The sequence below is a fragment of the Dermacentor albipictus genome, chromosome 2 (assembly GCF_038994185.2).
Source record: "Dermacentor albipictus isolate Rhodes 1998 colony chromosome 2, USDA_Dalb.pri_finalv2, whole genome shotgun sequence".
NCBI lineage: Eukaryota > Metazoa > Arthropoda > Arachnida > Ixodida > Ixodidae > Dermacentor > Dermacentor albipictus.
In genome coordinates, this window is record NC_091822.1 from 68,818,956 (window position 1) to 68,930,376 (window position 111,421).

At 44.2% G+C, this 111,421-nt stretch overlaps 1 protein-coding gene across 3 annotated transcripts; it reads left to right on the forward strand.

Moving 5' to 3' along the window:
* Window positions 1–3,818: 3,818 nt before the first annotated feature.
* LOC135903244 (sodium/iodide cotransporter-like) lies at window positions 3,819–89,567 on the forward strand. 3 transcript variants are annotated; one of them, XM_065433662.1, is made up of 17 exons: window positions 3,819–3,908; window positions 9,801–9,916; window positions 17,205–17,465; window positions 30,941–31,006; window positions 34,563–34,614; window positions 36,178–36,245; window positions 49,478–49,635; window positions 57,008–57,148; window positions 64,218–64,347; window positions 68,296–68,384; window positions 70,945–71,054; window positions 76,370–76,437; window positions 76,523–76,609; window positions 76,740–76,912; window positions 78,884–78,984; window positions 79,652–79,746; window positions 88,949–89,567. In XM_065433662.1, the coding sequence occupies exons 2-17, from the start codon at window positions 9,806–9,808 to the stop codon at window positions 89,090–89,092; spliced, it is 1,854 nt and encodes a 617-aa protein (XP_065289734.1). In that variant the 5' UTR covers window positions 3,819–3,908; window positions 9,801–9,805; the 3' UTR covers window positions 89,093–89,567. The 3 variants fall into 3 exon arrangements, with proteins under 3 accessions (XP_065289734.1, XP_070389766.1, XP_070389765.1); XM_070533664.1 differs by lacking the exon at window positions 3,819–3,908 and adding an exon at window positions 9,323–9,457; XM_070533665.1 differs by lacking the exon at window positions 30,941–31,006.
* Window positions 89,568–111,421: the final 21,854 nt, after the last annotated feature.

A 111,421-nucleotide genomic window follows, 5' to 3' on the forward strand; every position in this document is an offset into this window, starting at 1 on the left:
CAATCTTTATGTCCCGGCACTGATACTGCTCTCCCCGACGGGCCACCCAAGGGAGTGACAGCAGTAATACACGAGTAACTTGGAAGCAGGGACCACGGCTATACTAGAAGCAGTAACTTATATATGAAACAGAACAGAGCGAAACCATTCCCATACTTTAACTGGTACTCTGTCTACCTTACGAGGTCTATGGAATCCCCATAATACAAATCTATTGATAAATAAAATAAAAAACGAGATTGAAAACTATCTGTATGCATGAAATTACTTTACCAGATATAAAGGGACATAGACGAAATATAGCGAATGAAATGGCCGATTAACTGGAAATATGAGAATATGAATGAATGAATGAATGAATGAATGAATGAATGAATGAATGAATGAATGAATGAATGAATGAATGAATGAATGGTTTATTTCATCATCAGTTCAGCATACATATCCAGTGGTACAGCGGGAAGGGGTGACGAAAAGGCAACTGAATGCCTGACAATGCGCAATCCCCGCCCAGACCACAACATTGCACAACACTCAACGAGTCACTAGATAATACAGCAATGTAGTAAAAAAGGAAAAAAAAAGAAAAGAAAAGCAATTAGTGCAGTACACTCAGCCTGTCATACATAATACATAAATATAACACTACATAATGAAACATAATGTAACACTAATACATCATGTAATACATAAATGCAGAAGAGAAAAAAAAAGAACTAAGCCGTGGTTTTAATAAGTGAACTAGAACATAATATTGATATGAACAGCTTATCGACAAGAAATTTTCATGGCTGAATTTTGAGGCACAATGCAGTTCTGGACGAAAGTATACAATATAAGGAAGTCTTACACGGAAGAGAAAGTGAAAAAAAATGTCATGTTTGAAGCGCCATTAGATAAGCATGTATCTTTTTTTTTTGAAAATTGCTACTGATCGGCTTTCATTCATTCATTTATTTCGGCATACAAACAACAGTGCCAATGACAAAATAATTTCTGAAGAATTTATTATACAAGCAAGGTATAGAAAAATGGAAGGATTACTGGATGAAAGCTAACAAAACGTATGCAGCTGAATGGATTGAAGATGTGGCAAGAATACGTGCACATTTTCCTTTAAATTATTGCACTACGCAAGCTGTCAACCCTCATGGAAGAATTGGCAGCCGCTGTGTCCACGTGATCCCTCATGCCACGTCACGCCGACGATAGCGCCAGCTTTTCCAGTGGTGGAGCTCGGCTACAATATGCTTGGACAGCGCTTATACAATGCTTCCTTTAACCTACAGCAAACGCGTCTGCGATTGGTTAGACATGGTTTGTAAACTTTGCTTGGAAAAGCAATTGGCTTCCCTCTTGCCACGACAGTTGCAATTCTTTCAATACAGCAGTTGCGAATACACGCTCGTGATCTACGGGAACACAAACGGAACCACGCGAAAACAAATATAAGTACACATGTAGAAGAAAGCAATAGAGGTAAATTATGACCTTTTTTGACGTGATGAAAATCTGTATGTGAACTTCTGGTAAACTGTGGTCACAACTGTGGTCGCTACGTTATTTTTGATTAATCTTTGCGTGGTACTGAAAACATTTTCATCACCTACTTCCTTTTGCGCGACAATTTTCGCAACACCTAAGGAAGCACGTTTTGGCAGCGCGCTTCGGAAATTACTGCGAATAAATTCTTGAACCTTTGTTATGTTATAAAGTGAACAGTGCTAATATGTCCTCATGCATTACGTTCCCCGGTTACGTATGGAAGCTATGTGTAAGCAAACTAGTTGTATATAGGCTTACGAAGGGAAATCTTTTTAAAGAGCAATGCCGTCTGGGAATGTAAATCCGGTGGATGAATACTAAAGCAGATGCTAGTCATTTGTCCACTTTATATGATTATTAGCTTGTTTTTCTTTGGGGGGGTGGGGGGGTCTGACTAGAAAGATTACGAAAGCAATGTCAGTAGTCTCAGTCAAAGCCCTTCTCGTAAATTTCATACGCCTGATAATACACTTGAATTATCTGCGACAAACGGATTTTGGTGATTGCGACAAATATGCTAGAACAAAAAACATATAAAGCCTACCTTTGTAAATCAAGTTGGCTAGGTGACCATATGTCATTGCCCCGTTTCAAACGGGATGCCGATAAATCATTAACATCGTATCGTGCCACTGTCACGCGATGTGATATGCGCACCGCGTAGCGTTGATGCATGTGCACTTCTCATTATCGTGGCATATTTTTACACCAGGTGCCAAGCCATGTAGCAGTTCACGGGTAGCGGTACAAGGTATATACAGATGGTTTGAGGAAGAAAAGCAATATTAATGGGAAGCGTACAAAAATGCTAGAACGAATCATTGATCATAGTCATTAACATCGTGCCGTACCGCTTGTTATGCGATGTGAGTAGCGCGCCGCGTAGTGTCGATGTATGGACACCTTGCATTGCAGTTGCATATTATTGCACCAGGTAGCAAGCAACGTAGAAGTATATAGGTAGCGGCACAAGCTAGATAGGGAAGTTTTGAGGAAGAAAAAGAGACTAAGGTGAATATAAATATGTTAGAACTAAAAACCTGTACAGTACACCTAAATAAATTAAGCCTGATTGATGACCATTTTTCACCGCCCCTTTTCACAGGCGATGCCAGTAGCTCATCATCGTCCTCATTAACATCGTACCGTGTCACGTGATGTGAGATGCGCGGCGCATAGCCGTCGATATGCGCACACTCTGCGTTGCAGTTGCATATTAGTAGACCAGGTCACACGCCATGAAGCAGCTCATAGGTAGCGGTAAAATGTACATAGAGAAGGTTTGAAGCAGAAAAAGAACATTACGGAGAAGTATACAAAAATGCTTGAATGACAAACACGTATAGCGTACCTGAATAAATAAAGCAGGCCAGGCGACTCTTTGTCACTGTCCCGTCTCAAAAACGATGCCAATAAATGATCACCATCATTAGCATCATATCGTGCCACTTTTCGAAACTTGACACGCGCGGCACGTAACGGCATTGCAGTTGCGTTGTATTCCACGAAGTGTCCCGGCATATAACAGCTGCATGTAGCAGTTGCAGGTTGCATGTAGCTAGGCCAGCTCAACTCAAACAGGGTAGGTGACTATTTTGCATCGCCTCATTCCAAAGGGGATGCAAATAAATGATGATAATCATCATCATCATCAACAATAACAGCGTGATATTCTACCAAGGGTCAAGGGATCTGACATGCGCGCCGCCTAGTCCCGATACCAGTGTTTACTCTTCGGTACAGGTTATGGCACCTGCTCGCAAGATACGAACCCTTTAGTGCGTGCTGCCAAAAGTGGAGCTCCTATGGAAGGCGCCCCTCTAGCTTACGCTGTGACTGTGCATCGTGTGGCGGGCAGGGCTGCCTTTTTTTTTCAACTGAATTGTAATTCATGCAATGATTTGGGGAGCTAGAGAATTGTGCAGTTTTTGTACATTGCATCAAGTTTATTGTTTTCAACATCTCCCTGTCTAGTTGCTTGCCAGGCAATGCTTTCTGTTGTGCTTGCAATGGCTAGCATGAATTCTGAAGCAGTCCGCAAACAGCATGACGGCGCAACTAGTGTATGGAAGCACGGGCGCGTCTGAAACTCTGTCTCGCAGCGTCATTTAAGTAAGGCTGCCAATGTGCTGGTAGATCAAAATTGTCGTCTATGTAGCTGGCTTCAGCCGTTCTTTCCGAGTGTGCAGCATTGGCACGCTCTGAGCAGCTGTTTCTAAAGCCTGTGACTTACTACCAGCAGCAAGGCTCGCTACACAAGTGCTCTCTGCAGATGGCACACATGTGTTTTGCAAGCACATAGAAGGGAAACGTGAATCGGTCGTCATTCCATCCTACCCAGGCAGCATTCACCCACTGACGAGGTAAGTGTACTCAGAATTCTTAGGTCCAAGGCTTAGAGCGATTCTCCAGGGAGCCCTTGTTTGTACTCCCAGAAGCCAGAAATTCCCAATGCTAGGGAGAAGGTGTGTCATTTATTCCACAAGCAAAGGCTCATTCAATCGTCGATGAACCGGCGAGCCAATTCTCTGTTGGTTGCTTCGTTATAGATGCAGTAATGAAATATGTCAAATAGCCAATCTGCGAGGACCGAGGTAGAATCTGACACAGAGAAATATTTCAACTTTTTACTTGGTTCCACTTTCTCCTTTGTTTTGGAATGCAAGCACATGGCATATTTTTGTACGGCATCAACGAACTTTTCCAACAATGAGTAATTCATTGTATTGCAATGTTTAGTCGAGCAGGTTTAGGCCGAATTTCTTCATCGGAGAAGGATGATAATAATGACCATAATAATAAGCATAACTTATGAATAGGCAGACTATATAAGCCACCTCTCTTTCACAGCCCTAAGGTTGCTGTATCTTCCAAAAGCTTCTATGCAGGGTGTTTCAGCGAACAGATTCAATTTAAAAACAAATTGCCTGGGGCAGAGAACATGATTCTAGACAATGAGCTGGTCTGTTCAAAGAGGCGTACATGCACAAAAATACTGAAATTCATTATCGGCTAAATAACCAAAATTCACCAATGAAGACTTCAATTAATTACTTCATGCCACATATTGATATTGCAATGTAAATGTTCTAGCAGGTGAGACTGCAAGGCCTATTAGTTGGAGAATAATTGTGCAGAGGACATTATTTGTGAGATATGCGTCATCAAAGTTGCGGTAAAAGTGAACCTTGCAGATAAATGCATTGGCGTTCCAGTTACTTATATGCTTCAAGGAATAAAAGCACGTTTTGACGTACTGGTTCGGCAGAAACACGCCAGGTGGAGAGGAATAATTATTACAGGGAAAATGAGACATCCACCCAAACGTAGCTAAATGCTACAAAGGAAACCCATACGGATCCCTCAAAAGAAAAGCTTCGCCGTTGAGGAAAAATTCGCCCTAGTCTGGGACTCGAACCCGGGACCACCGCTATTCCAGGAAAGGGTGGTCCCGGTAGGAAAGGCGGGGGTTCCTGGCTTTTCTTCTTTTCTTCCGAGGGACCCGTATGGGTTTCGTTTGTAGCACTTAGCTACGTTTGGGTGGATGTCTCATTTTCTCTTTATTAAAAGCACGTTTTGTTAAGAACGTAAATGGAATGCCATTGCGTTTCTTCGCAAGATTCAGGAAATAATGCCTTCAAAATAATACCAACTTGATAATTCTTTCCATGTTTATCCGTCTTACCAACTTCCCGGCTTTTTTGTAATTTATTATTATTTATTCTAATATAATTTGTGGCATCCAATATGTGACACAATTAGTTGAAAGATTGTCTAGTGATTTTCTGTTAATTATTCAACAACGCATTTAAAATTTTTATGCAAGTAATCTCCGTCTGTTCGAGTAAACTAGCTCAGATACAAGAATTGCGCTATCTGCAGCAGACCGTTTAAAATATTTTAAAAGTGTTCCCTGGAAGACCCGGTGTAGTGTCTACAGCAAATGCATGAAGGAAGACCTAAGGTATGGTTCAGATAGGTAAAAACGGATATCTCACATTCCAATATTCCTAATACTTTTCAATGGTCTAACAAGTACATAGAACTAAATGGACGAAAGTTGCTAGACCGGCTTCCGACCCCTTTATTAGACTGATAGGGGGAAAATAATCTACACTAAGAATATTACTATAGCTCGCGAACCAAAGGCGACACTTCACTACCATATACTCGCAAGAGGGAAAAAGAAGAAACACGAGTCATGCTCTATGGCCACATGCGTAATATATTCAGCACATGAATGTACTAATAAATAAGCCCTTTATGAAAGTTAAAGCCGTGTTTTCGAAGCCAGTAATCGCTTATGGTCGAGCCTATAGCAGCCAGCCACACGGGGTGCCATCATCATTCATGTATCTTACTAGAACATCGGTTATGGGAGAGTATTACTCAAGGGTAACGCTCTTCCCACATCAAGATGAGCCACATTGGACTTTCTGTACGTCCTTTTCATTCCAAGACCATTTTAATGAAACATGTGGATGCAGCTACCGCACGCGAGAGAGGTGTAAGTGACCTCGAGTGATTGCTTACGCTGCGCTAAAGCACCTGCTGCAGAGACCTGTGTTGCCACCGCCCTCAAATGTGCGAATTGTCTGATGTCCCTGACGCTAAATTGAACAATTTCCGCAAGGTGAAGAAACAAATGATAGTCTTCAAACAGGTGATAGGCAACCATTCGTGTCACCGAGAAGCTCTTGCCACGGATAGAATATGAACTCGATTAGGTTATAATTTGGTTATAATTATATAATATAATTAGGTTATTAGGTTATATTTATATTATAATTAGGTTATTAACTCGAGGTTATAAGCTCGATGCCACCGGATTTGGAGGAACGCCACGACTTTTGTTACGTATATGCAAAATTCGTTTTCCCCTTGCTTTTAGGCCGTCTGTAGTTGATTCGAACTTTCAGAATGAGTTCGTATCAGAGAGAAGAAATACTGAATCTTGGTCCACACTGTCATAGCTACAAGTGGAACCACAGCGCAGCCACAGTCACTCTAGCAATACACATATTGCGGTGTTGTTGGACACAGTGCTTTTTCCGACTAATTACCTGCGGAAGAGGGGCAAGCGCTTGCATTGCTTCGATCTCTTGTGCTAACGATGTTCGATCGCCGTTCTGTCAAATTGTTTTAAGAAATCGCTTTCCAAGAAGGATCATTTATGAACCAAATACAGGCAGTTCGCGAATCCTATCTGCTTCGCTCAGTTGATTGGGTACGTAATATTTATTTCCACCAAAGCGGGACAGTGCACGCAGCAAAATTTACATTCGCACTGATTTGACGCATGCTGCCAGCAGAGCAGAGCTTCCACGCAACACCAAGTATGTCTGCCTCCATGTAGTAAACTTGCTTCTATTTCAACTTATTCAGCCTACATATACACAGCAGAGCGCTTTGACTGCATAGGCTTAGTACCATGCTTTTAAGACCACTAACTCGTTGGGCATCTGCCTAACTGTGCCTCACAAGCCTATGCGGAAGAACTTATTTTAATTACAGGACCAGGAACTTTGCTTTATTTGCCAAGGAAAATTGCATGTCAATTTTTTACTATATATCTGAGGGAGGTAACAACCTTCTTGACGAAACAATGCGGATCACTGGCCTCCACAGTGATATAACCACCGAGTCCATGGAGCAAAGAAGCAGGGGTGACCAGAAAGAATGCTGCCATCCATGGGACCTGCCAAGTCAACCCTAGGATCAGGAGAAGCAAGGCTGGTGCAGTTGGTCGTTCCAGATCCGTGCAGACGGCAAAGGCGGCGTGCACATCAGTGGCATTAGGCATTTGTGAACGGTAGTGCACAGTCAAACATCGCCTGTGAAATCCCCCTACGGGACGAGGAAGAATTCCACCACGATTCTAGCTTCAGTGACGATCTGCACGACAAAACAAAGCTGGTTAGTGGTCTCTAGAGCGCCACAACCACTAAGCCCATAGACAGACGTACAAGGACAACAAAATTACAACCGAACAAAATTGGAACTGGTTTGAAAATCAATTGACTGGATGCGGTTGTAAGAAATCATGCAAGCACATATGACCACAACACATTTAGCCTACGAGAAACGACAGGACACAGCACTACGCGACGAATCAAAACGTCAGCTCTACCTGTATTATAGTCACGCTACGAGTGCCATTCACTAACCTGGTGAGCCAGATGCATCCCCTTCTTTAATTCATGTCTGCTCACCTTGTGCATCTCGTTTTCTTGAGCTAGGTGGGAGATGAGCGGCGTCACTTATGCTAGCAAGTCGACATTATGATGGAAGCCATCTCGTCGAAATGATATATTGTAAAAAGGAAGGTATCGACCAAAACAATACAAATACGCTTTTAAATTGTTTTTGGTTGGTTTCCTGACCTCTTCCTTCTTGCTATAAATAAATTTTAATTGAGCATAGTGAAGAAGAAAAAACAAAGGCCATTTTGCTCGCGCTATTCGTATCTTAGCATAAGCTTACCGAGTGTGATAAAAATAATAGCAGCTTAGTCCATTATCGCAAACACAAAAAAACTATAAATAAAATAATCTCTGTGTTTCGCGTTCATGGCACCTTCAAAATTAAAACCGGCATTTGCGGTTTTTATTTGCTCGCTACAGGGATAATTATTCTTAAAATGCGAACACAGCGCGCCAAGAGAAATATATGAAACGATGTGCATATTGCAGGTTTGTTTCAACTTCTACTTTTAGTAAAAACTACATGTTTGGAGGTAAAAACAAACTACGCTGACCTGAAGGTGCCCAACAATAATTGCTCCAATGCCTTGGCGGGCTGGCGAAAAATAATAGTTTTATGTCTAATGTACAAATAAAAAAGAGAGAAGCCTGCTTCGGTTCAATTCTATTAAACGCCGGCAATTAGTGTCCGTTCAGCACAAGGCGATTTGAAATTCTATTAGCTACATTTAGCCAGAACTGAAACTCCATAGAATCCTTCAGTCCTAAAGAAATATAAAAAGAGTGCACGTCGAAACCTCAATTGCGAACACGTTTCCTGAAAATGCTGTGGTTGTATTTTGATGTATGAGCGAAACGAGAACAAGGTGAAAGCAGGCTCCTGCTTTCACCTTGTTCTGGTTTTGCTCATCGTCTTGAATTTCCATCTCCTGCATTCACCGTGTTTTCCCTTATTTTGATGTAAGTCACTTATATAGGGTGCCCCACGTAATCTAAGTCAAGATTTTGAAAATGAAAGGCACGTCGGAAGCCCATCAAACTGAACGCTTGCTATTGCCGAAAGTACCTCAGACAATTTTTTCGTTTTCCCTATAACTCGCTCCAATAACCAGGTTTACTTAACCAACTTTATATATTCGCTCAGGACCCCAATTATACGCAGGTTTGTAGAGCACCTTCACAAACAACCGATCGTGCTGTTTCCTATAAAATACGACTCACGTAGTCCTTTGTTCGGCGTAGCAAAGAAAGCCCACGAAATGTGAAAAAAAAAATCCACGTGACGAAGGGTTGGGCAAGTGGTATCGTGCTACTCTCAAGCGTGCGTTCGGTGAACAAGGTCAGCAGCATGCATTTGCGTCGGCATCCGGCGGAAGCCGCCGGACCAGCTGCCTACAAACATCGTAACGCCCTGCAGCTTCTCCGTCGCCAGTCGCGATGCAGCCGATCTTGTTCATCGAACACCTCCCCCCCCCCCCCTAAAAGCAGCACAATAACCCTGCGCAAGCGCTCCGTTGCGTGGATTTTATTTTTCATATTTCATGGGCTTTCTTTGCGACCCGGTAAAAAGAACTACGGGATATGTATCTTACGGGGAACAACTCTATAGGCGGTTTCTGCGTACCTGTATATCGTATATCTGCGTATCTGCCAGTGCGAATAGCATGTGTTCAGTTCACTTGGCTTCTGACGCGCCTTTCATCTTTAAGGTATCGGCTCAACTTACGTGGGACACCTTGTATATCTATGTTTCTGAACTTTGGTATCGTGTAGCTCTTGCTTTATTTCATTTTTTGTGCTGATGCTGAATCTATTCACGGTGTATTTGCCTTACTGTGTCACCTTCTGTTTGCAATTGCTTCTTGCTTGGATGCTGTATCTGCCTTGGGATGGCTACCTGCACCTCTGTAAAGCAGTCTAAGGAGCACTTAGCCCGCGTAGCCATCGAGTGTGATCTGATGAACATAATATATGAATTAATCTTTTCTACCGTCATAGGAGCTCAAGCAAATGTACTCAGAGCTCAAAATTCATTTTTTGTATATGTCACAGGAGTCATGTCTGCACCAGCCAGCCTGGACGTCGCAGACACAGTCGTCTTCGGCGTACTCACAGTCGCGGGATACCTGATCGGCCTCTACTTCTCCTTCGCGCGCCGGAGATGTCAGGTGTGTTTCAGTTTGCGAGTTGCAGCTCGTCTGCTCTCTTTAAGGCAGTGTTCGCCTTGCCTGTTTCGCAGAACCACCCAGAACACATATTGAAGGAGACCATGATGAGGGGGCCAGTCAAGGCGTATAAGTTGTGAAAGCGGCTGAGCCCGTCAACAAGACGTTCTACGTACGGACCTTGCAAAATCGACTAAATATCTCGCATGGATTTCCCATTAACGCATTTCCATTATTTATTTTCTTTCAACTGTAAAACGTTCTCACGTTTAATGTCCTGCAACTGTGCCAGTGTGTCAATAAAATTAATTACTGGATCTTTAGATGCCAAAGCCCCTATCTGATTATGACGCACGCGGTATACAGTGGGGGACACCGCATTACATTTTACCTCGTGGTGCTCCTCAAAATGAACCTACATCTTAGCGCACGAGTGTTTTTTGCCTTACGGCCCCGTCATAACGCGCCCATTCCAGCAGGGATCAAACCCCCGACCATGTGTTTTGCTGCGCCACCCCGCAACCACTAAGTTACCACGGCAAGTCTTGCGCTCTTTGGCCAGAAAGGGCCCTCGTGCCATGAAAACCCGTTATTCAATAAATCAACAGCAGCGAGTCTTCCAATCCCGCAGTGCCTCGATCTGTCGGTTAATACAGCCTCGTTCTACAATCAGCTACCTTAGCGTTTAGCTTAGATAGTCTGCTCCGGAAAGCCAGTGGCACCGTGTTTCTGAACGAGGATGTAGGCGTTTCTCTGAGGTTCGCTTTTAAAGGAGATTAAAAAGGGGGTTATTATGAACCGACTGATTCTGTCAGGTGGATGGCAATTTTACCGCCAGGGAAGCTCCCTTCATCTTGTGGATTATAACAGTTCTTTATTCCACGAAGGGTTACACATGGTGTGGTTGTTGCTACTATACAACCTCATAAGTTGGGTACTTGTAAAAATGGTCCAAGGAATATATGCTTCTATATAAGTATAGTCAACGTGTGAAGACAGGAAAAAATATTGTTTGAGAAAGAGAAAATTTATGGCGCCTTCGTTTATTGAGTGATGGAAGAATGAATGAAGTAAGATTACTTTTTATGGCAGATTGTTATGTTTTAGCCGTTTTCGTGTAAGCCCTGTCGATAATTTATTCCCTAACTCTGCTTCAGCACACTAAAAGGAAAACTGGCGATATATACTACGGACGCTCGGCACAACTAAGGTGTGTGTCGTCGTTGATTGTACTGGTTATCATATATTCACGAAACACGTTTTACTGAAGGACATCAAATAACTTGGGCATAATGTTTTAAGGCAGAAAGATAACATGGTAATGAATGCAATATTTTACGGCTAGTATGCTAAGGATGGTTTCAGTGAATCTAACACCGTCACTTCTTTTTGTGAAGGGCATAGACCAAACCGCGGGCTTTCGCACGAAAATAATGAAGATTATAGTGGAGAGTACATGAGTCTGCAAATGTTAATTTGCAACGTAATATTTTAATGTGATGTTAAAGTATGATGTTAATGTATGATGTGAGTGTCCGAAGTGTATGCAATTGAAAGACTTGGCGTAATTCATAGTCTTGGGTTCTTATTGTAGATCTGAGTGTTGTTTCGTGCATCTGTTTATGCCACTGTATGCCTCGAGATAAACTTCATTGTATTCGTGTCGTTAAACCTTTCCAAATAAAGGTTTGAATAGGCTAGAAATTTAGTGCTCTTTAATCGGGTATTTTTCGCAGCGAAGAATATGTCATTGACTTTAGCTATGTTTCATTGCAATAACTGAGGTAAACCATGAAGCTTTCGTTGTATATGTTCTTACTGATCGGTGCGCAATATATGGGCTTGTGGTGCTGCCAGATAACATGGCTACATACATATTGAATGCGCAAGTGCCCCAATGCTTTGTCTCAGGGTTAATCAAACCTTCCAGAGCACACCGAGCGCCTGGTGTCTGCATTGCTTGTATGACTGACAGGGACTAATAATTTAAGCACTGTTTACTGTATGACGTAAGCACATTTTTAACAACTGCTGCTGCTGCCCCATGACTTCTCTGCTGACGTTGTTTGCGGACGATATTGGTAAGCTATTTTATCGCTGCAGCCGCTTCTTAAAGGACGTCATCACTGAGAACTTTGCGCCGCACTGTTCAAAAGCTCCAAAGCAAAAGCAGTAAAATTTTATTGCGATAGCATTTTATGGACACCCCTGGCACATTTATGCCGTCATCGTCGACGTGATTTTCGGTATAAAGTTCAAGGGCCATAACACCATCGCCGCCTGCCCTACGCTGTATGTGCGAGTGAAATCGTGATTGCGAGTGGAATCTTGCTAGGGAAGCCGACGACCGGCGGCTCAATCCCAGGGATGCATCTCCACATGGCTGCCATTCGCTGTTTTGAAGCAGACGCTCTTTCGACGCTAGCGTCAAGGTGCCCTTCAGTTAGGGCCCTAACAGGACGGCGATGCTTTAGCAAAATGGCGGCGCACACGATTGTTTACGTTGTCATGGCAACAGGAACAGCAGCCGCGCGGTGCCTCCTCTCCCTAGCGTTTTTTTATATTTTTTTTTATTTTACCGACCGGCTCCGTTCTCTCACCACCCTTCCTCATGCCCCGCGCGCCTTTACTTTTGCTTTCTTTTTTCCTGTCCACGGCGCGTATTCTTTTTTTCTTTATCGCACATGCGCGCTACCACAGACATTGTTTGTGAACTGGCGAGTGGTGCGCAGTGTTTTCTTTATTCGTTAGCGCGCTCGCAGCCTTGTCCATACTTTGAGTATGCCAGCAAATATGCCAGAACGTACATAAATTCTACTTCCAACACAACAGATCTCTGGCCTCGTTTTATTCTTTTCCGTTTCCGAAAACAAACATTTTTGCATAACTTGGTATGATACACGCTCAGAAAATAAACAAGTGTGAAAAAGTCATGTCATGTACATGACAACTAAACAACACGAAAGTTCAAAGACAGTGAACGGACAAGAAAAAGTCGTGAAATCGCGAAGGCCTTCTCATGTACACACATATAAAAGATTTTTATATAATGCCCTAAAGACCAAAGTGTAGAAGCGCTTCTAATATGCGCACTGAAGGTTTCTGATATACTCACTGAGATATTGCACAAAACTGGACCACGTGTATGCCATAGTCATGACAACAAAAGAAAAGGAAAATTCACTATTAATGGCAAGAAAAATAACACGCAAAATACCTAAAAGATATAACCAAATCCTAAGATTACAGCCATACGAAAAAAACAACAGCTTACTTATGAACCTGCACAAAAGTATGTGAACTACATGGCATGTTCATTACTACTGAACAATATGAAGAAGGCATGGCAGAACAAAAATAACATTGCACTAAAAACATATATGCACATTATCACATTATTTTCCACTTGACCACAACTTGAGTAAAGGTGGCAAGGGGGAAGCTTGCAGAAGGTAGTCAGCTTTTGCTGCAGCAAATAAAAAACATTCGCAGAAAGGCTATTCCTCAATCAAAGACCAGGTGAAATATGCCACCAACACGACTTTTCTTCACGCCGAATGCAATGCTTAGCATTAAAATTACGTCAACTAAGGCACTAAGTCGTACCTACTGGGCACTCGTTTGTGTCATAGACAAGAACTGCAAGAATCTGCATTCAGAACACTTGCAATGCTCCTGCTTTCCAGAAGAAAAAAGCGTATCATACGTACTCATGAAGGTTGTTTGCGCGGTTTTCCCATCGGCTATTACTGAGATAATACAAAAACACGAACAGTAATTGTTCAGCTGTTATTATGTTTGCAGAACATGACACACAGAAAAAGCACTCACGGCTGAATGGAGAGCTGGGAAAGTTAATGAAGTTGCCGCATGAGACTTGGCACAGAAAAACACAAGTCATAGACCAGGTGACAATGATGAGGAAAATCTATTTGTCAGCTTTCTCTACCGGTAAGAGGAACGTCAAGTCAAGGTGCCTCCAGTCAAGGCGCAACGACGTCCGGAGACTCATGGAGCACACACCTGGACAGGGCCGTGTTCGTGTAGTACATGCCATTTCTGATGTCCTTGGGTCTGCGCGCTCACCTGTTGTCTTTGGGCATGCGGAACTTGTTTTTGAGGTATTCGTGCACCACTGCATGATGCACGAGCGGTACGAGCCGTGAAACGGGTGAAACATCGCGGAGCGCAAGCACAGAGCTATAGGAGACCACGAAACTGGTCTTCGATGCCACTTTCCGACACCAGTTTCCGATACCAGTTCGAAACGCTTCCCGATAACAGCAGATAACGTAACATGAAACATCATCCAGTAGGTTCAGCTGGCGCCGGGCTGGTGGGCGCGCGCGGAGACAGTCAAAGTTGAGGAAGTTGCGAGGGAGGGCAAGGGGAGAGGAGTTGAGAGGAGGGGCGAAAGGGCACTGCTTCCTGGATCGGCGCGCGCCAATCCAGGAGATCGTACAAGGGCAGCGTATTTGCTTTCCCGCTCTCCTTATAGATGGCGCCAATTACCTCTGCCACCGGAGCGGCCGAGTTTCTCAGGCTGGGCTCAAGCTCGCTAGCGTGAAAGGGAAGAAAGCGGGGAGGAAGGGCTTCTTCTTCTGGTGCGAGAAAACGGGGTGGAAGGGAGGGAGGGGAAGCGGGATTCTACTCTTGGCCTCTTCGATTTTTCACTTGGGGGCAAGCTCCACCACTGGAAAAGCTGGCGCCACCGTCGGTGTGACATGGCATGAGGGATCACGTGGACACAGCGGCCGCGTCGGCTGATTCGGAAGCGCCAAAGCGAGCTGCACACGAAAGTTTAAAGTGCCACCTGCGTGGCGGTTCTGATTAGGTGATGAGGCTTTATCGCCTTGGGGGGGGGGGGGGGTGAGGTCTCATCATCATCATCATCAACCTGGGTACGCCCACTGCACGGAAAAGGCTTCTCCCATACTTCTCCAACTACCCTGTCGTGTGCTCATTGTGACCATGTTGTCTCTGCAAACTTCTTAATCTAATCCGCCCACCTAACCTTCCGCCGCCCCCTTTTATGCTTCCCTTCTCTTGGAATCCAGGCCGTAACCATCAATGACCATCAGTTATCTTCCCTCCTCATTACACGTCCTGCCCATGTCCATTTCTTTTTCTTTATTTCCACTAAGATGTCATTCACTCGCGTTTGTTCCCTCACCAATCTGCTCTTTTCTTATCTCTTAACCTACACCCATCATTCTTTCCATAGCCCGTTGGGTCGTCCTCAATTGAAGTAGAACCCTTTTCGTAAGCCTTCTGGTTTCTGCCCAGCAGGTGAGTACTGGTAAGACACAGCTGTTATACACTTTTCTTCTGAGGGTTAATGGCAAGCTGCTGTGCATGATCTGATGTTGCCTGCCAAATGCACCCCAGCCCATTCTTATTCTTCTGATTATTTCGCTCTCATGATCCGGATCCGCGTTCACTACCTGCCCTGAGTAAATGTATTCCCTTACCACTTCCAGTACCTCGCTACCTGTCGTAAACTGCTGTTCTCTTCCGAGACTGTTAAACATTACTTTAGGTTTCTGAAGATTAATTTTTAGAACCACCCTTCTGCTTTGCCTCTTCAAGTCAGTGAGCATGCATTGCAATTTGTCCCCAGAGTTGCTAAGCAAGGCAATATCATTAGCGAATCGCAGGTTACTAGGGTATTCTGCATTAACTCTTATTCCCAGTTCTTCCCAATCCAGGTCTCCGCATACCTCCTGTAAGCACGCTGTGAATAGCATTGGAGAGATCGTATCTCCCGGCCTGACGCCTTTCTTTATTGGGATTTTGTTGCTTTCCTTATGGAGGACTATGGTGGCTGTGGAGCCGCTATAGATATCTTTCAGTATTTTTACATACGGCTCGTCTACACCCTGATTCCGTAATGCCTCCATGACTGCTGAAGTTGCACCTGAATCAAACGCTTTCTCGTAATCAATAAAAGCTATATATAAGGGTTTGTTATATTCCACACATTTCTCTATCACCTGATTGATACTGTAAAATATTGCCTATTGTTGAGCATCCTTTACCAAATGCTGCCTGGTCTTTTGGTTGACACAAGTATAAGGTGTTCCTGATTCTATTTGCGATTACCTTAGTATATACTTTGTAGGTAACGGACAGTAAGCTGATCGTTCTATAATTTTTCAAATCTTGGGCGGACTATGGGCGTCTGCTTGACAACATTTGAAAGTACTATAATAGCTAGTGGCTGCCTTTGGAGGCGTTCCACATGGTAGGCTACTGCTCAATGCCGCAGTGCCGGACGTACGAAACGGAGCCCGGTGTCAGCCTTATTCACGTAACCACAGGACAAGGAGCTGCGTGATGCTTGGCTCGCGAAACTTAGAACCGGCAGGCAGCAATCGGCTACAACTCGGGTATGCAGCCAGCATAGACGCGAGGAAGATTTCTGCTACGGCGCCTGGACTGCCATGTTCGGAGAGTAGCAGAAGACGCGCACAGAGACACTCACCCGCGTCCGCTCCCCGGCTAATGTGATGACTGTTTCGCCTATGAACTTGTTGATGCTAGATACTGGCAAGTTTACTGGAACAGAAAGGGAGCGGTAAGACACACATTAAAAAGGCATGGCACATGATCATGTTTGTGTTATGAATTAATGCACTGGATTACGAAAAAGGAGCAGAGGGAAATCGCACGCAGAGAAGACCGATAAACATACAGTGCGACGCAGCTTGAGAAATAGTATTGAAATCTCGTAGAATTTAGAAGATATAAAAGGATTGAATCGTCGCGATGGCACATGACAGTCGCCGTAGGCATCGAAGTCTCCATAACGAAATTATTTTTGAACAGTGCTGATAGCGTCCACGCAACAATGGTTGCTTGTGTACTGTCATATGCTCATATGCTGAGGCCTAAAGCTCACGGCACAGTGCGAAAACGCGCTCACAGCGGAAGCTAAATATTGTGCGAGGACATGCATGCAGACGCGCAGTCGGTCGTTGCAAACCCGTGCGATCTTTCGAAGTCCGCCAAGTGCCATTCTGCGATTGATGCCATATTCCTGCACTTGTGTTTCTGCGTGGCGCAACGCTATGTGTGCCTGTCGGCTGTTACGAGGCAAGCTGACAGCTATTAAATTATGATTACTAATATTGGCCCACTGGCTAGCCTTACGGCTTTGCCGCAGTTATTGCGGTGACATATATGGTCCCTGCATTTAAACTGCAAATTAGCAGCTAATTCCGGCAATGGATCGACCGTTCAGTGGTGTTCACACTATTGTCGCTGTGCCGTACATTCTCGCTCAATTCAGGAGTCGTCCAGCAACAGCAGCGCCGCCGCCGCCGAGCAGGAGGCCTTCCTCGGCGGCCGCACCCTCCCCGCGTTCGCCCTCGCCGTGTCCGTGGTCGCGTCCGTGGCCACAGCCGGGAACGTGGTGGGCTTCGTGGCGCACTATTACGCCTACGGATTTCACGCCATCTTGCCTTCGACTGGCATACCGCTTGCGGCGATATTCGCGACAATGGCGTTGGTGCCGCTGCTGTACCGCCTGCGAGTTGCCTCCATATTCCAGGTGAATACGAGAGGGTGCAATGGCGGAGGCATCATAATTCCGACCGAGGTATGGCGTATATTGCACTGCTCCATTTTGAATAACAGTGCGTTAGCCTTAGGTGCGTCAAAGCGTAAAAAGTGCATTTGTGTGAAGTGTGCGAAGCCTGTGACGGGACATGTATTGTGGATGTGAAAACGGCGCCGCGATAGATCAGTTTGTAAGAGCACCGCACGCGTAATGCCAAGACCTGGGTTCGTGTTCCAGCTGCGGACATTTGTATATTTGTCCAATTTAATTTCCATTTACTTAGAATTGATTTATTTCAATTCAGTAACGAACTACTGATAATTTCCCATGCGATGTCTTTGGTGTGATTGTTTGTTTACTTATGATATGACTATAGATGTATACCGGGTCTTTCAGCGAACACTTTCAGATTCTATTAAAGGCTGCCAGTGTCAGATAGCACAATTCTGGTTCATGAGCTGGTCTACTCGAAGAGGCGCACATGTACAAACGAAATTAATGCATAATGAAATAATTAAAAAAAATTGATTAGTAATTCTTTAAGCAATCACCTTTTGTCCAATATTGCATTTTGTAACACCTTGTAGGGGCAGCACAAGACGACGAAGACAGAAGGCCAAGCAGTACCATCTCGCCTAACTGTCGATCCTTTTGCATTTTGTAAATTCTAATCGTGGAAATGGCCAGGCAGATCAACTTAAAATGAATTCTCAGGATGACACCAGTTATAATAATTTCCGAACATTACAGAGAACTCCAGTGGCGTTCCAGTTACTTTCATAACAAAACGTCCTTTTACGCACTCAAGGACAAAAGTAGCTGGAACGCCAATGCATTTCTCTGCAAAGTTCGAGTAATAATCTATCAAAAGTGGTGTCATCCTGAGAATTCGTTCAACGTGGACCCGCCTTGCCAGCTGTGCGGCTAGAGTTTGTGAATTGCACTATAAGCCAAAAGGTAAATATTTAAAAAGTTAATTAGTGGGTATTTCTGAATTAGTCAATTGTAAATTTCAATGTTTTGTTCGAGCAGTATCCCCTGCTTCGTGAAGACCACCTCATGAACTACAACTGTGCTTTCTGCCACAGGCAACCTTTAGGAATTTTTGAAAATGTTCACTGAAACACACGCTATACCAAGTGTCCCAGTTGACTTGGACCAAGATTTTTAAAAAACTCTCGACAGCTCTAGATAAACTGTACCGACTGCATGGTAGCCGTCGTCGTGTGTACTTACGGCCAATATTTTTTTCATCATGAAGTAGTAATTCTTTTTTGCTTTTAATTAGTGAAGCTTTCAATTATTCCTTGAATCGCAAACATATCAGTTATGAAGTTGTAGGGCACCTCAAACAACCTCCGAATCAAGCATTCATCTCGTGCTCAGCTTTGCCTCGTTGGATTTTGCAAGAAAAAACAAAAGCGCGCGAAACAGGCGATATAAGCGCCCCCAAATCAATAGCCACGATTAAACGGCTCTACTAGCGGCGGCAGCTCGATAAAGGGCTTCACGCAATGTGTTGGTTGCGACATCATGAGAACACGCCGCTGTCACATTGATAAGCGTACCGGAGCCGTAGGGGGGCAGGGGGGGGGGGGGGGGGTTGCAGGAGGAATTCGAGACCGCGAAGCGGTGACGACGCACTTGGGAGCGTTATTTTGTAAGATAGGCGCGTAAGTGTAAGATGGGCGAACCCAGAACGCATGGTCCTTTTGTAGCCTCTAGCAATTGAAACAAGCCTTGCGCATGCATCGAATGTGTTTTGGCGTATCTGTACGGCCAGCATATGTTGTTGTCGATTACGTAAAACATTTTTGCTTGACGTGTCAGTGCGTAGATATTAACGGGATATCTCGACGGTACCGCATCACTGACTTGCTCTTCAAGAAGACAGCCATGCCCTTCACGAATGATCAGAATGGTAAAATGATCCGGGCTCTGGCGGCGGCACATGGCGACAAGAGAAAAGCAGCCAAGCTGTTCCGGATGTGGCACTGTGGAGGACGCCCTATCCCGCCAACACTTCTTAGAACGTGCGAAGTCCGTTGCGAGACGGGTAGCTTTACATGAAAGCTACACCAGGCTGCGACGGTAGTTGAAGAGGCGTAAACGGATGTTTTGCCATTATTTGCTGCTAACCCTCGCGGTAGTGTACGCGACGCCAGTGCGGAGGCCGCAAACTCAAGGTCATCAGTGCGGAGGATATTTGAAAAAAAAATGTCATATGCACCCGTACAATGTACCTCTTCGCCAAAACTTGAAGATCGAGATTTCACCCCGCAGGGGCGTCTGCGCAAGCAGGCGTTTGGTGTGTTGCGACACCACGGACCCGAGCACATGAGGGTTGGAACCTCCCGCGTGTAGCCGTGCGCGGCTTAGCCGTGTCTGGGGAAAAGGGGATCCTGGGGGTTGAGCCGATGCTGGGTGTTTGGACCTTTAAGGCCCCCCGGCGGAGGCAACACACCCCTTTGGCCTCTGCTTCACATAGACGGCACCCCCGGACTGACCCACCCGGAGGAAATCGGCAGTCGCCTTTTCCTGTCCTCCTCTCCAATCTTCGTCTTTCTCTCTCGTCTTTTTCATCTTTCCTGTCTTCTCATCACTTCTCCTCACTTCCTAGTTTCCCGGCGGCAAGGGTTAACCTTGTGTAGCTGGCCAGCCTTGGTTATGCTGTATTTGGTTATAGCAGCGATGTACGGCTGGCGTTGGCAGGGTTTCTATAGCAGGAGCTCCTGTCACGTCCCCCTGTTGGGCTCCATGGTGGGTGGTCGGCATCGCGGCCGAAAACCCAATTGTACTTATGGAAAACGCTTTTCCTAAACTCCCTGATCGCCCTCAGAAACGAGGGCGCACCGAAGAGGTCTTTCAGTTTTTCGGACGCCAAGCCCACAATTTTCCACGTTTTCATGTCATCCACTCAGAAAAACCAGCTAAACAAGTACGAACAATCTCCCCTTTCCTTGTCTCTAAGTCTCTTACCGAAGTTTTTGGCCCAGGATATAAGGTGTCGAGGATGGCTAGCGGTGACCTCGTCTTGGAGCTCCGCGACCAGAAGCAATTTGAGAAGCTGCCATAGCTAGTATCATTTGGGGAGACCCAAGTAGTAGTAACCCCGCACCGCACGATGAATACCTCCCGCGGCGTTGTCTCCGACGATGATTTGCTAGAGCTCCCTGAGGCTGAACTGTTGGAGGGCTTCAGTGAACAAAATGTCATAAACGTCAAAAGAATGAAGATGAGGCGAGACGGTAAAGAAATTGCGACCAAACACATAATACTCACCTGCAATTCAAGTGTCCTGCCCGAGTCAATCGAGGCCGGGTACATCAAGCTTCGTGTAAGACCGTACGTGCCAAATCCCTTGAGATGTTTCAAATGCCAGCGTTTCGGCTACAGCTCGCAGAGCTGCCGAGGCCGCCAAACATGTGCGAAATGTAGTGCCCTTGAACACGCCACTGAGGCATGTAATAACTCTCTCCACTGTGTAAACTGTGACGGGGACCACGCCACGTACTCGCGGTCGTGCCCCTCCTGGAAGAAGGAAAAAGAAATAGTAACTATAAAAGTAAAAGAGAATGTATCGTTAAAAGAGGCACGAAGGCGGGTAGCATACCTGCCAAAGAAAACCTTTGCCGATGTGGCGCGTCAGGCGGCAGAGTCACAACGGCCTCCGGCGGCTGTCCGACCCACACGCAGTGAGTCGGCAGTTACGCCATTTGGCCCCGCGGCGGTTGCAGCTAGCGCTGCTCCGTCAACCGAGGAGAAGGGACCGTCGACCCCGAAGGTGGGCGCAGCCGAGGCTGCCTCAACCTCCCAGGTCCCTTCCAGGGCTGGCAACGGCCGGCGCAGCCAAATCTCCCAGGGAGCCCCATCGACCTCCGGGCTGGTGGGCGCAGGGGTCTTGCCCTCCAAGGCAAGACCCCTCGGGACCCCTCGCAAGACCCCTCGCAAGGCCCCTCGGGACAAGACCCCTCGGGACACTTCTCGCTCGCAAGAGCGAGAAGTTTCCCGAGAGGGATAGGTGTAGTGTCCATTGCCTCACAAGAGGCAATGGACACTACACCTATCCTCCAGGGGCGCCAAGCGCCTAAGGAGCGGCGAGGTTCACTCGAACGCTTCAAAAAGAGCAAAACCCCGGTTACAGGACCTCGAAAGGGCTTTGTAATCTAAGACATCCCTACCGTTTTCGTAAACACAGCACCAATTTAATTTAAAATATGGATACACAAATCATTCAATAAAACGTCAGAGGTCTACTTAGGAATCTTGAAGATGTTCAAGAACTCATCCATAAACACAATCCAAAAGTGCTGTGTTTACAGGTGTTTACAGGTGACACACTTAAAATCTACACACACAAACTGTCTCCGAAAGCACGTTACGTTTCGCAAAGACCGCGAGGATGCTGTCGCAGCATCTGGCGGTGTAGCTATTATTGCTGACAAAAGTGTAGCGTGTCAGCATCTAAAGCTCCAAACGGCCCTTGAGGCCGTGGCCGTTCGAAGCCGTACTTTTAAATAAACTCATTACAATCTGTTCTCTGTATATACCACCACATCATCACCTTCACAGACGCGACTTACAGTCATTAATAGATGAGCTTCCGGACCCCTATTTTATTCTTGGTGATTTTAATGCACACAATACTTTGTGGGGCGATTCACGCTGTGATGCGCGAGGTCGCGTCATTGAACAGGTGCTTTTTTCCTCTGGAAGATGTCTCTTGAACACGAAGGAGCCCACATATTTTAACCTGTCCAACAAGTCATACTCTGCCATAGATCTTAGCATTTTATCGCCGACGCTTTTACCCTATTTTAAATGGAATGTGCTTAACAACCCGTATGGGAGTGACCACTTCCCAATAATCCTAACTGCGCCGAAACAAGATAAACTTCCCCCACTGGTCCCTCGGTGGAAGATTGACTCAGCCGATTGGGAACGGTACCGAACTCTTACTTACATGACGTGGACTGAGATGTCTGGTATAACCATAGATGATGCTGTTGCATATTTTACAGCTTTTATACTGGATGCCGCCTGTAAATGTATTACACAAACGAGCGACATGGGTTCCAAACGGCGTGTTCCCTGGTGGAACGATGCATGCAGGCAAGCACGGATATTTCGTGATTCTCCATCTGCTGAAAACCTGGAAAACATTAAACATGTCAAATCCCAGGCAAGGAGAACGCGCCGACAAGCAAGACGAGAGAGTTGGACGAAGTTCATATCAAGCATCAACTCGTACACAGATGAGACAAAAGTATAGAATAGAGTGAAGAAAGTTAATGGGCAACAAACGTATTCCTTACCTCTAGTAAATAGCCACGGAGAAAGCCTTGAAGACCAAGCCAACTTTCTCGGTGCACATTTTGAATACATATCGAGCTCTTAACACTACTCCGAAACCTTCCTAAAATACAAAACACAAATAGAACAGCAAAAATTAGAAAGAAAATCTGCTAAAAGTGCTGCGTACAACGGTACATTCTGTATAGCAGAACTGCAGGCAGCACTAAACTGTTGTAATACATCCGCCCCAGGTTCAGAGCGCGTAATATATGAGATGTTAAAACAACTACCATCCGAAACACAGAAAACCCTCTTTTACCTATACAACGTTATTTGGTCTTCCGGCGAGATCCCCTCTGTTTGGAAGGAAGCTATTGTTATTCCAATCCTAAAACGCGGAAAGGATCCTTCCTCGGTATCGAGTTACAGGCATATAGCATTAACAAGTTGCCTCTGCAAAGTATTCGAAAAAATGATTAACTGTCGCCTACTGCACTTCCTAGAATCAAGCAAATCGCTGGACCCATACCAGTGCGGGTTTCGGGAGGGTCGATCCACTACTGACCATCTCATACGTATCGAGGCACGTATCCGTGAAGCTTTTGTTCATAAGCAGTTTTTCGTATCAGTAATCTTAGATATGGAGAACGCCTATGATACAACGTGGCGGTTTGGTATTTTGAGAGACCTCTCACAGTTAGGTGTACACGGAAATATGTTCAATGTTATCGAAAGTTATCTGTCGAATCGGACATTCCGTGTTCGAGTGGGCACTGTTCTGTCACAGAAATTTGTACAGGAAACTGGAGTGCCGCAGGGCGGGGTGCTCAGCTGCACGCTCTTTATAGTAAAAATGAATTCCCTTCGTCTACACATACCACATAACGTCTTCTATTCAACGTATGTTGACGATGTGCAGATAGGTTTTCAATCAAGTTCTCTTGCTATCTGTGAGCGACAGATCCAGCTTTGTCTTAACAGGGTCTCCAAATGGGCTGATGTGAACGGGTTCAGACTGAACCCACAAAAAAGCACCTGTGTCATTTTCTCTAGAAAAAGAGGCCTGCACCCTGATCCTGAAATTGTGTTGCATGGTGAGGGTCTGCCCGTAAACAGGGAACATAAATTTTTAGGCATAATTTTAGACGCGAAACTAACCTTTGTACAGCACATAAAATATCTTAAAGACAAGTGCATGAAAACAATGAATATCTTAAAGGTGCTCTCACGCACAACCTGGGGCAGTGATAGAAAATGCCTCTTGAACTTGTACAAAAGCCTCATACGCACACGACTAGACTATGGAGCCATAGTTTACCTGTCGGCTACTCCAACTGCTCTAAAGATGCTTGACCCTGTTCACCACTTAGGAATTCGCCTGTCCACAGGCGCCTTTAGATCAAGCCCAGTGGAAAGCCTGTACGTTGAATCGGATGAGTGGTCACTGCATCTGCAGAGAACATATTCGTCTTTCATGTATTTTCTTAGAGTGAACGCAAACAGTCAGCATTCCGCGTATTACACCGTAAACGATTTGTCCAGTTGCCAACTTTTCCGCAACCGGCCCAGAGTGGCACAGCCTTTCTCCATGCGTGTTAGAGACATGGCTGAAGAAACAAGGGTTCCACTGCTTGAATACCACCTTATGTCCCCTGCTATACGGCCCCCGCCGTGGCAGTGGCAACAAATAGACTGTGATACATCTTTCGTAGCTGTCACAAAGCACGCGCCTGTCGCGCATATACGAACGTACTTCCTCGAATTACAGCACAAATACTCCTCTCCTGAATTCTTTACAGACGCATCGAAGTGTAATTTTGGCGTATCTTACGCAGCGGTCGGTCCATCTTTTTCAGATGCCGGTGTTCTGCACCCTAACACAAGTATTTTCACAGCAGAGGCCTACGCGATATTGGCTGCCGTTAAACACATTAATGAATCTAATATCCCAAAGGCAGTTATATACACAGACTCTTTGAGTGTTGTAAATGCTTTTAAAACTGTCAGGAAATATAAAAACCCCGTAATTCTATCTCTTTACTCAGCATTATGCACAACCTATCAGTCCAAACAGCATATCGTCGTATGCTGGGTGCCGGGGCACCGAGAGATAGAGGGAAACGTGTTGGCTGACGAGCTAGCCACATCCGTCAACGCGAACGCTTCCAACACTTCTACGACTGTCCCTGTAATGGACCTCAAGCCATCAATAAGAAAAAAGCTAAGGGCTTTCTGGCAGTGCTTGTGGGACGAACAAACAGGAAATAAACTACATGTTATCAAGCCATATCTTGGCAACTGGCCGCCGGTATCAAAGAACCGCCACACAGAAGTAACACTTTGCAGACTCAGGATAGGACACACATACAGCACACACGCATACCTCTTGTCCGGTGGCGATCCACCCATGTGTGATAAATGTGGTGATCCACTTACTGTGCTTCACATCCTGCTGCAATGCACTGAATTAGACGCTAATAGGAAAAATCATTTTCCATTACCACACCGTCAACAAATTCCCCTTCATCCTCTCATGATCATAGGTATGGAACCACTCTTTAAATATCAATACTTGTTCGCATTTTTAAAAGATGTACACAGTTTTCATGTCATATCACCAGGAAATCCGTAGCACGGCCTTTTAACTGAGGTTTCTGCTGCGATAACTGCACTAAAAGAAAGCACCTGCCTCCCAGCCTTTGGGCTCAAAGGCCTCCCGGAGGCTTAGGTGGTATTTCCACATTTTTCCATTTTAGCTCCACGATCACTGATCACGCGTACTAGATCCATAGACATCTATATGTATCACTATCATAATTTTATATTATATATCATTTTACGCTTTTATGATACGGATTGATTTTAGGCCACTTTACAGCCATGTCACATCCCACCATCGCAACTCACAAATCGGCACTTAACACAACATTATCAGTCATGGCGCTCTTTGGCCATACTTGGCCCTTGCGCCACTAAACAATACACATTCATTCATTCATTCATTGGAGATTTCAAAAACAGACTTGATTTTGCCAGTTGGATCTTCATGAAATGTGAAGAGGAACCGAGCTTTCTCGCTCGCATGCTTTGGTTTGGACGAAGAGGCTAATTTCTTCAGAAACGCATAAGGTATTCTACATAACGCGCTCTATTGGAGTGATAACACTCACTACTGGCTGGCACAAACACGACATTATAGCAGTGGGCGTTTAATATGTCGTGTGGTATTTTTCATGGCAACATTGTAGAACCCTTCTTTTTTTCCAACACACTAACGACGCAACGCTATGTCAACGACATCCTCAAGGGCCCAGTGAACGACGTATGTTAGAATATTTCACTTGTGAGACTTCAGAATATCTCGTTTGAACACGATGGTGCTCCTGCGCATAGTAGGGGTCAGTGCCGAGCATGGCTCCACAAGCTTTTTCGAGGACAGCGCATTTTCCGGCATGGACCTGTACCCTGGCAAGCAAGGTCGCTGAACATGACACTGCTGGACTTCTTCGTGTGCGGCTACCTGAAAGATCGCGCGTATACCGGCGAAACTACCACATCGGACGGCCTAAAGGTAAAAATAAGCACAGTCTGCTTATTTACGGTGGCTAAAGCTGCAACAGCACGAGTGCTGGAAGGAAACAAGTACTGTATTGCTTCAGAAAGCGACGGTGACCTTTTTGAGCACGTGCTATAAGTGGCCGTGGAAAATAACCACTCAAAATTTGTGTAGAACGTGACTGCTTAACGCACCTTCATGATGTAACCCTATCCTTACATACGAAAAGCTTGCGTCAAAGATAGAAAGAGGTGCAAAATGCGCAGCTCCGCCGGAAATGCGAAGCACCGATTCCGATAGCAAATTACTATATAGCTGTACGAAGTATGGATAGTAGTTTTAGTGCCTGTAAACACTTGTAAACATTCGCTTACTAACTAAATTAACAACGATAGAATGTGTAAGCCTGACTCAACAAAACCGTATAAAGAAACAGACACACGGAAACAGCGCTGCCTCAGTGTGTCTGCTTACTTCTACATCCTTGTTCAGTCGCCTTTACACATTCTATCATGTATTCAAAGCAACTAGCCCGCCAACATATTTTAACTCAATTAAGCAGCTCGATGTCCCGCACGCGCAGGTAAACACGAACACACATCACTCGGTGACAGCGGAAACTGTCTGTGAAAACGCTGGAGTTAAAAATCGTGGCAGCAGCAACGAGCCCATTGACGTATGTGCTTCTGTCGCTTCAACTCGTACGAAACGTCGGAAACACAGCGCATACGAAGCTACCGGAACTACACGCACCCTGTAAACATCGCAGATCGCATTGAAGATGAGGCCCTCGCGGGCGTGCACTTTAGCCACCTCGCAGACCGCTTTCAAAACACACGAGCGGCCACAACTCGTCCCTACAGCGTCCGCCAAAGGCGTCTACTACGGCGTCGCGCCCGCGATTCACGTGGTCAACGCCGCGGTTGTCTCTACTCTCTACGCAGTGAAGGGTGAAGAGGACATCAAGGCACCGTAGCAGCTGCCGGAGAATAACGCCCCGACTCATTCGCCTCACCCACCTGCCTCGCACGCCGCAGGAGAAGGCATGCATCCGGGCTGCGTTCCTCGATCGCACGCGCGAGATTGAATCGCGTTCGCCGGCTCACTCTCGCATGCTTTCTCTCATACGCAACCTCACGGTGACGTCGACGGTAGAAATGCACCTGGAGTGTCCAAGTAATTGCTACTGCTATAAAAACTGCTTTATTTTACCTCTTTTGCGGATTTTCCGAGACGGAATGGGTAAATGGCTGAACTAGTTGTACCTTAGAATGTTTCTTTGTGGGCGGCTGAGACGGCTTACGTGCTTTTGGTTTATTTTGCGGCGAAATAAACCCCTGCGTCGGTATTGTCCGTTCTTCCGGGGGCTGCGTATTATATATATATATATATATATATATATATATATATATATATATATATATATATATATATATATATATATATATATATATATATATATAGTCACTGGCGCTGCTCTGTCCTAGACCACCATCAGTTGCACTTCGCTTCTCGAAAAGGCAGGGTGTATGTATGTCCACTGAGCTCCTCAGCACCAGTTTGCAATGCAGTGACCGCGATTCCAATCATGGATCTGGGACCTCAAAGAACTGAAACATATTGTGCTAACACATTTCTTTCCCACTTATCGCTAAATCGCCACTGAATTTCTCGCCATAATAATCGCCGTAATCCTCGCTATCATCACCAGCTTATTGGTGCCCACCGCTGCAGACAGACCTCTTCCATCGATTTTTGTTTGTTCCTAACTTGCGTTGGCCAACTCCGTCTTAACCTTGCAAATTGCATCATGTCATCACACCAACCAACCTACGCTGTACTCACCTGCGCGACGTTCCTTTCGGCACTTAGTGCTTTAACCTAATCGACCACATGTTGCCTGCCCTACTATACTACCTGAAAAACTCCACTTTCATCTTTTACTTATGGTGAACCAAATTCCGGTCCCTTAGGTGTGGCTGTACAGCTCAAATGCCATTTGAAGTGTTTTGGTTAACTTGTAGTGGGGAAGAAACCAGAACAACTGCATAAAATGCAATGTGCCGCCGTACGTACATGTTTTTTATGTAAGTGTGCTCATTTCTACCGCGATGTTGGTCATTCATTACCAACCAGCCACTGCAATGCTTTCAATCCCTACACGTTGAGGCCTCCGAGTTGAAACTCTGGACGCAGGAGCAAGAAGAAACCGCATCAACATAAGCGTGTGGCCACAAAGTAAGATTTGAAAGGGTAGGTACGACATGATTTCACCGTAACTGCTTGTGAAAAAGCAACACGCCAAATTTCTGAGCGTTTGCATATTACATTTTTCAACCAAATAATGTGAGTGCAGACGCTTAGGTTGTTGAGTGCTACAGTAACATGGAACGTAATAAAAAAGAGGTGCGCAAATAGCAAGTGGTTGGCGACGGTCTGTGTCTACGTGAATGGCGTAGTCAAAGAGTTTCTTGATTGCTTCGAAGGCCTTCCGCATTACGCTTCCTTTGTTGGTGTTACCTAATTCGGTCAGTCGGACTTTTGGCCATTGATGGAGTGCTTTCTGCCAACAGAACTAGGGAACGTTCTCGTAGAACACTGGTAGAGCAGGTCACTTCCTGGGACTGAGAAATATGTAATCCAAACTGAATATTTATTGTTTCCATCCATGGCGCTCATCCACAGCCATCCACAGCCATCCATGGGGCTCATCGCCATGGATGGCTGACTTGAGAAGTCGAGAAGACTACAATTTGTCTTTTTTACATCAAGAGCTCTGGAGAGCTTCCACATTTCCGTAGATAAATAGCGCGCTGGCAGTACAGACCACAATAGCTCGCCGTAGTTTTCCAAAAGAGGCACAAAGTGATTTTCAATATACCTTTCCTCTGCAGTGAATCGCAATCCTGCAGGTAGATCTCGTCTTAAATTGCAAGAAAAATGATACATATTTGCACTTGGTGCATACGAAACTATACTTTAAAACGTAAAAAGACACCTCTCGTACGTTGGAACAGCTTGACAACACCCTTGCCCAAAAGAATTAGTCACCGTGGTGGCGTAGTGGCGTTGGTGCTGCGTTTCTGAACCCGAGGTCACAGGATCGAATCCCGACAGCGGTGGCCGCATTTCGATGAGGGGCGAAATATAAGAACACCCGTATACCATGCATTGGGCGCACCATAATGGATCCCTGTGGTCAAAATTATTTCGGAGTCCCCCACAATCGCATGCAATACAATCATACCGGGGTTTTGGCACGTAAACCCTCGACAACCGTAAAACCTGTCTCAGCAACCGCCCGATAATTGCACAGGTTGGAACCTAGTAGACGTCAGCGGACGTCGTGGTCACGCCGAACCCTCATCCAATTTGTTCAAAGCCCCGTAGTTTCTTCAAACGCACTTGTGACGTTGCTTACGTCGTGGCACGTGCACGCGTAATGATGTGGAACTTTTCTTCTTTCGCGGATTAAGCATACTGTGCAAGAAAAGGAAAAAAATACACAGGACATAGCGCGATGAAAACAACAGAATGAGTTGTTTTAAGATGGAATAACAATTTTCCCGTTGTAATTCACAACCCAATTACAGTAACGTGATCAACATGCTTAACTAATGTTCCTAAATTACTCCTGTATATAATGTGGCGGAAGGGAATTAATAACCGATAATATTTTATTCCATAACTATCCGTGGTACTCGATTTAAAACCGACTTTCCTTGGTGTCTTCGGCCATTCCGTGGTCGGTTGTTGCTTGTTGATAGATGAATGGTCAGACTATCTCCGCCTATAGAAAGGCGCCAGTACAAAAAGACCATGCTCTTGGCTTTGAAGTTGAAATCGATTTTATTTATTACAAAGTACAAAGGTTGGCATTCGGGGACGAATGGCCACCGAAAATATATCAGATTCAAAAAAGTATCCCTTCGAATCGTTCGCACAAACTTAGTTTAAGCGTGGTTATGTTTTCAGAAACTTATGAGTTATAGATATGACACTTGCAACAAAGAAAAGTATTAGTGCGTAGATTTCCAGTACACACCCATTGCTGTTGCGGCGGTTGTGTAGACAGGAAATGAGAGACAATTAGATGGCCTAACATGGCTCCGTTGTGGACACGCCTTCCTAGCATCGTCCTAACGGGGTAGTGCAGGTACGTGAATAGCGGGGCCTGCCGCAAAGTGCTTTTTAAAGGTTTAGGTGCCGTAGTGGAGTGCTCGGGTGAACAGCCCTCCCATCTTCCAACTGCCCTCTCCCCTGTGTTGGCTGCAGGAGAGCGATTCGCAGACAGTACAGCTGTGTTGGTTTGTTGTTCTATTCTCTGCAGTATTGCGCAATGAAAGAGATAACCTTACTTAAATATCAGCTGTGCCACAAATGTGCGCCTTTCCACAAACCTTCGGCTATGCGCTTGCATCGACGACTGTCGTCTGGTATTTATTTCTTTACCAACTTGGCTAACGTTATTTTGGACACTGAGTATCAGCATCCAATGTTCTTTGTTGTTTACTGAACAATACAAGCCATTATTTATGCGAATCTCCGAGCGAAGTGCTGCGATGAAGTATTATTTTTTTGTGTATTTGCCTTTTCTGCTTCCCTGCCATGCTAGTATCTGCGCATGCGTTTCGACAACATGGTCGGCATCACTGCGAGCATCGTATACGTTTTCCTCAGCGTGAGTCTGATATTTTTTGCACTTCATTGCTTGTGATAACGAAACTAAAGCTTGTGATTGTGGTTTCAATGTCGCCGTCCTACACTTTAGCGGTTGTTTGAAGCTACATCTCTGTAGCTGTGACACTCATTTTGCATTTGGGATGTTTTGCTATCAGAAATATTGAAGGCAATAACTTATTATGCAGTGCCGCCGTCCCTAAATGTTTCTTCCTAACATAATTAAGCGCAATCCAAGAACAGTGGCTTAAAAAGTCGCTTCACGTCTCGGTGACCTTGCGAACCTGTGTTTGCACAATGTCGACAAGTGATTTAGTCGGCTCCTATTTATACTCTGGCGGTATTTTATGCTATTCACTCTTTCAAAGGCACAATATTCCGCAAACAAAAAAAATGAGAAGAAAGAAGTGCTGCATATAAAATTACAAACTTTTGCTACTCTTTCGAACATTGTCGGAAACATTCGAACATTCGAATCGGGAACAAATTTTCCAGCAATGAAGATTGAAATGGCAATTACTAAAACAGTTAAACGAGTATCGGTCTCTGTGAAAAATGAGGGATTGTTTCAAACAGAGAATTGAGTACGTCCCAAACCAGAATTCATAAACACCATCATCTCTTGTCCTTGAACATTTATTCAATATACCATCTGTTCAGGCACCGTGGTGCAAGCACAAGGTAGAACGGAAAAACACCCGACAATTTTCCAGCAAAATTCGTGAAATATATAACCGAATGCTAATGATAAAAGGGCCTGCACTACGCTAGAAGTCGTAACTTATAGCGCAGGTTCTGTAAAAGCGCAGGTTCTATATAAGCGTTTCTATAAAAGGCGCCACAAACAAAACAATGCAACAGAATGCTAGACAACTGTATTGAGGAACCTCTTCCTAGGAGCCAAAGTGACCGCGTATCCCGAATAGAGCCAGAAAAAATGAAGGGGCGAGGTCAGAGGATGTTGAATTGCGGCCGAAGCAGCTGCCTGCTCCGTCCAAGATTTCATTTTTACATTGAGCAACGCTTCCATGTTCGGAAGCGTTGCATGTGCTGCGATTTTCCACGTCCACATAAGGCGTCAGAAATTCAAGAGTCAGCAACAACTCTGGCGCCATCAGCGGACGAAGGTTGGAAAACGCCTAGCGCCTCCATATTGAAATCTGCACCCACCCGTTTACCCCTATACTTCGCCTGTAGCGCACTTCGCACTTGCGTTCAGCGTTCTGAAAGTTATTTCATTGTGTTGCCGGTTTCTTAAAGGAACTTGTAAGCACCAAGTTCCAGAGCGAGAATATTCTGTGATAATTGACGCTGTTATGTCATAAAAATATGCGCCGCGGTCATTTCCCCAAAGCCATCCTGCGGTCCTATATAATGACGTTGGTCATAATATTTGCCTAATTTATTGAAAAAAAGCTAGACACGGCAATAACAATTAAGCTCGTTTTACAGAAGTACATTACTCAGCACACTGCTGCCTTCGTTCATATTGATATCTTGGTTTAGGTGTTCAAATAAACCTATCAGAAGTGATATGCATCACCCACAGCAACAAAAGGCACAAGACCGCATCTTACGGAAATTTAGCGTGTTCGTGTTGCATTACATGCCCTCCACAAAACATGTCGGTAGATTCAGCGCAGAGCATGTAACGGTGAACACCAGTTTATGCCTCATTACCTTTCTTTTTCAAAGTTAGGATGTGGTTACGAGAACGATAGCAGCCGCACGCTCACATGCTCCCCCGTGGCAGGAAGATAAATTGCATAATCTACATGGGCAATGGGCATTCTAACGCTAAGAACATCCCTCAGGCAAACGAGTCTAAGTTGGCATCCCCTGCAAAACACCCGGCCTAGCGTGTTGCTTTCCCAGCGGTCTTCACACAATCCCGTGACTTCTTCAGTGTGAGCTGAGCTGCGCCAGCAAAATATGAGGCGACAGGGAGCGTGCGCATCATCACATCGTTGTAAACGCGCGAATTTAGCGCTTGTTAAGGTGTGGCGAAGCAACGCGTGCGCCGACGGTGTGTTTTGCCCACGACAACGGAAATATACCTTCTAGGCTGCTCAGGCGGTGCGGCAAAACACCAGTGAAAAGAGCCGTCCATGCGGCTTCTTCAGGTTTCGGGTACTACAAATGTCTAGCCTATGATAATGAAGGCACAGAACATCTGTACATTTATCCGTCTAAGCTGCACTGCGCTGGAAATTCCTGAAAATTTTTCATATAGGCGAAATTTTTGTGTGCTCTGGGTGTCCCTAATCATGGCAAATGCAGATGAGGACCATAACGCTACGCAGTTTACGTACGGGGTGTATGATGATTCGTGGACGGAGTTTCATCGGGTCGCCGCTGTGAAGTACTGCGGTAGTCGAACGAAATTAGGCTGCAAAGAATTGAAAACAGTCAGTGCGTGTCCAGTCGATTTACGTGCCGCAAGTCAGGCCAGTGTGCGGCTGAACAACGGTGCAATTAATTAACTGATCAGCCTAATAAAGGGCAATAATCAGTTGCCACCATTCGCACCGTAACGGACAATCTCGTAAACGCTGATGTGAACTGACGATGGCTGCTCTGAAACGGACGCTCTGAAACGCGTTTCCTACAGTGAATGCACAAATCCCGATAGTGAACATCGATAAATAACTCAATTGCCCTTCTGTAGCCCTTACGCTTACGAGCAGAAGGATTGCTTAAAAAGCAAGAACGTTGCGGGTGCATCGGCTTGACGCTTTGCCATTCATCTGCTTGCAGCAACCTATAACTTGACCATGCCAAGTAAAATTTGTATCGGGATTTCCCTCACTGTGTGGTGTAAGAGGAGATGTCGGTACTGCGCTATCCAATTTTGTATCGCTCTCTGCTTTGCAAACATCGTATGTCTTTATATGCACTCTCCCGTAATCCACTGTAGTGTCGCACCAGTCATTAGAGGTTCATTTCAGGACGCTTAACTACAACCCAGCTGCAGTTTTCTAAAGGCTCCACCACGGTTTCGAAATACTCAAGAGCGTTATTTACTCCAGGCTTGCCGCATGGTTAGTGCAAAATCTGGGTGCTTTTCCGAAGAGCTGCACCACAGGCAGTAGCCTCTGGCCTGTGCAGGTACGCCACAGGCTCCAATAGGTTCAGACATTTTTGTCTAAACGCCGAACAACGAAAGAAGGACGTAACGGTTGGCTGAACAAGCAAGTAAAACAGTTGAGTACGGGTATACATCCGGCAATATCCTAACTTAACGGGCCTAGCTAGGGCCTAAATTACACAGCTAACTTCGTCGTTCGCCACCACTCTGCGCCACGGTGCAGCCAATGCTCCAGCGAAACAGGTATCTAGGTGTTTTGTTTAAAAGGAATGGTGCGGCAAATGGAAGGAAGAGTACAAATATTATTCCTGTTCGACGATAAAATATTTTTTTTGCATTTGCTACCCAACATCGCAGTGAGAAATACACAACGTGGTCGATGCTCTTATTTTATTGCGAGCTAGTCGTGTGTGTGTAAAGGTAGCAGTTTTCTGATCCTGATATGTTTTACCACGTTACTTCATCACAGCAAATCGTAGGCGCCGTGGGCATCTACAGTGCTGGCATTGCTGTTTCGACAAGTACGTATCGCTACAGCTTCTCTTAATTATCAGTAAGTTGTTTTTCGGCGGGGCAGGAGTGTCGCCTGTTCCCGAAAATATCGATCAGTTTGCCTCAGGCACTGAAGAATGTTCGTAACATTAAGGCACGTTGTGAGAGAAGGACCGCTCTACAAATGGTCGAGTGCTACACGGGACATGACTCTTCACCAACGCGTACGCTGCAAATATTTCGCCACGCGCAAGTTTTTTTTTCTTAGATTACTAAGCGCTGAAGCCAAACTTCTTTAAAACATTCTTCAGAAGGAAAGGCAGGTCACTGCTTTCCCGACTCCTTTGCTTGCAAATGCAAAATACGTCATTTACGCGTCGGACAAATTATTGGCAAGAAAAAGCATATAAAGCTCTGTCAAAGGAAGAGAACAACTGATTGATGCATTCACTTTGTTACGTAGAGTGATCACACTGCCGGCTCAGTTTGACGTAGGGATAATATAAAAAAGGCACGTAAACATGAACACACACACTTCACATCCGTTGGTCCATTTCAGTCAAACGAGCTAACTCCCACAAATAACAGTGCCTCTTTCGCACGTGCATCATTCCATAGTGGTGGCAAAGTTCTTTAGCGCTGTAATCTCCAATGCATGGTAAATGTTATGCAAGTTTCGGCACTTCAAAATTCTTATTTAGGCACGAACAACCTAACGCAAAGCTCATAGTAGTGCGCTTCACGCGCTGGAGCAAAGTTTCCCTGAGTTGTGATTAATTCAGCAAACCAGTTACTAAAAATATTTGCTATATGAATTATGTATTGCTGAAGATAACAGTTGATTGTTTTGTTGTGTGTGTGTAGAATACACTCTCTATAAGGAGAAATAAAGCTAAACAAGCTCTCATTTTCCTTGTTGCTGAAATGTATTTGTATTTGGGTATTACAGTGTTATAGCGGTGATTTAGGAGACCAAGTGCTCTGTTTTTTTTTTTCTCTCGAATATCTGTGCAGTCTCATTGGAAATGTGTGGTTTAGCTTTCGCCCAAGACTAAATAAACGGTGCTGTGATGAGCAACGAAGTCGAGACTGTGTTTAGGCATAAAGCGAACGACAAAGGCATTGAAACCATCGAAGTTTCGAAAAGTTTACGTTTCCTCGCGTTTCCGAAACTCGGCATCGAAGCTGTGTACAATATGCTGGTCTTTCGTAGTAGCAGCCATTTAGCTTTTTAGTTCTAGGATAGATGCGCTGGCTTTAGCGGATTTTTTTTTTTAGTACAACACCTGCTTTAAAATATTTCGTGATGGTAGTGGTGGTAGGCTTGGGAGGTGGAAAGGAAGGTTTACATTCGTCGCATTCGTCGCACCAACGTTCTACCCACAAAGCGAATCTCGAGCAACAAGTGTGACGCACGTAGCGTGGCAGGAATGGGAAAAACAAGTTCCAAGGCTTCTAACACCGCGGGCTGTCGCAACGCAGGGGTTCGAGAAAAGCGACAACATTCATACTTCATACGTTCATCAATTCTGTTTTACGCTCGACCGCATGATCTTGCTTACTGCACTTCTTGTCTTCCTCTTACTTTTCAGTGTACCCCATTCCATTGGTCTACTCGAACATTTGCATCGGCCTGGCGGGAACTGTGTACACAGCTCTGGTAACAACAATGCTGATATTCTGCCTACATTATAGAACCTGCAAAAGAACTTTAATGTAGGGCGTCCTTTTATTGGGTGTAGGCTGTTCTCCTGTACACTTACGGTAGTATTTAGGCACACTCTTTCGCTCGATGCTCTTTTCCTGACTTCTCTGAGGGGTCGAGGTGGGTGCCTCTGGTCCCATCGAGTAATTGTACAAACTGACCGCGATTCAGAAACACACAGAACCTTTGAACACACAGAGCCACTATTCATAAAAAAACTTACCTTACTTTATTCCTCATTGTTAGGTACTTCAAAACAGCGTGTTCAGTTCATCCCATACTTTCGGACAATAACCTCCAAGTAAGATTTTCATCACGCCACACAGACATACGAAGACACACCTGAACAGAAATTTAAACATACCACCTGTTAGAAATTTCTACGGTAGGCGCAGGTTAACCTATATTGGACCGAATATATGAAATAATCTTCAGAAGATGATAAAAGAGAGCTCAACATTTTTGTATGTTCATAAGCAAGCTATATTTCATAACGAGTATGTTTCAATAATGTTATATTAGGGGATTTTGCTACTGCTGGTTTTCCTCCTAAATCAATTCATATCGCGTTAACAGCAATGTTAGCGTAATCTGTACTTACAAATCACATTACCGGATAGCCTGAGTTGCAATGGAGTTTTGTATTCATTAGCATTGGCCCAGAACTAGCAGTATTGCTAAGGGCCTAGGTGACGTTCAGCAATGTTTGTAACCATATACAGAAATAAACTAAACTGAACTAAAAACAAAAACTACAACAAGAAGGGGCTGGACACTTCAATAAGAATGGTAGAACCTTAGTCGCCTATTCCTCTGATTGAGCTTCGTAATCAGGGACTTTTCAATACCGCTGCTGTTAATATCAGTGGCTATGCATGCTCAGGACGAGGTCGGGGGGGTCGGTTCCCGGCCGAGGAGGTCGCATTCCGATGGGTTTTGTATGTAGGAACGTTCCTGCTACTAGATACCTATGTTAACGCTAAAGAACCACAGTTGCTCAACATTACTGCAGAGCCCTCCAATATAACGTGTCCAATAGCATCTCTGCTGCTTTAGGATGTTGAGCACCAGCATCAAACAATACATTGCACATACAAACTCGGCAGCAGCGGTATTATTAGTGTTTTCAAATACTTTGTCCCCAGAATGCCAGGGATCCACAAGATCGATTAGACATTTATTATGTATGAACTACATTGCTTGTAAATAGTTTGTCAAGGTTACTCAAGCGCAGTTGCATACATGACTCGAGCGGTGCCCTTACAAAAATCTTTATACAAAGTCCATAGACAGTCCATAGACATTTGTCTAAGAAGTCTATAGACTTTCTATAGTCATTTCTTTAGACTGGTCTATAGACAGTCTATAGATTTATGGCCGCACACTTTTTATAGACTGGTCTATAAAAAGTCTGAGTTTATAGACTGTCTATAGACATTTCTTTAGACTAGTCTATAGACAGTCTATGGACTTATGGCCTCACACTTTTTATAGACTAGTCTATAAAAAGTCTGAGTCTATAGAGTGTCTATACACAGTCTATAGACTGTATGTAGACTTATGGCCATACACTTTTTATAGACTAGTCAATAAAAAGTCTAAGTCTATAGACTGCCTATAGACTTATGGCCATACACTTTTTATGGACTAGTCTATAAAAAGTCTGAGTCTAGAGTGTCTATGGATTAATTAATGAGAGCAGCATTCCGGGCAAGTTGGTAATCCATTGCTTAAATGATATTGCGCGACATAAAAAACGACACGGACGTGAAAGAAGACGACACACCAAGCACAAACTTTCAACTAAGTTTATTGTGCCACTGCGTCATTTTATACACGCCATGCACGTAAATCGCGCAAGCGCTTACACTGAAATGAAGTGCGAAATCATGTAACATGGTTACGTGTCGTGTGATGCCGCGTCCAAGTAACGTAATTCTTTTTCTGTGAGAGCTAGAGACGGGAAGCTGACACACGCATCACCCAATTTCGCGATCATCTGTGCTTCAGATATCTCACGGATGAGCTGCGTGCTACCACGGGAAACAATCGTACATTGATCCTCAAGAGGTTTGCACCCATGATCGCGACAGTGGATCGCCAAGAAACCGCCAGAGCCGTTTTTAACATTGTTGCTGTGCTCACGGAGCCGATCATTGAGGCAACGCCCAGTTTGTCCTATGTATTTCTTGCCACAAGAAAGCGGAAGGCTGTACACTACCCGGTGTACACACTCGACAAACTTTTTTCGGTGATGCTTTCTGCATTTATCGGAAGGGACGGCATTTGGATCAGTCAGCCTGCAAAGCCTGCCGAGCTTGTCGGGAGCAGAAAAAACAACTCTTACATTCGCTCTTTGGGCAATCTTTTTCAAGTTGTGGGAAATCCCGTGCATGTAAGGTATGACACTAACTTTAGGGCGTGTGCCAGGAGGGGCATCGGCAACTGACTTTTGCGTACTGGATCGCGCTTCTCTTAAGATGCGTTCCGCGACAGACACTAGCACCACCCTGGGATATCCAGCCAAGGACAACCGTAAAGTTTGCGCTTCTAAGCTTACGTCCACAACATGGCAGCAAGACTTGCTAAGGGCATTCTTGAAGCACAAACTGACAATGGCCCGCTTAACAAGCTTAGAATGTGCGGACGTATACGGCAGAAGTGGTTTGTTGGCTCGCGGCTCGTACGACCAACACGTGTGGCAGTCCTGAAAATTCAGGCGAAGATCAAGAAAACGAAGAGACCTATCTGCCGGCATCTCATGAGTAGTTTGAATGGGGGCTAAGCACTTCTGAAACGTTTCTAACGCTTTCTTAGCTTCCAGAATGAAGGCATCAGAAGAGCAGTCAATGAAAATTAAAAAGTCATCAACGTATCTAAATGTTGTAAAAACTGCAGTGCCTTGCACTTGTAAAGAAATGTCATGGTCTAAACAAGATAAAAACAAGTCACTAAGAATGGGAGCAATGCAAGAGCCAATACAAACTGCGCTCTTCTGCAAAAAACATTGGTTATCCCAAAGGTGGAATTAAGATAAATCTGTAAAAGTTCTAAAAATTGCCTGCAAGACATGCCGGCCTCATTCTGGAAGGAAACAGCACCATACTTATCTATACATTGCTCAACACAGGACAGTACGCTTCTATGCGGCAAGGAATAATAAAGATCCTTTACATCAATGGAAAACGCCTGAAGACCACGGTCAGAATGTGACTTCAAAAATTCAATCACAGATTCTGAGTTCTTTGCGATCCACTGTCGCGATCATGGGTGCAAACCTCTTGAGGATCAATGTACGATTGTTTCCCGTGGCAGCACGCAGCTCATCCGTGAGATATCTGAAGCACAGATGATCGCGAAATTGGGTGATGCGTGTGTCAGCTTCCCGTCTCTAGCTCTCACAGAAAAAGAATTACGTTACTTGGACGCGGCATCACACGACACGTAACCATGTTACATGATTTCGCACTTCATTTCCGTGTAAGCGCATGCGCGACTTACGTGCATGCCATGTATAAAATGACGCAGTGACACAATAAACTTAGTTGAAAGTTTGCGCTTGGTGTGTCGTCTTCTTTCACGTCCGTGTCGTTTTTTATGTCGCGCAATATCATTTAAGCAATGGATTAATTAAAATTCATGTTTGTAGACAGTTGTCTGCATAATGTCTATGGGCAAGTGTATAGGCTTACAGTTCTACTTTTGTAGACTGAAGTCTATAGAATGTCTACAGACAAATATATATATATATACTATAGACATTCTATAGACTTCAGTCTACAAAAACAGAACTTTATAATCCAATACACTTTTTTCTATGACATTCTACATACACTTGCCAACAAACATGCATTTTCATTAATTTATAGACACTCTAGACACAGACATTTTATAGACAAGTCTACAAAGAGTGTATAAGGCCATAACTCCATAGCGGCTATCTACAAGTTAGTTTACATTTTTCATTACATGCGGTAGCAAAACGTTTTGAATGTATTTCATTTCATTTTATAGATATGAAATGCATGGAATGCAGATATTATGCATGTGCACCTGTTCCTTTTCATCTGCACTTATGCATTACCGTTAGTAGATTAATAAAGCTCCTGAACCAGCTGTACTTTCATATATGTTGCATAAACAGAAAGAATTTATATAGTGCTGAATCATGCAGTGCAAAAAATAAAACAAATGCACCGGCAATACATTAACCGTTTTTATTGCTCGATATAATACATGAATTCCTTAAATTCTTGTCTTATGCTATTATGGGAACAGATTAAATATTTACACTACTCCTTGGCAAGCATGGTCGCCAGGCTGGCCTTGACCTTTGTGTCATTAGTCCCAAAGGTGCTGCAGGTGTATGCTGCAAATAAGTACATGCAGCAATATGAGGCAAAAATAACAGATGTGTATTCTTTGTGTGTTCATTAAGCAGCTGAATATATTTACTCGAACCATCTAAGTCAATACTTAATGCGGTTTAACTATGACTAATGGCTGCTTGTCAATACAAATCAGTACCTTTATGCAATGTTCTATTGCATGGTATGGGGAACAATTAAACAGTCACAACTGCTGCTCGTGTCAGCAACAGTATGTTCCCTTTTATGACAAGTTCATATATGATGCATTAATGTACTTATCCCAAATGGTCCCTATATTTATTGCGGAAACGTTACCCAGTTGGGCTGTCTGTACAGTTTTTTTGGCTGGTAGTTAAGTATGCCCGTGCAGAGGGATGTTTTCAGGAGACGTGACTGGCATATTCCCAGTGTCATGCCTAAGATTGTAATTTATTTTGCTTAGTACACATTGAAATGTATTTCTCATACTTTTAAATGAATGGGTCATTGGCCATAACTTCAACAGATGGCGGATGGGTTGATTGTATTGATATGGTACCTTAATTTCTTGCAGGTAATGAGGCCTCTTGGGCATGCTAACAGGTTTCCAAGTTAGGTATACCACATGAGCACCCGAAATACCACACGAGCACTTTGTGTCATGGCACGACAGATATGCACCTCCTAGGAAACAGAACTGATAGTATAGTTCGAATGAATTCTATCACAGTAAATTATTTAAGGTGCTTTGAAAGACGAAAATTTTTTCTAGGCTATCGAGGTTCAGGACGTTTAGCTAACGCAAAAAAAAAAAAACGTATTGAGTAAGAAATGCCTTGTCAGTCTGCTTAACTTTCTTTTTTTTCAATAAATAGAACCAATTTCCTTCAATTTTTATGAAGTGAAACGTTTTAAAAATATATTTAACACAGAGACTTTCTGGAAACTTTGACATGCAACAAGACAGCATACCTATGTGGCCAATTTAAAGTTTCCCGATCTTTTTCCAAGCCTTTCCTGGCTGTTTTCATGACAATTTTCTGGCAATCTATGACGCCTGCAGCTTAAGTGCAATAAAAAATACTATGGTTTAATGCTTGCCAAGTAGTGCCAGTCCATAATATTTAGATAAAACGAATAACACGTCAGTCACTTAACATGTAGTATTAGATGCAACTGACTTGAATCCCTTGTTTAATAAAGCTGACAAGGGCTTCGGCAAGTTCGTAATTGATGGCCACACGAGTACAGCACGGAAGACAGAGACACGCGTAAAACAAATGCAACAATTTGAGGGAAAACTCATACAATGAGTTATTTTTACGGTTCAATAGTAGTTTTCTATATAATTTGCTCTCACCACTTATGCCTCTAGTTAACTTTGTTTACCTATGACTAAAGACTACATGGCAATATTAATCAGTACCATTATGATGTTTCGTTATATTATAGTATGATAAGCAGTTAGACAACCATAATGGTAGCCGGTGTTAGCAACGGTACGCTTCGTTTCAAGACAGGTTCATGTGACACACAGTGTACTCATAAAAACGAAAGAAATGTGAGAATCCCAAACGATTCCTATAATAATAATTGTTGAAACAAAGATACCCTGCTGGACTGTGCACATTTTTCAGGTGTTAAAGCAATGTGCCCGTGCCGATCGAACATGCTCAGCATACTGACTGCAGTTTTGAACAATCACGTTAACATTTGCAATTTATTTCCGCTTAGAACAGTCTGCATTGTCTCTTTTCTCATACTTCGAGATGAATACATTTGCCACACTTTCAGTAGAATGCGCATGAATGGGGGCGTACTGATCAGGTCACTTATCAACTAAAACATGTTACGATCTCTTAGGTGTGTTAATAAGGGTAGAACAAATGCAATGTCCACTGAATTATTTGAATAATCTGTGCGTTATCTACTAAGAAAAGACCACCAAATTGGTAATCTGGCTCTTTATTCTTTTGTACAGCGCATATAGTATGCAGTCTGTCCAAGATGACGGCACTACATGCAACAGTAATGAAAACCGGAACACTTATTGCGCACGACAAGGGCTTCATACCGTGCACGACTGGCACAATGCGAATCTGCGCCAGCAGCTGCCTAGAGATTAAGAGCACGTAAACTGCATAACCCCGAAGCATCGAAAGGCGCTTAACGCTTTTCATATAGCTCGAAAGATAACTTCTGCTGCTAAACTGTTTAAAAAAGAGACAAAAAACAAATCTTCCAACTACCGTCAAACGCAATGCCTTCAGTCTGAAACGTGTAAAGGTGCTTCCCGGAGCGACTAATTTATTGTGCTCCAATTTTTTCGGCTAAGTTGCGAAGCTGCGAGTGACTGAGCTTATCGCAGGTTTCATGCTCCAAAAGCGTTTGTGGTTGCATATAAATAGATTGGGTGAATCTAGAGATTTTCGCTTGACATTTCTTTAAGTCTCGTGTTTTGCTTGCTGTAACTTCCCAAAATTATTTAGATTGGTTGCCAGAAACCTTAAAAATACTGCTACCTTAAAAACAATGCGAAAATGGCAGTGCACACACTGCTGATGCATGCCCCGCAAACACGGCCTTTCATCCGAGTACGTTAGCAGTTATTTAACTATACATGTCTGTCAGAACATTCTTGATGCTAACACAATTTCGAGATATATACGTAAAGCGTGTCACGAGAATTTCACTACACATGCGGCGCAGCATTCATCGCGGCCGGATCAAGCGCCACGAAATGAGATCTACCACACTGGCTGCCCAACATACACAATCCGCTTAGTGGTAGCTCAATATCAAGTTAATACATGGTGTAGCTTCCTTCTTTACGCACCTAAACTATTATGCGAAAATCAACAAGCCCGAGCGATCGCTCGCCGTAAAACATTCCGTATAGTAGAAGCGAGAACAAGAGCGCGTTATGAAACTATGTCAACGACAAACCGACACTATACCCGAGTCGCCTGCGCTACATGCAGCCGCTTCGCGCTACGAAATGCGCTCACATAATCATGAGCTATTGACGCAAAACATCTTTGCTAAAGCTTACCGTTCAGTGTAGTTGACGTGTGATGCCACAAAGATGACACGCATACACAGACACCAACACTCATGCGGACACCGCACACCGGTACAACCGTATACGTGCCTGGCGCACTCGTTGAGATGGCGCACCGCCGCGCATGCGCAAAATCTCCGCGCATGCGCAGGAGCTCCGCGCGCGCGAGCGCGCGCGCTCGGAGGAGTGTCAGCGCCTTTTCCTCCTTCATTTTTTCCCCCTCTCTCTCGGCGCGCCATGCGCGCCGGAACGGGTGGCTTATTCATCTTTATCACCATTATTCATCTTTTTTCGTGGACGAAGGAAATGCGCTGGCAGGTTGTATGACAAACGCTGTGGGCTATCGTATGAGACTGGAACGCTAACTTGAATGCGCTGTTTGTAAAAGCCATTACAGGGCCCTTCAAACGTTTCAGACGCATTATTGCCAGCGTCGATTAGTAATACAGCGTACTTGTAGCATATCTTCCAGCGTACCACCAAATGTGATGCCCGCACGTATGTTAGTGCTAATTTTCTGTTCTGGTGATAGGTCAAAGCAATCAGTACAGCATTGAGGTACTCATATGCGTGGCTGCCCAGGCATACCGCCGGCGAAATACTGGGTGGGCTCTGATAATTTGGCACCTATTTTAAGTAAATGAGAAACTTTGATGGGTTTATAGTGCAGGATATCAGTCAACAAAAAACCGCCCTAAGTTAGTGACGCAGCCGAGGTATGAAGAAAATGTGAAAAGTATCCGAGAATCGGACGACACACAACGCGAACACCACATGCGCGACATCGGTTCATCGCACATTCACAAAGTCCGCGTTGTCAGCTACAAACATTACGAGTGTCCTTGCTGTTAGCTAGATGCCTGTTTGGAATCCACTTCTAGCTGAAGCTGGCGTTCATAACTACTATTATAACAATTGGATCGGCGTTTTGCTTTCTTTATTCTACTGCCGCAAAAGTGATGCGACAACTGTGAAGACTGTCTTGGGATTGCCGAGACCGACTACGTAGATCATATCATGTGGTCAACAAATGCGGAGGTATACACTATGTGTATACTAATGTCTACAAATAGGCTCTACAGCAATCTCAGCAGTATACAACTTCAGTGGCTTATATCAAACGCAGCTACGTATTATCCACCGGTACCTGCGCTTGGTTACAGCGTACACGGGTTGGGCCCAGATTAACGATGTTTGTCTATTGTTAATCTATAGACATGCAATACCACGACAACTCAGAGGCAGACCAGGTGGTGAATTCACCACCTGGTCTGCCGGCTTTCGCGACTTATTCACCACCTTTGCCACATCATCACCATCTGACCTTCACCAGCTGGTATCGCGAAGTGTACGTCTGGGAAGCAGCCAGGATTAGGGCCTTCGGGTGCCTGGAAGACCTTTGTGACTCGGACGTTGCCTGTTCCGCCGCGATCCTCGTTCGGTGCAGCTGCACCGAATGACGACTAGCAGTCTGCACGGTTTGCCCGCCGCGCCGGGGTTGCACACGGTGCCGGTCGCGCATGAACCAGTGCCATATCATCGCCTTCGCAGAGGGCGGGGAATATGGGAACTCGGCATTACATATTATCGACTTTCTTATATAGACATTCAATACACCAGGAGAGAAAAAGAAATAGAAACCTTAGCCGACTATTATTATTAACTGTCTAATATAGAGAGTCTATAGACAGAGTATGGACAAAAATAGATAGAGACCGTAATCCACTTTTGTCTATAGGTAGTCCATAGAGGGGAAGGATACAATAAAGAAACATACTCCTTATCGACTTTTTTCTATAAACTGTCTATAGACTGCGAGTAGACAATAGAAATAGAAACCTTATCGACTTTCGTCTATAGAAAGTCTATAGACAAAGTATGGACAAAAATAGATAGAAGCTGTATCGACTTTCGTCTATAGGTAGTCCATAGAGGGGAAGTAGGCAAAAAAGAGCAAACACCTTATCGACTTTTTTCTATAGACCGTCTATAGGCTGCGTATAGACAAAAAGAAATAGAAACTTTATCGACTTTCGTCTATAGACAGTCTACAGACTTTGTATCAACAAAAGGCCAAATCTATAGAAAGGAAAGGTCATCTATAAGAAGTCTATATACTTTCTATAGATAGTCTAAAGTCATTTTTGTAAGGGTGGCGCTCTTCTCCACTCAGTGCGGATTCTAGAATGACGGTTAAGGTGACGTGCGTATGCGAATATTCGGATAAAAAGCCTGAAATGGCTTACGAAGTTGGAGGCTGTAGCGTAAAGTCGATTGCGCATATAGGGATGTCATCTGCATAATTTGGCAGACTACGCATGCATGATTATGCACAGAAATTCAACTTCCACACAGGAGCCACAATAACGCTCTGGGCAGACAGGCCATCTTTTATATCCCTGTGCCTCAGAAACACAATACCACATCCTGGCAGAAAACGGAACAACTTGTCCACCCTTAACTTCCTGTCATGCAGAGTGAAGTTATACAGAAGAATGAAATATTTTAGAATAACCTAATTGCTATGTTAATCATTTTTACTCCTCTCTTGAACTATCCACACCTGAAACTTCGTTTCAGCGAATTCCAAACGCAACTGTATGCGCTTTGCGTTAAGCTTCCTGTGTTTAAATGAGAATTTTGAGGCATCCAATTCAGTGTGGCACATATACTTTCGGAATTACAGGAATACATTGCCATGGCTGACTGAGTTTTTGGGAGTGAAGAGTAATGTCTATAGTTGCAAGGTATATTGCGGTTTCCCACTTGAGAACAGATGAAGGCTAATTTCAGCGTTCCTCGTCTCTTTAACCTTCTCAGAAGCTCAAGATGGTATACGTCGTCCCAGTACATACCTTGGCACAGTCAAAAATCGGCATCATTGTACCCGTCTTTGGAGCAAGTGTCAAATTTTATGTATTATTTCTATCTGTTTCTAGGTACATTTCTTTCTTGCTTGATGCTTTGATTTTAGCAACCATTTTAGAACATTATGGCAGTTTCCCACCTTTTCGCAGCAGGTTGAACAACCACAAAATCAAACTGCAGCTGGTTCAAAGCTGCAATGATGCGTATACCCGCGCACAAACAAATAAAAGCCGTTTTGCAACCATCGGAACAAAGCGCACAAATGATACTGCTGGCTCCCCAGATAAGGAATCTACTTCGCATCGCATCTAGTCTTCGAATGGCCTCTGTGGAGTGATATACGCAGATAAAACTTACCATTAGCATGCCTACAAACTTAGTCCTTAAGCTTTGCGTGTGCCAGCATACTTCGATCCAGCTACATAGAAACGTCGTGCCGCACGCTCCTTTCGTAAAAATTTAGACTTGTTACTATATTTGCTGCAAACATCACTTACAGTGCGTGCATGGAGAGAGGGACTGAAAGACGACGAAGACAAGCACTCACTGATTTTTACCAAGAGTAACAAGCACATATACCAAGACACCAAGACAAAAAGCACTCGCTCCAAAGCGTGGAGCCAGCATGAGTACGGATTCAAAATTCAAAGGAACCATGACCGCGTCCTTCAGATGAATGAGCGCGCATATGCGACCTCAGAAGAGCAAACGCTTTATCTGTTAATGTAAGTGACGGCATACTAACCGATTCACCTTCAGCGACAGCTGCTGCTTCAATAATAAGGCTAGTGTTTTTATTAGGATGCCTAGCTAAGATACACTCTTTTCAGTGAGCAGAATACAGCCGAACTGTGCGCAAAGGACGCCTACAAACCATTCCCTGTACATGTACGCGCTGTAAGTGATGTTTGCAGTGGAATACCAAGTAGCCCGTACCCAAACCGAGCTACACTATTCACCCCTGCGCTTGATCCTGCGTCCTTTTGAACTAAGCTTCTGCCATTTTATCTATATCTTCCTGAGTTCCGAGGTGTAATTAAGTTCGCAGAATTTTGTGAGCTTTTCAGAAATCGATGTTTAAGTAACAGGGACGAAAAGTGAATTTTAGTATTTCCCAATTATTGGCTGTTTTAGCACAGCATGATGTCCAATATATTGGACACTGGAAACCTACCCGGTTATTTTTTGGCTAGAGGGTATGCAGTAGCAAAGGGCGATTTAATAATAAAAATGGCTTCAAAAGTGCAAAATTTGTTAATACTCGAAATTTCATCACAGAAAAAGAACAAGCGATAAAATATGAGAAATATAACTTACTTTTTTGGTGGTCGGCGAAGAAGGCCGTGCTGCTGAATGCCGCCATTGCAAACACCCCTGGTTGTCAAACTACTAATGAATATTCAACAAGACTTCATAGGTGGCGCTAGTAGGTGTCTAAAATATGGGACAATATTCGGTTTTGCGGGCTAAAACATGCTGCGTCCTGGATAGTGGCGGAGTATTGGATGTCCAATATATTCGACAAATCCCCATAGCCGGAAATCAGGAGGATAACTGACAATTTGCTGCGCGACAATGACGAATCATCGCTGTAATATGCTGTTTCGGTTTCGAATCGTCATGTTGGGGCACCACTCAGTGCCAAGCGCTGTAAGTATATCTGCTGCGTTTCGCCTCGCTGCAATAAAGTCATTCTTTGTTTGGTCCCCGACTCGAGCAGTCCGGCTCTGGCATTGCGGCGCTTCGTGCCCAACCATTAGGCCTCACGCCGTAGGTCCCGCGTCCGGCTGCCCCGTAGAAGTTACTACACTCGTTTATCTCGCTTGTGCTATGATATTGTGTCAGAAATAATAACTGTTCCATCGAAATTTGCCAAGATATAGCTTCTTTAGGAACGTTACGGAATATTTTATTGATGAAATGGACGTTGTCAGTTGTTGGGATGCATGCAAAAATGAACGATCGATATCCTCGGCAAACTGCATCTTTCTATTAGCCGCCGAATGAAGTACTCGCAGAAGGGTTGGCATTCGGTCCAGTTGGTAAATAGTTGAAGGAACAACCCAGTCACAAACCACAAACGACAACAAGAAAGATTCACGCCACAATGACTGGTTGTTGTGGTGTGAACCTCTTATTGTAATTTGTGTTTTGTGACTGGCTTCATTCCTTCAACAAAGTACTCGAGTATATACAACGCACATTGTAGTGTAGGTTCACTGTCAGAAACTGAGACAATTTCCCATTTTTGCCATAACGAATATCCACAATTGATAGGAGTAATAGCCCACGACGGCTGCACAACCGTATGCGTGCAGGAAGGCAGACAATGCAAAGGCAACGTTATTTCATGGGCGTACAGTGGTCATATAAATGCAACTGTTAAACTGTATTTATTTTTATTTTTTGTTCTACCTCCATAACGGCGGAGCATATGCAATGGGCGTGATGGTCACCTCAACGATGATAGCCCACGACGGCTGCACAACCGTATGCGTGCAGGAAGGCAGACAATGCAAAGGCAACGTTATTTCATGGGCGTACAGTGGTCATATAAATGCAACTGTTAAACTGTATTTATTTTTATTTTTTGTTCTACCTCCATAACGGCGGAGCATATGCAATGGGCGTGATGGTCACCTCAACGATGACATTTCAGCGCCTTCATATAGACACAGGACTAGTCGCAGTTAGAACGCTACCTGACTGCCTCTATCAACAAGTAATGACTACTAATATCCTAATGTACATAACTATGCTAATCTTTACCACTTTGTCCTGGCAAAGAAGTGGTCAGATGTTCAATACTGAGACATCCTGCTTTAGAGTGCCTTTGCAACTTATTGCACCACGCTGTAAAAACTTTTCGACAATTTCATCGCTTATAACAGTTCTTTTTAATTCCACAGGGTGGACTCCGCAGTGTCGTCTGGGCTGACTTTGCACAAGCATTCGTGATGTTTTCTTCTCCCTTTATCATAATTGGAAAGGTTATATACGACTCAAGAATTGCAAGCCCGCCACTGAAACCAATAAGCGATATCAACATTGCCGACTACATATTCCGGTGAGCGATTTCATGTTGTAAAGGTTCTGAGGCATGCTGTTGTTGTTTCCATGTGTGACGGTCGCGTGCATGTACGGCTCTTTTTCGATAAATTAGGTTGTCGCACCACCGTCGACTGCCGTTTACGTAACTGCTGTGCAGCGGACGTCATTTTTCATTTCTGTGCCATTGCTTTGTACCTACAGCAGAAGTTGAATCAGTCGTACACACATGCATAAAGTCGAGCTCAACTAGTCATAATTTCAGGATTAGGCACACGTTACTGAAGCAGGAGTTCTTCAGCTTAAGCAGAGAAAATTTGCGCGCTCCTGTGCTGCCTTTGGTGCGATACTGTTTGGCTGTGCGCGTCTGGTTCTTTTGTCAAATGAGCCACATTTTTACACATCATGCGCCATGAATTTCGAAGCAAAGCTTTCAACTCTAGGCCATTTACCTTTTGTCAAAAAATTGGGCACTGGATTAGTTCATGATAGTGTCTGACAGCCTAAGGTTGGCTCGTCAATAATTAATGAGATGGAAGAGCTGCGGGTTCTTGGCCTGGAAGTTCACCATTCTGGGTCTAGCATAAGTTAAGAGAATCTGAAGCTGTTCACAGGATTAGTAGAACTGCACCAAAGATTTCTGGAACCCACCCTGACGTAGCTCGCTGCCCCGTGCACTCTGTCCTGCAGCCTCGCATTATTCATAACCAAGCGAACTGCCCACGGTTCCCTACTCTACAGTGGGGCTAACATTTGGTAGCCAATAGAAGTGACAAGACCACGAGAAACTTAGCACCATTTTTATTTCTTGATCAGCGAGAAGAAGCAAAGCTTAAAGGGACACTAAAGTGAAAAACGATTTCTTCTGCATCAGTAAATTACCGAAATTACCGACAAGCCATAAAAAGCGCAAGAACGAAATATGGGTGGCGACGCCTACTTAAGTTCCTGCACCTGGGGGCTGTGACGTCTTGGATTTCGATGACATCTTCTAGGGCCTACTAACTATATATAGCGGTACACATTGACTGCATTGTGGTCGAAAGGAACCAAATATTGAACACGGCAAGTTTCGGGAACCTTTAAAAGAAAAATTATGGGGTTTTACGTGCCAAAACCACTTTCTGATTATGAGGCACGCCGTAGTGTGGGACTCCGGAAATTTCGACCACCTGTGTCCCCCACCGAAATGCGGCCGCCGTGGCCGGGATTCCATCCCGCGACCTCGTGCTCAGCAGCCTAACACCATAGCCACTGAGCAACCACGGCGGGTTTTCGGGAACCTTTATTCAGCCAACGTGGCCCTAATGCGAAAACATACTTTGGAATCCTTGACGTCACGCTGACGTACCGGCGCTGGGGTTTCGGCGCGAAATTCAAATACTGATACTTGGACCTTCATTTTCTCATCTAATAATCAAACAATTTTTTTTTAAATGACTGCCTGCAGGGTTCTCAAACAATGCTTCATTAGTCTAAACTAATTTAGTTTTTCGCTTTTGTGCCCCTTTAAACAACAGTGCATTATGATAGTCGCGTCGCTCCGTTCGTATTTCTTGGATATTTTGGTGTAACAATGATCTTAGACACTATTCCACCGGGACTTTACAAAACGACAACCACTAACAAGACGACAAAGCTTTACCGAGTAGTTAAACCGATTCCAGTAATTCAGACGACTATACTTACGGGACGCTGTGTCCTCTACAAGGTTGGTGGCGCTTAACCCTAGATGAGGGCACATTGCTTTCTAAGATTCAATACATTCTGAGAACCAAGGCACTGGCGGTATTCAACGGCCTTTTCATATCCGTTATTATTCGAGCTCAAGATTGGACATGATGCGATCGCAGCCTTTGTCAACTTGTCTTAAGCAGCAGATGTCCGTCGTCTACTTTGAACGTACACTTTAACAAAGACAGTCCATGATAGGGTGCTTAAGGTTGTGAAGTGAAGAAGGGACCAACTTTAAAAGTATGAATGATGGCTTCTCGACGGTACGTTTCATAAGTCGCTGTCGCAGCATCTGCATACAGTGGGCTCCATACTTACATGTAATTTCACTCCGACATTATGCTGCGCGAAAAGCCAGATATATAAAATGGCGCGCTTTGGGCAGAACTGGCCCTTGCTCTACTGAATCACTACAAATAACCAATCAAATCAATCAGGTAAACCAAATAAAATTACGTACGTGTTATACCTATCTGTCATATAACTGATCACCATTATTCTTTCTACAAGCACTGTATGTAGTCGCCCTCTTCATGACACGGCTAAGTAGAGTATGGCGCTGTGCGCCCGCGTGGTTTAGTTTTTGCATTTCAATGTACCGTGCTAGCGCTGTAAAGCATACCTAAAATATTGCTTGAGTTTATGGTCGTGAGCTTTGGGGTCCAACAACATGAACACTGCATGGGACTTCACACTGCACATTATTAAAACGCATTCTGAGCATTGAGCTTACTTTTACACCATTTCATTAAACACTTCACTAAGACTCACTACATATGAATTCGAGTAAATGCGTTGAATTAGCATTTTTTGCCTGCATATGAGTTTGTAATACTGCATACTACTGTTCTCGCAATTGACCGAAATACCGAGGTTCATTAAGGCTTTTTTTGTATCAAAAGTTGAAACCGTGCTTCACAATGCTCTTTCAGCGACGTACTGTTCGTAGCAATGTGGATGGGCCGAAATAGAAATTATCTTTTGAAATACCATGCCCAGTTACAAAAAGAAATGCATTCATAAATAACTTGTTTGATCTTTGGGAAATCCTTTCTATCTCTCTATTTTTGAAGAACGAGAAGCATTGGGCAGATGAATAATAAATCTCGTATGGCAGCAAACGATTATTGTGATTCCGAAAGTAGCTTACTCTTTCTCAGTAAATGCAGTAGATGACTGCAAATTCCAGCATTACAATGCTGTCAAAATATCGTACAATTCGTATTTTCAAGATGAATATTGCTCCTAACGCTTCGTCTTTCTTTTGTTCGTATTAGTCTTTGTCAAGTTATCTATACAGTATAGCATAAGAACGCGACAAGAAATTAGGTACCATTATGGTTCCTGTGTAAACTCCTGTCCGAAAGTGCTTTGAAATAGCCTCATTTAGACAATCATATAGTAACAGTGTTCTTTATAAAAAAGTTTGAAGGTACATCATTAGGTGCATAACCCAGACTGATAGATTCAAGCAAGCGCCAATGTAGCTTGAAAGCTCATAAAATCGCTAGCGACCCAATATAATGAACCATTCTCCTCAATTAGGGGCTCTTCTGCATTTATAATGTCGATTGTGTCTCTGATTGAGGGATTTAGATATGCGATATAGTTGCGAGGACTCTTTAACTATCTACATCATTCCAAACTGCCAAACATGCTTGATTAAAGTGTTCCAAGTACAGTTTGTCTCGAACTCCAATAAGTTTGGTTTACATCCTGGAAGAACCTCGTGTGAGGTTGTCCAAGACGGTTCCCAGGGTTCCAATTCAATAGTATTTTTTGGCAGCCTATCACAGATCCTCCATCTAGCATATTACACAGTTTTTGCTTGCCTTATGCAAGAACGATGGCCACATGTAGAGCTACAGGTGCGCACACTGTTTGAGGCAAAATCAATTTCCAGCTAATCGAGAAATCTCTACGTAATACACAGGCAGTTGCTCTGGCATTTGTTTGTTTTTTTCTCAGCCTTGCTTCTTTCAGCGCACTGAAACGGACGCAAATAAATCATGGCAATGCGCGATCTATATTACGATAGCGTGTATTTGTGTATTCGTTGTTGTTGTTATTTTTCTTTGTAAGAGCTAACCGATTGGGCCTTGATCCAAATTTATTTTCGAACTCAGGTATTTTCATTTCAGATTTACTAAGTACTTCCATGACCGTGCTGCAGATATCTATTGTTGATGTGTTAACAAGCCATGTTTTTTTCTTCTTTCCTTATGGATACAGAGTAATCATTGAGATCGCATCAAAATATGTACGGAAAATAGAAATTACTGACATCAGCTCTCATCCAACATAATGTTTCGTTCCTCCTATTCGCGAGGTGCTCTCTTTGCCTGTTTCAAACACGCTCTATCACTGAACATCTAATGCTGCGCATTTGGAAATCTGAAGTATTCTGCAGCATAGAATGAAATGCACGCTAAACAAAACCAACCGGCACCTACAATATATTCACTACCTTACCTAACCACTGTAGCCTTCAGATCATTTACCTATTATCTCTAAGATCAAAGCAACTCGAACGACTTGGACGAAAAGGAAGACTCAAGACCGAAGCGAGTGCTGAAGTTGTTAGTGAGCGTCTGCATGTGTCTTGAGTCTGCCTTTTCGTCGATGTTTTTTTGCGCTGCTTTACTACTTCTTACGATGAACCAACTAGCCGAAGCTCCCATCTTGCTCACGTTCCCCTTTTATGTAGCCTACAGATATATCGTAAGCAGCAATACTCGAACATACCATTATACGTTGAACAGTATTTTGGTGCTAAACACTTCAAGCATCTTGGCTCCTGCCATGAAAATGGAAATTATTTATCTTATCACGAAACAATAAACATGCACTTGTAGGACCTGTAGACAAAGGCTACCAGAAGGACCGGCAAATAAATCAAAAGTTTAGCATTGGAACAAAGCTAAACAAAGCAATGCACATAATAAAGTGAAGTCTAGAAACAAGCTGAAACAAATGTGTGGAAAGTGGCGCACTCCACGCACCAATAATTACAAGATAGAATCTAAGATTCTGCACATGCCTAAAGTAGCTAATGTGCTTACAAAATAGCAAGCATAACTAGTAGACTGAAAAGTAGTTCCGTCGAAGGGTTCACGAGCGGCTTCACCATCAGGAAATTGTGACCCGGCGAATAGTAAAAAGATTAAAACTGAACGCCAACTGCAGAATATAGCACTAGAAAACTAAACGTGCAAACCGCACCAGGAACATATAAAGGGACATACATACGAAATCCACCTTCACAGGCCATCCCTGGCTCCGGTGTTGCAAAGCTGCAGCCGCGTGCACTGAAAACAGCGATACAAAGGACTCTGCCGCTTGAGCAGTTCCGCTTCTTCTCTGTATAATATCGACCATCGTGCTTTCTTTGGTATACGGGTAAAATCACATGAAGATTCCTTGGCCAGGAATACCGCCCATGGTTTCCGCATGCTCGTAGGCGGAAACGTACATACGTCGGCACGCAATGTCAATTTAAAGAGACCGCTTCGGTCAGTAGCAAGGGTCATATACATCCTGCCTGCCAACTTAAAAAAGGACGTTCTGCTGCTTCTTACATACTGCTCAAATTTAGCAAAAACAGGTCGCATTTATTTCTCCTGTTAATTTGTTATAACCCCTTGTGCTTCAGAATCCTTGTTCATTTGTGGAGAAAAAAAAACACGAATTCACCTTTGTCTACGCACCTCGAGAAGTACACCTCGCAACACACAGATAGCAATGGACGCTACTACGGAAGGCCATCCTCTGCAGGTGCTGCTGCCGCTGGAAGCTCTTAAACGACATCACAGCCGCCATTACCGGGGCACTTTTTACAGCTAGAAACGGAGACAAAAGTAACTTCGGCTTTTTTCCTTGAGACACTAGGCAAGAGTGCCAAACGTTACTGAAAAACTTTTATCATAAAACGCGATATTGCCGCGAAATGTGAGCTAAATTAAAGCGGCGAGCAAAATATCTGTATTTGAAGATTTTAGGACGAAAATCCTTCGTCACGGTGTCAACAAGGCTGAATTCGTCAACTTATCACTATATCTACCTAAAGCGATCATGCATCTTTCAGCAGTCTCTTTTCATAAGTGGCGCAATAACATGGGTGAGCCCGTCACTAGTTCTGGTCCTGGATAAGCCTAGCTCATATGTGTCGTGAACGCTTTTAAATGTTCAACGACGAAGCCACACTACAGCAAGCGGTTCGTGAAATTTTGCCCTTTAAGGTAATACGATATCGGGACGCGTAGACGCTACAAGCTTTTCGAAAAATGCCTCCTTACTGTTCTTTGCGGAATCGTAACTTCAGATTGGCCCGAAAGTCATCGCATGCAACTATTTCTTTTCATACAGAAAATATAGAAGCCAAGCACCGAAGCGAACATTCTCATGGTGAACGATTCAACTCGCGAGCAAGCACTTTACACAATAGAAGGGAAAATTGATTAAAGAGTAATTCAGGTATGACACAAGACGTGATCCAGACAAATGTCACACTGAAGTGGCAAACTGATTTCATTCTAGTAAAGAGCACCTGCGGTATGGCTCGGATATGGAGCGGTTCTGTGCAAGGACATGTAGCCATTCTACGGATACCGATTACTGACAATGTCCCCTAAACTGGTTAGAAGAGAATTGGCGATGAGTTGTCGCATTCATGTCGTTTCTTACGTGTCCTATCTTTACCGACTGTCATAAATGCACATTGAAAGCATGTTGGTTGAAGGCGTGCAACTGTACCTATTGTGCGAAACGCGTAATTACTGGAGGAGGCTCTTGCAGATGACCGCAAAGCTAAGGGCAAGCATCAAGTTCAGTTGTCCTAGGCTCCTCGATAAAAAAAAATCCCTTCCATCCACGGCCGTCCGAGAAGTAGAATAGTTGACGCAATTGACGCGCTGACGGCTCTGCTTCGAGGACGGCTTCACTGGGGCCCTTTGGGAAGCGAAACTCTCAGATTTAATGCCGGGAAGCATACCAGACTACCTATCCTCAAAAGAGCTCAGTTAGCAGCAAACCAACCGCTTTCTTTTTTTCTTACATCCTGATCTGCCCTGAATACAGCTCAACGACAGAATTTATTTGCAGGTTGCTTCTTGATACAGAATAGTATGTACGAACGTCAAAAAACCCAAATTGGTTAGAGACTTTGAAGGGATGATTGAGACATCACTGCAATATGCAAAGAAAGAGTAATCGCACCCTGATGATTCTTGTAGGAAAAGCCATCGTTCCTCAGCTAAACCATCCAATAAAGCCATAACATTGTGCGGTAGGTTGACATGTTGACGCAACATTCAGGATTTTTGTGCGTTACAGTATTCAAGACGCATCTTATGAGTGTATACCGTCGTTTTAGACGACACAAATGTCACGATCAAATTAGCTTCCATTTTCATGAAATCTGACAGAAAGACTAGTACTGAATCACTTCGTTGAGGAAATATGCATCCGGGATGAATACTTCATGTAATGGCTTGCGAGGTTTTCTTTAGATCTATAAAAGCAATGCGAATTATAAGATAAAGCGGGTCTCACGAGTATGTGAACCGCACGACAACAGCGGGAATGGTTCAACACCGTTGTCGACAGTGGACAATGTTGTTGCTGTTAGTAACACTTCGATGGCTCGCTCTGTCATTCAGGACGAACGTTGACTTCACGAGTGACGAGAACCTGTGGAGCGGCTTAGCGGCAGCGGTGCCTTTCAGCCTGGTGCGCACAGCATTTGATCAGATGGCCGTGCAAAGATTTATGGCGGCCAAGACACTGCGAGATGCGCGGAGGTACGTAACCCCTCATCTCTTGGACTTTCACCTAAACAGCACTTCACACATCTCTCGTCGAAGCTGGAATTCGGTTTCGCTCTGTGTTTTATACGCATTCAGGTCTTCGCCCTAAAACTGCGCTAGGTAGTTTCGTGCACGGCGACGCTAAGCGCATGGACTGCGACTGGTAACCTAACCTCTACACTATCTCACAAGTCGTTTTCAGCACTGTAGAAGGCGTAGGACTCCTTAGCCACTAAAAATACCGAATGCCCCTCGACATGTGTTCATAGTTGCCTCGTCGTCTGCTCCGTGGCTGCTGAATTCGCGGCATACCAAGTACATGCGCAAAGTTGCTAAGGTGTCACGTGTTGCTGTTACATACTATGTACCAAGCAGAAATAAACCTATTAAATCCTACCATCATCAGACCACCAGACTTGGAACTACTGTGCGCACGTCTTACATACGTCAGCACTGCTAACGCCTTGAGAGATGACGTATGATTTATAACTTAGCCATGTATTAACATGGCCAGAGTTCTTCGTGTAGCTTTTCGTGAACTAGCTTATGTGTGTGTGTTCTGTGCCACACGGGAAGTTTCTAATTCTGTCGAGCGTCTTCCCTAGTTCATGAGAAGACATCTTCAGGCAAAAAAATAGACGACAATGTGAGCGTTGCTGACACAACGAAAAAGACTCACTAGGCCTGTTTGGGACTACTTAAAACATTCAGACTGCAAATAGACGAGTTGCGATTTATTCGGCATGAATGAATCGCAATCTCCTAGGGATCCCGACTGTAGCCGTTCATTGCAAGAGTGCTACACGAATTTCTTAACTATTTAGAATCATCATCGACCACATACTCTCGCCTTGTAGTTTTTCACCATCCTAACCTCTTGGTTTTCCACCCCTAGTAGATCTGCGACTTGGAATATTATTGTAGTGCATACAGATGAGCACGCAAGGAACATGAAAGACATGAACATGGCTGTAACTTTCTACTATGGGTTTTATTTCCGGTTACCATGTCTTACTTATATCCTCAGCCTCTCACATCGGCGAACAGGTGCCTATTAGCATAATCACTTATTCAAATGAAAAGAAACAAAAAAACAAGAAATATTACAAACACCACTTGCATTAGGAAGAGAATGGTGACGTTTTTGTAATTCAAGCGCATGCGCCAACATTACAATTTTGTATCAAAACTTCTTTCTGGACGAGTGGGTGCATACATGATTTTAAAATTGTAACAGCGCTAACACATGCATCCACAATGTAGCAAGGAGGAGAAAAAAGCGCTGAATCGAAGCTTCTGTCTCGTCCTTGTTACTTTGTGGATGCATATGATAGCGCTGTTACAATTTTCAAATTAATTACAAATTTTTATTTGACAATGCAATAAACAAATTCTGCAGCAAGCATGCCCACCCATAGTGATCCAGTCTGCTTGTAAATTCAGGCGAGTTAACTTTCCCGATTATATTGAATGTATGACACCGCCTCTTCAGACCGGCGAACGTCAACAAACAAATGGGCAGCGATGGCAGGCTGCTCGATCGTTGACAGAAGTTTTTACGTGGTTCAGACTTGACATGTAAGCTTCTAGTTACATGTGCAATATCTCAGCTGTCGTCATAGACTCGTCGAGCACAGTAAATCTGCAAAACCACGTCAGTGAAGTCATCGAAGCTAATGTACATGCAACGTTTTGCGCAGCAATTGTTACATAAGCGTACTTCTACTGTCAAACACTCGTTCAACTGCCCCCAAAAATGAAAAATAAATGTACAGATCCCACGCTTTGGGAATCAGTGTTAGCGAAGCTTTCTGTGCTGTTTACTTTGATTGACTATACTTAGCGGTGCTGTTCACGGCAAATGTTAAATTTCTTCAACGTTTAGTGCAACGTGAGAGGGGTGAGTTCATAACAGATACCTTGCGTGCACCACTCCTATTTGTCCGCGTAGTACACAGAACGTAAAGGGGGAAGTGTTTGCTTGGGGCGTTGTTGTCCGCCATACTTCAGTTTCTCTGAGAGGTTTTAGCATTGTCACTGCCTCAGAAGGCACATCCCTTCATGGCAGAAGGATTAAACCTGAGATGGATTATGGGGCTATGCGTGCCACAACCACAATATGATTATAGGGCACGCCGCAAGGGCAGACTCTGGATTAATCTTCACACCATGGTGTTCGTTAACGTGTCCCTAAATCTAAGTACACACGCGTTTTTATTTCGGTCCTGTCGAAATGCGGCTGCCACGGTCAGGATCAAATCCGTGAACCCGAGCAATGCCACAGCGGCAAAGCTTTCTCGGCGGGCACAGAAGTGTTCATTTGACGTGTGACTGCTTCCGTAATTTCGCCTAGATCCTAGGATGAGCTTTAATGCGCATCTGCTTTGCACCCTGCGTAAGCTGTGCGGGTGATAAATTTGCGTGGTGTTTATTTTTCAGAAATATCAGAAATGTACCATACCGTAACTTGAACTTAAATTTATCCTGTTTGTCCGCAACCGGATGTAGTGTCTATAGAAGTACTGTTCCCTTGCCTACTTACGTCACTTTATCCCTATCCCTCCTTCTCCCCGGCACCACCCCTGATAAGGGAACTGCGCACGAAGACTGGCATGGCTTTAATTCATTCGCTTCGTGACTGCGTCGGTTCTATCAATGCTCTGCCTCCTCTCCACTCTACCATATCTGGTTTCCCTTTGGGCTTACACCTTAGTAGAAAGGTAAGCGCTGCAATTCGTGGGGGTTGCAGTGGATTGCAGTTGTCAAGAAACTTATCTGGCGACACCCTGGTAGCTCCAGAGGGCATTGCGCATATTCAATGGGGTGCAAAGGTCCAAACGAATTCCTGGCATCGCCTTTTTTCTCTGCCGCGCTCCTGTTCTGCATACAAACGCTCCGGACTCACTCATCCCCCGCTCCACCCCACTGCTGTGTGCTACACAGAAGCAGCAGCATTGGGAAAGTCGAAGGAAGGCGCAAAGAAAGCTTCACTTTAAAATAAATAATATATGACTTCTGAACCGGTACAAGTATGTAAGAAATGCAAAGTGCAGTGGCTGCTCTGGAATACACTGTAGTGTACGATCGTATTAGAATGACTAGATATGTGCAGCACGGAGGGAAACAGCTGTAGTGTCAAAGACTGCGTAGGATTTGGTGGTGCGATACAAATAAGAACTTTGCGACATTAAACGTTACTTACATTCTCGAGTTTTGCATACCAAACCCACGATATGATTATGAGGCACGTTGTAGAAGAGGACATTGGCAGAGGAAAACCACGGTTTAATTTTGGCCACGTAGGGTTCTTTAACATGCATGGTACACAGGCGTTTTTTCATATCTCCCCTGCCAAATGCGGCCACCGAGGCCGGGATTCGATCGTGGGATCGTGGGCTCCGGGGCGCAACGTCACAGCCACTACAGCTTGCGGACATAGAACGAAGTCGGCTAACAAAAGACAAAGGTAATCGCAGATGTTCCCCGAGAGAAACCCTGGTGCTGCAGTGGACGTGAATAGGTTGATGATTATTCTTAGGGGCGCAATGATTAATTATAATTATAACGTTTTCTCACGGGTAGGAGGCTTCAAATCAACTAAACTATTAACTATTAAAGTCAAGGGCGCAGGTTGCACGCTAATGCTAGAAGGTATGTGGCAGAAAGTCCCAGTCCGCCTTTCTCACGGCGCGACTGGGCATGCCCCCTCTTCTAGCGGATTAGTCCCTAAACGTTTTGGAAGGGACGTGCGCCCGGCAGCGGGGCCATGTATCGGAAGAAGTCCCCCGAAAAAAAAAAGCGCACGGACTCACACTTCAGTAAACACTCTTGCCGTGCACCGCCTTGTAACTCCACTTTTATATAGCTCTACGTCGTGGTGTCGTGCCTAAAACGTGCGTAGCGTAAACGGCACTTCAAAACAGAAAGCGACCAGGGCTTCGTCCGGACTGCGCCATGCACCACGCTGTTACCGCCTTGCAATGATATCTGGCAAATTTATCGTAAACCCCGGGTTACACTTGGGCGACACTTCAAAAACATTGCGTTCCTAACTAAATCTTCTTGCGGCTTCGACCCTCTCTTGCTGATGGCGGCAGCACGTGCCTCACTTCACGTACTCATTTAAGGTGCGGTAACACTGGGGTGGTATGAGACCCACAAGACGCTGACGCCAACTATTGTGCACAATGTGTCGCAGAGACAACTTTATCGTAATAGGACGACAACCACGCAACTGATGGGTGCGAGTTCTCGTAGCGCGACGGGTTTTCTTGTCGATGACGGCACCGACGAAATCAGCGTGCCGACCATGATGGCTCGTCGGAACCTCATGCTATGGTCCGTCGAACCAACAACGTGATAGCCAGGACGCCTTCCCTTGTATATACAATTAATCGAGCTCAAAATGAGTCGAAACATGTCTTCGAAGTTGAAATGGGCAAGCTTCAGTCATCTCAAGCCGTGGACCAAAATGTGAGCCGACGCTGATCCGGTTTAGCGAACGTTGGGTTAGGCCTGGCCCCGTCAAGTTCGTGCACCCACTACCGATGGATCTGAATATAAATACAAGCAGTAACGGCGAAGAAAACTGCTCTTATAGTTCAGTTGTGGCAATATAGCAATTCGATATCAACTACTGCTCACTTCGCACAGCACGTACACAATAAGAGGCGACACAGCGCTGTCCCGAAGGCTGCAGGTCATATTTGCTACGTAGAGGGGTGGGTCTGTGTGTGTTGTTATGCTGACATATTTCTTAAATCAAGAGAAGCAGTGTTTACCTCTGCATCAAACGGGAAAAACGCAACAGTGCGTTTTGTGCAGCAGCACAAACAACCGCCTTGCTCGGTTGCCAACAATGTCAGCGATTTCAGTTGCGTTTTTACGAGCGAACAACGTGGGTATACGTGAGGGCTCATGCCGAACCCTCTTTTCTCTAATAATACTTTATGGCACACACAAACTGTGAGTATGATGATGTTAAAGAGAAGCGAGAATCAGTAATAACAGCCCGTAATATATGCGTCTGGATCCCTGTCACCGTTGTTTAAGAGGCTGGGCCGCTCATACTGACTGGTTTCAGGGAGGAAAAATGCGGCTAATGTGCGCAGATATCTGTGTTTGCTACGTTTTGACATAATCTCGTATAAACGATGGGCTGCTTCCATAATATCCTAAGCTAACAACGATCCGTTGGTGTAGATGTCGATGAAATCAAACGGAATTCGCGAATACGACGCTGATGGCTGCGTTTGAAGACTTGTCGAATATGCGAAATGTCTAATGATAGTGTAAAAGCAATACAAAACGCCTGTTGCGAGAGCAGACATCTACGACAACAAACTCCAAGGCAGCCACGTCGGCACAAGGTACTCAGCGTGCCTTTATCGGTGGCGCTATTAGCACAACAGCGCACTAAAGCGTGCTCGTCCAGCCGTCAGTGACTGCTACGTGACTTACAGGAATGACATGCTGCCTCGAAGAAGCCATTAATAATTAATCGTGATCCACCAAATGAACAACCGAAGCACCATCAGTATGGGTGTGCGAGGAACACAGGAACATGAACAAAAGGCGGATTTCAGCACGTAAGGCATCGAAGAAACTACGAAACATCTCCTGTGCGCCTGCCCCATATACGAAGATGAGAGAAGTGGCCTTCGGGCAGCTTTGGGGCGCTTAGACGACCAGCCTTTTACAGTGAAGATCTTAGGCCCATGGTCTTGTGCGTCTGCCATATGCAAGTCTACAAAGGCGCTCGTGCATTTGTTGATACGTGTTCCATTGCTTATGTGTGTAACAGTGTAAACTGTGAACTTCTTTCATCCTTCTCCTGCTTCAGTGCCTTCTCCCAATACCCCAGTGCTGGGTAGCCTACCGGGCTCAGCTTGGTTAACCTTCCTGCTTCTCCCTTATGTCCTCTCTCTCTCTATAGAAGGTATAAGGTTGTTTTTCCCGCTGAATCCGCCCCTTCATCGTCTTCACGCTGGCACAAGCACCGGCTCCGACAAGGAATCTTCCCAGGTGATGATCGTCACCAGCGTTAGAGCCCTATCTTCCAAAGCCAACCATTTTTAACTGCGCAGCTTCATTGCATGAGGCCTCGACCCATCTAAATATCACAAATAATTTGCTAGTATGCAAGATGTTGCTATGATGGTTGCTACAACGTAGCCCCTATTTTCACATAGATCGGAAAGTCCGTGAAGTCAAAATTAATTGTTATTTTGCTGTTTTATTGCGATAGCAATTGTATGTGCACTCCAGGCGCACTTCTACTGTCGCCGTCGCCGTGGTGTTCCGTATAAAGTGCGAGGGCGATAACACCGTCGCCGCGAGCCCTTCGCTGTATGTGCGAGTGAAGGCGTGCGAAGGGAGCCAACCATCTCGGCTCAATCTCGCCCGTGCAGAAGGGATGAGAGCGGGGAGAAGTCGCGCCGTCTTCCATCGCGGGCTAGACACCCAACATTGTGAGGCACCAGGGGGGAAGGAGGCGGCGTTCCACTCCGGCTCCAACTGCGTACACGGACGCTGCGCGCAGTCGCGCGGCCATGTCTTGAGAGCGATCTGCGTAGAGGACAGAGTTTAGGTGCGTCGACGGCTCGTTGCTTTGCCGATGCTGCGTGTTCTCGGTACTCTGTTTGCGTTGAAGCGATAGAGTTCACGAAGGTCACTTCACTCGCTGTTCTTGGCGCGCTTACTCACGCCAGTATTTCGACAGTGAGTGTCCGCAGTCATCAAATATGACGTCTTGAATGTTTGTTTATGCGCACTCATACCATGCTTGTTAATTCACTTACTAAGCGAATGTCCTTTTCCTAGTTTTGAAAGCCGGTAAACCTACCTTCCTTGCTTCTTATAGCAGTCTACTAATTTACTATCGCAATTGATGCTTATCCTTCCGGGCGAAACTGCGACGTTTTTCGATGCCCGTTTGCAAGCCTAGAAAGAGCATTCCATAAGTGCTATAAAATACAAATTTACGCTTGTGTATTTTTTAAATATACCATGCAGAAAAAACATTCTCACCTCTACGACAGCCATTCCCCATCTTCATTTGCAGGATAGCCATCGGCGGCCCTCTCTTGGCGTTTTTCTTTTTCACTCTGGGCCTTGCAACGTCTTTGGCCCTCATTTACTGGTACACAGACTGTGACCCGGTCTTGAGTGGTGCCATCAAAAGCTATGACCAGGTGAAAATCATATTATATGCGTCATTTTATCTCCGTTATCCTCAATTTGTACCTTTCGCTTAATGATTGTACACATACTTTCCTTTGTAGTAGTAGTGCCTCTTAAACTTGTTTCCTCCTACCAGAAATCATATGCACGAACAGCCGCTCAAAACCAGTGATAGGTCGACGAAGAGTGTTCAGTTGGTTCGCAACCACGCCGCTTCCCAGGCGCTCGTACAATAATCGATGCTTCCGATTCTACTTACGCCCGACTCAAAGTTCGCCTTCTCCATCAATCTTGTCACTATACAGGAATTGCCAAAAGCTGAGTTTTCCGGAGCCTAATTGTGCCATTTGGAGAAGATATTTGCGTTAAGCAGCCTGGCACTAGAGGCATACAAAGACACTACTAAGATATGAGCTTGCTGCACTTACCCGAAGGAATGTTAAGCGTTTGCTGGTGCCACGTTCTAAAATTTTCATGGATCAGGGTAACATGTGCACGCATAAACTTCAAAAAGTACAGTTTGGCAGCTGTTCGTAACCTGATACGGCATGTTCAAAGCTAAGAAAAAGGAAAACACTCCGACAGAAAAACGCATAGACTGGACTTGTTGTTTGTGTGAGAACATGTGTATTTGCGCGTCAGCTTTTTGAATTTATCATTCCTTCAAGCTGTTGTAATTTGCTTTGCCCGCGCCTTAGTTATCTCGTCTTGTCACGGATATGCAGAGCAAGCGAGCACGGCGCTGCGGTAGAATTTTGTGTCGTCTATAGCATAGAAGTGAAAAAAAAATTACGGCAGACCTGATATCGCAATCACTCACGACGATAATGCGAATAGCAATCCAGCGCTGTAGCAACTACCATGTCCCTGAAGTCAAATTTATTTAACACCTGTAGTGGCAATTCTGAGACGTTGCATGCTTTGGCTGTGTGCTAAATACTCCTATATCGTGCCTCATTGCAATGGTACTCCCTTGCCGAGGTCGCCCATGGGTATGAATTCATGACGATGTCTGTATGACGCCGACCCATTGATGATGAAATGACAAATAAGGAACGAAAGTGATCGAACGACATATGCGTGTAACGATGACAGCATAACAAGAATGACATTCCGATTCTTAAATTATAACGATTTTATCACGACGCCAGTGTAACAACGACAGGAGGACAATGAAAGGACGACTGTATGACGACGGTGGTGTGAGGACGATGTTATGACGACAACCGAATACGAATCTGAAATGACGCGAGGGCACGACCAAGAGGCATGGCCACGGCGGTATGACAACGGATGCCTAATAGCATTCGTGTGACGACGAAGCAATGAAGACGCCGGTTTAATCACGACTGAATGACAACAGCAAGATTACGATAGAATTAAGAACAAGGAATGATGCTGATGGACCGACGAAAGTGGTATGACGACGACGATATGACGAGAATTGGATGAGGATACGGAAGTGATGAACATGCTGAAGCGCCACCGTGGCGTCGATGGCATGACGACAACGGATGGCGACGACAGCATGAGTCGTATGGAGGGATTAAAATGACGCTGGAACAACTGTGACGGCATACCGATGGCAGTTTGACAACAAATGCTGGACGACGATGATGGTATGGCAACAGCAAAAGGACAATTGATGACGGCAAGTGTATGATTACAATGACGTGACGACTAGTGGTTCAGAAAAACTGTATGACGATGATGTCGTGATGATGATGACGGCATGACGAGAGTGGAATGACGAAGCTGGAGTGAAGATGATGTAGTACGTCCACGACGACATTACGGTGACGATCAGACAACGCAGGCATAACCATGACTATGAACGATGACGGCATTTACGATTGAATGATGACATCATAATCACAATACAACGACGAATAATAATTGACGTCGATGGAACGACGACGGTGGCATGACAATGACGGCGGGATCACAATTGTGATGACGTTACTTGAAGCTATGATATTGACACAACGGCAGTGAGTTCGCCGCATCTTTGCATTCGCCTACCGGGCGGGCAGGTATAACCACTGCTCGTGTGTCTCGCATTTCAGTGCATTCGGTAACCGAACCCCACAATATACGCCAAGGGGGGCATTCACTATGTCCAGGCAGCCATGCGAAAGTCTTTCTCTATCGAGGTTCGTCACCAATCCTTTACAACTCATGCCGTCATCGCTGCGGTTGATAAGGGGATAAGGGTGAATATGGCAATGGCCTGCCCGTTTGGCTTCGCGCAGTTGGCTTCGTGCGCCTGTAAACAAAGCCACTCTCCATCTAGCGGTGCCTTGCGGTAAAATGCGCAAACGATGCAAAGGTTCACTGTGCCGCGCTCGAGACAGCTGTGACCATCTTACGCACGAAACTCTATATTCATTTTGCGCGATGATCTACCCTTTTAGCCGATGTATAAGTAAAAAAATCAATATTTGAATTGTAGAATTTTACGTGCCAGAACCACGATCTCATTATGAGGCACGCCTTAGTGGGAGACTCCGCATTAATCTCGACCACCAGGGGTTCTCTGCCGTGCACCCAATTTCAGGTACACGGTTATTTTTGCCTTTCACCCCCATCTAAATGCGGCTGCCCTCACCGGAATCTGATCTCCCACGCTCAGGCTTAGCAGCTCAACGTGAAAGCCACTAGGCCAGCACAGCGGGTGTGAATAAGTACCAACTCTCTGCGTATGGTTCATGTGCATACATATTTCCCTTTGTTGCCGAGCTATATATTTGTGCAGAAACTGGGTATGTTGACTTTCTCTTTCACAGTGCATTGAGGACAATTACTCTGTCCAACTTTCACTGACCACATCTCGGGCTGCGGCATGCATTATACGGCGATGTCGAGTCGATTGGGCATTTCTAGCCGCTATAAGAGATGTGCAGAGGAGCGTGAGAACAAGAACTACAAGGACGCAATGCTCTCATGATAAAAAAGTTTATTTCTGCGCAAGCGCTGAAAAATAGTGTCCTTTTTTTATGAGATGCTTTTAACTGTGTCTTTATACATCTTTATTGCCTTATGTTGTGTTGATGAACATATGAGATGTCTGCTTGTGTCCTCTATACCTATGCAAGCTAACATCCCTGCATTCTCCCTTTCTTTCCTCCTCCTAGACATGTGACGGCTTAACTTCCTGCTTGAACGATGGTGCCTGCACCGAAATATATTTTCCTCGATCGTGAGAGCGTTGCATCTTTCTCGTTCCTTGCTTGCTTGTTGATTCTTAAGCGTTCTTTTATAGGAAATCAGTTCCGGCTTGCCCAACTTGCAGTCGTTCAACGGCGTTTTGATGTAGCTTCTGCTGTTTTAATATTTACGCGTATCCCTTTTGTCTGAAAGATGAAGATATCGAGGTAAGTATTTCGGAGCTTAGTTACCTCTTTCTTGAATTTATACTCACAGATTATTCGAAACTAACCACTATTGCACATTGGACTTTGCGGCACTGAGACCTCAAGCGCCTAATTTAATGCTCTGTAGCCAAACGAGTGACGTAGTATAAAGACCACCGATATGCTTCACACAAGGTAATATAATACGCTTCTGAAAACCAGCCAGCCAGTGCGCTTTCAAGCCGGTGGTGGCGTCTTACCTCCGTATTCATTTCTTATTCAAGCTGGTGCTAAATTTTCAATCAATATGCGCTTGTACATTGGGCAGAACATCGATTTCCGCTGGTTTGCATCCACGGCATCTTTTTCCAAAGTATGTCTCCTACTTCGAGAATTGTAATCGGACACAAGTGAATGTCTTGCGAGAAGCAGTAAATTACAACACAACAGGTCTCTGCACCAGCTTGCTTCATGACATCTCAGCAACATTGATGGTACCACATCATATACAGCATCATATACGGTCTTCCTTCTTCATAATATTAAAACATTGTGACTTCGCTTATTGAGAAAAGAATCATGCTGTATCTTTCTATCATACACCAGATCGTTCCTCATTACATGACTGAAAGACTGGCCAGGGTAAAGATGCTACGAGGTTTGTTTCTGGCTGGTCTTATAGGAGCTTCTACAAGGTAAGATTACGTTTAGGTATCTGGTAAAATCCTGCATGCTACACAACTCAGATAAACAAGTATACTCTGCCTCACACACCAGTTCTTGTGGTGTGCAATAATCCTAATGTTGCACTTGTGCCCCGTGCCCAAGCAGATGCCTCATTAACAGATTGCATACTTTCGAAGGGCGCATCAGGGCGTAAGGTGGACAGAAAATACGATAAGATTACGACAGACGCTGTAGTGGGAGAATGACGCGTTAATATTGACCACCTGGGGTTCTTTACCATGAACTCAATGCACCATTGACCAAAAACTAGCTATCAGTCGACTCTGAACTAATCGCAGTGTCCGTATTACGTATTTTAATAAATATTGACATGTACCATATGTACCGGCTAAATGTTGTCAAAATTTAGAAAAGAACGGAGGACGTTGCACGAAAGAATCGCACCCTATATTGACAAGCGTTATTCCCGCTAGTCATGAAGATTTTATTTTATTTTACAAAGGTAATTTCTAATTATTCCTAAATATCTACCTTTCATGTGCCTTATGCAACCCATAAGGTGTCAATGCAAAACTTATGAACGAGGAAAAAAAAAGACGCAGTTTCGTCCAAGAGGGGAAGCATCGGTTTCGATAGCAAATTAACAGCTAGCCATACGAAGTAAGGACGTACTTTTGTAGGCTCTATCAATTTGTAAACATTAGCTTGCTAATTAATCAGCATGGTGTCAGCGTCCACGGTAAAAATGAACACACCACACTCGATGAATGCGCACACTCGCTCTCAAAACGCTGGTGTGAGGAAACATGGCAGCAGCAACGAGCGAAGTGACATTCATGCAATCTATCGCTTCTGCGCAAAGGGAGCGCAGAGGACACAGCACGCACAAAGTTACGAGCCGCCGACGCACCTAGATCCTGCCCCCCAACGCAGGTCTATATCAACACACAGCCATACGACCACGCGCACCCGTGATATGCGCATCTGCGCATGTGGCGAGTGCGCAACAAATGCAGCGTTTAATAATTGAAGGCGGCGTTTAAATAGCCTAGCCTTCTATGGACGTCTGCTATCGCTTAAGCGCGGAGGAGTTGTCCCTTCGTATTCATGAAGTTCAGTAGGGTTTTCCTTACAGGTGCCTTTAAAGCAAAAAAGTACTTACAGACCGAGAAAAAAGGGGCTAATCGAGGGGCCTGATATTTAATAATCATATCATGAGAAGCCAACAAACAAGGACACCAAGGACAACATAGGGGAAATTACTTGTACTTACTGAATGAATTACCGAAATGATAAATTCTCAATAATTTATCATTAATTTCTCATTTTTTATCATATCATTTCTTGGTTTCTTTGTTGGCTTCTCATAAGACACTTATGGGTGGCCTTAAAATCTGTTACCCACCGTGGTTGCTCAGTGGCTATGGTGTTGGGCTGCTGAGCACGAGGTCGCGGGATCGAATCCCGGCCACGGCGGCCGCATTTCGATGGGGGCGAAATGCGAAAACACCAGTGTGCTTAGATTTAGGTGCACGTTAAAGAACCCCAGGTGGCCAAAATTTCCGGAGTCCTCCACTACGGCGTGCCTCATAATCAGAAAACGGTTTTGGCACGTAAAACCCGAAATATTATTATTATTATTAAATTCTGTTGTCTGTCCTATCTGCACATCCTCCGCAACTCTTGCACTGATACCTTATCGAAAGGAAGGTAAATAAAGTAGGCTAGTTCAATTTATTCAGGTACATACCTGCGCACAATGAGAATACACTCATGGCTAGCATGAACAATGCCTAGTTAAATTCGGTTGCGCCCTTTGCACTGCCTCCCCGGTACGTTTTTTAACTCTTGCGACTCTTTATTTAGAGAAGCCGGCATTAGATAGATAGATAGATAGATAGATAGATAGATAGATAGATAGATAGATAGATAGATAGATAGATAGATAGATAGATAGATAGATAGATAGATAGATAGATAGATAGATAGATAGATAGATAGATAGATAGATAGATAGATAGATAGATAGATAGATAGATAGATAGATAGATAGATAGATAGATAGATAGATAGATAGATAGATAGATAGATAGATAGATAGATAGATAGATAGATAGATAGATAGGTAGGTAGGTAGGTAGGTAGGTAGGTAGGTAGGTAGGTAGGTAGGTAGGTAGGTAGATAGATAGATAGATAGATAGATAGATAGATAGATAGATAGATAGATAGATAGATAGATAGATAGATAGATAGATAGATAGATAGATAGATAGATAGATAGATAGATAGATAGATAGATAGATAGATAGATAGATAGATAGATAGACAGACAGACAGACAGACAGACAGACAGACAGACAGACAGACAGACAGACAGTAGATTTTGGAAATACTTGCGAGGTCGAGCCCACAATGTCGTTACAATGCTGCTCTTTGTGAATGGCAGTTTCCGCAGAAGATAGCAATCATGGAGAATTTGCATATGTGAGAGTTCGCTCAGATATGCACCAAACCAGTGCAGCACAATTTGCTTCTTCTTTTTTTAATTGTTCTTTTCATCTTTCACAGCACAGTTTCTTCGGTCGTCAACTCACATGCAGCAATATTTTACATCGACGTCATCAAGCCCCACGTGAGGATGACAGCACGGAAAGCTCGTTTCATAATGCGCGCGCTGGGTAACGTGCTTTTGCCTTACTTCAGGCTCGCTGCATTCTTCAAGAACGATCAGAATGCTGGAAACGCCTTGCTTACTCCTGAAAGTGTGACAAAGTTGCGCCGTTGTTCCAAATGACGTAGTTCTATACAGGCATCTCTCACGCTTTCCAATACGATATTCATGATCACGATAAACCTCAACGTAGAAGTGCAACAGCCGCTAAGAGAAACCTTTAGCTAAGGGCGAATTCCAAATTCCATATAGATACACCTATAAAACTTAAATATGCTAATGGCAAGATAACCGCTGCACCGAAGATATTAAGATATGCTCCATTTGAGAGATTATGTTAAAGTTCTAGTGACTGTCGGAAAGGAAATCTTCATTTCTGACATGGAACGTTTCTTTTTAATTCCCGAAAATTGGTAAGTATAAAAAAACAATAAAACACGAAGTTGACGAATCCGTAATCTAAAGCAGGAAAATCAATATGTGAACTTACAGCTTGTGTGAAAATGCTAAAACCTTTAAAGGGGTTTTCCAAAAACTTTACTCACAATATTTAATCTTGCCGGCAAGGTCTACCATGGAAAGTAATCAGAGGGATAAACGGACGAGGAAATTGAGAAATTAAAGAAAATGGTCGAAATATTAACGGGGATAGTCGATTCGCAACGGTCCGAAATCCAAAACCTAAAGAAATCACAGAGGCAGGCAACCCCTCCTCCTCAACAACCCATTAGACCGATGACAACCCCCCCCCCCCCCCAGCAGCACGTCAACAGCCGCAAGGAGAGGATAAGATGGTCACAAAGGTGCCCTCCCGCCACAAACGAAACGCAAAATTCAACAAGCCGACACTATTCAGGCTATAGAGAAAAGGGTCGAAAATTTGTAAAGGTTACAGGCCAAGATGAATGAATTTATGAACCATATCAGCATCCAAATTCAAGCTGTCCTCGGGGCAGTTCAGAAACAGGCCGAGGAATGCCAAATGCTAAGGAATGAGATGGTCGCCATGAACGGGTGGCAACAGAATATGGAGCAGATCGTCACGCAACTGCAAAGCGGCCAGGCGCGCAAATGAAAATGAAATCTGGCAGTGGAACAGTCGCGGCTTCCGGCGTAAGCGGTTGATTCTGCAACAGTACCTTCCGCTATTCTATTAGATGAGACTCATTTGGCGATTGCGCTCCAGGAAACTGGAGGACCCGCAAAACTGTCAGGCTATCAGGCATTTCATAGTGGCAGGGGGGAGAAATCCCCGGTGACAACGCTCGTGAAAAGAAATATCGCGGCCATTGAACACGATCTAGAGTCGAGAGAGATCGAGAACGTGTTTGTCGAACTTCTAACCGGAAAACAGAAGAACCCTAGTTTATTCCTTCTAAGTTCATACAGCTCACCCAGGCAAAGGAAGGTGAGGTTCAGGGCTCTGCTTCGCAAGGCCCTCAAAGTTTCAAGCAACCAGCCACTGTTGATAGTGGGGGACTTTATTGCAAATCACTAGGAATGGGGGTACCCGCACCAAAGCCCGAAAGGCAGACCGCTGTGGGAAGATACGCATGACATAGGGCTCACTCTGCACACGGACCCTGAGCGTCCAACGAAGGTGGGCAATAGCGTTAGTAAGGATATATCACCAGATCTGACATTCTCGAAAAACATTAAGGATCTATAATGGCTCAATTCGGATCAAAATTTTGGCAGCGACCACTACATAATCGTTTCCATACTGAAAGAGGGCCTTCAAACGCGCAGGGCTCGCGCGCCAGCCGTCGTTGAATGGGATAAGTTTAGAGATATCAGGAGAGCGGAGGAACTGGGGCCCATCAGAAACCTCGAGGAATGGACGATTGCGCTCAAATCGGACGTTAGAGAGACGACAAAAACGCTCGAAGGGGATAACGCCCCGGAGATAGCAGACAGCCGTCTTCTGCATATGTGGGAAGCTAAGCAAAGCATGGAGCGTCGTCTCAAAAATCAGAAATGGAACCACAACCTCAGAAGAAGGATTGCTAGGCATTATAAGGAAATCTAAGATTATACTTTTACATTATGCGAACAAAATTGGGACAACAAGTGTGACGAAATGGAGGGGAGCATGAACCTCTCCTAGACGTGGAACATCCTCAGGCACTTGTTGGACCCCGCAAGCTCAAAAACTCAATCCGGTGTGAGATTGGCAAAAGCTACGCACGCGTTCGTAGGGAACGATAATTATTTCATGAAGAAATTAATTGAGACGTTCGTGGGGAAAACATCGCGAACTCCACTACCCTACTATGGTGGAGCGCCTAACGAGGCGTTGGACGCCCCCATGAGAAAAGCGGAAGTGAGGGCAGAGATTGTAAGACAGAACGAAGTCGGCTCCAGGCCCTGACGGGGTAACGAACAAAATGCTCAGGAACTTAGACGATAATTTCATTAGTTATCTAACGAAGTACATGTAAGAATGTTGGGATAAAGGCGAGCTCCCACAACAGTGGAAGACGGCAAGCATTATTTTTATATCAAAACCTGGGAAGCCTCCGCAATTGGAAAACTTACGGACAATTTCCTTAACTTCATGCGTGGGGAAATTGATGGAGCACGTTGTCCAGACCAGACTGATCGGTTTCATGGAGCAGGGCGATCTGTGGCCACATGAGATGGTCGGGTTCCGACCTCTCTTGTGTACGCAGGACGTCATGCTCCAAATCAAACATGATATAATAGACTCAAGGTCTAAAGATGCACAAGCGATTCTGGGACCGAACCTCACGAAGGCTTTTGACAACGTAAAGCATGAGGCGGTCCTGGAAGGGCTGAACAAGATTAATGTAGGTACCAGGACATATCAATATATCAGGGACTTCCTGACGGGAAGAATGCCTGCTTTAGGTTCCAAACGCTGGAATCCCCCACAATTGAGCTAGGGAGTAAAGGTACGCCCCAGGGATCAGTGCTGTCTCCCCTACTCTTCAACGTGGCTATGAGAGAACTCCCCGAGCAATTGGCAAAGCTCGAAGGATTAACATTTAGTATATATGCGGATGATATCACCCTCTAGGTCAACCGGGGAAGTGATTCAGCCGTTTAAAGCCTGCTCCAGGCCGCCACCGACATCATAGTCTCTTACGCGACCGAGAGAGGCCTAGCATGCTCGCCACAGAAATCAGAATTGTTTATATACAATCCGAAACACTTATGGTGCAAGGCACCATCGGAGATCAAAATTGAAGTGGCGGGTAAGGAGGTACCAATAGTCGAGCAAATTAGAATCTTGGGCCTGATTCTCCAGTCACACGGCTACAATGGCGAGACCATCAAGAGGCTGCAGAATCACGCAATACAGACCCTGAGCCTAATTAGGCGGGTGGCCAGCAAAGGCCGAGGGCTAAAGGAGGAAAATATAATTAAACTGATACAGGCGTACATATTCAGCCGGGTGAGCTATGCAACGCCATATCTCGATTTGAAAGTGGTGGAAAGAGAAAAGATTGATTCTCTAATGAGAAAATGCGTAAAAGGAGCGCTGGGACTGCCCATGTGTACATCAACAGAGAGACTGACCGCTTTAGGAGAGCACAACACATGGGCAGAACTGGCGCAAGCGATGGGAACCACTCAAATTGAGAGACAGCACCACGAGGACAGGAAGATCCATATTGGCCAAAGTTGGAATAAATCCGGACAGAGGCCTCATCCAAAAAGTGGAAGTAGATAGGGAAGTGAGAAAAAATCTGATTAATCCCCCCCCCCTGCTAAAAAACATGCACCCGGAACATAGCAAAGACAGGAGGCATAAACGAGTCGAAGCATTCAAAATTAGATTCGGTAATATTTCGGAACATAAGGTGGCCTCTGTAGACGCGGCGGGAAGTAGCGGCAGTTTCACGGTGGCAACGGCCGTCAGCGGCCGGGGTATTCCCGTGACCGCTGTCACTCTGCGCGGGCGCAACATAGAAGTTGCCGAGGATATTGTGATCGCTTTAGCTTGCGCTGGAACGGACGCGAAATTTGTCATCAGTGACAGCAAAACTGCCATACAAAATTATAGCAAGGAAAGGATCTCGCCCTTAGCGGCCAGCATCCTAGGCCAGAGAAAGTTAAGTAGAAAAATTCAAATAATTTGGGCTCCGGCGCACGAAGCCGTCCCCGGCAACGAGGCGACCCACGAGCTGGCTCGAGATCTCTACCGTCGAGCCGCTACAGGTCCCCTCGATGACCGAGGGAGCGGATAGCGCATGCTAAAATATGGGGAGATCACGCAGCATTATAGACTGGCTCGTAGACTGGTATCCCCGTCAGACCCAAAATTAAACAACAGACAAGCAGTCGCGTGGAGACGACTACAAACTTATACGTATCCGCACCCGGTTATGGCGAACCATATGTTCCCCGAGGCCACGAGCGATAGATCTAATCTTTGTGGGGCGAGAGGGACCCTCGACCATATAATATGGGAATGTCCGTACTCTCCCGTGGGAACGCACAAAATAGGTAGTAGAGACACCTGGGAGACCCTGCTGCGCAGCTCGGACTCTGAGCTCCAGCTCCGGCTCGTCCAACTAGCTGAAGAGGCTGCTGAGGCCCAAGACCTCCCAGCCTCCATCTGAGGCGGCGACACTCGCCCCCTGACCTGCGTGTCGGGGGTGGGTAGATCACCTTATCCGTTGGACAATAAAGTTTATTCTATCTATCTACTCACAATATAGCGGCATAATACAGATCTGTGTGTAAAACGTCAACTTCGTCCGCTTTAGATGTTTTATTAGGTTCAGTTGACAGAATTGTGATCTTATTCGTTATGGAGTTACACAGTTGAAAAATACTACTTGATACATTTGTTTTTAAATTTTGCAATTTTCGCAATTTTTTCAGAAAATTACGCCAGAAATAAAAGCTTCGCTTTACCTTTCTCTTTTACATTCAACATACCTAATCACAATCGGCGCACCGGTCACCGTGAAAACGATTTCTGCGATCCCATGTATATCGATAGCTGTTCCCGAGCTAAAACTTCATATTAACGTCAATACGCAAGAGAAATACTACAATAGCTATCAGGTCTCAGTATCGCACACATCGCGCGAAGAAAAGCGGGTGACGTAATAGACCCGCCTCACGATACCAGTGGAATACACGCGTCGCTTTTGAAGCAACTCTTTCCTTTATAGATGCCGCATCGTTAATAACAAATATACCTTTTGGGTCTTCCATAGATATTGTTTTACGCGTTATTATCTGTCGAACTCTATAGATGAAAACGCTCAAGTCGGGCTGTCAGTGTACATAGTCCAGCAAGCTTTTACGAACTGAGTATTGTATGGACTCCCCACTTCATTGCAGCGTTTTCAAGCGGCATGGTCATGACCCTACTAGCGGTTGCAGCGCCACACATCGGAACGGCTGCGCGGGTCTGTAGGCCGTTCTGTTCATACTTAGCTGTACCAAACTCTCTTTCCTCCACTTTTAAACAAATGAATCACTCTTTCTTAACAGCTTTTCTTGTCCTTGTACTGCACTGCCGCGGGTCCGTTCGCTGGGCTCGTGCTTCTGGCCATCTCCTCGCCCTGGGTCAACGCAAAGGTTAGAGTCCGTCGCCCGCCTGCCGTGCGGGTAATGGTTCTTTGAATGCGTCATTTTTTTTAATGACTCCTGGCTAAGAACTGACTACTGTACGGAGTGTTGTTACACTGTCACCTCTCCGATGTTGCAGGGCGCAGCTTGGGGCACCGTGCTGGTCTGCGTCCTGCAATTGTGGCACGCCATAGGAAGGAGTCTGTCGTCGGTTGCACCACCTCGCCTCATCACTAGAACCTTGGAGCGATGCGCGCCCCTAATGAATGCTTCTTCGGAAGCCAGAAATCATACACTGTTGCCGTCTGAAAGGTGTGTGTGACGCCCGAATGGCTGCATGCAGACGTGGTGACCAGCTGTATTGAAAAGTTTTGGTTGACCCTCGCGAGGGGTACTGTTCGGCTTTGATGTCGGTAAGCGACTGCTTTGAGAAGGAATTAGACTGGCAGTAATCTTCAGAGCAATATTGCTGTCTTAGCGTACAATCAGCATTTTCTCTCCCGCAGTGTTTCAGTTGCTCAGTGGGAGAGAATGAAGCGGTAGCAGTAGCTGACACTCGCTGTCGCCTACCCATCTCGCGGTAATCAAATACATAGGTTGCTGATGCAGAACGCAGCACACGTACCAACTCATTGCTCTATTGGTATTTAACGACATGTTTTATTGTGCGCTCAATGCACATGTGCTCTCTTCGGTGGTTTGTGTTGGAACAGGTGATTGCTCAAAATGAAAATCGACAGCCAACCGTAATTTTCGAATTTCCATGCACAAGCGTGTCTAGATTCATATGTAAATTGCTCGTTAACTAACACAAACGACAGATATTCTTGAAAAAAGTTCATATGACGTACGCTATTCTACACCATACAACCTCTGTCAGTAATTAAACAGCGTGAAGGTAAAGCTTGAAAAAAGTAAAAAATGAAAAAAAATCGACGCACTGTGCTTTCGTCCCTTCCTTTCTTTCTTTTTTGCCCAGCTCTACTTTTGCATTGTTATTCTAATTATGTCCCACAAAGTAGTCTAAACCACCACGTCGCATGTATCATTGGCTCAGAAATCGAGCAAGATCGAGCTAAACTCGAAGAATAATTATACACAAAGTTCATTCTAGAAGAGTCGTATTTTATGTGGACAAAAATGTTGTGTGCACTCATTAGCCTGATGTTGAATCTCGCACTACCATCGTTGTAAGGGACACCGAATGGGCAGTAGTGCCTACAGTATCCTGTCCAATGTGCCAGCCCTATATATACGGCTAGTTTTTAGCCGTCGTTTCATACCATTTTTGACAAATCTGAAAATTCATAGCCCTCCTTTTCCGGAAAATTAAAATAGGGCAGAAGCGTTCGTGTAGTTACAAGAAAACCTGACAAATGCATGTAATAGGCATCCTCCACGAGTACTGCGCCAAAGGGGCAAGGTGTCGAATAAAACAACTGGAACACCACACCGCCATTTAAGCTGTTTACTTCCTGCACACGGCTCACACCGAAAGTATTTGTTGAAGCTCCTGCTCCACGCTTTAAATGGAAGCTTGATATTCGGTTTGCTTGATTGTTTTCCTCATCAGTGTCCTGCTACTGATCGTACGGAAACACGATGGTGATTTCATGAGAAAAACTAATACTGTAATAACTCTTGAGGGTATTCGCTGTGTGACTACACCTAATGACAAAATTGCCCAGTTGCGAAAGCTCGCTTCGATGGTCGCTGCGTCTCTATAGGAGCATGTGCGCGCCTTCGATGCACGCGCAGTATGAGTTTGTGAATTAACTAAAACCTGAACTACACCACACATAGAAAACGCAGTTTGTGAGCAAACTTCAAGTGTAGCGTAAGGCGAACTTCTCTTCGGGTACGCTACAAAGTCGCGTCCAGCAATGTATTGCGGCGTATAATATTTATCCTCAGCAGTGATGAATTTCACCATTTCTTGTTACAGCCACTCTATTTTGCGACCTACCATTTTGTTGAAGAATACTACAAATTCAAGGGACAATTTGAACCGCGTGTTTGCTCAAAATTTGGATAGTGTACTTACAATGGCAGAAAAATCACCCTTACCTCTGCGCTTCCTATTTGCTAGCAAAGGTATAGCATGACGTGAACCTGTAAATATAACGTATGCATGGTCATATACCGTCATTAAGAGTCATGAGACAAATAGCCAATGAATTGGCGCCTGTGAGACCACTCTTTTAGCCCACGTTTTGACCTTGGGGCTAAGGAAGTGCTGGCTTATTCAATAAAGCGTTCGAATTATTTGATCTAATTCTGCAGGGCACCTGTGTTCTTGCTGTATCAAGCCTCGTTCTATTGGATGTCCTTCTCTGGATTGCTGCTTACACTTCTCCTCGGAACTGTCCTCAGCCTTGTGACAGGTGAGCACCTCGTAAATTGGATCAGCTTCTCCACCATAAAGATTCGCAACTCATAAAACAAATTACGGAAATGGCCTCGTGGCACTGACACTACGCTCATGCGCATACAAGCACATGCTCATATCACGCCAAGTGTTCGTAGTTTTCTGTAGTGTTCAGTATTTTCATCACTTAGTTTTCCGCGTTAACCGCGAGGGCCCTCAAAGAAAATGCGCCCAAGAACGCTCATATCACATCACGCTAAGCAAAGTACTTTCTGTACAAGCATTTTACCATGTGATGACGAGGAAGCGTTAAGAAAAGAATGCACGCTTCTTACAGCATATAAAAGAATAAGTTACAGTAGTAGGAAGTGTACAAGCATAGTATAGAATTACCTGACGCGAGGTAGGTAGAAGTAGAGGTAGCTGGAGAAGGCCTTCGTATTGCAGTATAGGCAAGGTAGTCTGATAGTGTTACGATGTATATCAGCACTGCTCTTCTCAATTCCTCGACAATAGCAATCCCCCATTACGGGCCATGTACCTGTATATTACAGATGAGCGCATTCAAGTTCATGGTTTATTCGTTCTCAGAAACTGGGCACTTTCCATTACCCATAGATCGTGCGATCTTCTAAACTGGCTAACTGAAAAAGAGCTTTATTTTACCACGTTATATTCAACAGGTGGTGAAAGAACTGCTAGGAGCAATGTGCCACTCACAAGCCCTATATTCCTGAAGTTATGGGCACGTTTCAAGTTTTTTCGCCATATGCTGATGGTAAGTAAAGAGGAGGCCACAATTATTACTTTTTTTCATACATATTTGCAAATTCAGTATCTATAGAGAAACATAGCGATGCATAATTAGAATCCCGCACAACTCTCACACCTTGAAGAAATGGCTAGATTGTAGCAATTTCTAGCAATAGATTGTTAAATTGAAGCAATATCTTTTACAGCAAATCTGTTAGCGTCTGGTTGGTAGAGATTTTTCGCGGCGCGTACTTAAGCAATAAAATACCTTCCGTGATTAAAAAAAAAACTTTACCGATTGAAGCGGGAATTCGACACATTCTTTGGTATCATGCATGCAACATACAGCGCAGCATTCATTTCAATAAATTTCAAGCATAAAACAAGAATCAAAACCACATCTTTGATGATAAGCCGCTCCTGATAACAATTCTAAACAAGTATATGTTTCCTTATACGTTTCCCGGTAAATATTGCTGTTGCGCAAGCTCCAGCGGCGACGGCACCTTGTGGCGTGGTGAGGAACATCACTAGCTTTCCATATATAAAAGAACCAGCCTGGCAACTTATTTCATTGTTGTTGCACCGTTGCTAAGTGTAGGCAATGCATAGTCCGGATTCCCGAGGAGTGACGTGAATACGAGCAGTGACACATGGAAAACAAACGGCAATACGATCAGCGGCGACCCGCTGCCAAAATTACCATTACTCCCATTGCTCACAAGTACCATTAATACCTTTACACTCAAACAATAAAGCATAGCACACCCCTCCTCACCAGCTGTAGTGGTGGTTTTCAACATCTTCGCTGGACAACCAATTTCTTTGTTTTTATTTCGCATATGATCTCACCAGCCAAAGTACGTAGTAGTGATAGCATCAGGAGATATAATACATTGAAGTTCATCATGTTGTTACCATATGCTGCTTAATTTTGCGCTTCTGAGCAAGATATCACTCGAAGTGACGCTAAAGAAAAAAATATCCATCTTTTAGTATAAGTTGCTGTAGCTATTTCAGAGTAAATAAAATGTTAGGAAATATGGGAGTTTTATCAACTTTCTGTGCGTGCTTAGCAAACGGGAAAAAATCCAGAAAGTTATAAGAGTCATGAGAAAGACCACACGCGTAAACAAGAGCGCAACTGCACAATTATTGCAAGCCATACGGCAAGACCACGTGGGCAGCGGCTTGTTATAACCCAAACACGTCCAAAGGAGTGACAAAGGCTGTGAAGTGCTACAATTCTTCCTGGAGTGGAACTTGTTTGCAAAACTTGCAGATGTTTATGTATGCAGGAAAGCAAAAACACCCACCTGTTTCATCGATAATATCAATTTTTTTGTCATTCGGTATGGAAATAAATCGATCTGGCCGTTCCCAATCCTGTATTCAGTACACATTCGATACGTTCTGCCCTGTTTCGGGACTTTAGTTACCGGCGACGCGAATGAAGGCGTAGAAGGCCCAATATTCTCACCGCCGAGCAAGCTTTGCAATTCTTGTTTTAGCCACTTCTCTTTTTTTCATAGGACAAGCCGAATAATTTTCTGTGCAAAACAGTAGGTCGCTTAGCTTAGAATGTACTTTCGTAAATTTGGACGCCGGTGGATACTGCTCCCAACATCAGTTATGGGTAACGTGTTGACACAGGTTCACTTGCTGTTACCAGATTCATTGGGCCTTCAGTATCTCCAGTTACTGTGTCAACAGAGCGTTCCCGTTCTACGGGCTCGTGTCACAATGTAGTTATTCTCATTGAATACATGTCAGGTCGAAGCAGCAGAAAATCAAACGAGCTATCCTGTACCATCAGCGCCCTGACATCCGTCTTGCTACTTATTGTGTCCCACGTGCACTACGGGCCACGCAGGTCGTGTCGTAGTCAATAACTTACATCATCGCTCTCCACATTACCAATCTTGCCGGCAAAGGTTGCATCTAGTGGAATTAGTTCAGACTTCCCGATGCTTCCCGAGACTTCGGTTAGCCTTCCACGGTTGGTCATTTATGCATAAAGCAAACCAGCTGCAGACTATCCAAAATGAATGATTTCTGTTGGCCTTATCGGCCTAGGTTAAACACCACTGTTGTGTCTTGTCGCACCGTGGTAGCGTGTCGGTTGAGATGTCCCTTAAAGAATGCCACAGTCGCGCCACTGGTGCATGTTTCATTAGGCAAACATCGCGCTGTGAACACTTTGTCATGCAATGAATTATTAGTGCTACTAAGGAATACTGTGAAAACTCAGAGTCAGCGATTTGATATAGTGGCGGTGCATTTCCAAATAACGATCGACAGTTTTTCCTTTTTGGTGCTTGTGAATGATGTCCTTGTCACAAAATTCAACATCATTCTAATGAAATATACGGAGAAAACCATTTTCAAATTCAACCCATGGTTCAGATATGGTCTTTGGCATGCGCAGATCATACAACTTCCTTCCGTTTCATGTACTAATACGGCGTATACTGTTGGTGCCGTTGCACTCATCGGCACGGTTATTCTGGGAGCATGAATATTCGAAAAAACTCAAGCCACACCGAAGGCCTTAATTTTCTGCTGTCGAAAGAGTTGGGTACGACGACATCCCTCGCAACACGCATTGAGGAGTTGAGTACCGACGTTAAAATTGTATTCAGCTGTTGATTTCGTTGCACTTCCTGCCTGTGCACTAAAAAGATATTTAATGACAAGGTTCATTCTTTTATCCTTATTTATCACTGCTTCGTGGCCCTTTCGTCCATGAACCCACTTTTTGAACTCGGCCGTCTGCATGTCAACTCTCTCTGAAACCTTTTTAACCCGTTTCTTCAAGGATGATGTTAGGCTTAGTAGCAAGGAACGCCAAGGAGTCCGGTGTGCTGCCCATTTGTGGAAGGTCAACGGTGACATTTGTGCTTTCATGACTTTTCTTGGGGAGTGCATGGCTGTCTTCTTTTTGGCCAATTGTAAACAGCACCTACATTTTCCAAAAATGTGCAGCTACTACAAAATGTAACGTTCTCTTATGCACCATATTGAGCTACAAGATTTGATTATGCCGGTCCTACGTATTCCAACCCATTTTTATTCTTCTCTAAATTTCGTGCTTGTGATCAGGGCCCCCTATAATCTAGACAAACATACTCCTGTACATTCTCTAGAGGCTGACTGGTGGTCCAGAATTCCTTGTAACCCTTGCCAGGCTATAGAACGTTGTCCTTGTCTTCTGCAAACTAATCTTCAAAACTGCTGTTACACTTTCTCTGTTTAGGTGCTCGATCATTTGTCGTAATTCGTCCGCAGTGTTGCTGAACAGGACAAAATCACCCGCACACCCAAGGTTTCTGAGAAATTTGTTACTTATTCTCAGTCCTAAGCTTTCCCAGTCTCATAACTTGAATACTTCTAAGCATGCAGTGATTAGCATGGGATACATTATGTCTTCTTGCCTGCCCCCTTTCTTGATAGTGGTGCGGTTCAGAGAGCTAACGAGGATAGCCGATGTTCTAGTTGCCATTAAGAGAAAAAAATGGAGGTGGGTAGGCCATGCAATACATAAGGTAGATAACCGCTGGAACATTAGCGTTGCAGAATTGGTGCCAAATAAACAGAGCGCAGTCGAGAATGGCAGAATACAAGTTTGGATGATGGAATTAAGAAATTTCCAGGCGCAAGTTGGAATCACCTTGCGAAAACAGAGGTTATTGGAGGTCGCAGAGGTCTTTGTCCTGCAGTGGCCAATAAAACGTTGACTGCTTCTGCTGACGATGAAAATGATTGAGTTGTACAGTGGACTCCATATACGCAATGCTATGTCAAACGGGAATGCCGCATCATCGGTACGAGACTACCAACTCTGGTTTTCCACCAATAAGAACAATGCTAACAAACTTGGTTTAAAAACAACGCTTATTTTTGTTAACACCAGGTAAACAGAACTGTAACCATAGCTGCACCTGCCCCATAGGGTGTCATATTTCATAAGAAAGAAATTTTGGTCAAGTGTGTAAGCGTTTATGCCAAATAGTCAGGAAAATTCACTTCGTCAGCCAGTTGCACTGCCGTGGCATTACGGGCTGCTCTGCGGTGTTTACGCTGCTTTGTTATCGCGTTTCTTTGGGGATCGTGAAAATGCATGCTCCTTGTTGGAAAGGTGCTCTGATATTCCAAGCACAGAGGAAAAGGCTTTATTTGCACCGCAGTGAAATTAAACCACCTCTGAAATAAAACAATTTTTCGTGAATTTTGTGCCCTTTACGTCAGCAAAACTTCTCATTTTCATTTCTAAACAATCACCGGTACGGTCACAAAGGCACTTTTATGTAGCACGTATTGAGCAACAGAAACCTCTATCGGGAGTTTTACAGCGAAGCTATATGTAGCTGCCCTCCGGCGGTGGTCGATGTCCGTTCGTCTACGCGTCACGTCGACACTAACAAATTTTCGTCTCCAGTTTCTAACGAATGCTTTGTAGCACTCGATCTAATGTAGGTATCTTGGAAAAAGTTAAACTGACATTGGCCACTAAAAGGACTCTGTCATTACGACGAGTATCATTTACTTGCCTTAATTATTTCAAAGTAAAGCTGTAAACGTTACAGAATTCCCGTCTGCTGTCAACACATGGCCGTCAACGAAGGTTGTATGGTTAGAAGAAACATCTGCAACTCTTGATTCGTGAAAACTGTCTTGAAAAAAGTTGAAGTAGAATTAGCTAGTACGACTATTTTAACATAATGCTGGGTTTCATCTACTTCTGTTAATTACGTAGTTCACACTGAAGTTGTAAATATTGTGGAATGCTCGTCTGCAATGCGGCAAGGCTTGCCCACGTCACTACTTCATCATCCAAAAAATAAATAAATCACTCCACAGTGAAAAGATGTATTAGCGCAATAACGTTAATTAATGGCCCTGTATCGCAGCGTCCGATTTACAGCGCCAACCGTCGTTTCGGCAAGAACATTCGAACAATGCAAACCAAACCATGCAGAGCCGGCGTGAAGCACAGAGAAGCTACTGAAGTAATTGAATTTCTCAAAGTAAAATTCTTCAGAAAAATTGTAAAGTGTGACTTACACACAACCTAGAGACATAATAGCATCGGATTATAGCTTGAATATACGAGAAAACAATTCTGCTAGCCGGAAACTCAAACAAACCCCTTTTCCAGGCGTTTTCGCCAACCGTATACCGGCCACGGCATCGCCGTTTGCGCGCACTGGCGTGCGCAAATCTTGGAGTTCACAGCGCGGGGCGCCCGGCTTCTTGCAACATCTCAATATGGCGCTTGCTTCCGCCGCATCGTGGATGCGATGGCAAAATTTAGCGTTAAGAATCAGGTGTAATGATATTCAGCGATGACATTGAAAAGACAGTGTCAATGCAGGGCCAGCAAATACCGCGCGTAAAAAAATATAAATAACTTTGTTTACGAATAAACGAAGGCAATAAATGGCAACACAGGAAAAAACAATAACAGCAAAGGCTAAGAGAAATGCGGCCATTATGAAGCAGAGAACGCTATGGTGATACAGTAGGTACGAGGTACTCCGGGGTATTTGGAAAGGTGTGATGGTACCAGGACTTGCTTTGGAAATTCGGTTGTTTGCTTGAAATCGGGGATACAATGAGAACTCGGTGGCGACCATACGTCAGTGGGACGTCCTGCATTTAGCACTCACGGGAAGACTACAAATGAGGTTGTGCAGGGTGATATGTGCTGAACAAGTTTTGAAGTGAGAGAAGCTCACGGTGAAAGTCATTATGAAGAGCGACTAAGCAATATGGAAGAAAGTAAATGGGCTGGGATGTTCAGGCATTTCTACAGGAAATGCATCGATTCACAGTGGAAATTTAACAATTAAGCTTACCAGCAAGGTAATGCGGCCTGTACTGTGAGCAATATGGCAATAAAGAACGTCACAGGCAAAATCATACAGCCTGAAATAATCTCTTGGGTGGCGGCAATGGAAAAGAAGCCTGCTTTGAGTAACAACGTAAGAGAAAAAAACGAAATCAGGAAAGAAACTGATGATAAATGAAAGGGAAACTCAATACTTTTCGAAGTGACATCAGGACGCCTTAGAACGCGCACTTATATAGCCAGATATCAGTAGGAACAAAAAGCGTGTGCTTGCTGCGGTAAACCCAGAGAAACGATGGAGCATGTTTTATTAGAATGTCAAGGTATCTGCCCAGCGGTCGATTTAGGAATCACTGACATCTTTCGCGACCTTGGGTTCAGCGAGAGTACAGGCAAGTATACATGGCCGCAGTACAGATCTGTAAGATGCGATTGGATGATTGATGGAAGAAAAGTAAGAAAACGACAAACAACGGAGGCGCGCAAGAATAATGTTCACAATAAGGGCTCAGACAGTTTGGTTATGGGAATTCATCGTAGCTTTTTCTCTCTTTTTTATGCGAAGCATATTACGAGGGCTCAACCCAGCTCCTCAGGCGCGGCGGTGACCATGAAATCACGTGACACCGTGACGTCACGACAGAGGAGAAGTGGCTTTGGCTCAACTCTTGCAAGACGGGCTGGGTGGGAATCGAACCAGGGTCTCCGGAGTGTGGGACGGAGACGCTACCACTGAGCCACGAGTACAACGCTTCAAAGCGGTACAAAAGCGCCTCTAGTGAATGCGGTGTTGCCTTAGAAACGCGCTGTTTCTAAGGCGTGCGTCTCTTGCTCAGGCGCACATTTCGTTGCCGCGCCGAACGCTGCTTTGCTCGACGCTCACCGCGTCCAATGCGGGGCGCGTAGTCGCTGCCCTGTAGCCCATTGTCTTACACCCCTTGGCGGGTCGACGGGAACGCTGTCGCGTTCCACTCTTGAAGGCGAAGAAGTAATGCATGAGTTGTTTCTTCGTCTAGCCGAACCAAATATAGCCAAGCAACAGCAGTTCACCAGGCTAAACAGTGGTTCAACAACTAAAATAAAGGCTAGTATGCTTCGCATCCTGGGCTTAACCTTACCTAAGCCACAGCCATTTTTTTTCTTTCCTTTTTCTTTTCTCATTTAACATAGGTGGGACATTAGGCAATATAATAACAATAGCTTAGTGGTGCAATCCACCGCCCTGTTCCAAAGGGGACGCTCATAGCATCCATTCATTCATCCATCCATTGCATTATAAGGATAGTTGAGATGTTTGACAAAAATACAAATTACGATTTTCACTAATTTAGCGTATATTTCTAAGATTTCAGTTCAAGTGACAAACCTGAGCCAGTGTTGTTTTCACAGGCAGTCCAAATATATATTTTTTATTGCTATGTGACTCCGTCTTGCCGTTGAATTGGTACGCCTATTTTGCCACGAAGCCTCTACTTGTCATGTGGCTATGGATCCACACACTTCTATGACTTAATTTTGAATGCAAATAAACGTATATTTGGAAATAAATTCTGCTCGCTCCCTATTTGTAGTGAGACCCCTTGTTTTGGAGAGAGTGTGTGGGCACTAGCGTAAAGCAATGACCTGCGTACTGGCGGCGCCGGACACTCCCCGGCACTGCTCGAGCTTGCCGCACCCGTAGATGGCCGGGGCTCCTGTGCTTCAAGTCTCTATGAAGGCGAACGCGTTCCGACGTGGTCAAATAGGCTGGACATCGATTCTCTTCGCACAATTTCTGGGCACGCCGTATCGAAGGCGGGAATGTCATAACCGCCCAAGCACAGAACTTCTGCAAAAAACGTTTCCACACTGGTAGGCCTCATAATTCGTGTTGTTCAATGGTTTACGTTTGATAGCTATTGCTTGTACGACTGAGTGAGCTCTTAAACGCGAGCGCTGCTGCTCAGATCGACAAGCGTACCGCCAAGCTGTGCCTCTCTGAATGCCAAACGAAAGACTAAATGTAGCTCCCATTTTATCTGGCGTGGTGCTATAAGGGAGCGATCGGTGCACATGATACATGCATAATCGAGCAGTGTTTTTTTTTTTATGCGCAACAATGCCAAACTAATCAGCGTGGGCACTACGGTGAAAAGCATATAAGCGATGACGCTAAAACGTTCGATCATTATAAGAGGCTTGTGCAAGTGACCTCCTCTTGGGGATAGTAAAGATATTTCAAGTCGAAAAAGATACGAAGAAAAAATAACACCCTACTTCATGGCGTCGCGCATGACAGATGATTATTTTACGTGGTACACTAACAATGAGCAATATTAACAAGAGTATGATAATAAAGCAACCAGCCTCCCATAACCTTTATTATTCAGTCTTTACGTACGCCATATAATTTTGTGCTTAACGCAGGAAAGCTTCGCTCACACATGGGCTACTCTGCGTGTGAATAAAAAACAAGGTTTTTATCACTTCTGGGACCGCTGATGTCAGAATTCTTGGGCTTGCAATCATGCAGGCTCTTTTGCATTCAGCACAGTATGAGTAATTCGCGGATCAAATAATTGCGCCGGACCCTCCGCAATAAAAACAACCTAATTGGAACTTTCAGTACGTAATAACAGGTTTTAGATTTGAAGTCAGGTAATGAATAAGTAAAATTTTAAACAGCTTGCGAGGCTTGTCCGTCCACTACGCGTTGCTTTTTTAGACGCACGGTTTCGACCTGACGCAAGAGACTTGCTGAAACCGACTCCCACACTGCTTATGATCTTCACGATTTTAAATGGAATGGTCGGTGGAGTGTGTGGCCTTTGTGGAGCAAACTAACAAAAAACAAGCGCAAGTGTACAGCCAATGTCATTTCATCGTCGTCACGTGGTCTTTGTCCCAATGTCCTAATGTTATTCTAGTTCTGCTGCCTTCGTCGTCGCGCTGTCATGGGCGTAGTCGAGCTGTCGTCGTGTCACAACAATTTGCAAATTCATTTCTAATTACCAGAAGGATAATATTTCGAAATATTCAAATAGATATAGGCATGTTATACATATGAGATATAATACGTTCTTCCTGAATTTCTCAGTTATAATTTGTTGCTTCATATTATTTTTTTAATTTACCCAGGTTTCCGCAAATCCAGCTTAAACATTTGCTGCTGAGGTGATGACGTTGCTCTTAACAAACTCTGTATTGTGATTCCTTCTTCTCAACACAGCAGAACTTACATAAGGTCACTCAGTAGAAGCAGTACAGAACAAGTGTTCATCTCTTACGTTTCTGAAAGAGAGCTCTTAACAGATAAACATTTCTTTTGAGTGGTTAGTCGGTAATTCAGAAACCCTATCACGAAAAGCTATTCTGACGTCACTGCCCTTCTCTGCAGCTTGATGACGACAAGGTGGATAACGGAGCACACGTGTTGCGACAGCGGGAGAGAGAAGATGACAGCACCGAGGTTTCGCCGATGTGCGAAGGACAAGAACTGTCGCAGAGCTGCACTTCAAAAAGAACTTTGAGCGCCACTTAATCGAAACAAGCACTCATACGCTAAAATGCGTGAGTCAACCACTACTAACGCTTAAGGGGACCACGTATCATTCAGCGAAATGCATCAACTGATAACTCGATTGCTTTCTTTTTTTCTTGATGCGTAAAGAACAAACGTTGCGGTAGTTTGTATGTTAGCTGCAACACATGTACACTGGCAAGCTCAGTTTGCATCATTGCTTATATCTGCAAAATTTTCAGTAAGACGGCTGCGTTGTGGTGACTATATCTGAAGTGAGAACCTTGCGAAAAAGAGGAATGCAAAAAATAAATAGTCACGAACAATATAAACATCCTGATAAATAAAGAGACATCCTAAACAAGACAGCGAAATCTAGAGGATGTATCGATATATAGGAAACAGAGAGAAAGAATCCCTTTACTCAAAGTATACAATTTTGTCGGCGAGTGCAATCACGCCTAAATGGTGTTCTGTGTACAGGGAACGGCAAGGTTTACCGGAGATTGTAGAAGCAGTAAAAAAGAAGAGGAGGAAGAAAAAGAAGACAAATCGTTAGCCAACCTGCATTTCATGTTACAGAAAAAACTAAATATTTCGTCATCGGGTAGCTGGTAATTATCGTTATTATCAGAAATTAAGCGAGAAGTAAAAAAAATAAGAACGAAGCAACGAATGGGCTCCCCCTGTATTCGAATACTGACTTTCGTGTTTTCATGCTCTACTGTAATTGCCTTTCATTACCAGGGTAATTTTGTTTTTCTTTTAACTTCTTCGACAGTGAAGATGTGACAAAAACGAGGCCCTTTAACCTCGCACAACAATTTAGTTAAACGAATCCGAGACAGCAAAACGATCCAGAGACTTCCGCCGCCAGTCGGCCCGGTATTGCACAATCTTCGGGATCGGCCAACATTGGAGAAGTGCTTAACGCCTGCTTCACCTCCGCCGTGGGTCGTCCCGGTATTGCATTCTCTTCTGGATCGGCCCACGTGCATGGGGAGTGCTTAACGCCTGCTTTGCCTCCGCCGTGGGTCGGCCAAGCATTTCACTACCCTTGGGATCGGCCCACGTATGCGGAGTTTTCTGTCTACATACAGACACGGACGTGGAGTAGCCCGAACGACGAGACTAGAAATGAAATAGACTTCATACTCTGCGCTAACCCTGGCATCATACAAGATGTGGACGTGCTCGGCAAGGTGCGCTGCAGTGACCACAGGATGGTAGGAACTCGAATAAGCCTAGACCTGAGAAGGGAACGGAAGAAACTGGTACATAAGAAGCCGATCAATGAGTTAGCGGTAAGAGGGAAACTAGAGGAATTCCAGATCAAGCTACAGAACAGGTACTCGGCTTTAACTCAGGAAGAGGAAGTTAGTGTTGAAGCAATGAACGACAATCTTGTGGGCATCATTAAGGAGTGTGCAATGGAAGTCGGTGGCAACTCCGTTAGGCAAGATACCAGTAAACTATCACAGGAGACGAAAGATCTGATCAAGAAACGCCAATGTATGAAAGCCTCTAACCCTACAGCTAGAATAGAACTGGCAGAACTTTCGAAGTTAATCAACAAGCGTAAGACAGCTGACATCACGAAGTATAATATGGATAGAATTGGACATGCTCTCAGGAATGGAGGAAGCCTAAAAACAGTGACGAAGAAACTAGGAATTGGCAAGAATCAGATGTATGCGTTAAGAAACAAAGCCGGCAATAGCATAACTAATATGGATGAGATAGTTCAAGTGGCTGAGGACTTCTACAGAGATTTATACAGTACCAGTGGCACCCACGACGATAATGGAAGCGGAAATAGTCTAGAGGAATTGGAAATGCCAAAGGTAACGCCGGAAGAAGTAAAGAAAGCCTTAGGAGATATGCAAAGGGGGAAGGCAGCTGGGAAGGATCAGGTAACAGCAGATTTGTTGAAGGATGGTGGGCAGATTGTTCTAGAGAAACTGGCCACCCTGTATACGCAATGCCTCATGACCTCGAGCGTACCGGAATCTTGGAAGAACGCTAACATAATCCTAATCCATAAGAAAGGGGACGCCAAAGACTTGAAAAATTATAGACCGATCAGCTTACTGTCCGTTGCTTACCAACCATTTACTAAGGTAATCGCAAATAGAATCAGGAACACCTTAGACTTCTGTCAAGCAAAGGACCAGGCAGGATTCCGTAAAGGCTACTCAACAATAGATCATATTCACACTATCAATCAGGTGATAGATAAATGTGCGGAATATAACCAACCCTTATTTATAGCTTTCATTGATTACGAGAAAGCGTTTGATTCTGTCGAAACCTCAGCAGTCATGGAGGCATTACGGAACCAGGGTGTAGACGAGCCGTATGTAAGAATACTGAAAGATATCTATAGTGGCTCCACAGCCACCGTAGTCCTCCATAAAGAAAGCAACAAATTCCCAATAAAGAGAGGCATCAGACAGGGAGATACGATCTCTCCAATGCTATTCACAGCGTGTTTACAGGAGGTATTCAGAGACCTGTATTGGGAAGAATTGGGGATAAAAGTTAACGGAGAATACCTTAGTAACTTGAGATTCCCTGATGATATTGCCTTGCTTAGTAACTCAGGGGCACAATTGCAATGCATGCTCACTGAGCTGGAGAGGCAAAGCAGAAGAGTGGGTTTAAAAATTAATCTGCAGAAAACTAAAGTAATGTTTAACAGTCTCGGAAGAGAACAGCAATTTACAATAGGCAGCGAGGCACTGGAAGTAGTAAGGGAATACATCTACTTAGGGCAGGTAGTGACGGCAGATCCGGATCATGAGACAGAAATAATCAGAAGAATAACAATGGGCTGGGGTGCGTTTGGCAGGCATTCTCAGATCATGAACAGCAGGTTGCCATTATCCCTCAAGAGGAAAGTGTATAATAGCTGCGTCTTACCTGTACTCACCTACGGGGCAGAAACCTGGAGGCTTACGAAAAGGGTTCTACTCAAATTGAGGACGACGCAACGAGCTATGGAAAGAAGAATGATAGGTGTAACGTTAAGGGATAAGAAAAGAGCAGATTGGGTGAGGGAACAAACGCGAGTTAATGACATCTTAGTTGAAATCAAGAAAAAGAAATGGGCATGGGCAGGACATGTAATGAGGAGGGAGGATAACCGATGGTCATTAAGGGCTACGGACTGGATCCCAATGGAAGGGAAGCGTAGCAGGGGGCGGCAGAAAGTTACGTGGGCGGATGAGATTAAGAAGTTTGCAGGGATGGCATGGCCACAATTAGTACATGACCGGAGTTGTTGGAGAAGTATGGGAGAGGCCTTTGCCCTGCAGTGGGCGTAACCAGGCTGATGATGACAGACACGATCCTGGGGGAACTTGCCCTTATCAGCTTCGTAGTAAAAAAAATACTAACGGTGTCCTGCACTTATACCTAAAACAATGGCGAACAGAGGGGTTCTAGGAAAGAGTACTTGCCTCTATCAAAATCAAACCTTTTCTGAAAACGGAAAAGTGGTTATGCTTATAAAAATCGGCCTGTCTGAGCCCCGTATTCTAATTTCCTAAATTATGTACCGGCTGCGTCTGCAAAGTCTAGGAAGCACTGGGCAGCGAGTGGGCTTGGGCTCCGCGCTCTTCCCTGTCGCAACACGCTGGCTGCCTGCTGCTGGCTGACGTAAGCAGAACGTGGCCTCAAGGAGCGCGGCTTTTCGTTCGCTGCAACCTCCCAATTTCGGCTTCGCGTGCTCTGGTAGTCGAATTTCATCATGCCGCAGTTTGACGAGTGACCGACTTTTTCCAGGTTCAGAAGCTGATATTTTTCCGAAGAGCTCGCTTTCATTCCCCAATTACTGTGGACCCTGTGAAACGAAATGTTTCAAAGTTAATAATAAATGTTTGCTAATAATTTACTAATTACCACGTATCACTCGTCTCCCCGTCGTCGACACCGCTGATGGCATATCTCCATAGAAACCGTTCCAGTTTCGGAACATCCATTTCACCTTTCGGCGCAGGTCCTGGAGCAGGAGAAGAGCCGATTTGGCGCAGCAGCAAGCACTTTGGCGCAGAGTTCAACGCACGTGTGCTTACCATATACCACGCAAGCATTAAGTGATATAGTTGATATGTTGTGGAGATGGGTTCGCGCGAGGCTTACACTGCATGCGTGGTCAGGAAAGGACGCGAGGCTCCTCCATACAGCGACGCTCAAAGGGCGGTGCGGCCAGGTTCAATGATACGGCGCAGAGAAGACTCCACACAGAGACCGTCAACAAACCCCCAACACGCCCAGCATGCAGCACAGTGCGAAGATCACGGCTCTTGGGCAAAAGCTCACCGCAAGAACGATCAACAGCGCAAGCCTGCACTGATCATGACATCATGCAATATACTCATGTCATGTCATGCACATTAGGGAGTTCTCGAATAGGGGCCGAAAAAGTTTTGCGGCCGAAAAAAAAAAGCGCCAGAGCCACTATCGTTTAGCGCAAATAGGGTTTAGACGCTAATAAGGTCAGATGCAAATAGAGTTTAGCATAGCGTCGGCGACGCTTTTTCAACGAAACACCACCGCAACGCAAACTCCACGCAAAAGTTTGGCGTCATCGAACATGGCGGCGACCATCGAAGTGGCGGCTCTCATCGTGTAACGCATTCGACCTGGTTCGCTAATACCATTCTTAACAAGGCACCACGTGGGATTCTGATCACAACGGCTCCTTTGCTATTACCCATAAACATCGAAAACACTTACCCTTAATCCTAGAATGCGGCATCCTCCTTCGACAAACTCCGCGGTACCATGCACGTTTGATGAAGACCGAAATAAAACGCTAACAAGATGATACAGCGGCAATACATTGTACGGCGATCAAAGAAAAATGCGCGAATGACAAACCAGACAAGCCCGATGGGCCCACAGAGTTCCTCATTATATAGACCGTTTTGTTCAGGGCGCCGCCATTTTTAGGCTACGTTCACGCATGGGAAGTGGCGTGCGGGCGGTAAGGCCAAAGCAGGCGCAAAATCTTTTCCGCGCATGTCCAAGATGTTCACATTTGTTTCGCCACGGCAGCGGAAGCCACTGCCACTTTCGCCCAGATCCATCTAGTCTGCGTGCATATGTCCGCGTGGTAGCGCACCACATCGCACCACATAAAGCGGAACGTTTATTTATTGGCCCATCCGTTATTGAAAGCTATTATTTCGCGCAACTGCGCTATGACTGCGCGTGGCGTCTTTAATTTTCGTGTACACGAAAGAGGAAGAACAGATAGTTTTGACACGTTTGGTTGGTTGGTATTCCTAGAAATGAACAATGAACAGCGGAACATGTTAAATTTCACGACCGGATGTTTACATGCACGTGCAGCTTCCGGTGAAGCGGGACAGCTTTCCGCTTCCACATGGCGAAAAAATCGCTCCCAGGCTGATTGGGCTCGGCATCTGGCTTTCCGCCAGCTTTTCCACCTAGGCGGGCAGCCTTTGTCAAGTTTTTCCTGCTTCCGCCTGCTCTGAGACCAAGCGTGAACATAGCCTAGACTGGCTGGAAAACATGTTTACCGTGACTATCTATTTTAGGATCATAGCGCCCTCTATTCGGCGCCATGCTGGTATGTAGGATTACGCTAGAGGGTGCCCCGCGAAGGTGATGTTTACGTCGAATGGCAAGATTAGGAGTTTTCTTCGACGTGTCAAGTTTTTGTTATCGGAAACTCCTTAGCGTGTCCTTACCAAGCTTCGAGCTTAGAAATAGCCGCATTATCGAATGTCGATGAGCCTAGAGGCGCAGCTACAGCTCTGCCCGCGATTAAAATAAGACACGATTCAAGTCTGAAAATTGTCGATACTTTACATACGTGCAACGCCTTATTGTATGTGTAGCCTTGAACTCTGTTAGGGTATAACTCAGGTGACAACAATCAGAGGTTTGTCCGTGTGCCATGCGGTGTGCCGCACCATGGTACATCCAACTACAGGTAACTGCGAAGCTCCGAGAAACACGATTTATTAGCCTTCGCTTTCCTAAAATTTTCGCAGTACAATTTCCCAACGATTACTAACTGTTATCCTGGATTGGCTTTACAAAATAATGAACTGCAATATAAGTAATGAAATTACGGGGATATATGTGGCAAAAAGATAAGCATGATCTGATTACCAGGCACGCAGTAGTGGGGGACTCCGGAAATTTAAACCACCTGGCAGGTGGTTTAACCTAAATTTAAGTACAATGGTGTTTTCGCATATCGCCCCCAACGAAGTCGGACCCCGGCCACCGTGGCCGGGGTCTAATCCCGCATCTAAGGTAACTCAGCCGTAAGGGCAGTTAACATGGTTAAATCAGCCTGACCGCAGTGGCCACGAATATGCCAGAATCAACCAGACGCACGCGATGCGTTTAGAGAATATGCGCACCTTTAGGTGTCAAGTGGTGCATGTGCAAGCGAACCGAGATGACTCGAGAAAGGTGAAAAACGAACGGCTACTTTTTGCAACACCAACCTTATTTCCTGAAGTAAAAGCTCAGTGCCCTTCCACTCTGTGAAGAAGAATGACCAGCCTGTATGTGGGCCCTCTAATTGAGAACTGCACCTCCGCCGCGTGTCGGTCCGGTATTGCACTATCTTCGGGATTGGCCTTCGTACCAAACATTGTTGGTCTACCAAATTGGCCTGTCCCCCGGAGACGAGATCCGCCAGAACCTAGCCAGAAACAGCTTCAACGCAATACAGGGCGCGATGCGTGGCGTCGGGCAGACAACTTGCCGAACAGAATAGGATGTACGGCAGGACCCATGTGAATTATGGGTAGCCTGCACACGTTAGAGAACTAATAAGAACACACTTTCATTTTCTTTGTCGGCACATACTGTTTTCGTGATACACTAGGTCAAATTCCACCAAAACGTTAGCTACCAAGCTTCATAGCCCTAGACGACATTTGAAGAGAATAACTTTAATGTGCGTGCGCGAAGAAATAACTAACTTCAGTCATTCACTATACTTGGCCTCCTAGAAAACGCTTCTTTCGTTCACATCCCAGCATGATCGTGGGTGCCGATTTCGCCGCCATGCGCTCACTGAAAATAAAATGTTCTGAACATACATACAGCTATTGGCGTCAAGTACTTCCTCTTTATGCTGGCAATCCAAAGCAGGCGCTTGTCTGCAACCGCAGCGGTGGATTCCACAATGTCGCTGCGCTTGAAGAGGCACTTGACGTTCGCTTCCGGAAGTTATTTCTGCTGCCCAGTGTGGTAGCCTGTTGACTTTCAGTCATCTGACATCGCAGCAAGCAAAGACAGAACACTTCAGAATCGCACTAATTCGCAATGAAACCACTGCTGCTCCAAGCTGCCGATGGAAGAAATTGCGATTCGCACATTCCAGTGCGGAGGCTAGGTTCAGAGGCTAGGTTCCTCCAGAGGCTAGGTTCCTCCTCGTCGATAAAACGGCCCATAATGAAGCACTCTATGCACGGCGACGAACCGTTCGTTTGAGGGATCGCCAGCCGTTTATGCGCATGTGCGAGTAAGAGCGGGCCCAAGAGAGATAATCTGAGGGCAGCGTTGTATGCGTTTGTCGCTAGACGTGCCGGCATTGCGAAATGGGATCGAGTTTGTTTACGCTCAGACGCTGGCTGCCGGCGCGGTGAAATAGTTGAAGCAGCGGATACTGGCGCCTAATTTGGCGACCTCTGCGTCGGACAGACTGTCTGGCACCTGCGGCACTCGTGCTAAGTCAGTCGTGCTGGACCATTGCTTTCTCGCGCCTTATGGCGATGTGCCTTGGAAATAAATACACATATGTTTCCGTGGGATCAGTAGGAACCGCAGCAGAGCCTGGGCCGCATATATTTAAAATATAGAATTCAGAGCGCCTTTGGAACCACGTTTGAACGCAAGTGGTTCAAAGGCCGCCGGTTACGCTCAGCACCCCTGCAACCGCTATTAGAATACGTCTCGCTACTCTGATGCCTCATACGCTAACCTCACCTAGCATAAACCTAACCTAAGATCAACCAAAGCAAAAGTGGCCGAGACTAAAAGACAATAATCACCACGGCATAACCGCTGTGAGAATACGCAGCGCCAGGCTAGCGCCTTTTACGCTAACCTAACCTAACCCATCGTTAACCTAACCTAGCATGGCCGAGGCGCAAAGACAAAAATTCACTCAGCGTTACCACTCTGAGAATGCGCCGCGCCACTCTAACGCCTTTTACGCAAGCCTAAGCTAACATATCCTAACGTCAGGCAGTGGCGTTCAACCGCGCTTGCTAAGGCGCTGCGCGTTTATTTCACTCAAAGGCGACCACTCAGAAATGTCCCCAAAAAGCCGTGGACAGCAGCATACGAAAAGCCTCTCAGCGAACATACTGCACCACCAGAGCAGGCCGGGTCTCTACTATGGCCGCTACTGCTCCCCCGGAAAAATCAGTGTTTTAAAGGTGGTGCGCCATAAGGGGCAAGAAAGGTTCACTCCGGCACTGGCACAGCACCAGCGCTGAAAATGCAAGAAAGTCTGTCTGACGTACCTTCAGACACTATCACCGAACGGGCGTCCGTGCCCACAGCCTCACCGCGCGCGCAGCCAGCGTCGGAGCATGAACAAACTCGACTCCACTCCGCAATGCCGGCATGTCTAGGGGACAAATGCATAAAACAATCCGCTAAGAAGCCTCCTCCGTAGTGCCTAGGCAGAGTCATGTATTCAAGGAGCAGAATCTCCCAAATTTTGTCTCTCGCACCCGCTCTTACTCGCGCCTGCGCACAAACGGCTGGCAACCCCTCAAATGAACGCCTCGTCTTTATGGACGGGCCTCTTCTTCATGATAATAACAGCGTGATCGTTTTGATTTCAGTTTTACACACTCTTACGTACGCATTAGCGCAGTCTGGACGCAATTTTCCGCTAAAATGACGTTTTGCTGCAGGATGACGCAAAGGCCCGCTCTCAGCGCAGTTTGGCGCAGTTGGCGCAGCTGTTCCACCACTGCCGTCCTTTTAGTTGATAATGCTTATTTTTTAAATATTTTTATTCGTCGTAGAAACAGCCGGTATAATTGCGCGTGTACCCTGTGTCCCACCTACGTTCGTGAAGGTCACCAATGAAAAAATACTAAAAAAATACTGTGGAAGGTAGCACTTTAAGACCTATGCTGTTTGATCGCCAGAGCCTGATGATCCAACACCATAGGCCTTGCAGAATGTTTTTATCTTCTTTTCCTATGAACAACTTTCCTAACAATAGCTCGGACAGCCGATATATGTTTTACACGCTTGAATCCGTTGTATAAAATAATGCATGAAAGAGAAAAAAATGGCATCCACCCGAATTGTAGCCGAAAGCTGCAAAGGAAATCTATACGGGCTCCTTAGAAAGAGAGCCTCATAGTTCAAGAAAAAAATTCGTCTCGTTCCAGATCTGAACCTGGGACTAACGCCTTGCCAGCGCTGTCGCTCTACCGTTTCTGCTAGCCAGGAGGCTAACGGATCGTACAGTGAAGGCGAATTAATCGACAGCTTGAGGCAATGGGTTACTAAAGAATGACCACCCCGGAAAGACATTGGTCCCGGGTTCGAGCCCCTGACCAGGACATATTTTCCTTCAGCTGCGAGGCTTTCTTTCTGTGAAACCTGCATGAGTTTACTCTGCACGTTCGCGCTACATTGAGGGTGGACGCCAATTTTTTTCCCATTTCATGTACCTTCCACCACCATGTGGGCTTCCGCAGAATTTATTATCTATAACGTTATGCAGTTTTGTATTTTGCTTTGTAGCTAAGTGCACGTATATGTAAGCGAAGCTTGTGCACGTTTTGGAAATGTTTTATGTACATTCACTGGTTGAAGGGGCTGTATAGCTCTCATTACTCTTTTCTGTGCTTCCTTAGGAACGCGTGGAAGTGTGTGTAATTTGAATGTCTTCTCAGATGTTCACCTTTTTTCACTCATTTTCTTTTTCTTTTCTTTTTGTTCAGTGACGAGCACCAACTGTAGCTACCAATTATTTTAGCTGCAGAAATAATTCACACCTCTATACCACGATTCAATCGTGCAAGCAAAATGTAGAGCGTGCGCTGCGCTGATTCCCGTAGATATCTCATACAGACCAAACCGTGAAAAATATCAACTTACCTTCACAAGAGACAGCTATTAAACCTTCAGAGCCGATCTCGGCTTCACAGAGAGGTGGCCTACCTAGGTAGCGATTAAAGCAAGCATGAACCACGGCTAAGGGATTTCATAACACTAGGAAAATGTTTGAATGTCGAAACCAGAGAATTGTTGGGTGCTTGCTTTCCGGTGAAAGGCGAAACAGGTGCATTGTGATACGCGTGAAGTTTATTCGACGCAAACAACCTTCATGCGGAATGGAATGTAAAGGAAGGCGTGCCATTTTGTTTTGAGCACTGTTGTGTTGGATCCACTTGTGTTTGAATGTCGTGACTATACTAGTGCCCATCAAGGCGCATAAAAAGTAGTTCATAGCAGCGAATGTTGTTGCATGTCTTCATCTTTGGGATAGTAAATCCGCGCCAACATGCTAATATCTGCAGATGCTTAGAACTTGTTCTTGCAGTGTATTGTTTTTCACCCCTACTTTTCTTCTTTTCTCGTAATTTTGAGGCTGATAAATTTGAAGTTGCTCGCAAATTCGTTTTGTTTTGTTCTTTTGATATTGCGTCAGGGATGCAAATAACCCATTCTTGTAACCCTCCCTTAGAAAAAAATGTTCGAAAGGTTATTGAAAAGTCGTTCTTCAACATCAACAAATGACCTGGAAAGAACATTTGGGAATTGTTGAAACATCATTGAGAAAGTTGTTGACAAATATTGATAATTGGCCCGCGACATTTTGTCGAAACACCATTGTGGCCTCTCAATTTGAAAGATCGTTGGCATATTGTGATGATATATGAAACTGATGTGTTTCAAAGTTGAAAGCCCTTTGAAGCACTGTTGAAGATGTGCTTAGTGTCTAAATTGAAAGCCAATTGAGGTATTGTTGAAATTTGTTTGTGAATATTGAAAGCCCATGGATGAATTGTTGCAGTTCTGTTGAATGTTAACACTCAAATTATGTTGAAAGTCCTTTATGCCCCACTGTGTATTTAGCAGTGTTTAAAACTGCACTTTCCTCAAAATACTGTGAGCTATGTTGCATATAATTTATTTATTTTTTATTTATTTATTTATTTCATACTGCAGACCTAAAACAGGTCCAAGCAGGGTGGTTAAACATAACAATACTATAACGCATTATTCAATCAAGTGAGGTGGTAAGATACAACAGTAATGCAATGAGTCAATCAATTGAAACAGGCAACAACGCGTTATTCCAGTCTGTTATAGTTCGGGGAAAAAAAGAATACTTGAATACATCCGTCCGTGCAAAATAAGGTGTTAGTGAATTGGGATGATGGTGTCGAGTAAGCCTAGACGTTGTACTGAACAGATACGATGCAGGATTAATTGATAAGTCTCCATTAATAAGCATGGTAAGAAATCGAATTCTTAAGTGTTGCCTTCTCTGCTGAAGGACTTCAATGCCATTATCATGCATTATTCGTGAGGGGGAATCATAGCGAGAGAATTTAGAATATATGAATCGTACGGCTTTTTTCTGTACCCTTTCGAGACATTTAATATTTAGTTTAGTAAACGGGTCCCAAACAACACATGCATATTCAAGTTTAGGTCTAATTAATGAATAATAAGCAAGCAGTTTTACATTAGGTGGGGAATTTCTAAGTTTATGCCGCAAAAAGTATAATTTACGCAAGGCTGAAGAACAGATATTATCAATGTGTAAATTCCATGATAAGTTGTTAGTAATTGTGATGATGTCCGTTAATATGTCCTTTGATGTCCCGTTAATATGTTTGACATGAGTGAATAGTGGTAAAATTTAAATACAGACGCTTTTGTATTGCAGGCCTCTGTCACCCTGAGCTCAAAAGCATGCTCCTAGATTGTCTGTATTAAAGCATATTATAAAGCTGCTAGCAGTACTATTAAGTCACTTTTTGCAATTGTCAGAGTGAATGGCCCTCTACGAAATCAAAAGTGCCGAACTGATGCAGACAAAAACAATTTGCCTAGGTTAGCTGTTTATTTATAACCAAACATCTGTGTACATGTACAACCATTTGTAGTTTGAGAACATCAGAAACTTCTTAAAAACTCCTGCAAAGTACAAACTTCCTGCAGCTTGACACCATAACACAATTGAATACTGACAGATGTAGTGTTTGTGGCCCTCAAGTAAAACACATTTCCTAAAATAAATAAATCTTAAAAAACAAATACCTAAATAAATAAATATAGAAGAAGACTGACATGACTGTAAATAAGACCACTCAAAGAAGGTACTTGCTTTTTCTATTAGGTAGCCAGTGGTACTATCACCATGGCACTATTCGCTTGAACTAACAGCACTCCCTTAGACCGATATGAAGGGTGGGGATCTATAAATTTCATGGAATTTATTAAACACTGGCTGTTGCAGCTAACAATTCTAGATACAGAGTGCAAAACATTACTTGGATGAGAAATTAAGACACCATTTTCAGTTAACAAAAACTCAGTTCCTAATAAATTTTTACGAATTCTAGCCGGTAATTTTAAAAGGTGTATGCACTTAGAATGAATTTCCAGAACGACACTAGTAACGAGACACATGCCATCAAACTGGCTGTAGAAATGCACTGTTGTTGCACTCACCTTTTTTTAACAAAACGCACTGCTATGCATTGAAGCACAAAACTAACTGGAACGTAGTTTAGAAGAACTTGTTGTTTGGCGAGTTGGTACATAATAGCGAACAATGTTTAACGGCGCGAATAAACGGAGCACAGAGACAGCATGGGACAAGGACGGGCGCAGCTTGGTCCGTTTATTCGCGCAGTTAAACAATGTTCCCTAACTGGAATGTCCATGTATTGGCTCACATTTATGGAAAAATCTCGAAACTGGTGTCATCCTGAAAATCAATTTCAAATGAATAAGCCTTTCAAACTCACTGGCTACAATTTGCAAACAGAAATATGTGCCGTGATGTTATAAGTGAATTAATAAATTTGTGGGAATCAGTTTAATGTATTTCCAATTCCTGTGCTAGTAATGTCCACCTCTGAATAGTCCACCTCAAGAAAAAGGATTAAGCTACCTGGCACAGGCAACTTTTAAAAAAATCTGTAAACTGAAACAGAATCACCCTGCACAATACTTATTTGTTGGTTGAATTATGAGTGCCATTTTCAGTGAACCTTACCTACTTTTGAAACACGGCAATCGCAACAAGTGTTGCTTATGGGAGCAGTTTATTATGCTGCATTGCTGTTGCATGATCCAATTGTGTTTTCTGCCATGATAACGTTCCTGCGCAGGTCATTCCATATCAAGCAGCTTATTCATATTGACTGCTTCAGATTTCTATATGAAAAGAAACAGCTATTAGTGATGTGCTGGAATACCACAAAGTTACTCCTTGTGCGAGTTCCATTTCAGTTTTGTTCACTGCCACAAAAAATAACAAAATAATTCACAAAAAGATCTGGTTTCACGCAAACATGAAAGGCACATCATTGTCATTACCGGAGTTTGTTGTTGTATTTTAAATCTAAGCAGACTTATACGTGCTAATTTCTACTCATGTATTTCAGATAGCAATGAGCCATTTTTACGGAGTTATGTAAAATGCAGTTTTTACTGAACAACTCTGACAATGGCACCAGATGCACTTGCAGGTGTGCGATTCCATGCCGAATTGACCAGCGTTTTTTCGACACCACAGATATAGCTGAAATACTTTCCAACTTTTATTTATTTTTCCCAGATATTTTGTAGCATTGTGGTGACAGTTTAGTTTTCCTGGTCAGCTGAGCTAGAGAACATCAATCAACATTATTTTTCAAATGCACATTGTATTGATCGAGGCCCTCAAATGGTGTGCATGGAAATACATTGAAGTGATGCAACTGCCGAAAGAGAAAATTTTTCACATATTTGGGTACTTCAAGTGATTTGGCACCAGCAAAAGCGAGTCAAATTGCAGTACATAAATTTTTTCCTAACGAAAAATTCGAAAGACAGAAACGAAATACATAATGGTAGCCCAAAGTTACATAGTAGAGCCGAAAAATATTTGCAGCTCTGAATGTTCAGCTGATTGTCTGTAAAAAACTGCAAAATTCTAATCTTTTGCAAGAAGCTTCATGTTAAAGGTAAAAACAGGTTTAGTAGTTGGCCAAAAAATATTTGATACATTATTGGATAGTTCTACGTGCCTGCTATGCATGTCTGAAGTTAAAAAGAAAGCATAGTTTTTAAATGCAATTAAAATTCTCTTTGAATTTTTGTCAGCACCAACTTTTCTCGGATGTGCGCACAGCTTGCCGCAGGGAATGCAAATTACAAAGCTGGCGTCGTCTGCAACACAGATGACAAAGAAGTGGTGTTGGGGTCTGCATTTTATTGCCAAGAGACGCATGCTCAACGCAACGAAGCTTGTGCTTGGTGCGGACCGAGTAAACCATACAGCCATTGCACATAAAATATCAATACGAGGTCTGTTAAAAAAGTCTCTGACCTTTGGTAGAAGAAAAAAACTGGCATAACTGAAGCGTTGGAAACCTAATCACTCTCAAAGTAGTCTCCCTAGGACTCCACCCACTTCTCGCAGTGTTGCTGCCATTGTTGGAAGCATTCCGAGAAGGCCTCTTTCTGAATGTATTCTAGCTCTGCTGTCGTTGTAGCCACATTATCCTCTCTTGTCTTAAATCGTGTTCCTTTCATGGGCCTCTGGATTTTAGGAAACAGCCAGGTGTCGCAGAGGGCCATATCAGCAGAGTAAGGAGCCTGTTGAACTACAGGAGTCTGGTTTTTCACCAAAAAAGTCTGAATCAAGTGCAAGGAATGTGCAGGAGCATTGTCGTGATGAATGTGCCAATTTCCTGTTTACCACAGCTTTGGTTTGTTGCGCCGCACAGCGTCACATAGTCGACGGAGGACATCCCTGTAGTATTCTTTGGTTATTGACCCTGTGGTGCGTACTCGTGGTGTACCACGCTGCAGGAGTCTAAGAAAGCAGTCAGCATCGCTTTCACGTTGCTGCGCACTTGGCATTGCAAAACTTGGTGTCTTTGGTCTTGGTGACGTGGGATGCTTCCACTGTAACGACTGGGATTTGGTTTCCGGGTTGAACCCGTACACCCAAGACTCGTCACCAGTGATTATGGCGTTCATGAAGTCGGAGTCGCTGTTTCTGGAATCCAGCATGTCCTCTGAGACTTCAACACGAAGTTGCTTTCGTTCCATGAGCAGCTTCGGCACAAATTTCGCCGCAACCCCCTTCATGGCCATATCTTTGGTCATAATGGAATGTGGAGAAAACGTGCTGATGCCCACCTCTTCCGCGATTTTCCGGATAGTAACGCAACGGTCCCGCATCGCCACAGGGTTCACTTTGGCAATGACCTGTTCATTTCGGCATGTTGATGGCCGACCGGTGCGTGGCTCGCCTCCACCGATGTGCGGCCATCTTTAAACTGGTTGTACCGCTCCTTACTCTGTGTGCTGCTCACCGCATAGTCACCGAAAGCCGTCTGAATCTTCCGAATTGTTTCCACTTGGCTGTCGCTCAGTTTCTGGCAAAATTTGATGCAGTAGCGCTGCTCTAGTCGCTCCACCATTTTCCTTGCAATAAAAACCGACGAAAGCACTGCGCAATACCTCACTCAAACGCTGCATCCCAGCGATTAACGCTATTGACAGGCGGGAACAAATTCGGGCATGCGCACAATTGTTCAAGGGTGGCTGATGCAAGCGCACTTTTTTCATATCCATCAGGTGTTAGCAAAAAAAATACGGTCGAATACTTATCTCGTACGTAATAAATTCCTCAGGAAGTACCGCGGTGCTAAAAGATATGTTTCATGCAGTTTACAAAAAGAAATATATCATATTATGTAGATAGTAAATCCAGAAAGAGTGCTGATATTGGTCATTCGACGCATTTTAAAGGACATGTCGCACTGCAATGCAATGCGACATACAGGGTGCAGGGCACTTTGTGCCCTGCTTCTTGGAACCCATGACGATGCAAGCAGCAAACACCTTCATAATTTAAACTGAAAACCTACACGTGTATGAACAAATTCTTCTGTTGTTGTGTGTTACCACTGTTGCAGAGCCGGAACATGCTCATCTATAGAAGTCATAAGTGCCGTGTTGAGTCTGATGTGGTCAGACGTCGTTGGCAACCACTTTTCGCGATCATGATAAAAAAATACGAGTCGAGACTGCGGCGCTTGACGTCACCTGCCTTCGTAATGTTAAAAAGGTAGTCAGTTCTTTTTAAGTTTTTATGGCTAATTATATTAACAATCTTTCCGTGATAGATCACATGGCTTCATATATTTATGCTGTATGTGTGATCCAGAAATAAACATTATAAAAAACAATTTATAGCACTTAAAGAATAATGCCTTTTCCTTACTTGTTACATGCATAGCAGACATGTAGGGCTATGTAATTATGGGTGACATACTTTTGCGCCAGCCACCAAAGCTAATTTGTTCATGTTAGACACGAAGCCTTTTGCAAAAAAGTTGAACTTCACAGTTGTTTAGGTGATCAACTGAACCTCCAAGGCTTGAAATATTTTGCAGCTCTCCCAAGTCAACCAGGCTGATTCTATATTTATTTTGTGCCTTCTGTATTTCCCTACCTACCAAGAAACAAATTCAAACTGTGCAAATTTTGACAGCACACACCTTCAGTCTTTTGACATGAACACCCTCTGAATATCTGGATCATTCAATTTCTCTTTCAAAAGAAACGTGTATCAGTGTATTCTAGCTTAGCTGGGTAAGAACAATCAAGTTTCGCTAATATTCTAGAAAATGTTTGCGTAGGAAAAGAAATGCGGAGTAGGAGTTCGAAGCTTCAACAAATATATCTAAATTTCCTCAACTATATCTCTGATGGTCAAAAAGACGCTGGTTGGTTGCCCTGGAATGACTCAGGTGTATGTATGAAAGCAATTTTTTTCAAAAATTTTATCATTGTACCTACTTTTGAATATCAAGCAAACTTGAAATGGTTTGCCATATTGGAACAGTTCTTGACAAAATTGGGTGGTTTGGCATGAAATGACTGAATGTACTTAAAAATATAAAAACGAAACACTACCCTTGCCAGAACTATATACAACACTAACATAAAATTTAGTGAAATATAACAAAGCACAGCACTTGTATTCTGGATTGAGCAACTTAACGTGGGCTTCTCAGGAGACTAGCATAATTAAGATAAATAAAGTTACCATAAAAATGTCAAGGCATAGAAAGGCACAATATTTGTATGTTCGTTTGGGAAATCTGAATTGGGCCATTCAGGAGACTAACATAAACATAAACGAACATAAAAATGCCGAAAGGTACAAAAGCACAACATTCGTGTTTTGGTTTGAGCTGTCCAACTTGAGTCCTTCAGAGGCTATTGGTCCCATGCGAGAAGCGAGGCCCGAGTTCTTTACATGGGGCACGTTGGTACCAGGAAATTTGCGATACGTGAAGCCTGCAAAAACAACAAAAACCCAGAACAAGCATTAAAAAGCAACTTCCACATGCAAAAAAGTGTGGCATGCAATATGCCCTCGTTATAGTTAAATTGATTTATGTATTTGTCTTGCTTTATTCGAACTTTCCATGGGTACAGTTGCACAGCATGACCATTTAAATAAATGCAATGTGGCACATGGCTCCACTAAGTGCCAAATGCAGGAAAGGGCAAAGAGGAACAAAACACTGTAGCAAAATAAGTTTATGAATATCTTCAATGTCGAAGATGTTAACTTTGCTTGCTTAGAAACAAAATGGTGAAAAAAATTCACGTCCTTCAAGAAACCTAAACTACTGAAAACTAAAATTATTTCTTGCAACTTTCATAGTTAAAATGTGCAAAACTTCCCTGTGCTTTTCCGTGCTCCAAATACCATCCTCTCATGCCACTAGAATTCAGTGTGGCTTCATTTGAAGTTAGGTTTCTTGAGTTCACATGCAATTGGAATGTACTTCTCGCCTTACAATGACTTAGGACTTTCTACATTAAACAAAATACTGCTTACAGCGAAGTGTGTTTTCTGCCTCAGCGACTGAGTGACTGTTTTAATGAGGAGTCTGTGTAGTTGTGCACCAAGCTGCTTAGCATGACACATGCAGAATGTGACAGATACGAAGAAATGCTCAGTCTTCTAAGAGCCACACGCCAGAGGACTGACTTCCTTAACCCTTTTAAGGTTCACTGCCGTACAACTGTGGCTGTGACGGAACATTTTGAAAAAAATTGCCTTTTCAGAGCAAAGTGTTGCCTAGCATCCCACTGGAAGTGCTGCAACCTTCCGAGACTTCTAGAAAATATTCTTATTATGCTGTCGCCCCTTGGCTTTATCCAAAACTGATTTTTCCCTTAGCTCCTTGGTGTCTGTAATTGCAGTAGTTTGGGAGTGTTGCCACTTCACCTAGTTTACTATAGAACTGGTTTTTGCAAGTTTCATTAGACAAAAAAAATATGCGGCTTATCCTGCATCGGAAAATAAAACATGTAAAACTGCAATTACTGAATGGGCTTGGCCACTCTATTATCACTTGAAAAATTATTTACCAGTTCTTTTTCTCGGAAAGTCACTCTGAAGAACTCTAATCTGCAAAAATATTAGGAATGCGCAAATGGTGATTTTTGAGACCGAACCGAATAATGCCAGAAGCAAATCAAATATTTCATAGCTTCTGAATAATGAACACCTGATATCACAATATAAAATGATGTTCATGCCCTAGTATTCTTAAAGTTAGCAAGTTTCTGTCATTGCATACTATGTTATGAAGATCTATTTATTAAAAGCACAAACGGTGCAGCAAAAAGCTTCTTCACATGCACACGACTCTTCAGTAAGCATAAATTATTGCTGTACAGCCTCTAAAGTACACCTACTTAAGTAGCGTAGCCTGGTCTGCTATTCGTACAAGTTCTCACGCTTTATGTCTATACTACGTTATTGGAGGAGAAAATTTACCGTACATTGGCTCAAATTTTGTTTTGTTGGTGTTTTGAAATATTAGTATAATATTCGCATATACAAATAGTGACCGTTCAAAGACCAAATCGAATAGGACACTATTCCATTCGAAAGTTTTGAGTATTTGCACACCACTAAAATATATAACTCCTAAATTGGAGAGGCATATTTCTCCCCAAAATCTGATCCTCAGCGGGCTAAACAAGAGCGAAGGGAAAGCCCTTTGAACTTTTTGATAAATGTAAGTTCATAATCTACTTAGCAAAGGTTCATAATAACTCTGTAAACAGGCAAGTGAAGTAAGGAAGCAGGAAACAATTCTAACAATTTCAGAATGGGACTAGTGGACAGGTCTTATGGTCTGTAAGAAGCTTTATACAGTAATCGCCAAGGGCCTATTCTCAATTTAATGAAGTATACGGGCAAACTCCACATAAATATTTTTTTCATATCTTAGAATAGAAAGTGATAAAGTGCATGTTAATAAATACGAATCCTAGGTCAGGTATTTAGAATGAGTAAGCGTCCACTAAACATTGTACTGTTGACAGTGATGCTGGCAACTTTGTCCCTGTTGTTGCTTTGATTGAAATAACCAAAAGAAAGTTGCCGCACAACTCAGGTTCCCTCTGCTGAAACGCTGCTGTCTGGCATCACATGGACCTCAATTCAATGTGACCTGTTAAAATTGATGAAACTACTATTTCACATCCCAGAATCTCGAGAGCTGTTTTGATTGCTGAAATTTGGTGAACGTACTGTTCCTTAAGCTGAGCGGTAAGCCTACTTGAGCACAGCTTCTCCGCAATTCGTGCATTAGAATAACACTTTCAGGCTACTTAAACATGTCCTCCATGCCACTAGATTTGGAGCGTGCTTCACAGCCAACTATTCATTGCAATGACAGCGAAGTAGCACTGCTAATGCGCAAATGCAGCTCATTTCGTCTGGTGGAGCCGCCAAAAACTTCTGGCAATGAAGGCAACTTTTAAATTTTAGAAGCATTTGAGTGTTGTGGTATTAAGCACTTAAGATCATGCGAACAGTCATTCCAAATGCTAGGCTATTGTAGCACACAACTGCACACGTGGGATTCTTGAAAGTCGTTTGTTATGCCAATGGCAAGTTGCTAATTTTAGAAAAAAAATGGAACTGGAAAGCATATAGTCTACTTGCCTATAACAGCGCCGACCCTGGTGGGGGTCAAGGGCCTCTATTCCCGCTTGGTGTTATTTCCAAAGCGCAAATGGCCCATGAGCTCCTCCTCTGTGAACATATGGTGAAGCAAGGCTCTTGCAAACTTTCCTGGTCCGTCATTGCAGGCCATGGTAAGCTGTGGCAGGATAACCTTCTCAATGTGCACTCCTCCAGCCTATGTGAACCTGCATGTTTAAGTAAATGTTACAAAAGCAGTTTTAAGCCTTTCAAGCACATTTACACAACAGGCCTACAAATAAATTACAAAAGTACCAGCTGCAAATCTAGAATGGTAAACTTGACTTCTTACTAGCTTCTTGTGCTGTCTGGATGACACGTGTTTAAAAAAAACAATCCAGCACAAAGAAAGATAATAAGTATACCAAAGTATCCAAAAAGTCTAGTATTATTTATTGTCGTTACCATTCTTATAACACTTAATATTTTCGGGTGTATGCGTCTATATTCCCACCCATTTGTGTCAATGGGTAGCCCATGGTCTAATGGGAAGAGATTGGGCTGCTACTTTCAGGGAAAAAGGCCCCTTATTCATTACTTCTCTCCACCTTGCGGGTTTCCGCAGAACTACTACGTGAAACTCTTGTCTTTGCTTCGTGTTGTCGACAAATTCGACTTCGCCCTGCCATCTGCTAGCCACCTGGTTAGCTCAGATAGTAGAGCGGCTGGCCCGGAAAGGCGGTGGTCCCGGGTTCGAGTCCCGGAACAGGACGAATTTTTCTTCAACTATGAGGCTTTTCTTTCGAGGAACCCGTATGGGTTTCCTTTGTAGCCATTGCTACGAACGGGTGGATGTATGATTTTCCCTTTATCCATTACTTCTCTCCACCTTGCGGGTTTCCGCAGAACTACTACGTCAAATATGTTCAGGGAAATGGGTTCATAATCAACCGTCAAAGCAGCTTGGGTGACGGCATGTGACCCTGTGCGTATGCCACATTTCAGTGAATCTCTTTCATGCTATCTTTGGCAACTGCTGCTTCTTGTGTTGGCAAGCTGCATTAGGAGCTCGAAGAGGGACATGACTGTCGATTGTTACTAACATTACCACTACATATCAGGTTCGCTTGCTGTGCTCCAGAAATATTCACTATGCAAAAAAGAAGTGAGGCGTGCAGACAGGACTCAAGAGTAGAGAAGTTGACATCACGAAAGCCGACAGTCCACTTGTCCACTTCTCTACTGTTGTATCCTGTCTGCATGCCTCACTTCTTTTTTGCATAATGAATCTTTACCAACTAGCTCAGCTTTCTGTCGTTCTAAGCTCCAGAAATATAATGCGAGATTCCAGTCCACTGTATGAAATGTACTTAAGCCACAAAAAAAGTATGTGCCAAACAACACCTCATCAATTAAATTAATCGACTAGCAAAGCAAAGGCTTCACAAGATCACGCAGTGAACTCAGAAGTTTGTGGGCAGTCAGTTGATGTCCATGTCAGGGACCTCTGGGGAGTCTCGGTAATTTCCTCGATGTTCGTCATCGTGCCCTTACACATTGTATTACAATTCTTCCTTTCTCATGACACCTTTCTAACAGTCATCACGTATCACCACTAATTCAAATATAAGCAGACACTTATATCTACTGTTTATTAAATCTTTATGGAGAATATTTTGAGCATGAGTTTTCTCAGAGATAATGAATGGTACAGCTTAAAGGAGCACTAAACAAAAAGTAAATTAATTCAATTTTGGCGTTTTACCTGCCAAAACGACAATCTGATCTTGAGGCAGGCCGTAGTGAGGAACTCCGGATTAATTTTGACCACCTCAGGCTGCACGGGAGCCCTGCTACCTCCCCTCAATTTCCCAATTTCCAATTGTGAGTTTGAGGGGAGTGGTTGCGAGTTGAGGGGATCACTGCTCGTTCTCCAGCCAACTTTCTCAATGGGTGCTGCTGCTGTTTTTGTTTGATACCCCTACCAGTGCAGAGCTGTATTACATAGGTCATAATACCTTTATTCTGGTAAAACTAGAACGATGTTTACTCATATACACCACTAATGTGCGCACTAAGTTTCTGAACGCCCCTCTTATATCAGAGAAAAGACGGGGAAT

Coding starts and splice junctions, on each gene's coding strand:
- LOC135903244 (XM_065433662.1), top strand. CDS start 9,806: ATGTCTGCACCAGCCAGCCTGGACGTCGCAGACACAGTCGTCTTCGGC. Junction 36,246..49,477: donor GAACTGTGTACACAGCTCTG/GTAACAACAATG, acceptor TTAATTCCACAG/GGTGGACTCCGCAGTGTCGT. Junction 78,985..79,651: donor TGTCCTCAGCCTTGTGACAG/GTGAGCACCTCG, acceptor TATATTCAACAG/GTGGTGAAAGAACTGCTAGG.